The following is a 108,113-nucleotide window of genomic DNA, read 5'->3' on the forward strand; positions in this document are numbered from 1 at the left end:
CTCCCTGACGCAGCAGCACCTCTCCCTACACTGTCTGATTCCGGAGTGACTGTGACGAGCACAGCGGCGCTAGGTCTGATATAGACCCGATGACGCTATGCGGCCAGCCAATCACTGTAATGCCACAACCAACATGGCATTACAGTGAGTGGCAGGTAGTGATGAGTGAGTATGTTTTGTTAACCCTTTCGCCGAGTATACTCTGGCGAGCACCGAGTATTTACTGCGTGCTCGGGCTTTAAGTTTTCGTCGCTCCGTGAACATGATTTGTGACTCTTTGACAGCTTTGATACATGTGAGGAATGTCTGCTTCTTACACATTCCTCACATGTATTAAAGCTGTTAAAAAGTCGCAAATCATGCACATGGGAGTGATTCAAACATTTCACCGAGCAGCTATAAATACGAGTATACTCGGCGAAAGGGTTAACAAAACATACTCGCTCATCGCTAATTGCTATATGTTCCCACTTAATTGCTTCTACAGCAGAATGTATAGAAGGTGTTAAAGTGTCAAAAATACTGGCCTAGTCAGCTCCTACGTGAATAGGGGTCATAGGACAATTAACACTAAGTTTGTCCATTCATCTGGAAATAATTACTTATAACAAGGGTTGTAGATAAGGAATTACATTTATTATAAACACAACATCATTTATTATTAACCAGTAGTAACAGCTCAATAAACTCCTCTGCCAACTACAAGCTTCCTTTAGTAACTGAATGTGACTCAGTGGTGTCAAGGGTCGCTTGTAGACCTGCCATTCAGGGCCGGCCTTAGGCAATGGTGCCCGCTGCAAAGTTGCCTTTTGGTGCATGTACCCCATTGCTTTTTTATACAGTTTCCTTCCCCAGAACACAGAAGCCTATCTTTTACATCCTAGGAAAATTGATTTAGACTTTCTTCACACTCAGAGACTGATACATCAAGTGTTTACATCTGAAAACTGGCGTAAAACACTTTGAATAGTTGCCAAATCATTTCAAAACACAGAATTGCACAAAAAATGTTCGACTTTTGACGTGATCACGTCAGTTTCAAGCAGCTCCACCAAAATGAGTGTATATGGTAAGGAGTGGGACGGGCATGGTCTCATCCACACGCCAAACTCATGAAAAATGGTGGTGTTTCTTACGCCAGAAATGATAGTTCCTTCTCTCACTAGAGTAATACTTCTGGCAAGGTGCACAGAGGCAAAAGCAACAAATAAGGTGTGTTCAATCAAAATCAGCAATGCAAGTCTATGGATCAGTGAAAAATATCGGACAGCACTCGGTTCTATCTGTGTGCTGTCTGTTTTTCTCAGACTGATAGGAGAAACCTTTTTTTTCCATCGCAGATATGCAAATTGTCTCTTCAGAGAGGAAGAGAACTAGAACTCTAGTGCCACCTACAGGAAGTAGCATTTCTAAAAGTCAATATCGACCCTTTAACAAGCCTTGTCACATGACTTAGGATAAAAGCCAGAACCAGAAACTCAATTTGCCGACATTGTGTTTTGGTGTACTGCCCCTCATCAGTGCAAAGTGTGAGTTCTGGTTTGGTTGGGGGAAAGGCGTCAGACCGGTATTCAAGGTTGTAACGTTTCTCCTTGCGAAGAGTGACATGTTAAGCACGTCAAGGTGAGGAGACTTTTAAGCCGCAATGCTCCTCTGGGAAATATGCAAATTGTCTCTTCAGAGAGGAAGAGAACTAGAACTCTAGTGCCACCTAGAGGAAGTAGCAATCCTAAAAGTCAATATCGACCCTTTAACGAGCCTTGTCACATGACTTAGGATAAAAGCCAGAACTAGAAAGTAAATTTGCAGACACTGTGTTTCGAGGTACTGCCCCCCATCAGTGCAAAGTGTGAGTTCTGGTTTGGCTCAGTGTGAGGCGTTATGTCAGGTGAGTACTGCATCCAATCAGCGAATGCTACTGGGCTGCAGCAATCACACCTCCCTCATCTAAATGAAGTCTGAGCGAAACAACCCATCAGTGGCCACTGATTGGCTGCAGTGTTTATGTGACATAACAATGGCATACAAGCATCAGTGGACCTAAAATATTCCTAAGGGCTCATGCAGACGACCATATTTTTGGTCCGAGTGCGATTACACTCGGACCAATGTTCATTCTATCAGGCTGTGCACATGTCCAATTTGCATCCGATATTTGGATCGCATTTGGCCATGAAAGACAAAAAGAGTCCGTGGAAAAAATTGGACTACACTCAGATGTCATGGTTGAGTGCAACTGATAGAATGAAGGAGATGGAGACATTTTTTTGCTATTTTCTCCTCATCTGAGAAAATTGGATCACACTGTGATCACACTGTGATCAGAGCTTTTATTGCTGTATAATCAGCCCGATTCTCTTGGATCAGAGAAAATACGGTGGTGTGACCATTGGTGGATTATAATGAGGGCAATCTGGGCTACCGCCCGGGGCCCAGATGTTTTGGGGGGCCCATAGTACAAAAAGTAATTGCCCCCATTACAATCCGCACAAGGGCCGCTGCATGTCACCATGCGACCCTAGCCTCAGAGATAATATGGCTGAACCCAATGTAATTGCAGCAACCTTGGCATATATCAGCAAAAGTGCTATAACTCGGATAATAAACTAATAAAGAAAGGTTATAATTAAGAGGTATTAAATAGAAGGCAAAATTGGGAATGTCAGAGCTATATTTTATTTACTACAGAACACAGATCAAAAGGTGAAAGCTAGACATTTTTCCATTTCAGACAGGGCCATGTCTATCAAAAATGCAGCAGTGCTCAAAACACACACGGAAAAAAAAAATGCAGCGTGTGCATGAGATTTGAGAAATGTACCGTAACTGATTATGCTGGTATTGCAAAATGCTGCAAAAATGCCACATTGCAAAATAGATTACATGCAAAAAAACCCTTCTACTTTATGTCAAACATATCTATCAACAGACATTTTAATTAAAGAAGCACTCTCATCAAAATTTTTATCCTCTTAACGCCTTCACGACATATGACGTATATTTACATCATACTGTATGTCATGTCCCTGCCTTTGATGCAGGCTCACAAGCTGAGCCCATATCTTTCCATGCACATGACAGCTGACAGCTGATTTAATCACCTGTCATGTGCCTTTAACAGCTGCGGGTGGAGCAGCTGTTAACCAGTTAAACCCTGCTGTGAATCTGTGACAGTGGGATTTGACACGCACCGGCCGGAAGTGCGTCATAAATCCCCATGATCATGTGACAGGGGGGCGGATGGGTTGTCATGACAGTTTGGGGTCTGCAGAACACCCCCATGCCTGTCATTACGATACTCTTGTGAATGCCGGCCCGTGGCTGGCGTTCATAGGAGAGGGTGAGTTCTGCTATACATATAGCACAAGCGATCAGACGATCACAGCTTCAAGTCTCCTACGGGGACTATTAAAGTAAAGATAAATAAAAAAAACCACAAAAGTTCAACTCAACCCCTTTTCCCCCATTGAAAATAAAACAGTTAAAAAAAATACACATTTGGTATCACTGCATTCAGAAATCTACAATTTGTCAAAATCTAAAATAAATTAAGTAGATCGGTAAACAGCATAACGCGAAATAATCAAAGCACCAGAACTACATTTTTTTAGCCGCTGCAACATTGCAATAAAATGCAATAAGAGGCGATCAAAAGATCATATCTACCCCAAAATGGTATCAATAAAAACGTCAACTGAGGGCGCAAAAAATAAGCCCCTCACCGGCCCCAGATCCCGAAAAATGGAAATGATGACAAACACAGAAGCTTTTTTCATACAAATTTCATAACTTTCTTTAATTACTTAAATAAAAAATAAACTATACATGTTTGGTATCTACGTACTCGTACTGACCTGGAGAATCATATTACCAGGTCAGTTTTACCTTATAGTGAACATGGTAAATAAAAAAAACAATTGTGAAATTGCACTTTTCGCACTTTTTTGCTGGGTCAGGAGTAGAGGGGAATGATAAATTGAGGGACAAGAGAGTTCCTGTTTCTACATAGAGCAAAGAAAAGAGAAGAATTAGCGGGGTAGAAACATAGCTCCCAAACATCCCAGATTCAGCAGGACTGTCCCGATTTGAGGGCTCAGTCCCGACTTCCTCTCACTCTCTTTACTGGCTCTGTAGCCCCTCCTCTTTGGGGGTCCGGCCGGCAACTCTCTGCTCCTAGGTGCATAAATTAAACAATTAATTCTCTTCTCTCCACCAAGAATCAAACTCACTACCACCAAATTCAGAGGGAGCAGCTCCCACTATGAGCCACAGCCTTCACTAATATAGACAGGAGAATTTGGTATACTTGAGCTGTATTATAGGCATATATTTGGGGTACTGGCAGGCGATTACCCTCCTTTTCTTCCTTCCTTTTACAATGGGTAAGGCAATGATCATTACATTAACTTTTTGAACCTTGGACAGCCATTCATGTATTTATATGTTTAATATCTATTTATCTTAATATTATCGTGCATTTTTCACTTTATTTTTTTTGAATTATGAATAATTATACATGCACTTGTATGCAAGATATCTCAATTTATTGATTGGATTATTTAATAGATAGTATTTAACTGCACTTACACTTTACTGTTACTTTATATGTACAACTGTTTCGATACATTTTCTCTCAGCTTTACATTTATACCTCTCATATGAGTATATGACTGTGGTTATGTGTATAGTACCCTTGGTGCTCTTATATATGGGTGTGGGTACCACAGTGCCTTTTTTTCTCTTGTACCTCATCTGATTGACCTCATGATGGTTTTTTAAATCATTTATTTTAATTTGGAACAATAAAATAGTTTAATTTTTATATATGGTTGGTGAATTCAGTTGAATCCATTTCTTTTGCACTCTCACTCTCTTTGTGGGTGGGGCTGGCATCACCTACCTAGGTGTATAAATTAAACAAACAACAATCTTCTTAGGTCTCCACGGAGAATCAAGCTCACTACCACCAACTTCATAGGCAGCAGCTCTAGCTATGAGCCACAGCCTACATTGATGAAGAAAGGAGAATTTGGTATACTTGAGCTGTATTAAAAGCAGTGACCCCAGAAACAGATTACACTGGTACATAAAGATACACTGCTATGTACAGATGTACCTCTATGTCCCTGTATTCTAGAGGTGAAAAAAGTAATAATTTTTTGTTCCTATAAAACTACTGAAAAATAAAAAAAAATTACAAAAATGTAATTTTTTCTTTTATTGTGAGTTTCCCAGGGATTGGCTCCACAACGTCTATAATTGCAGACAACAGCTGAAGCCATGAACCGCAGGCTCCAGTGCTGTCATCATGAGAATTTGGTGTACTTGAGCTGCATTGCAGATTCTGCCCACAAAGGCAAATTATACTGGTACATAGAGATACATCTGTACAGAGCAGTGTATTTCTATGTCCATGTATTCTAGAGGGAGAATAAAAGAGAGATTATTTTTTCCTCCTATAAAATTACTAAAGAATAATAAAAAAAAACAATTACAATAATGTCATTTTAATACGCTTTTTCAAAAACAATAAACATCACAAATCAGCAAATAATATGGACATATTTGTGTCCCTGTAATCGTAGTGACCCGCACAACACAGTGATCAGATTATTTATGGTGATTGGTAAACGGTGTAAAAAATGGCGTGATGGATTTTTTTTTCTCTATTAAACCCATAAAAAATGTAATAAAATGTAAAGCTGAGGCCGTGATAACATGTAGCACAAATGCTGTGTTTTTTCTATTTTTTTTCTGCAAGTTCTTTTCAACTGTCTGCACCACATGATGCAATAACAATCTTCTCTGATTATTATGTTTGCAGGTTTTCTTATGCATTTTCCCCCTTATTTGATGCGTTTTTGGCGCAGATGTGAATCCGAGTTGATAATACTACAGAAAGCTTTGATACTGTGCTTAAAAATGCAACGGTGTTTTTTTTTGTTACATGCAGGTTTTCAAGCTCCACATAGAAGTTTATAGAGAAAAAAAGCACCAAAACCGTAGGTTCAGCAGTGTCTTTAGACGTACCAAGGGCGGAGATTTCATGAAATGACATCCATTTAGGTTGTGTTCACATGTAGCATAAATGCTGCTTATTTTCTGCTGCTTTTTTTGTACAGAAATTCTGCTGTTTTTAACTGTCCATGGAAAGTGGATGTGATCTTATGAAAACTGTGCCCGCAGTGCGCCCAAGGACACTGCTAAACTGTACGGTTTTAGTGCTTTTTTTTTTTAAAAGGCTATAAAAGCACTTAAAAATCGCTGCTTCACATCTGCACCAAAAACGCATCAAATAAGGGGGAAAAGGCATAAAAATGAAGCAAAAATGCAATAATCAGAGAAGATTGTTATTGTGTAGTTTGGTGCGGATCCTGCAGAAAACAAAAAACACAGTATTTCTACAAAGTGTGAACTCGGCCTTACAGAAACAAAAAGCCAGCAAAGCTTACATCAACATGAGAAAAATTTTGCTGCTATGACTGTGAATGAATGAAGAAAAAATAAATCCGCAGGTCTCAACTAGAGATGAGCAGGACACAAAGATGGCGTCTAGCCAGCGTTGACTAATCAAAAGCTGCGTCAGGGAGGCTGGAAGATAAGAGATTTGTGGGTGTCCTATCCAGCAGCCTGGTACCGCTGACCTGGACGCCTGACCGGAGTCCTGTGAATCGATTCGCTCATCTCTAGTCCCAAACATCCTGGATACAGCGGGACAGTGCTGGATTTAGGTCTACGCCCTGCAGCCTCGGGCATCTACTGAATGTCCTTCACTGCCACCATCTCTAGCATCTCCTCCTGGGGTAGAAACAAATAGTAAATTGGCGTGGGGTGAGGCCATGGGCGTGGTAAAAACTTGTAGTGCCGTCCAAAAGATGGCAGCACATTCTAAGTTTCGGTTTGGGGGAACCTCCACCTTCTTCAGGCTTGAGGTCCACCGAAATATAGCTTGAATTATGCAGATGATAAAATTACCTCCTATGGATTTCCATATAACATGCAGCCTGGACATTAGTTTGGATCAAAAAATGGCCTAACAACACTTGGGTAAATACCGTCGTGTGAAAAAGTGTTTGCCCCCTTCCAGATTTCTTATTCTTTTGCATGTTTGTCACACTTAAATGTTTAAGATCCCAAAACAAATTTAAATATTAGACAGAGATAACACAAGTAAGCACAAAATGCAGTTTTTAAATGAAGGTCTTTATTATTAAGGGAAAAAGAAATCCAAACCTACTGGGCCCTGTGTGAAAAAGTAATTGTGTGATGGTCTGGGGCTATTTTGCTGCTTCAGGATCTGGAAGACTTGCTGTGGTAAATGGAACCATGAATTCTGCTGTCTACTAAAAAATCCTGAAGGAGAATGTCCGGCCATCTGTTCGTGACCTCAAGCTGAAGCGCACTTGGGTTATGCAGCAGGACAATGATCCAAAACACACCAGCAAGTCCACCTTTGAATGGCTTAAGAAAAACAAAATTAAGACTTTGGAGTGGCCTAGTCACAGTCCTGACCTTAATCCGATTGAGATGCTGTGGCATGACCTTAAAAAGGCGGTTCATGCTCAGAAACCCTCCAATGTGGCTGAATTACAACAATTTTGCAAAGATGAGTTGGCCAAAATTCCTCCAGAGCGTTGTAAAAGACACATTGCCAGTTATCGCAAACGCTTCATTGCAGTTGTTGCTGCTGAGGATCGCCCAACCAGTTGTTAGGTTAAGGGGCAATCACTTTTCCACACGGGCCCTGTAGGTTTGGATTTCTTTTTCCCGGTGACTGGAAGTGAGTGGCAGCAGGGAGGAATAAAACTACATTTTCTTCCAATAGCCACTGCTCCAGAAAGCAGCCAGGTATGAATTAAACAGCAAAGGAAGCTGCCCACTCCATAGCTATCAGCAGAAATTCAGCATAAAAGCCAACCTCCTACATAACTGTGAGCAGCTCCTATACTGCATTTCCTTTTCTGTACTGACTGTGAACACCCCAGAGAAGAAGTTAAACAGTACAAGTTCTACGTCTGATCCCTGTAAAAGGGATAGTCCCAAATGGACCACCTATTTCAGAATGCCTGACCTGTTAATCAATTAATTTGCACTAAAATGGCTGCTGAAACCCAAAAACATATGTGAACACTTTGAAGGGAATCTGTCATCAGGTTCTTGCCACCTAATCAGAGAGCAGCATAATGTAGGGACGGAGACCCTGATTCCAGTGATGTGTCACTTACTGGTCTGCTTTGTGTCGTTTTGATAAAATCATTGTTGTATCAACAAGAGATTATCACTAGAGGACTAGTAAACCTGGTGCCATGTAGTCCTTCATATTCATGAGCTCTGTATAACCCTGCCCCTGACTGGCAGCTTTCAGCCTATGCACAGTGTACACAGAAAGTTGCCAATCAGTGGTGTGGGCGGGGTTATACAGAGCTCAGCATTCAGAGAACTGGAAGATCTGCAGCAGATAAAATAGTATTTTTATCAAAATGACAGCAAGCAACCCAGTAAGTGACAAATCTGGGAATCAAGGTCTCTGCCCCGACATTATGCAGCTCTGAGATGAGGTAGGAAAAACCTGGTGATAGATTCCCTTTAATCTTGTAGCTGACCATGAAGAAAAAAGGGGGATTAAATGTCCCCAAACCATTTGATAATATAATACTTGGCTGTATCAAGTCTTTCAAAGTGGCAGCCATTGCTTACAGCAGCCCTTCAGCTCTGGTTAATAGACGATGGTCGTCGGCACTGACAAGTCCTAAGGTGCATATTCCAATCAGCTAGAGCATTATTGCTTTCACCTACGTTATTCCAGAGCGTGTTATACGCCGCTCTCAGCTGTAGCTAATGGAGTGGGCTGGTTAGATAGATTCCCTATTAGAGCAGATAGAGAACGTGGCTGGATTATAGGGTGAAGCATGGGGGAAAGTAAATGACAACCTGATCATACTAGTGGAGGACAGGCTGCACACAACACAGGACGTTCAGTCCGAGCCAGCAATGTAAAGCTCCTCTCCGTCTTCCTGTGGTTGCTAGGACAGCCCTGTTTACTCAGCACATCATTATTAATTCATTGACCATCCCACAAACAATGCCTTTCTACCCGGCAGAACTCCCATTTTTTTTCGTTACATCCTCCCTATGTAGAGAAACTTCTTGTTTTTCATTCTATATGAAGAACAGGACTTCCCACTTCTGACTTAATATGACAGCTCGGAGACCGAGAGGAATGTAGAAGCTGTAAACAGGTAGGGTAAGTCATCCCTCGTGTCCCGGGCAATGTAAGGCCAGACCTACAGAGAAGGAGCAGTGCACTTTATTCCTGGGCTCCGCTTCTCCTCAGACTGTCTAGGGCTGCATGACGCATTGCAAACAATGTCAGTGGCGTCGCACTGCGGTCTGCGTCGCAGGCGACTTTGCCATCATAGACTTCAATGTAAGTCACGTGCTGTGATTCGCCTGTTCCTTTACACACAAATCGGAGCTCTATCAATGTCGCACAACTGTTTGCACCACTTCACACTTGTTGTCGTGTGACACATATCAGTGTGTATCTCATGTAGTCTTTGGACTATGAACTGTCTTTGTTTTCGTCTTATGCATTAAAGGGGCACTAAAGTCACCCGTACATGTCAGACTGAAATAATGGTGCATATAAATGTGCCGATTTCAGCCAATCAGTGCACCTTAACGAGGTCTGATCGATTATACACAACCGCTAGTTTACTGATCTGCTTATATAGGACGATGAACAATAATGGAGACTGAATGATCATCAATACGACTGTTCTGTCCCCATAAAACATCCTGTTATCAGCAGTACATCTCCTGTTTACATGGGACAATGCACTGCCGATTACCATGTTTTTTTTGCAGGCATAAAAAGATCTGATCACCAGACAAATTGATGATTGCCGGCCTTGGTTACAAGGACCGATTAATTATCTATGCACCATAAATAGATCCTGTATCTCCTGGTTAGTACCAATGATCTATGCGTATGAACCACTTGGGCATCTGATTACGAAAGGGTTATTTTTTCCCTTTTAATATGTAACCTAAGTTATGTGCAGGGTCACAGATGTCTGCCCACCTCCCCATAGGAATGTACAGTTAAAACCAGAAGTTTACATACACTATATAAAAAGACACATATACATGTTTTTCTCAATATATTACATGATATCAGAATAAACCTTTCCCGTTTTAGGTCAATTCTAATAATAATAATCTTTTAGGATCAATTAGGATTACCATCATTTTTAATATTTGCCAAATGCCAGAATAATGAGAGAGAATGTTTTAAGGCTTTTTTATTACTTACTGCAAAGTCAAAAGTTTACATACACTAAGATTACAATGCTTTTAACCCCTTTACTACCCAAGGTGGTTTGCACGTTAATGACCAGGCCAAATTTTACTATTCTGACCACTTTCACTTTATGAGGTAATTACTCTGGAACGCTTCAACGGATCCCCCTGATTCTGAGACTGTTTTTTCGTGACATATTGTACTTCATGATTGTGGTAAAATTTCTTCGATATCACTTGCGTTTATTTGTGAAAAAAACAGAAATTTGGTGAAAATTTTGAAGATTTTGCAACTTTCAAAATTTAAATTTTTATGCCCTTAAATCAGAGAGATATGTCACACAAAAGAGTTAATAAATAACATTTCCCACATGTCTACTTTACATTAGCACAATTTTGGAACCAACATTTTTTTTTTATTAGGGAGCTATAAGGGTTAAAAGTTGACCAGCGATTTCTCATTTTTACAACAAAATTTACAAAACCATTTTTTTTAGGGACCACATCACATTTGAAGTCACTCTGAGGGGTCTTTATGACAGAAAATACCCAAAAGTGACACCATTCTAAAAACTGCACTCCTCAAGGTGCTCAAAACCACATTCAAGAAGTTTATTAACCCTTCAGGTGCATCACAGGAATTTTTGGAATGTGGAAGAAAAAAATTAACATTTAACTTTTTTCACAAAAATGTTACTTTAGACCCAATTTTTTTTATTTTTGCAGGGGTAACAGGAAAAAATGGACCCCAAAATTTGTTGTGCAATTTCCCCTGAGCACGCAGATACCCCATATGTGAGGGAAAACCACTGTTTGGGCGCACGGCAGGGTTCAGAAGGGAAGGAGCGTCATTTGACTTTTTTAATGTAAAATTTGCTTGAATAATTAGCGGACGCAATGTTGTGTTTGGGGAGCCCCTGATGTGCCTAAACAGTGAAAACCCCCCACAACTGACACCATTTTGGAAACTAGACCCCTCAGGGAACTTATCTAGATTTGTGGTGAGCACCTTAAACCTCCAGGTGCTTCATAGAAGTTTATAACATTGAGCAGTAAAAATAAAATTTTCACATTTTTCCCACAAAAATGTTTTTCAGCCCCCAATTTTGCATTTTCATAAGGGTAACAGGAGAAATTGCACTATGCAGTATGTTGTGCAAGTTCTCCTGAGTAAGCAGAGACCCCATATGTGGGGGAAAACCACTGTTTGGGTGCACGGCAGGGTTCGGAAGGGAGGGAGCGCCATTTGACTTTTTGATTGTAAAATTTGCTTGAATAATTAGCGGACACCATGTTGCGCTTGGGAAGCCCCTGATGTGCCTAAACAGTGGAAACCCCCCACAGGTGACACCATTTTGGAAACTAGACCCCTCAGGGAACTTATCTAGATGTGTGGTGAGCACCCTGAACCCCCAAGTGCTTTACAGAAGTTTATAACATGGAGCAGTGAAAATAAAAAAATCTAACTTTTTCCACAAAAATTATGTTTTAGCCCCAATTTTTTTATTTTCACAAGGGTAAGAGGACAAAAATGGAACCCAAAAATTTTTGTGCAATTTCTCCTGAGTATGCCAACACCCCATATGTGGGGAAAATACAGTGTTTGGGCGCACGGCAGAGTTCAGAAGGGAAGGAGCACTGGGTGACTTTTTCAACGCAAAATTGGCTGGAATTGAAAGCGGACGCCATGTCGCGTTTGGAGAGCCACTGATGTGCCTAAATAGTGGAAACCCCCCACAAGTGACCCCATTGTGGAAACTACACCCCTCCAGGATTTTATCAAGGCGTATAGTGAACATTTTTAACCCAGAGGTACAACACAGAATTTGATAATATTAGGTCATCATATTGAATAAGTTGTCATTAGTCTTGAGCTCAAGTGCTAGCTACTTGAGTTTGCATCGGGTACTCAGGTATGCACCAAGTATCTTTGGTGCTCAAGTGACATGCTCGAGTCCCCGCCCGCATGTTTCACGGTTGTTAGACACCCAAAAAAAACATGTGGGGATCGCTCGTGCATGGCAGGCAATCCCCGAAAGGTTTTTTGGCTGCAAAGCCTATGGGGCGGAGACTCGAGCATGTCACTCAAGCACCCGCAATACTCAGTGCATACCCGAGCACCCGATGCAAACTCAAGTAGCGAGCACTTGCGCTCAACACCAGTCGTCATATCGTCATCTTTTTTTTTTTTAGTTTTGAAAAAAATCCCAACCCTAGCACAACCCTAACCCTAGCACAACCCTAACCCTAGAGTTTATTTTTTACGCCGTTCCTCGTGCGGTATAAGTGATTAGACGACTTTATCCTTCGGGTCGGTGCAATTACAGCGATACCAGATTCAAATCGGGTTTTTATGATTGACTGCTGCCACATACTTTTTTGCAAAATCTGTTTTTTGCATCGCCATATTTTGAGAGCTATAATTTTTCAATATTTTGGCCGACAGAGTCATGTGATGGCTTGTTTTTTGCGGGACAAGTTGACATTTTTATTGGTGCCATTTTCAGGCATGTGACATTTTTTGATCGCTTTCTATTCCGATTTTTGGGAGGCAGAATAAACAAAAACCAACAATTCGGGAATTGTTTTTTTTTACATTTATTTATGCTGTTCCGCGTGTGGTAAAATTGATAAGGTAGCTTTATTCTTCGGGTCAGTACGTTTACAGCGGTACCACATTTATATCATTTTTCTATGTTTTGGCGCTTTTACACAATAAAAGCTATTTTAAAGAAAAAATTATTTTTTGCATCGCTTTATTCTGAGAGCTATAACTTTTTTATTTTTCGGCTGATGGAGCGGTATTGTGGCTTGTTTTCTGCGGGACAAGATGATGTTTTCAGCGGTACCATTTTTATTTATATTTGTCCTTTTGATCGTGTTTTATTCCATTTTTTGTTTGGCGGTATGGTGATAAAGCATCGTTTTTTGCTTCGTTTTTTATTTTTATTTTTTATCTTGTTCACTAAAGGGGTTAACTAGTGGGACAGTTTTATAGGTCAGGTCGTTCTGGACGCGGCGATACCAAATATGTGTACTTCTATTGTTTTGTTTTGTTCATAATAATATTTATTGATGGGTACATTTTATTTTTACTTTTGGTGGATTCTTTTTTTCTTTTTTTTTTATATTTTTACAATTTTTTTCTTCATTTTTTAACACTTTTTTTACTTTTAAACTTTGTCCCACTATGGGACTTTCACTTTTTTTTCACTCTGATCGCCTGTATAGCATAGGGATGGAGCACCATCCCTGTGCTATACAAGGCTGTCAGTGCTGCAGATGCAGAAGATACTTTGGTCATGCACTGCGCATGATCAAAGTATCTTCCTGCTGTCTGGTGACCCAGATGTTGTCATGACAACATCCGTGTCACCATGACAACCACAGAACCCGGCCTCAGACAGTGCGGGACGGTGGGGAAGAGGTGAATATCAGAGCTTACCTCCGCAATGTTGCAATCGACTTCGATCGCAGCATTGCGGCAGTTAATGTGTCGGGAGCGGTGCGAGACCGCTCACAGCACATAGCACCGGCGGCGATCGCGCCCGTACAGCCTGTGTGTGGGCAAATTCAACAGGGCGTACTAATACGTATCAGGCTCTTAAGTCCCAGGGCGCAGATACGTATTAGTACACCCTTGGCTTTAAAGGGGTTAAACAATTCTGGACTGCCCATATGATGATGTCATGTGTTTGGAAGCTTCTGATAGGTTTTTTGGCAACATCTGAGTTAATTGGAGACACACCTGTGGATGTATTTTAATGCACACCTGAAACACACTGCTTCTTTGTGTAGCATCATGGGAAAGTCTAAAGAAATCAGCCAAGATGTCAGGAAGAGAATGGTGGACTTGCACAAGTCTGGCTCATCCTTGGGTACAATTTCAAGATAGCTGAAGTGCCTCGTTCATCTGTACAAGCAATTATACGCAAGTACAAACAAGATGGGAATGTCCAGCCATCATACCGCTCAGGAAGGAGATGGGTTCTGTGTCCCAGAGATGAACGTGCTTTGGTCCAACATGTGCATATCAACCCAAGGAAAAAAACAAAAGACCTTGTGAAGATGATGGCAAAAGCTGGTAAGATTGTGTCAATATTCACAGTGAAACGAGTACTGTATCAACATGGGCTGAAAGGCCACTCTGCCAGGAAGAAGCCATTACTCCAAAAGAAACATAAAAAAGCCAGATTAATGTTTGCAAATGCACACAGGAACAAAGACCTTAATTTTTGGGGACATGTCCTGTGGTCTGATGAAACTGAAATTGAACTTTTTGGGCATAATGACCATCATTACGTTTGGAGGAAAAAGGGAGAGGCTTGAAAACCTAAAAACACCATCCCAACTGTGAAACACGGGGGTGGCAGCATCATGTTGTGGGTTGTTTTGCTGCAGGACAGACTGGTGCACTTCACAAAATAGTTAGCATCATGAGAAAAGAAGATTATGTGGCAATACTGAAGCAACATCTCAAGACATCAGCCAGAAAGTTAAAGCTTGGGTGGAAATGGGTCTTCCAAATGGACAATGACCCAAAGCATACTGCCAAAATGGTAACAAAGTGGCTTAAGGATAACAAAGTCAACGTTTTGGAGTGGCCATCACAAATCCTTGATCTCAATCCTATTGAAAATTTATGGGCAAAGCTGAAAAAGCAGGTGCGAGCAAGGCGACCTACAAACCTGGATCAGCTACACCAGTTTTGTCTGGAATTGTAGACCATTCTTCTTTGGCAAACTGCTCCAGGTCCCTGATATTTGAAGGGTGCCTTCTCCAAACTGCCATTTTGAGATCTCTCCACAGGTGTTCTATGGGATTCAGGTCTGGACTCATTGCTGGCCACCGTAGAAGTCTCCAGTGCTTTCTCTCAAACCATTTTATAGTGCTTTTGGAAGCGTGTTTTTGGTCATTGTCCTGCTGGAAGACCCATGACCTCTGAGGGAGACCCAGCTTTCTCACACTGGGCCCTACATTATGCTGCAAAATTTGTTGTTAGTCTTCAGACTTCATAATGCCATGCACACGGTCAAGCAGTCCAGTGCCAGAGGCAGCAAAGCAACCCCAAAACATCAGGGAACCTCCGTCATGTTTGACTGTAGGGACCATGTTCTTTTCTTTGAATGCCTCTTTTTTTTTCCTGTACACTCTATGTTGATGCTTTTTCCCAAAAAGCTCTACTTTTGTCTCATCTGACCAGAGAACATTCTTCCAAAACGTTTTAGGCTTTCTCAGGTAAGTTTTGGCAAACTCCAGCCTGGCTTCTTTATGTCTCGGGAAGTGGGGTCTTCCTGGGTATCCTACCATACAGTCCCTTTTCATTCAGACGCCGACGGATAGTAAGGGTTGACACTGTTGTACCCTCGGACTGCAGGGCAGCTTGAACTTGTTTGGATGTTAGTCGAGGTTCTTTATCCACCATCCGCACAATCTTGCGTTGAAATCTCTCGTCAATTTTTCTTTTCCGTCCACATCTAGGGAGGTTAGCCACAGTGCCATGGGCTTTAAACTTCTTGATGACACTGCGACAACGCAGCGCTTCCGCAAAATAATTGGTAGTGCTGCATTTTTTTCCGCAATGTTAATCCGCAGCGGAAATTTCCGCAGCATGTGCACAGCACATGCGGATTATCATTGGGTAACATTGCTGCCCTTCTGCCATGCGTTTTTAATGCGTTTCCGCAGCTGCAAAAACGCTGCGGAAATGCATTAAAAACACATCGTGGGCACACAGCCTTATTCTGATTTCAAGTCAGATATTGAGAAAAAACATTCATATGTGTCTTTTTATATAGTGTATGTAAACGTCTGGTTTCAACAGTATATGCATGTATGACTGAGCCTAAAATACATTTAATGACCAGATCAAGGGGTAAGAAAAATGTGTAAAGCCTATACATTTTTGTTGTGCACTTTAATGCGATCTATTGTTCCCAGTTATCAGTCATCTGTGCCCAGGAGAGGCTGCCTGTAGTGTTTTTCAATGTAGCAACTTACAAACTTACAGAGGTCCAGAAATATTTCCATACATACCTGGATGACATTAGTGGCTCTTCTGATGCTAATTATAGGATTAGCATAACTTTCATCACATTTCTAGTCATAAAGTCCCATTTACATAGAGCGATGGTCAGTGAGCATCCCCAGGTTGTGATATGGGTAAGGGTGCTATCATACTGTGTTCTTGCCCACGTTCAGTGGCCTTGTATCTGAACCTCCAGCAAATCGGGATTCGGGCATATGCGCCAATGGGGCCATTGACTATGACAGTGCCGACAGAGTCACCGTGTGCTCAGTAATGCATTATTTTCGGGCATATATGCCTACTGGAGGCTTATACGCCCGAATTCCATTTTTGCTGCGGGGGGTTCGAACTCAAACCTTGATGGGGCCACTGACTGTGGACAAGAACGCAGCATGAAACTGGCCTAAGACCCGTAGACAGAGATGCTACAGATGTTAGACGCAATAGACAATACCTATCTAGTCTCTGCATACTTTATTTTAGGGTTTCCATAGAACTGCACATTGTATGTTCTCCTAGTGTTTGTGGGTTTCCTCCAAAGACATACTGATAGGGAATCTAGATTGTGAGTCCCAATGGGGACAGTGCTGATAATGTCTGTAAAGCGCTATGGAATATGATGGCGCTATATATATATATACACTTCTGCTATCTTCCTGAGCCCCCGTGTGTAGTGTAGGGCTAATGTCCCCCGTGTGTATGGCAGCATTACTGTCCATAAAGGAGGCTATGGGGTCGCATTCTCTAGGAGATTTACCAGTAATATAAGAGGCTTTCCCAGGCTGGAGAGGGCAGGGCACTGGCTGGAAACCCCCCACCCTGGTCACTATGCAGGGTGCGGGGCTCCTGGGGGTCGCAGCATCACGGACACTTTCCTCCTCACCTTCCTCTCCCGAGTGCTCCCTGCCCCCCGCTGTCTCCATCCACCTCCCCCCACTGATAAGAAATGCTTTCTCCACAACTCTCAGAATTCGCTGAGTGATCTTGTCTTCTTTCGAAATCCTGTTGTTTCTGTACCTTGCCCCCTCCTCCCGGCTCTCAGCTACACGGGCAGATCTCTGTGCGCCGTCTCTCCAGTCCCAGGAGCAGCCGAGGGCAGCAGAAGGCTTCGAGGAGCAGTGAGTGTGACCCGACCCCTGTCAGGACTACCCCTAGCCCTCAGGTTACACCCACCCACCAGTGTGCCCACCATATCCCCCACACCTCACATCACTACACCTACCCCTCAGGTTACACCCACCCACCAGTGTGCCCACCATATCCCCCACACCTCACATCACTACACCTACCCCTCAGGTTACACCCACCCACCAGTGTGCCCACCATATCCCCAACACCTCACATCACTACACCTACCCCTCAGGTTATACCCACCCACCAGTGTGCCCACCATATCCCCCACACCTCACATCACTACACCTACCCCTCAGGTTATACCCACCCACCAGTGTGCCCACCATATCCCCCACACCTCACATCACTACACCTACCCCTCAGGTTACACCCACCCACCAGTGTGCCCACCATATCCCCCACACCTCACATCACTACACCTACCCCTCAGGTTATACCCACCCACCAGTGTGCCCACCATATCCCCCACACCTCACATCACTACACCTACCCCTCAGGTTACACCCACCCACCAGTGTGCCCACCATATCCCCCACACCTCACATCACTACACCTACCCCTCAGGTTATACCCACCCACCAGTGTGCCCACCATATCCCCCACACCTCACATCACTACACCTACCCCTCAGGTTACACCCACCCACCAGTGTGCCCACCATATCCCCCACACCTCACATCACTACACCTACCCCTCAGGTTATACCCACCCACCAGTGTGCCCACCATATCCCCCACACCTCACATCACTACACCTACCCCTCAGGTTATACCCACCCACCAGTGTGCCCACCATATCCCCCACACCTCACATCACTACACCTACCCCTCAGGTTACACCCACCCACCAGTGTGCCCACCATATCCCCCACACCTCACATCACTACACCTTCCCCTCAGGTTATACCCACCCACCAGTGTGCCCACCATATCCCCCACACCTCACATCACTACACCTACCCCTCAGGTTACACCCACCCACCAGTGTGCCCACCATATCCCCAACACCTCACATCACTACACCTACCCCTCAGGTTATACCCACCCACCAGTGTGCCCACCATATCCCCCACACCTCACATCACTACACCTACCCCTCAGGTTATACCCACCCACCAGTGTGCCCACCATATCCCCCACACCTCACATCACTACACCTACCCCTCAGGTTACACCCACCCACCAGTGTGCCCACCATATCCCCCACACCTCACATCACTACACCTACCCCTCAGGTTATACCCACCCACCAGTGTGCCCACCATATCCCCCACACCTCACATCACTACACCTACCCCTCAGGTTACACCCACCCACCAGTGTGCCCACCATATCCCCCACACCTCACATCACTACACCTACCCCTCAGGTTATACCCACCCACCAGTGTGCCCACCATATCCCCCACACCTCACATCACTACACCTACCCCTCAGGTTACACCCACCCACCAGTGTGCCCACCATATCCCCCACACCTCACATCACTACACCTACCCCTCAGGTTATACCCACCCACCAGTGTGCCCACCATATCCCCCACACCTCACATCACTACACCTACCCCTCAGGTTATACCCACCCACCAGTGTGCCCACCATATCCCCCACACCTCACATCACTACACCTACCCCTCAGGTTACACCCACCCACCAGTGTGCCCACCATATCCCCCACACCTCACATCACTACACCTTCCCCTCAGGTTATACCCACCCACCAGTGTGCCCACCATATCCCCCACACCTCACATCACTACACCTACCCCTCAGGTTACACCCACCCACCAGTGTGCCCACCATATCCCCCACACCTCACATCACTACACCTACCCCTCAGGTTATACCCACCCACCAGTGTGCCCACCATATCCCCAACACCTCACATCACTACACCTAGCCCTCAGGTTACACCCTCCCACCAGTGTGCCCACCATATCCCCCACACCTCACATCACTACACCTACCCCTCAGGTTATACCCACCCACCAGTGTGCCCACCATATCCCCCACACCTCACATCACTACACCTACCCCTCAGGTTATACCCACCCACCAGTGTGCCCACCATATCCCCCACACCTCACATCACTACACCTACCCCTCAGGTTACACCCACCCACCAGTGTGCCCACCATATCCCCCACACCTCACATCACTACACCTACCCCTCAGGTTATACCCACCCACCAGTGTGCCCACCATATCCCCCACACCTCACATCACTACACCTACCCCTCAGGTTACACCCACCCACCAGTGTGCCCACCATATCCCCCACACCTCACATCACTACACCTAGCCCTCAGGTTACACCCTCCCACCAGTGTGCCCACCATATCCCCCACACCTCACATCACTACACCTACCCCTCAGGTTATACCCACCCACCAGTGTGCCCACCATATCCCCCACACCTCACATCACTACACCTACCCCTCAGGTTATACCCACCCACCAGTGTGCCCACCATATCCCCCCACACCTCACATCACTACACCTAGCCCTCAGGTTACACCCACCCACCAGTGTGCCCACCATATCCCCCACACCTCACATCACTACACCTACCCCTCAGGTTATACCCACCCACCAGTGTGCCCACCATATCCCCCCACACCTCACATCACTACACCTACCCCTCAGGTTATACCCACCCACCAGTGTGCCCACCATATCCCCCCACACCTCACATCACTACACCTAGCCCTCAGGTTACACCCACCCACCAGTGTGCCCACCATATCCCCCACACCTCACATCACTACACCTACCCCTCAGGTTATACCCACCCACCAGTGTGCCCACCATATCCCCCCACACCTCACATCACTACACCTACCCCTCAGGTTATACCCACCCACCAGTGTACCCACCATATCCCCCCACACCTCACATCACTACACCTATCCACAGGTTACACACACACGCACTAGTGTGCCCACCATATCCCCCCACACCTCACATCACTACACCTACCCCTCATGTTACACCCACCCACCAGTGTGCCCACCATATCCCCCACACCTCACATCACTACACCTACCCCTCAGGTTATACCCACCCACCAGTGTGCCCACCATATCCCCCCACACCTCACATCACTACACCTACCCCTCAGGTTATACCCACCCACCAGTGTGCCCACCATATCCCCCACACCTCACATCACTACACCTACCCCTCAGGTTATACCCACCCACCAGTGTGCCCACCATATCCCCCACACCTCACATCACTACACCTATCCACAGGTTACACACACACCCACTAGTGTACCCACCATATCCCCCACACCTCACATCACTACACCTATCCACAGGTTACACACACACCCACTAGTGTACCCACCATATCCCCCCACACCTTACATCACTATACCTAGCCCTCAGGTTACACCCACCCACCAGTGTACCCACCATATCCCCCCACATCTTACATCACCTATCCCTCTACCTCCTGCACCCACATAATATACTCAGTGCATGTACCCCTAATGTTACTGCACCCACCGTGCCCTCCATACACCGTACATCACTACACCTATCCCTCTGCCTCCTACACCCCACATCACATATCAGTGCATGTACCCTTCACATTACACACACACCCACTACTGTCCCCACCATACCCCTCCACCATCACTACATAGTCATTGTGCTCCTCCTATTACACATATATTTGTCAGTGTACCCACCTTCCCCACTTGCCCTGGTACCTGAACATCACTGCTTACAGTCTGGTCCCCACAGACCCCTAACCTTCTGGTGATGACTGGATCTATCCCACAGGCCGTGTCACCTCAGTATTACCAGGACCACTCTGTTAATGCCTCTACTCTGAAGACATTCCCACCATGCTGATGCTTTTACTATGGATATTCTTGTACAAGGAGCGTATTGTATATTTCGCTGCTGATTAATAATATACCAGAGATCACAGGTTTGCTCCAGGATAGCCACATGTGTAAAAGATGATTATTAGGGGATCTATGGGAACCCATCATTAGGATCGTAGCTGTGAATGCTGATCAGACAATGCCCTACATAATAGAGATACTAGAATTGTAGCTATAATCTGAAGTGACTCAATGCGAATTAAATGTAATCTCTATAATGATTAATAAGACTTTTATTGTGCCCAGATAGCGGATCTGGTGATTGGTGGAGGATCCCGAGCTCACCCAGAATGCAGTGTATGTGGTTATTAGCCTTGATTGGTGCCAGGGGCAGTGCCAGGGTCACAGCTGGTTGCTGTTGTTTATACCTCTGGGAATACTTATCAGGACATTGATCTCATAGGCTGCGCATTAATGACTAACTTCCTAGAATGTCATAAGTAAACTTATCATTTACTTAAAGGTGAAGCTGCTGCCTCAGGCATATTTTATCAAGCATGCACAAAACACATTAGATCAGACAATGTGATATTTGTGTCACTTTAATGTGTATATTTTACAAGGGTTGATGGCTGCCATGGCAACGATGACCATTAGAGTCAACTATAAGGTGACCGACAGTGACGGGACTGGCTTCTTGTCACTCCTCTCTTTTAGTGGTGTTTTTGTATAACTGTAATTGTCATGCTTGTTTTAGCTGTTGTTAGGCTCATATACAAGGCTCAATCAAATACTGCTTGTTTCAAATGACGACCTGTACAAATATGGAAAATAATCAGGGTTTAAAAAAGTGAGAGAAGGGGATCTGAAGGGGCATAGCTAAGAGGAGGCAGGCTGGCCATGTGCCCTGGGTGCTGGATGCTAGATGGAGAAGCTAAGAAGTCACTCTGCCTTGACCAAAGATTTCATTTGCGGCTTTGACTTTCAGCAGTGACATTAATATTTGCCCCAGATAAAGGAAAGCCTAGCTTTACTTCAAGATCCAGAAGCGTAAAGGGGTATTCCCATCTCCAAGATCATATCCCAATATATAGTAGGTGTAGTAATAATAATATTAGCAAATACCTCCAATTACAAATGTTGTATAGTTCTTCTGATAAGCAATGTCATTTACCCCATGTGCAGGGCATTGCTGTAGCTTAGTTACCAATGGTTACGAACACTAACAACCGGTCACTATATGAGTGGTTGTAACCATGGATACCTAAGCTACTGCAACATAGTAAGCGACATAGCTTATCAGAAGAACTATACTACATTTCTAATTGGAGATATTTGGTAATATTATTATACCTCCTACATATTGGTATGGGATCTTGGAGATAATTCTTATTTATTTATGCTTACATACAGTTGAAACCAGGAGTTTACATACACTATATAAAAAGACACATATGCATGTTTTTCTCAATATCTGACATTAAATCAGAATAAACCTTTCCCGTTTTAGGTCAATTAGGATTACCATACGTTTTAATATTTGTCAAATGCCAGAATAATGAGAGAGAGAATGTTTTAAGGCATTTTTATTACTTACTGCAAAGTCAAAAGTTTACATACACTAAGATTACTATGCCTTTAAACAATTCTGGACTGCCCATATGATGATGTCATGTGTTTGGAAGCTTCTTTTTTTTGGCAACATCTGAGTTAATTAGAGACACACCTGTAGATGTATCTTAATGCACACCTGAGACACACTCCTTCTTTGTGTAGCATCATGGGAAAGTCTAAAGAAATCAGCCAAGATATTAGGAAGAGAATTGAGGACTTGGGTACAAATTCAAGATACCTGAAGGTGCCTCGTTCATCTGTACAAACAATTATACGCAAGTACAAACAAGATGGGAATGTCCAGCCATCATACCGCTCAGGAAGGAGATGGGTTCTGTGTCCCAGAGATGAATGTGCTTTGGTCCGACATGTGCATATCAACCCAAGGACAAAAGCAAAAGACCTTGTAAAGATGATGGCGGAAGCTGGTAAGATTGTGTCAATATCCACAGTGAAACGAGTACTGTATCAACATGGGCCAAAAGGCCACTCTGCCAGGAAGAAGCCATTACTCCAAAAGATAAGATTAATGTTTGCAAATGCACACAGGAACAAAGACCTTAAGTTTTGGAGACATGTCCTGTGGCCTGATGAAACTAAAATTGGAACTTTTTGGGCATAGTGACCATTGTTACTTTTGGAGGAAAAAGGGATAAACTTGTAAAAACTAAAAACACCATCCCAACTGTGAAACACGGGGGTGGCAGCATCATGTTGTGGGGTTGTTTTGCTGCAGGAGGGACTGGTGCATTTCACAAAATAGTTAGCATCATGAGAAAAGAAGATTATGTGGCAATACTGAAGCAACATCTCAAGACATCAGCCAGGAAGTTAAAGCTTGGGCGGAAATGGGTCTTCTAAATGGACAATGACCCGAAGCATACTGCCAAAATGGTAACAAAGTGGCTTAAGAATAACATTATTCTCATTATTCTGGCAGTTGGCAAATATTTCAAATTATGGGAATCCTAATTGACCTAAAACGGGAAAGGTTTATTCTGATTTCATGTCAAATATTGAGAAAAGCATGCGTATGTGTCTTTTTATATAGTGTATGCAAACTTCTGGCTTCAACTGTAGCACCATCATATCATATCAGAGCTTTACAGGCATTGTCATCACTGTCCCCATTGGGGCTCACAATCTACATTCCTTATTAGTATGTCTTTGGAGTGTGGGGGGAAACTGGAGAACCTGGCGGAAACCCACACAAACACAGGGAGAACATACAAACTCCTTGCAGATGTTGTCCTTGGTGGGATTTGCACCCAGGACCCCAACGTTGCGAGGCTGCAGTGCTAACCACTGAGCCACCGTGCAGTTGAGAATACCCCTTACAGCCCCCACCAATGGCAACAACTAGGGTCTGTACCCAGCCATTCTTGAGAGTAGCGGTCCCCATACACATACAACTTATTTTTATCCCAAGATCTATTGATTAAAATGTACTTTAAACGTTTTTAACTTGTAAGATGATCTCATACCCTAGGGTGGATGCAACTTATAGGTCTTGTTTGGCTAATAACTGTAATAATTATTGAAATGGCCAGAAAAATAGCTGGAAAACAGTAAACATACAGGTAAAATAACTGACTGTATAAATGAGGCTGGGATCAGGATTGGCTCTGAGTGTTATAGATAAAAACATGATGGATTATTGGCTATCTCTTATTTTTTGGAATTATACAGGGTTTCCTAGGTCATTAGATAAGGGCCTATGGCTTTCTGGACACTGCAGATAACAGTCTGCTATCGGTTTGCTCATTTGGAGAGACAGGAACAATAGCAATGCGTGTAGCAAGTCCTGTCATTGGGATCTCTGGGCAATTATAAAATGTGCAGTGGCAAAGTGGTAAAGTGGCATACATCACCCAGTACTCCAATTGTAAAAAAAAGATATATACACCATGGTATATGACTTTTTTAATGATCCACTGTACAAGAATGCCAATCTTTTCTATATAATAAAAAATGATATATAGAAGTATACCACTCCGGCGGATGCCAAAAGTTTCTCTCTTGCCCCTTGTGGGGTTAAAGGAGCCCTATGTATATGTTTGACTTTATTCTGGGGACTTTTCTCACTTCATATACCATATTTAGGGCTGAGACATGGTCTTCATTAGATTCAGGAGAATGCCAAGAGTACCTTTAGTTGCATTTTAACACCAAGGTAATAATTAAACAGAAATGGCATTACTATAGGCATCAAGCTCAAGATTCAACTAATCTAGTCTTAAAACGGAGAGATGAGCTTCTCATGAGAATTATAAGTAACAAGGGCCAGTAGGCGCAACGGTACACTGGCTCCTACTAGATCAAATATAGCATGGAAATAGGTATTCTATACTACATAGTGTATAACAATGGTAGACATAGATATACTGTATGAATGGAGAGATGTTTGTAGGCTAGAAAAGCAGTATTTAAGAATTGGATCCCATCAGCCTGACTCCGAAGGTCTAAGAAAAGTAAACTTTCCTTTTGTTTTTATGTCATTCGATAGTGTTGGGTTGGTTACATTTTACGACTTTTTAAGTTGGAACTTCATTTAGTTCGAAAATATATTCCATTATGTTTTTGTTGACCTTTTTATAATTTTTTGTTATTTTGTATTACGTCAGCAGAATACCTGTAATGGCAAATACAACATTGTTATAAAAATACATTATGGCGGAGTGCTCAGTAATGTTGTATTAGAGGAACAAGACTATTGTGTACATTGCTACGATGATGATTTTAACTAGAATAGGTTAGATTTGGTATTTTCGGGTACTATCCCGATGTACCTAATTCTTTGGCTTTGGTCTTCTTTGGTGCTGCTCAGGTTCTGCGTCTTGAAAACTAACAGATTTGGAAGACTTACTAACCCTATCTAATATATAAATAGTTTAAGCTTAAACTAGAGAATTGTCTGAAAAGGACTCAATCCCTGAGTGTACATGCCTGTTTATATACACCTGACTGCTCGTTTTTAGAGTTTACAACGTGTAGCCAGCACTGAAGAGGTCAACCCTCTGCTGTAACGTTTTGATGTGTATGGCTTTTCAGCTCACCCTCTGACCTCTCCTATTCTCCTAGCTGGACATGCTGTTGTGCTGCTGACTCTTTCATTCCACCATGGGTATCTCCACTAAATACACATCAGCTGAAACAGAGGAGACAACTCCGAATGGAAAAAACGGATCTCCAACCATCTCCAGCTCCCAGGAATCCATGAAACTCAAGAAGGAAATCTCATTGATAAATGGGGTTTGTCTAATTGTGGGCAATATGATTGGCTCTGGGATTTTTGTATCACCAAAGGGGGTCTTGATATATAGCGCTTCATATGGTCTTTCACTTGTGATCTGGGCGGTTGGAGGAGTGTTTTCGATATTTGGTGCCTTGTGTTATGCAGAATTAGGCACAACCATTACCAAGTCAGGAGCAAGCTATGCCTACATCCTGGAGGCTTTTGGTGGCTTTATAGCCTTTATTAGGCTATGGACTTCTCTGCTAATTATTGAGCCTACGAGCCAAGCTGTTATTGCCATTACCTTCTCCAACTACATGGTGCAACCCATCTTCCCATCATGTGAGTCTCCCTACTCTGCAAACAGACTCTTAGCAGCAGCGTGCATAGGTAAGAATAAAATGATGTCAGGTTATGTACATTATATGATATTAACATGTATTTGGCTCTATTTACTGTGTATATATGACTAAGCTATATATAGCTGGAGATATAAATGAAATCTACATAAAATGTGTAATTTGTATAAATATATTGGATTACTTACAGTACAGACCAAAAGTTTGGACACACCTTCTCATTTAAAGATTTTTCTGTATTTTTATGACTATGAAAATTGTACATTCACACCGAAGGCATCAAAACTATGAATTAACACATGTGGAATTATATACTTAACAAAAAAGTGTGAAACAACTGAAAATATGTCTTATATTCTAGGTTCTTCAAAGTAGCCACTGTGAGGCAGTGACCGGGATCGTATACGAGGGACGTTATATATCCCCCAGAATGTGTACAGAGACCTATTAAAATCCATTGGAGTGCATTGCAGTCACACGCACAGCTGCGGCTGCAATGCAGGAATGAAGGTGAGCAATGACCTGGTCAGGCTACCTGGCTAAGGCTGATTAAGTAAAACCCGGCAGGGCCTTCATTTCTTGGAGGAGGTCACAGGAGGCAGTGGGGCGGCCTCCTCCCTCCAACCCGGGTTTTCCAGTGGCTCTTGCCACAGGTCCTTTAAAACTCCTGCACTAACTATTAGTGGGGTTCTTTGTTGCAACCTGCTAGGAGCATAGCAGGAAACCTCAGCAGTATTGAGGGAGGCTGAACCACTGCCTGGGAAGGCTCTGCACCTGTCAGGCTCTGAGCGGCCCGGTGTGGCTGTTGTCCCCGGCAACCATTGTGTATGGACTTTCTGGTAACCCGGCTGCGAACCGGAGGACATTCTGTTAACCCGTGAGTTGCTGAAATAAAAGCTGTTTATGTTGGACTTGCTTGGGTCACTGCCTCAGTTACTGCACGGTGTGAACACCGCCGCCTTAAAGTTTGGTGGAGAATGCGGGCATAGTGACTGAGGCATACCCCACCGGCCGCTGCATGACCACAATCCGGCCTGCCACCTTTCAGTTCCACGCCATGGACAAAATGGAGGAGCTATTAAAGCAGCTCGCACTCGCCCAGCAGCAGTTGCTGCAGTCTCAGCGGCAACAGCAGGAGCAGCACCTGAGTCTCCAACGGCAACAGCAGGAGCGGGAACAGCAGCACAATCAGCAGCAGCAGCTACTGTACCCGCAGCAGCAAAAAACAAATGAACTGATGATGCAACAGATTGCTGCCCTGCGGGAAACGGCCACAGCACCGATTCTGGAACGTCGAGAGGCCCGGGACAAGGTTCGCTCAGCGTTGAGGAAGATGGGTCCGGAGGACGACGTGGAAGCCTTCCTGACCATCTACGAACGCACAGCAGAGCAGGAAAACCTACCAGCCAACCAGTGGGCGGAAGTGGTAGCTCCGTTTTTGGTTGGCGATGCCCAGAAGGCCTGTTTCGACCTCAGTCGGGAGGACGCCCAGGACTACCAGAGGCTCAAAGGTGAGATCCTTGCCCGGCTGGGGGTCAATACATACGTGAGGGCTCAGCGTGTGTTTTCGTGGGCCTATGTGGAGACCCAACCCGCCCGGTCTCAGGCTTATGACCTCCTGCAGCTGGTAAAGAGGTGGCTCCAGCCTGAGACTTTGTCTCCAGCCCAGATGGTGGAGAGGGTGGTGGTTGACCGGCTGGTGAGGACTCTGCCAGCCGCTATCCAACGTTGGGTGGGGCAAGGGGACCCCGGCACACTTGACCAGGTGGTCAGCCTGATCGAGCGCTACTCGGCCATTCAGGACTTTATCCGGGACTCTGGCCCCTCGCGGCTGTTACGCCGATCCCTGCCAACCCAGGAGTCGGGAAAGGGGTCGCGTCCCTCTGCTGGGGACAGTCAGCACCGTACCCGTGCTGAAGGGGATCCTCGGAGTGAGAGTGACAGGAGACGGACCCCCTCCCAAACTGTCATAAGACCAAATAGTACCTCCACCCTTAGATGTTGGCGGTGTCAGCAGCCGGGACATGTGATTGCTAATTGCCCCCTGACTACGGAACCCATGGACTGTGGATATAGCCGCCGGGTCTCAATGTATGCCCAGACCGTCTGCACAGCGAGCGCCGACTCCCGGGACAGTGAACTCCAATTATGCCAGGTACTGGTTAATGGGTACCCCACGGAGGCCCTCCTGGACTCAGGGAGCCTTGTGACTTTGGTACATGGGTCGTTGGTGGCAGGAGACAACCCCGGTGAACGGCCCGTTGGGGTTGTGTGTATCCATGGGGACCTCCGAGAGTACCCAACTGAGGAGGTAGTCCTGTCCACGCCATGTGGAGAAATAAAACATGTGGTAGGGGTGGTAAAAACTCTTCCCTATGGGACTGTGTTGGGAAGAGACTTGCCCCTGTTCTGGACTCTGTGGAAAAACAAAATCCACTCTCCCCCGGTAAAATGTATTACAGGCATTGTACCCGACGAACCGGAGTCAGGGGAACCTGCCGTAGGGGTGCCCAACCTAGGGACAGAGTGTGACCCCGATAGGTTTCCCTTAGAGGTGCTGGCAGGAGAGGTCGAGGAGATCCCATCGATCCCCGAGCTGGAAGTGTCCCGGGCCACATTTGGGATGGCTCAGCTACAGGATCCCACCCTGGCTCAGGCGCGGGAAAGGGTGTTAGAGGTAAATGGCGTAGCTCAACAGCCCGGTGCCGATACTGTATTTCCACGCATAGTAATCAACAGTGAGTTGCTCTATAGGATAGATAAGATCAGGGACGAGGTTGTGGATCAGTTAGTAGCACCTCAGTCGTACCGTCGGGCGATTCTCGAGATGGCACACTCACACCTGCTGGGTGGACACTTAGGGGTAAAAAAGATGCTAGAACGTATCTTGCAGCGGTTCTTTTGGCCTGGGGTTTATGCGGAGGTCAAAAGGTACTGCGAATCCTGCCCCGAATGTCAGTTGACCACACCCACTGCAAGTTTCCGCAGCCCATTGGTACCCCTGCCGGTGATAGAGGTACCTTTTGAACGGATTGCAATGGACTTGGTTGGACCCATTGTAAAATCCGCCCGTGAACACCAACATATACTGGTAGTCGTCGACTATGCCACTCGGTACCCGGAAGCTATACCACTACGCCACACCTCGGCAAAACTGATTGCATGGGAGCTGTTTGCCATGTTCTGTCGCCTTGGACTACCCAAGGAGATTCTGACGGATCAGAGGACCCCCTTTATGACCAAAGTGACTAAGGAACTATGCAAATTGCTAAAAATTAAACAATTGCGCACCTCGGTGTACCACCCTCAAATCGACGGGCTAGTAGAACGGTTCAATAAAACCCTCAAGTCCATGTTAAAAAGAGTGGTTTCTAAGGATGGAAGGGATTGGGACATGTTGTTGCCCTATTTGATGTTCGCCGTCCGTGAGGTACCCCAGGCTTCCACAGGGTTCTCTCCCTTTGAGTTATTGTACGGCAGACACCATAGGGGTCTGTTGGACGTAGCCAAAGAGACATGGGAATAAGAGCCAACTCCGCATAGGAGTATAATTGAACACGTGGCTAGTATGCAGGACTGGATCGCGGCGGTCATGCCCATCGTGAAAGAGCATCTGTTAGATGCCCAGGCAGCTCAGAGGCGCACATATAATAAAAGAGCCAGAGTCAGAACTTTTAACAAGGGTGATCGGGTGTTAGTACTGGTACCCACAGCCGAGAGTAAGTTCATGGCCAAGTGGCAAGGACCATATGAGATTCGAGAAAAAGTGGGGGAGGTAAATTACCGGGTGTATCAGCCCGGAAGGAGGAAACCTGAGCAGCTTTACCATGTAAACCTGCTAAAGCCTTGGAAAGATCGAGAGTGCAGCACAATATCGACGTGTTCTCAGAGCTACCAGGTAGGACTACGGTTATCCAACATGACATTGTCACCGAACCTGGGGTACGGGTATGAATAAGACCGTACCGGGTACCTGAGGCCCGGAGGCAAGCCATCACGGCTGAGGTAAAACAAATGCTTCAGTTAGGCGTCATAGAGGAATCATGGAGTGAGTGGGCTAGTCCCATCGTACTGATTCCAAAACCAGACGGATCATTATGCTTCTGTAACGATTTCCGGAAATTGAATGAAGTGTCAAAGTTCGACCTTTATCCAATGCCCCGGGTGGACGAGCTGATTGAGAGACTGGGGCAGGCCCAGTACTTTACCACGCTCGATCTCACCAGGGGTTACTGGCAGGTACCTCTCGCAGATTCGGCGAAGGAAAAGACCGCCTTCATAACTCCAGAGGGTCTATACCACTATGTCGTCTTACCTTTTGGGTTACATGGGGCCCTGGCTACATTTCAGAGGTTGATGGACATAGTGCTCAAGCCTCATCAGGAGTACGCGTCCGCGTATCTAGATGATACTATCATCTTTAGCACCAACTGGCATACGCACCTATCACAGGTAAAAGCGGTGCTGGATTCTCTCAGAGCCGCAGGGTTAACGACAAACCCCCAAAAATGTGCGATAGGGCTAGAGGAAGCCCGATATTTGGGGTATGTGATAGGCCGAGGAGCTATCAAGCCCCAAATCAATAAAGTTGAGGCTATAAAAAACTGGCCTAAACCGTCAAGTACAAAACAGGTGAGGGCGTTCCTTGGCATCCTTGGGTATTACCGCCGGTTTATACCTAATTTTGCTGGGCGAAAGCGGCTCTGACCAATCTCTTGAAGGGAAAAAAATCGGTAATGGTTCGGTGGAACCCTCAGGCAGAAGAAGCTTTTCAGTCCATGAAGTTGGCCCTGTGTGGACAGCCGGTCCTCATCAGCCCCAACTTCAATGAAACCTTCATTATACAGACAGATGCCTCGGAGGTAGGCCTAGGGGCGGTATTGTCACAAAAAGTGAATGGTGAAGAGCACCCGGTCACCTACTTGAGTAGAAAACTTGTCCCGGCAGAGAAAAACTATAGCGTTGTAGACAAGGAGTGTTTGGCTATTAAGTGGGCCTTGGAATCACTACGTTATTATTTACTCGGGCGTCAGTTCCGCTTGGTGACGGACCACTCACCCTTGGTATGGATGAGGAATGCCAAGGAGAGGAATGCGCGAGTCACCAGGTGGTTCCTGTCACTGCAAAATTTCAGTTTCTCTGTTGAACATCGCCCTGGGAAGTTGCAAGCAAACGCGGATGCCCTGTCCTGGGCACCCTGTATGGTGGCAAATGTTCAACCCCACAAGTTTGAACAGAGGGGGGGGATATGTGAGGCAGTGACCGGGATCGTATACGAGGGACGTTATATATCCCCCAGAATGTGTACAGAGACCTATTAAAATCCATTGGAGTGCATTGCAGTCACACACACAGCTGCGGCTGCAATGCAGGAATGAAGGTGAGCAATGACCTGGTCAGACTACCTGGCTAAGGCAGATTAAGTAAAACCTGGCAGGGCCTTCATTTCTTGGAGGAGGTCACAGGAGGCAGTGGGGCGGCCTCCTCCCTCCAACCTGGGTTTTCCAGTGGCTCTTGCACAGGTCCTTTAAAACTCCTGCACTAACTATTAGTGGGGTTCTTTGTTGCAACCTGCTGGGAGCATAGCAGGAAACCTCAGCAGTATTGAGGGAGGCTGAACCACTGCCTGGGAAGGCTCTGCACCTGTCAGGCTCTGAGCGGCCCGGTGTGGCCGTTGTCCCCGGCAACCATTGTGTATGGACTTTCTGGTAACCCGGCTGCGAACCGGAGGACTTTCTGTTAACCCATGAGTTGCTGAAATAAAAGCTGTTTATGTTGGACTTGCTTGGGTCACTGCCTCAGTTACTGCACGGTGTGAACGCCGCCGCCTTACACCACCTTTTGCTTTGATGACTGCTTTGCACACTCTTGCCATTCTCTTGATGAGCTTCAAGAGGTAGTCACCGGAAATGGTCTTCCAACAATCTTGAAGGAGTTCCCAGAGATGCTTAGCACTTGTTGGCCCTTTTGCCTTCACTCTGCAGTCCAGCTCACCCCAAACCATCTCGATTGGGTTCAGGTCTGGTGACTGTTGAGGCCAGGTCATCTGGCGTAGCACCCCATCACTCTTCTTCTTGGTCACATAGCCCTTACACAGCCTGGAGGTGTGTTTGGGGTCATTGTCCTGTTGAAAAATAAATGATGGTCCAACTAAACGCAAACCGGATGGAATAGCATGCCGCTGCAAGATGCTGTGGTAGCCATGCTGGTTCAATATGCCTTCAATTTTGAATAAATCCCCAACGGTGTCACCAGCATAGCACCCCCACACCATCACACCTCCTCCTCCATGCTTCACGGTGGGAACCAGGCATGTAGAGTCCATCCGTTCACCTTTTCTGTGTTGCACAGAGACACGGTGGTTGGAACCAAGGATCTCAAATTTGGACTCATCAGACCAAAGCACAGATTTCCACTGGTCTAATGTCCATTCCTTGTGTTCTTTAGACCAAACAAGTCTCTTCTGGTTGTTGCCTGTCCTTGGCAGTGGTTTCCTAGCAGCTATTTTACCATGAATGCCTGCTGCACAAAGTCTCCTCTTAACAGTTGTTGTAGAGATGTGTCTGCTGCTAGAACTCTGTGTGGCATTGACCTGGTCTCTAATCTGAGCTGCTGTTAACCTGCGATTTCTGAGGCTGGTGACTCGGATAAACTTATCCTCAGAAGCAGAGGTGACTCTTGGTCTTCCTTTCCTGGGGCGGTCCTCATGTGAGCCAGTTTCTTTGTAGCACTTGATGGGTTTTGCAACTGCACTTTGGGACACTTTCAAAGTTTGCCCAATTTTTCGGACTGACTGACCTTCATTTCTTAAAGTAAGCCACTCGTTTTTCTTTACTTAGCTGCTTTTTTCTTGCCATAATACAAATTCTAGCAGTCTATTCAGTAGGACTATCAGCTGTGTATCCACCTGACTTCTGCACGACACAACTGATGGTCCCAACCCCATTTATAAGGCAAGAAATCCCACTTATTAAACCTGACAGGGCACACCTGTGAAGTGAAAACCATTTCCGGTGACTACCTCTTGAAGCTCATCAAGAGAATGCCAAGAGTGTGCAAAGCAGTCATCAAAGCAAAAGGTGGCTACTTTGAAGAACCTAGAGTATAAGACAGAATTTCAGTTGTTTCACACTTTTTTGTTAAGTATATAATTCCACATGTGTTAATTCATAGTTTTGATGCCTTTAGTGTGAATGTACAATTTTCATAGTTATGAAAATACAGAAAAATCTGGTCTGTACTGTATGTGGAGAATCTAAAATGAGTAACTGTAAAGGCTGGGGAAGACCGGGGAAAGTATTTGATCAGTATTTTCCATCAGTATTTGTAAGCCAAAACCAGGAGAGGAACAATCAGAGGAAAAGTATAATAGAAACATGTCACCACTAGTGATGAGCGAGTATGTTCTGTTAACCCTTTCGGCGAGCATGTTCGGGTACTCGCCGAGTATCTTCAGCATGCTCGGCTGTTACGTCTCAATCACTCCATACTCATGATTTGCGACTGTTTGACAGCTGTTTGACAGCTTTAATACATAAGAAACAGGCATTCCTCACATGTATCAAAGCTGTCAAACAGTCGCAAATCATGAGCACGGAGTGACTGAAACATAGCACTCGAAAACGCTGAAGATACTCGGCGAGCACCCGAGCATGCTCGGAAATCTCGAGTAACGAGCATGCTCGCTCATCACTAGTCACCACTTCTGTATTCATTACCCACTCCTGGTTTGGGCTTACAAATACTGATGTAAAATACTTACCAAATACTGATTGTGTGAACGTGGCCTAATCCTGAGTTTAAGCATATTGAATCCCAGAGCTGTATTCACAATTCTGCACGTCGCTATTGGAAACAAGCCCTTAAACAATCTACACTTACATTCTACAGGATAATGTCCCGCTTTGTAATGGGAAAGTTGGACATTCCCTTACTCTTGGTTGGATGTTCCCATATTCTTGCTGCTTCAACAACGCAGCGTCTTACAGTTCCAGCAAAGTGGATGGGATTCAGAGAAATCTCCTGCCCACTGTGCTTCTTTTTTACTCAACGTAGACTGATCTACGGTGCGTGTTTCAAATCCGCAACATAGTCAACTTCTCTTGCAGGTACACTGAGTTTTATGTACAGATTTTTCTTATTGATTTCCATTAGTTGCAGAAAATCCGTAGGTAAAAAACGTATATGCGCTTTTAGTGGAAACATATCAAAAATGCATGTAATCCGACATGACTATATCAAAGTTTTGTCAAAGCCAAATACCAGGAAGTATAAAAAACAAAGCAGCGTTATTTAAAACATGTTATACCAAAAAGAGACAAAAAACGCAATGACAAAAACGCGATAAAAACGCTCTCATAAACGTAATGGAAAAACGTAAGTAACCTTAATAGGCGCAGAAAATCTGCAACATCAAAAAGTCACCAAATATTCCCACGATTAGTGCTTGGTGAGTTTTTGATGTAAATTTTCTGCAGCATTTCTGTGGTTGCTTGTGTTTTTGAGTGCGTTTTTTTTACATGCATTTTTATTGTTTTTTTATGCTGAGGTTTTTCCTTTCTTCTTGGTATGTCATGTTTTAAAAAAAGTAGCATTGTTTTTGATATGTCTTGCTATTTGTCTTAGACAAAACATTATTGATACAGTTATGTGGGGATGACATGCGTCCTTCGTGCGATTACGCAGTGGAAACACACTCAAAACGTATATGCATTTTTTACTGGCAGATTTTCTGCATCTAGTGTAATTCTATGGGGACAATCTTGCACATAAGTCTCAGTGTACTCGCAAGGGAAATTGACATGTACATTTGAAACACACACGGCAGGTCAGTTTACGCTGAGTAAATAAAAGCACAGTGGGTATGAGATTTCTATAAATCCCTTCCACTTTACTGGAACTATAAGACGCTGTGTTTTTGGTGCAGCGAAAATGCTCAGCATCAAAAACTCAGGGAAAACTCATTGTGGGAACTTAATGAAGTATTCCCATCTCCAAGATCCTATCCCAATATGTAGTAGGTGTAATAATAATAATATTAGCAAATACCTCTAATTAGAAATGTAGTATAGTTCTTCTGATTCCCTATGTTGCTTATCCCATGTGCAGGGCATTGCAGTAGCTTAGGTATCCATGGTTACGACCACTAACAACTAACTAAGTATCACTGTATGAGTGGTTGTAACTATGGATACCTAAGCTACTGCAGTGCCCTGCACATGGAGTAAGCAACGTAGCTTATCAGAAGAACTATACTGCATTTCTAATTGTAGGTGTTTTCTAGTATTATTATTATTATTCCTACTACATACTGGGATAGGATCTTGGAGATGGTAATACCCCTTAAACCTAATAGAAGCACCATGTCGTGTGTTATAAAGTCATGTGCCGGATCCATATGGAAGTGAAACTATGATTGCTGAGTGATGATATTCAGAAATGGGAAGGCTCATTCTGCGTGTCTGTCTGATTTGCAGTCCTGTGCATTTGCTTAGCAGTCCTTCTCTCATTTCAGCGTTCCCATCTGCTGGTCTTCCCTTATTTTTGTCTTTTGAAATATGATGTCTCCGGTCTGTGTGTAACAGGATGTGGTGGAAAGTGGTACACAAGGAAGTGCGGCAGTAGGTCTTCTGCTGACAGCAGCAGGAAGGTCTCATGACTGCCGTGGATAATACATCCTCACTGATGTCACAAAACCTGCCAAATCTCTGTCTACAAAGAGAGAAGTTCAGGCGGCCCATGACTAATGTGCACAATAGCTGCCTGGCGGTGTAGAAAAAGATTAGATTGCTGGACTAGACTCTGGAGTTGTTATCCAGGACCTGTACTCACATGAAGTGTACAATACCAATATGGTTTACTTGAGGAGCGGCTTGTGCTTTCTTAGACACATACTTGCCCATTCACCTGCCTCTATGCAGGAGGTGTGTGCAGGGTTGTTAGTTTGAGATTTTTTTTTTTTCTCTGGACAAATTATCCAAAAACCACAGACAGCTAACATTTTACAGACACATTGGAAAACTACAATGAATTATAATGATTATAAGTGATATATGTCTACAACCGAGATCCTGAAATGAACAAATAGCTAGAAATGACTGACAGTTTCACACTTTCCGGACTGTGCACAGACGGGAATACTCGGCCCGGTAAGTGAGCCCACAGACTGGGACATCAGCCTGAGAAATGAGGGTAATTACTCGACTCTTCTCTGACAAATTATGGTGGAGGAGATAAGGATCTGGCATGTCTCATTTGGACTGTCAATCTTTTTGTTTTCCGAGAGATAAGCCATCTCTGGCAGGGGTTCTCTGATTAAGAACAAAGGAGCGCACTGTAGAGGAAGTGCTCCTGTGTATGGGAGAGTCGGGTGAGAGCTGCCGGATGAACGATTGGCTGTCTAAAGTGTATAGTGGGCTTTAGTGCCTAGTTTTCAGGCGAACCGCTTTGCCTAATCTTGAGAGGCATCATACTACAGAAGCGCTGTCCAGTATACATCCATGGCTCTTACAATTCATGTGAATTACCATACCGCAGGGCACAAAATGGTCTCCGCAGGAATATCAAACATCCATGAGTGTAACCATTGGACATCAGTGTAAACCAGTTCCATCAAATGAAAGTAACAACACAACCATGTCTGTTTGTAGAGCTGGAGGACAGTCCCTTTAACTGTCAATGTAGTCTCTACACTCAGCATATGATCATTTTAGTTTCCAGGATCTTAGAGAATCAATCCTAAATTGTTGATTGTCATTTGTCAACTGTATGCCCTACCATGAATGAGTTATAAGTATTACAGTATTCATTTTAGTTCATTGCTCCATATGAAAACATAACTCACTTTTTTTTTACCTCCTCCAAGCGCTCCTCACATTTGTGAACTGTGCATATGTAAAATGGGGTACACGTGTCCAGGATATCTTCACTTATGCCAAAGTAGTGGCACTGATCGCTGTCATCATTGCTGGAATTGTGAAGATCTGCCAAGGTAAGTTACAGAGAAAATGATTATGTAACTTAGTGACACATCTCTATAGTTAGCTTTATGATTTAAAGGGAATCTGTCGCCAGTAGAGATGAGTGGATCGATTCGCAGGATTCTGGTCCAGGATCCAGGTCAGTAGTACCTGGCGGCTAGACAGGAGGCCCGCGAATCTCTTACCTTCCTGCGCCCCCGGCGCGGCATTTGATTTGTCAGGGCTTGGGAGATATCATCTGTGCGATGTGACAATGTACACAGGAATCTGCCAGTTAGTGGTGTGGGCAGGGTTATACAGGGCTCAGCATTCATAGCACTGATACACCTACAGCAGAGAAAGCAGGGAGTCTATCAAAACTGCACCAAGCTGTCCAGTAAGTGATTTGTTGCTGGAATCAGGCTCTCTGCCTCTACATCATGCTGCTCTCAGATTACATAGTAAAAAACTGCTGGCAGATTCCCTTTAAGCTGGCTTTACATTTTAGAGGTATACTTCTTCTGTACACTTTAGAGGTACATTTCCTCTGACCACTACATACATATGCACGCCCGATTCAGCCGAACGTGCCTGTGTTGTGAGTAGGTAAAAGGAATTTGATGCCGCCAGGCACCTCTGAAGGATTATCTTCCTTGAGAACAAAAGAATTGGGTGTATTAAATCTTGTGTATCTAACCCTGCTTTTCCCCTACATCTGCCATGGGGCATCACCATACACGTTAGATGGTCAAATAAGGGGGGCTCGGCCATCATTCATCTAATGTGTAGGGCTACCTGTATTGAAATGGATTGTTATCAACATACACACAGGAAGGAAGGCCATTACCTCACCGTGTGTGCTATCATGGTCCATTAAGATACTTTTGTGCAAATTGCCTATCTTGTCACAGTCGAACATGACTCACACAGATTGAAGGTCGTAAGATTATATAGCAACAATAGCTGTATGAGATACGGTCAGAATGTCCCTGAATATGGATACACACTGAATACTGTTTGGCACTGTGAACTACGACCCAATACGATATAACTGCTGTCAGCAATTATATAAACGGCATAGTGCTGCGTTACAGATCAGCATTGCTTCTGCCCCATATATACATCATCACTATTCTATCACCATACCATCTTGTAGATTATTAAGGACAATTATAAATTAATCATAGTTCAGACATGATTAGTAATGATTTTAGCCCAGTAGACTACTAATAAAATCTGCAACCAGAAAATTAACGGGGTTATCCAAGACTTTTATTATTTTTATGTAATGGGCTAAGAACTAAAAGGCAGGTAGTTGCTAATTTTCTGCCTGTTCTGCACAGAGACGATCTCAGACAGTGATTCCTCTGCTTCATTTCTCCTCTTGTCAACAGAGCAGCTCTTCCTCTTCCGGTTTGCTCTATCGATGGAGCATCACTGCAGACGTCATCCTAACTGACAGCTTACTCCCCACAGTTAGGCAGCGGGGAGCCAAAAAGTCAATCAGCATGACATCGGCAGAGATGCCCTATCAACAGAGCAGAGTATAAGAGAAGACTGCTCTGTCAATGTGACATCAGCGGAAGCAAGGGAATTGCCGGTAGCACCATTCTTTGACCACTCTGAGCCAGCAGTGATTGGCACTGGGCAGAAAAAGTCAATAGCTAGCAATTACCTCCCTAATGGTTCTTAGCCCCTGTGATAAAGTCACTGGTAGTGTGTCAGAAGGGAGGTATGTGTCGCTGAGACTCTTAGCCACAGTGATGTGAAAACGTGCAAGTTCTCCTGCACAAGTAGGTGCAGAGAAAGTTAATACAACCACATTTACAAGGGTATGTTTTCAGTGGATAACGAAGTGCAGGGCGGGACATTATCCACCATCCCTCCAATCAGGGGAGTGTCTGCGCTTTAAATAGCCAGCCCTGACACTCAGCTGTGTTCAGTACCTGGGGAAACCTGCTCCAGAGTGGAGCTAGCACATGTTGTGCTGAACCTGCGTGTGGCTAATTGTGAGTGGCCGGACCTTAGCCGAGATACGGACTGTGCTACAAGTTTTGTATTTTGTTTTGTCTCTTTAGCCGAATGGGCTGTGTTGTCTTTATGGACTCCAGGGTGGTTTATGACTGCTAAATATACTAACCCGAAAATTTAAAGAGACAGTATCCCGTGTTTTACCTCTGCATACAGCTGAGCTTGTCGCTATATCACACCCCATATCCAAAAATAATAAGAGTCCCGGATAATCCCCTTAATATATGTGGATAAGGGCTGTGATAAAATATTGTATACTGTGTATATGTAGTGAATCAGACCAGCAGAGTCCATGGCTTATGAAATTACATATCCAGATATCTAGGAAGCTTTACTAATTCCACATGCCACCAAATTTCCTTTATCCTGAATGTGATCTGATCGCGGCAGGAGCAGTTAAAGTAAAATACCTGTTTGTCGGGTGAAATGATGTTTTGTTTTGCTTAAAAGTTCATCATTCTCGACAACGCATAGTCCAGTGTAAACAGGACATGTGCTGCCCAGAATAATGACAGCCCATGGGCTGAACCATCTATTACTGATCATTCTGTGTGTATATTAAATATGGTCTGTCTGTGTAATCATGCTATTAAACAACCAGTGATCAGCAAACAAATAGTTGATTGACGGTCATTTAGTGCCATAAAAGTCTGGTTTGTGTTGCTTCGTCTATTGTCATTCATGACCATCTGCTAAAGTAAGTGATAATAGATGACAGAGGAGAGGAGGCAGGTGGAATGGGGTCAGATGAACACTTATACCTTCATTTACATGATAAAACAATAGCACAGCTGTGGTATTGTCCTAGGTTGGTATTGTTTTAGGGTGAAAACACTTTCCTTGCCCTTTTTCTGCTGCCTAACCATCTGTGCTAAGGATGACAGAAAAGGTGAGTGCCAGCTAAAAGTGGGATCAAACTGACCCAAAATTGGGTATAGAACTGCCCTATCTCTACCCATTTATATCATCCCGCAAATACCATTGTTGTGATGGTCAGGCCAGTAGAAAATATTAACCTTGTTGGGAATAAGATAAATGTGAAACATTGGTGACAGAATTGAAACATTTATTACCGAACATATATGGCCAAGTTTGCCTGAGTTTAATGAAGGAGGGGGCACTATGCTATGGGCTCACTTTACACTCAGAATAGTTTATTATTGTAGCATCAAAAGCCCCCAAATCTTTACATGCATTGACTTTTATTGCCATAGGAATGTGGCTTTATCTTATCAGCATGCCGCTCCTAGTCACATCACAACACATACTGCATGCTGTAGGATTGCTATAGCTTCAGTGCTGCTCTCTGGTCACCAGAGTTAAAGTCTCAGAGACGCAGATGTTTCCCTGAACTGACGAATGGACTTTATTTCCTCAAGCTGAATGTTTACTGTAGCGAAAAATCAGCACAATGCATTGCTATAGGAAATCTCTGCTATTGTTTTCTTTATACATACTGTGGTTGGCAGTGGTTGAGGAAATCCTTGTTTTATTCTTTATAAACTATTGTGATCAGCAGCGATATGGGAAATATTTGCCTTTTTACCTTTATACTTTACTATGGCTCCATTAACCTGTAATTTATGTCTCTGTTAGGTCACACAGAGAATTTTGACGATGCTTTTGCTGGATCGTCCTATGACGTAGGGAACATTGCTCTCGCTTTGTATTCTGCACTTTTTTCTTACTCTGGATGGGATACTCTCAACTTTGTGACAGAGGAAATTAAGAACCCAGAAAGGTAAGGTTTTTAACAATCCAAGGATATGTAGAAACTAAATGGCTTTATGTAGAAGTAAAGATGAAAAATAGAAGGAAGAAATCAAAGCTATGGATTGTGGAGGAAAAGGTAAAGATGCTATGAAGTGCACAATGTAGAAGCAGTGTCTTGACTCTCCACCTAATCGCATATACAGACTCTACATACATAATAACTAGTGATGAGTGAGCACTAAAATGCTCGGGTACTCGTTGCTCGGGTCGAGCAAATTGGAATACTCGGGTGCTTGACCCGAGCAACGAGCCCAATGTAAGTCTATGGGAAACTCAAGCATTTTTCAGGCGGCTCCCTTCGGCGGTCTGCAGAGGGCCTAAAAATTGCCAAAATCGATGGGAACAGTGCTCAAATGACATGGGAACAACATGGGGAAGGTCCCTAGAAGCATCTCTAACTCCCAGATCGCTGCTGTCAACAACGTGGTCAGAGTATTACGCCACTTTTATGGACTCACAATAAAACATACAAAAACAAAACCAAAATGGATTTTCCTGGGAAATATGTTAAGGAACATCCTTTCCAGGATAATGACTTGTATATAAGGCAAAATAAATAACCCAAGACAAAACTACTCCTCTACACTTTGGGATATGTTCACACGTAGCGTTTTTGATGCGTTTTTGCACTTTTGCATTGCTTTCAACCAAGACAAATGCATTCACTAGGAAATGTCATTTTAACATTTTGCAACCTTATCTGGCCATGTGTGTGACACATCATCAGACTCATGCATGCAGTGCTGAAAAGACATGGGAACAGCATGGGGAAGACCTCTGGAAGCATCTTTAACTCCCAGGTCACTGCCTAAAAGTGTGCCCATCACAAGTGATCCTTGGCGCATGCGAAGATGCCTCCCGCCATGCACCTGTCGTTGCAGACTTGCAACAATCACCACGTCCTTGTCCCAGTGCAGCGTTCAGTTGTCCCTACCCCATTCCTTGGAATGCAAGCGCAAGTATGCAGCCAGCCACCCACCAACCCACAGGCTGCAATACTATAATGCCAAATTTTTGACAGCTGCTTGCTCTTGAAATGTGGCCTTTTAGGCTCGTGGAGGTGGAAGCTGTCCACAATCTTATGGTGGCGACCGGGTATCCATACTCGGTCCCCAGCCGCCACTGTTTCTCCCGATGTCATCTCCGCCTTCCACAAACACGGGTCCCACAACATTACCCGTGCCCTCCCCAATGCACTTACTGGGAAGGACCGCCTAACCACAAACACGTGGACAGGTGAATGTGGCCAGGGACGGTACGGAGCCAGTCCACAGCTTTTTTTTGCTGAGTTGTATTTCACCACAGCCATATTCTTTAGCTTCGTGAAAGGACTTGGGAAACCATATCTACCCAGCTGTAATTTCTCCCAGGACATCCTCTAAAGCTCCTTTCACTTGAAATGTGGCCTTTTAGGCTCGTGGAGCCGGAAGCTTTTCACAACCTCATGCCGGCGGCGGCCGGGGGTCTATACTCGGTCCCCATCTGCCACTGTTTCTCCCGGTATCGTTTCCGCCTTCCACAAGCACGGGTCCCACAACATTACCCGTTGTTATGTTCTGCTACCAGAGCTAAGGAAAGAGAGGAGATCTGTCCCTACGATAGAACTCAGCTTTATCCCTACGATGTAACAGGGGACCTGATCCTGCGATCAGACCTGCTAAAGTCCTAAGCTAGTCTGTACGGAGACCTATAGATGTGGGGAAGGAATCCCTACAAGTACTAAGGACTGGGAGGAAAATGGGACACCTCCTAACAGAAATAGTAGCAGACAGACAAACAAACAAAATATATAGAACACTGAGGTCCGTAGACCAAGCAAACTAACAGAGTTAGATACAGAGCACAGGCTAGCTAGAAAGTAGTTATACAATGAAGTCCAGCAAAGCCAGAAGGGCGGAGCAGGCTTAAATAGGCCAACAAGGTCATGTGACCAGCAAAGGAAAAAAAAACCTAAGAGCAAGGTTCTAACACCCGTGCCCTCTTCAGTGCTCTTACTGGGAAGGACCGCCTATCCACAAACACGTGGACAGGTGAATGCGGCCAAGGATGGTCCGGAGCCAGTCCAAAGCTTTTTTTTGCTGAGAGTTGTATTTCACCACAGCCATATTCTTTAGGTCGGTGAAAGGACTGGCATAGAGGGAAACCGTATCTACTCTGGGTATCATTTCTCCCAGGAAGTCCTCTAAAGCAGCTTTTGCAGAAGCAATGGCAGCCCGTCCAACATCAACTCGCACTTCTCTGTGGTGCTTTGACACACAAACATCTTTCTTTGCGCATTTAATTTCATGACTACAGAATCGGGCAATGGCCTGATCTGCAATCCGGTTTGAGAAATAACATGCATAAGCGCGTCCGATTCACATTATAAAACAGCCATAGAGTGTCCGGGAACCTTCCCCCACACTTTTCTTAGCCAGGGCTGCTTCTCGGCAGGGTTGGACGGACCCACCAGAAAACCGGAGACTCCTCCGGTGGGCCCTGGCTTCTCCTTCAGGAGAGTTCATAGTGCCGAGGTGAGGCCATGATGATGATAGAGGCCTCCATCTGCTTAGTTTTCTGTTACTTGGAATGCAAGCTCAAGTATGCAGCCAGCCAGCCAGCCACCCACCCACAGGCTGCAATACTAAACTGCCAGATTTCTGGGCAGCTGCTTGCACTTGAAATGTGGCCTTTTAGGCTCGTGGAGGCGGGAGCTTTTCACAACCTCATGGCTCATGCCTCGTATCCATACTCGGTCCCCAGCCATCACTATTTCTCCTGGTGTTGTCTCCACCTTCTACAAGCGTGGGTCCCTGTACATTACTGCTGGTACTTTTGGGAATTTGCTTGCCTCCTACCAGCCTGGAATATTTCCAGTAAACTATGGTACAACGCCATGGTATTAACACTGCCCACAGTAACAGTAGCGAAGTCTTCCCCAATTTCCTTCTCAGGAATTTTATTTGGTAGACTGAGTGGCTGCCCAAATATATTAGTTTCTCACAAAGGAGCTGAAGATAGAGTGGCAGTAGGTGCAAGTTTCTCTAGCCTGTTAGATATTAGAGGGTGAACAACAGCACATTGGATCAGTGGTTAGCACTGAAGCATTGCAGCGCTGGGATCCTGGGTTCAAATCCCAGCAAGGACAACATCTGCAAGGACTTTATATGTTCTCCACTTGTTTGCGTGGGTTTCCACCTCAGTAAAAAAGCAGCCATAGAGTGTCCAGGAACCTTCCCACACACTTTTCTTAGCCAGGACTGCTTCTCGGCAGGGTGGGACGGTCCCACCAGAGAATCCTCTGGTGTGCCCTGGCTTCTACATCAGGAGAGTTCATGATAGCGCTAACTTTGCAGCTGCTATGGGGCTCTTGAGCGGGGGAGAAAGGTGAGCCCTCAGAATCAAATCCTCTGGTGGGCACAATGTTTTTCAATCTGAAATAGCTTCTCAGTGGGAGTTGTATATCACCACAGCCACATTCTTTAGCTCTGTGAAAGGGCTGTCATAGAGGGAAACCGTATCTACTCTGGCTGTCATTTCTCCGTCACTAGCTTCCGCCCATTGTCACACACAACCATGCCTGGCTGTATGTTCAGCGGTGAGAGCCATAGATCAAGCTGCTGTGTTACAGCTTTCAACAACTCTGCAGCGCTGGGCGGTTTGTCACCTAAGCATTAAGCATGTTATCTTCAGCACAGCCTGTTGCTGCTTGGCCAAGGCAGTGCTGCAGTGCTGCAGTGCTTTCAGCTTGTGACTGATGTGGTCATTTCGGAGATGGAGGAGGAGAAGCAGGAGCTGAACAATATGATTACATTGAGGCTACATTGGCGACTCTGTTTTTATACTAAAGTAAGATCTTACTGTTTTTTTTTTTTTTACGTTACTTTTTAAGGCAAATGCATTCACCGGGAAATGTCATTTTAACATTTTACAACCTTATCTGGCAATGTGGTGTGTGACACATCATCAGACACATCCTGTTTCATTGATGATGGAGGGACTCTGAAAGACACATAGAGCAGGGCCACAGTAACGAGTACGACATGTTCCCATTAGAAAGGAGAGTCTGCTATACAGTTATAGGGTATGCAGTGAGTCCAACGGCTGACCAAATTTAGGAAAAACCCCACTAAGAATTTAAAGACATATAGAGCAGGGCCACAGTAATGACAAATTCCCATTAGAAAGGAGAGAGTCTCCTATAGTGTTGGCCTATGCAGTGAATGCAAGGGTTGCCAAAAATTTGGAGGCACTCCAATGCCCCTTGGAAGAGACGTGGAGGAGGGCCTCATAAAAAAAATGTTCCCATTAGAAAGGAGCAGGCCTCCTATACTTGTAATGCCCATGCACTAAGTGTATGGGCTGACAAACATTTACCCCTGGGGGGTATACATGAACATACTGTATAATTTTTTTTTTTTTACGGGCATCATAAACACCCTTTAAAAAAATTATGTGGGTGTTGCATCACGGACCACGGTCACCCTGGTGATATGGTGGTGGAGGATGAGGAGGAGGACAAGTACAAATAGCCAAAATCAGGAAGCGTATACCCTTGTCTGGGTGTGAAAAGGTGCATGGGAATACACCTCCCAAGAAAAGACACTGGATTTGAGTTTGTTACACTGCTATCATTCGGTGGTGTTGAGAAGTCTGGCCCAATCCAGCCCTTGTTCATTTTTATAAGAGTCAGCCTGTCAGCATTTTCAGTTGACAGGCGGATGCGCTAATCAGTTATAATTCCACCAGCGGCACTAAAAACCCGCTCTGATAAAACGCTGGCGGCAGGGCGGGCCAGGACCTCCAAGGCATAGAGAGCCAGTTCATTCCACGTATCCAGCTTGGATACCCAATAATTATAAGGCACAGAGGAATCACGGAGGACGTTGGTACGGTCGGCATGATACTCCCTCAGGATCTTCCCAAACTTTGCACTCCTTGTGAGAGTGCCTCAGGGCCTGTGCGATGGGAGGGGTTGAGAAAACTCTCCCAGAACTTTGACAGTGTTCACCTCCCTCTGCTGGATTGAAGTTGTGTACTCCTTGGTTGTCCAACGAAGTGTGCCCTCTGCCGCCAGCGTTTTCAGATGGAAATTTTTTTAATAGTTCCGCAACAAGGGCCTTCTGGTACAGCCCCATTTTTGTAGACCTGTCCGCCTCAAGAATAAGAGATATAAAGTTCTCCTTGTAGCGTGGGTCTAGAAGTGTCACCAACCAGTAATGACTGTCACATAAAATTTTGAGAACGCGAGGGTCATGGGAAAGGCAGCGTAGCATAAACTCAGCCATGCGTGCCAGACTACTAACAGGCAAGACTTCAGTGTCCTCACCAAGAGGATGACTGACCATGCTCTCCTCCTCCTCCTCTCTGTCCTCTGGCCATCCACGCTGAACAGACGGTATGACAGCTGTGCAGATAGTACTGTCTATAGAGCATGAAACTAGCTCCTGTCGTTCCTCCTCCTCCTCCTCTTCCTCATTGTCACTCAATCCACGTTGGGATGAGATGAGGCTTGGCTGTGTGTAATCACCCTGTATGGTTCCTTGCTCCATCTCATCGTGCTCCACCTGCAATGCATCCTCTTTGATTGTGAGCAGAGAGCGTTTCAGAAGACAAAGAAGCGGGATGGTGACGCTAATTATGGTGTCATCGCGGCTCACCGTCTTGGTGGAGTCTTCAAAGTTTTGGAGGATGGTACATATGTTTGACATCCCTGTCCACTCCTGAGGTCTTAAGTGTGGAGTCTGAACTGAATACAGATGGCCTTGTTGATGCTGATACTCAACAACTGCCCCCTTCTTCTCACAAATCCTTCCCAACATCTGCAGTGTAGAGTTCCAACGCATGGGGACATTACACACCAGTCTGTGAGCCGGAAGCTGCAAACGCTGCTGAAACACGGCAAGGGTGGCGGAAGCTGTAGCTGACTTTCTAAAATGGCCACACAGGCGGCGTACTTTGACAAGCAGATCCGGCAGCTCCGGGTAGGATTTGAGAAACCGCTGAACCACGAGGTTAAGCACATGGGCCAGGCATGGTAAGTGTGTGAGCTCGCCTCGCCTCAGAGCCGCCACCAGGTTCCAGCCATAGTCACACACGACCATGCCTGGCTGTAGGTTCAGCGGTGTGAGCCACAGATCTGCCTGCTCTTTCAGAGCTGTCTACAACTCTTCAGCATTGTGCGGTTTGTCACCTAAGCATGGCCGAGGCAGTGCTGCAGTGCTTCCAGCTTGTGACTGATGTGGTCATTTCGGAGATGGAGGCTGAAGAGGAGGAGGAGGATGAGGTGCAGGAGCTGTAGACCGTGGGGGCAACCCTGATTGACCTAGGGCTTGCAATCCTTGGCGTCGGGAGGATGTGTTCCGTCCAAAGGTCCGACTGGGTCCCGGCTTCCACTATGTTAACCCAGTGTGCCGTCAGCGAGATGTACCGTCCCTGCCCACAAGCACTTGTCCACGTGTCCGTGGTTAGGTGGACTTTCCTGGTAACTGCGTTGTTGAGGGCACGGCTAATGTTTTGGGACACGTGCTTGTGCAATGCGGGGACGTCACACCAGGAGAAATAGTTGCGGCTGGGGACCGAGTACCGAGGGACAGCCGCCGCCATCAGGTTGCGGAATGCTTCCGTCTCCACGAACCTAAAAGGCAACATTTCGAGCTCAAGCAGTCGTGAAATTTGAGAATTTAGTAGTGTGGCCTGTGGGGCGTTGGCTGCCTATTTGCGCTTGCGTTCCAAGGACTGGGGTATGGACAACTGAACGCTGCGCTGGGACAAGGACATGGACGTGCTTCCTAATGCTGCTACTTGAGAGTGGACAACGACAGGTGCAGGGCAGGAGGCATCTTCGCATGCACCATGGACAGGGGATTTTCTTGCATGCACAACAGCGGAAGAAGCAATGGTGCCACCTGCAGACACTTCCTGAACTCTGGGGTTCAGCCCACAAAGTCGGGTGCTTTGCTGCCATGTGCCTGATCATGCTGGTGGTGGTCAGGCTGGTCGTTTTGCCACTTCTGCTGATGCTGGCCTGGCAGGTGGTGCAAATGGCCTTTTTGGGGTTATCGGCAGAGTCTTTAAAAAACAACCAGAGTCGGGAAAACCTAACAGTTGTACTGGCAACTTCCTTTGTGTTGGTGTTACGGGGAACGGTTGCCTGCCTTCTGTCTGCGGCCACCACACTGCTTCTTCCTGCCTGTTGGGGTGCTCTGCCTCCCTCCACCTGTGTGCTGCTGTCCTCTCTCTGCATGTCCTCCTGCCAGGTTCGGTCAGTTACTATATCATCCACCACCTCGTCTTCCACTTCTGCACCCTGGTCCTCCTCCTGACTTTCTGGCAATTGTGTCTCATCATCGTCCACCTCTTGTGACACTTTCCCACCGTCGCCTTCGTGTGACCGTGGCTGCTCAAATATTTGGGCATCGCTACACGCGATCTCCTCTTGCCCCGCTTCAAGTGGACCGGGCGAGAGGCCCGAATCTATAAATGGAAAAGTGAAAAGCTCTTCAGAGTGTCCAAGTGTGGGATCAGTTGTCTCCGGGCACTCGGCATGGTGGGAGGAAGGAGTATCAGGGTGAGGAATATGTGGTACAGACTCATGGTTACTGAGACTTGACCATGTGGAAGACAGGGTGGTGGTGGTGGCTAAGTGACTGGAAGCATTATCCGCTATCCAACCAACAACCTTTTGACACTGCTCTGGGTTCAATAGTGGTGTGCTGCGGTCTCGTAGGATTTGGGACAGGAAGGTCGGGCGAGAAGATGTGGGTGTTTGTTGTGCCACAATTTCAGCTTGCCCACGGCCTTATCCTCGGCCTCTGCATGCACCATCACCATCACGTCCAGTTCCTCATCCCTTGCCACATGCCTTGCCCATTTTAAATGGAGGACAGTATCTTCCACGCTCACTACAAATGATTGAGTTTGGAGCGAACTTATATGTGATCCGTGTGATGGAGAAAACACAGTTTTAAATACCTGGCCTGTAGGTAAGTAGTTTGAACAGCAAACTGGTGTAAATTGCTTCACTGACACAGTGAAAGAAATTTTTAATGGAGGCCAGAAATGGCAGTATTTTCTGACAACGTATATGTGATCCATGTGACGGAGAAAACAGAGTTTTAAATATCTGGCCTGTAGGTAACTAGTTTGAACAGCAAACCGGTGTCAAAAACTTCGCTGACACAGTGAAAAAAAATTGGAATGGAGGCCAAAAATGGCAGTATTTTCTGAAAATCTATATGTGATCCGTGTGACGGAGAAAACACAGTTTTAAGTAGCTGGATTTCTAGCGCTGTAATATGGAAAGGACCTGGCTGTATTCTGCAGTGCCAACAAGCAAATGGCGCAGAAAAACTGTGTTCTCTGGATTGCTTTTTAAGCAAATAATGAGGATTAAGATAAAAAAAAAGTATTCCTGGCCCCTGACACCTGGGTCTTTGTATAGAAATATCTAACAGCAGCAGAAGGCAGAATTGGAATGGAGCCTCTTGTGCTATATGCACTGCAGTCTGCTATGTACACCGCCTGCCTGCCTATATACACTGCCTGCCTGATATCTCTGCAGATGGATTAGTCCTCAGAAGGACTGTTTGTTAAGATGGATATGTGTAATGTACGGTTTTTCTCCCTACACTACCTAATACACAAGCAAATCTCTCCCTGATGCAGCAGCACCTCTCCCTATACTGTCTGATTCCGGAGTGACTGTGACGAGCACAGCGGCGCCAGGTCTGATATAGACCTGATGACGCTGTGCGGCCATCCAATCACTGTAATGCCACAACCACCATGGCTGTGGCATTACAGTGAGTGGCAGGCAATCCCTGCATGTTGAGCGCCAAACATGCAGGGAGGGGACCCGAGTTCCCGCCGAGCAACCCCGGAAATACAGTGAGATGCTCGGACGAGCACCGAGCAGTAGCGAGCATGGTCGCTCATCACTAATAATAACACATTTATCTATTTAGCAAAAGGTTTATAGATGGGAATATTATAGAGCATTTAGGGCAAATCATTGCACCACCCCATAATTTGGATTTCATATGTGGTTGGGTAAAGTGTGAAACCCTACAGAGCTGGAGGTCAATTACATTGACTTCATCTTCCAATGACTATAGCTGTAGCAAAGATAGTTGGTAGTAAAAGTCCTGATCACGTTTCATCAGACACAACGCAACTGCTGAAGGTAATGCAAAATAATATTTTCTGTTGTATTGTGACAGGTGACTCCTTTTCTCATCATTTTATGTATGTTGTCCACAGAAACCTGCCCCTTGCCATTGGGATCTCCATGCCAATTGTAACTGTCATTTACATACTGACTAACGTGGCATATTACACAGTTCTGGACATGCGATCCATACTGGGAAGTGATGCCGTAGCAGTGGTAAATACACACTATATACCATGTATGATGTTATGTAAGTGTTCAGACCAAGTTAGTCTCAAGCTACCTTAGGAAAATGATTATTTGAGTTCTCCGTCTTTTGAGATATTAAATGTTATAATTTATATAATAGAATGATAACCAATAAGAATAGAAAGAGAAGTAAATGAGAAATCTCATCTTGCTTTAGAGCTTTAGATCCCTAAGTTCACTGTCTTTTTACATACATTTAATGCGACCCTCGATTCCTCTTTTCTCAGACCTTTGCTGATCAGATATTTGGAATATTTAACTGGACGATCCCTCTGGCTGTAGCACTTTCATGCTTTGGAGGTCTGAATGCTTCCATTCTCGCTGCATCAAGGTATTTATTCAGAAGACATCTTTCAGGCTATCTGTAAATACAAAAGTAAATGTCAGCATTATTCATTGTGAAACATATGGGATGGCGAATGAAGTTAAATGACATATTAGGTATCTAATATTATGCTTCTGCACGGTCTCTGGTGCTGGTTTAAGATGGTTTTCCCCTTTGTCTCATGGTGAAGGTATAGTGTCATCTGTTCACACTACCACTGTAGATGGTGGTATTGGTATAAAGCAAAATGTTAGGGTCATAGTCAGATATTCCGTTGTTATGAAACGTGACCTCCGGACTGGAGTATACCTTTAAGGATCTCCACTCTTAAGCTGGCTGTCATGCCTCAGGATTTGATCTGGTGGTCCTGTGCTCTACTGTTGGCGTCTCTGTCTGCTGAGCCAAAGCAGGTTCTGTCACTGTTTGTTTGCTGATTACCTTTTGCCTTTGTTCATTCTTTTCGGACAGCAGGTGTGTTTTTTACTTGTTATGTAGCCTGTCTTATCACACTGCAGGTGCTAGTATTTAAACCTACCCCCTGCTGGCCTTCTCTGCTGGTGATAGTCTTTAGTGGATTCTGCTGGGAGTTCTAGTCCTACTTCTGAGGATCTAGGCCAGTCAGATAAGTTACGGTTGGGGTTTCTTTCTTATGCTGCACTCTCCCTCGATACCTAGGAGGTCCGTGATACACTCAATGGCTTTTTAAGGAGCCAGGTCCAAGTTGTATTCTCTAGTTTTTAATTTCAGGGATTATCCAGATGACACTGAAGCCACTAGGGACTGCGTTACTGGATACTAAAGTCTGTACAGGAACCGGGTTGGGTTTGTGCTGCTTTTTCATAGGTGCTGCTTTTTCATCCTTTATCCCTGTGTGTGCAAAACATTGGCCATACACATTAAATGGCTGATGGCCAAACGATGCTTTGGCCGGCAGCCATCATAGCTGACTCTCCTATACACAGGAGCGCTCCTTTGGCTGAGTGCACCTGTGTTGTCTGTGAGAAAGCTGACACGTTGGCTGGTGGCTTATCTCCAGGAGAATAATGCGATTGGCAGTCTGAAATCGGACACGTGCCATCAACATCTCTCCCAACAATCAAGTCGGCCGACGCCCCCATACACATTAGATTGTTGGCCAAACCCGTCGATATCAACGAGTTCAGCCAAAATTAGTCTAATGTGTATGGGGACCTTTAGCTAAAATATTGAATTAGCTGTTTATCTTTGGATATACATTTAGAAGCTACAAATCCAGCAATTTTTTTTGCAATAATAATAATAATAAATTACAAAATTAGTAAATTGAACAGAAAAATGTATTGTTTGTACTGTATGTTTCTCTTGTCCTGGCACTGCCATTCCTCGATATTCATTCACTTAGTTAATCAAGTTGCTGTCATTCTCCATTTCAGGCTCTTCTTTGTTGGGTCTCGAGAAGGACACCTTCCTGATGCTCTCAGTATGATCCATATGGAGAGATTCACCCCAATACCAGCCCTGCTGTTTAATGTAAGTGTGCCAGGCACAATCTCATCTTCATTTACTAAAGCTACTTGTGAAATGCCCTGAAGGACTTTCAGGAACTTTCTAAAACATGAATTTTGAGAGTCCTCGGTGGTTGATAACTTAGCTAACTGGAAGGATGATGACAAAATCAAGTTTTTGAGACTAGTTAGGTCTCTTTATCGAGCATGGTTTAACACAAAATCTAAAATGCCTGTTCAGGAGACTTTTCTTCTTGGCTAAAACATCATATTTCTCTGAGGGAAACAGAACGTAGTCCATCAGCTATAGTACCTAAATGATTTCTCAAACAGACCAGTATATCCATTACAGTCTTTGTACATCAATACCAATCTAATCACCTACCAATGTTATAGTCAAATATATACTTGGAAAACATTACGCCATGGCTCCTTTATTGAATAGAAAGCACCGTTTCTCTAAAATAAGAAGGGCTCAACAACATGAAATATCAGTCAATATAAAAATACAATCTGCAATATACAAAGGTTTAAAATATATTACACAATTCAAAAGGTGGCATTACAGGAGAGGAGGGCATCAAATTCTTAATATGTATGTACCATGCCAATAATACCAAGAAATATGCGTACGTACGTACGTACGGAGTAACTACCGTGCACAATGACAGTAGCTAAGAATATAGTGCTTGTAAGCTCAAATAGGTGTTCTGTCAAAACAATAACTATCTAGTGTAAATCACTCTAGGGGCCATGGCAGCTGCCAAGAATACAATGTATAGAAAATGTGTATTTATTGCAACATACAGTACAGACCAAAAGTTTGGACACACCTTCTCATTTAAAGATTTTTCAGTATTTTCATGACTATAAAAATTGTACATTCACACTGAAGGCATCAAAACTATGAATTAACACATGTGGAATTATATACTTAACAAAAAAGTGTGAAACAACTGAAAATATGTCTTATATTGTAGGTTCTTCAAAGTAGCCACCTTTTGCTTTGATGACTGCTTTGCACACTCTTGGCATTCTCTTGATGAGCTTCAAGAGGTAGTCACCGGAAATGGTCTTCCAACAATCTTGAAGGAGTTCCCAGAGATGCTTAGCACTTGTTGGCCATTTTGCCTTCACTCTGCGGTCCCCAACAGTGTCACCAGCAAAGCACACCCACACCATCACACCTCCTCCTCCATGCTTCACGGTGGGAACCAGGCATGTAGAGTCCATCCGTTCACCTTTTCTGCGTCGCACAAAGACACAGTGGTTGGAACCAAAGATCTCAAATTTGGACTCATTAGACCAAAGCACAGATTTCCACTGGCCTAATGTCCATTCCTTGTGTTCTTTAGCCCAAACAAGTCTCTTCTGCTTGTTGCCTGTCCTTAGCAGTGGTTTCCTAGCAGCTATTTTACCATGAATGCCTGCTGCACAAAGTCTCCTCTTAACAGTTGTTGTAGAGATGTATCTGCTGCTAGAACTCTTTGTGGCATTGACCTGGTCTCTAATCTGAGCTGCTGTTAACCTGCGATTTCTGAGGCTGGTGACTCGGATAAACTTATCCTCAGAAGCAGAGGTGACTCTTGGTCTTCCTTTCCTGGGGCGGTCCTCATGTGAGCCAGTTTCTTTGTAGTGCTTGATGGTTTTAGCAATTGCACTTGGGGACACTTTCAAAGTTTTCCCAATTTTTCGCACTGACTGACCTTCATTTCTTAAAGTAATGATGGCCACTTGTTTTTCTTTACTTAGCTGCTTTTTTCTTGCCATAATACAAATTCTAACAGTCTATTCAGTAGGACTATCAGCTGTGTATCCACCAGACTTCTGCACAACACAACTGATGGTCCCAACCCCATTTATAAGGCAAGAAATCCCCCTTATTAAACCAGACAGGGCACACCTGTGAAGTGACACTGTTGGGGACCGCAGAGTGAAGGCAAAATGGCCAACAAGTGCTAAGCATCTCTGGGAACTCCTTCAAGATTGTTGGAAGACCATTTCCGGTGACTACCTCTTGAAGCTCATCAAGAGAATGCCAAGAGTGTGCCAAGCAGTCATCAAAGCAAAAGGTGGCTACTTTGAAGAACCTAGAATATAAGACACATTTTCAGTTGTTTCACACTTTTTTGTTAAGTATATAATTCCACATGTGTTAATTCATAGTTTTGATGCCTTCAGTGTGAATGTACAATTTTCATAGTCATGAAAATACTGAAAAATCTTTAAATGAGAAGGTGTGTCCAAACTTTTGGTCTGTACTGTATATGTAACCAAAGGCACTGAGCCAATATTAAATATATACAAGAGTGTCCTCTTCTGCTGTGATGGTGACCAGCCCAGACATATGCTTTGGTAAGCCCAATGGGTGTCATATCATTGATCTGTGAGCGTTACAGATGTGCTTGTTACACATGTAAAAGAATCCTAAACCCTTAAACACTTCAAGACCAGGCCATTTTCCCTCCTTTCATGAACAAGGTGTCTTTATTTTTGGAAGGTAAAAAGGAAATAAATGTCCATTTTTTTATTTTCTTTCCTTTTTTTTTACCATAAATGACAACAGAAAGGTACTTTTTTTGTTTTTTTATTTTTTTTACCTTTGCAATTATATTTAAGAATCAGACATAACTTTTTTTCATGTGGAACCGGGGATACAGCGATTGGATTGGTTTTTTAAATGTTTTATCTTTTTTTTGCCTGCTTTTTTCATTAATTTTTTGGTTTATATTTATTTTTTTATTAGTTTATTTCATTTATTTTACATATTGCATACCCCATATGGGGGGCATTTCAACATTTAAATACATTTTTAATATTTCCCCTTTAACTGGAGCTGGACATTATTAGCTCCAGATACTGGCCAAATTTAGCCTCTTGCTTGAACTGCTGAACCGATTTGGGACTGCTAAACCTCGGCAGCTCCTTCTTCTTCCCAACATCACATGATTGCTGGGTCCAGAGGTCTTCATATACTGTATATACAATGCTCATTCAGTGCTGCAAATACAGCAGTCAGGAAGACAGAGATAGTAAAAAGCCACTCCTGCCTTCTCTGCAGTGAGTTCAATTGTCTCCTGGCTCCTGCAGTTGCACCATATTGATGAAGCTGCTGACTCTGCATGATGATCTAAAATGTTTTGCAGAGTAATATGCGGACTATTCTGCCATTTTCAGTTGGTTAGTGGTCCGGAAGTAGTTAATTTGTTCACAGATAAGCAGTGTGAAAGTTTTATTGCCTTTAAATTGAGAGCCCTCACTATTTCTGGATCAGATTTCTTAGATCTTGTGATATACTATAAATCCTTTGGACAATTTACCGTAAGGCTATGTGCCCACGATGCAGAAATGAAGCAGAAAATTTCTGCTTCGTTTCTGCATGTCCTTGCCTGGAAAAACGCATGCGGAATTTCACACGCGTTTTTCGTGCGTTTTTGATGCGTTTTGCACATGTGGAATAGCCTTGCGTTTTTCTAATGCATTGAAGATGGTAATTCCGCATGCGTAAACGCACAAATAATGGACATGCTGCGGAATTTTCTGCACATCAAAAACGCTGCGGAAAAATCCACATCATGGGCATTGAAATTGCGGATTTAGATTGGGGACCATGGGAGAAGGCTTACCAAGCGTTTTTCAAGCGTTTACATTGCAAAAATTCTGTATCAAAAACGCTTGAAAAACGCATCGTGGGCACGGACCCTAAGTCCTTGGTTAAATGTGTCGAAAACTCATAATGTGATAAATTTGTATAGAATTTTTTTTTCAATTCCATACTTTTTTTTTGTTTTGGTTGAAAGATTCATGAACAATCATATACAGTAAGTAACTTTGTGTGCATCAAAGCTTATGACCTGGATTCACTATGGCGGAAACCAAAAAATCCCATCATTGCAGATATCCTGCAGGGTGTAATTTGCAACCAAATGTGCAGTTTATTCCCAGATTATCAAATATCATGAATTTCATTCATTAAATCTATTGTGAAATAGGCTTACATAATAAAGGTCAGTCTCAAAGCAGAAGTGGTGATGCACATGAAAGTAACAAACGCAGAAGTGGCACAAAGTGTCTAGTGGATGGAGTTTTTACTTAGTGTTGTTTTGACATGGATGATTTTTTCTTACAAGATTTAAAATGCAATACCTGACAGTTATAGAGTAATGACAATAAATGTCTTAATACAAATGGATGGTACTGTGCTGTCACTAAAGTCTGGACACATATGCAAAAATACAGTGGTGTGAGAAAGTGTTTGCCCCCTTCCTGATTTCTTATTCTTTTGCATGTTAGTCACACTTAAATGTTACAGATCACAAAACAAATTTAAATATTAAGCAAAGATAACACAAGTAAACACAAAATGCAGTTTTTAAATTAAGATCTTTATTACTAAGGGAAAAAGAAATCCAAACCTACAAGGCCCTGTGTGAAAAAGTGATTGCCCACTAAACCTAATAACTGGTTGGGCCACCATTAGCAGCAACAACTGCAATCAAGCGTTTGCGATAACTGGCAATGAGTCTTTTACAACTCTCTGGAAGACTTTTGGCCCACTTATCTTTGCAAAATTGTTGTAATTCTGCCACATTAGAGGGTTTCCAAGCATGAGCCGCCTTTTTAAGGTCATGCCACAGCATCTCAGTTGGATTAAGGTCAGGACTTTGAGTAGGCCACTCAAGTCTTAATTTTGTTTTTCTTAAGCCATTCATACGTGGACTTGCTGTTATGTTTTGGATCATTGTCCTGCTGCATAATCCAAATCCGCTTCAACTTGAGGTCACGAACAGATGGCCAGACATTCTCCTTCTGTATTTTTTAGTAGACAGCATAATTCATGGTTCCATTTACCACAGCAAGTCTTCCAGGTCCTGAAGCAGCAAAACATCCCCAGCCAATAACACTGCCACCACTATATTTTACTGTTGGTATGATGTTCCTTTTCTGAAATGCTGTGTTACTTCTATGCCAGATGTAATGGGACATACACGTGGGCAGCACGGTTGCTCAGTGGTTAGCACTGCAGCCTTGCAGTGCTGGGGTCCTGGGTTCAAATCCCACCAAAGACAACATCTGCAAAGAGTTTGTATGTTCTTCCTGTATTTGTGTGGGTTTCCTCCTGCACTCCAAAGACATACTGAATTTGGATTGTGAGCCCCATTGGGGACAGCAATAATAATAATGTACCGTATTTTTCGGACTATAAGACTCACTTTTTTCCTCCAAAATTTTGGAGGAAAATGGGGGGTGCATCTTATAGTCCGAATGTTGGGGGGGGTGTATATATATGTGGGGTGTGGGGGGAGCGGTAGCGGTGGAGGAGCGGGGCACAGGAGGCAGCAGCCGCCCGCTGCAGCCTACACTGTCCCCGCTGCTAAAGAAAATGAATATTCACTGCTCCCCACGCCCATGGGCATGGGGAGCACTGAATATTCATGCTCCTTAATAGCGGCGCACAGTGTAGCCCCGTTGCGGCTCCTGCTGCTGCCGGAATCGCCTGTTCCCGCTGTTAAAGGGCATGAATATTCAACCTCTCTCCACGCCCATGGGCGTGTGGAGGGGGTGAATATTCATGCCCTTTAATAAGCGGGCACACTAGATAGCCGGCAGCTGCAGGAGCCGCAGCGCGGCTACGCTGTGTGCCGGCTATGAAGGAGAGTGAAGTCACTGCTCCCTGCGCACACAGTCCCGGCGTGGGGAGCAGTGACTTCCGGCAGCTGATCTGTCCTTGTGCGCCGCGCATGGCAGTGATGTCATGCGCGGCTCACATGGAGAGATCAGTGCAGGCAGACAGGACGCAGCGCTGGAGGAGAGAAGAAAGGTGAGTAGGAGTGTTTATTTTTTTTTTTATGTGGAGCATGATGGGGTTTAGGGGTGCCATGCATACCAGGATGGGGTTTAGGGGTGCCATGCATACCAGGACAGGGATGAGGGGTGCCATGCATACCAGGACAGGGATGAGGGGTGCCATGCATACCAGGACGGAAGGGTTCCATGCATACCAGGATGGGGATAGGGATGATGTATAAAAGGAAGGGGGGGGGGCATATATACCAGGATGGGGGATATAGTCAGAATTTGGGGACATTACCCCTATACCAGTGTCAGCAGAAGACCCCCTCCCCCTTAAAAGTGCATCCTGACCACATTTTTTGCTTAATTTTTTTTTTTTTCCTCCTCTAAAACCTAGGTGCGTCTTATGGTCTGGTGCGTCTTATAGTCTGAAAAATACGGTATGTAAAGCACTGTGGAATATGATAACACTAAATAAGCAATGCATAATAAATAAATAATAAAATACACCTTCCAAAAAGTTTAACTTTTGTCTCGTCAGTCCACAGACGAGACTGATGGGAGTATCCTCCCAAAAGTCTTGGCAATCATCAAGACGTTTTCTGGCAAAACTGAGATGAGCCTTTATGTTCTTTTTGCTCAGCAGTGGTTTTCGTCTTGGAACTCTGCCATGCATGCCATTTTTGCCCAGTCTCTTTCTTATGGTGGAGTCATGAACACTGACCCTAACTGAGGCAAGTGAGGCCTGCCGTTGTTTGGATGTTGTTGTGGGGCTTTTGTGACCTCTTGGATGAGTCGTTGCTGTGCTCTTGGGGTAAATTTGGTCGGCCGGCCACTCCTGTGAAGGTTCACCACCGTCTCATGTTTTTGCCATTTGTGGATAATGGCTCTCACTGTGGTTCACTGGAGTCCCAAAGCTTTAGAAATGGCTTTATAACCTTTTCCAGACTGATAGAGCTCAATTACTTTGTTTCTCATTTATTCCTGAATTTCTTTGGATCGCAGTATGATGTACAGGTTTTGAAGGATCTTTTTTTGTCTACTTCACTTTGTCAGGCAGGTCCTATTTAAGTGATTTCTTGATTGAGAACAGGTGTGGCAGTAATCAGGCCTGTGTGTGGCTAGGGAAATTGAACTCAGCTTTCCAAAGATGTGATAAACCACAGTTAATTTATGTTTAGAAAGGGAGGATCCCTTTTTAACACAGGGCCCTGTAGGTTTGGATTTCTTTTTCCTGTAATAATAAGGACCTTCATTTAAAAACTACATTTTGTGTTTACTTGTGTTATCTTTGTCTAATATTTACATTTGTTTTATGATCTGAAATATTTAAGTGTCACAAACATACAAAAGAATAAAAAATCAGGAAGGGTACAAACACGTTTTCACACCACTGTACATATTTTCAAAAAATGAAATTTATTAACAACATTTTATTCAATTGGAATATTAAATAACTTCTTTAACATGATTTCCATCATTTGCCATGGAAAGGTTGATGCGCTTTGCAAAATTCACGTGAACTCGATGTAATAAATTCACAGTGCCATCAATTTTAGCGCACATTCATTCTTTATGCGTTCAATCAAGTGTGTTACACCTTGTCCTTTAGCAGACACCTGAAAAAAGTCAAAGAGGCTAAGGTCAGGTGAACGAGTCGACCACTCCACATGACCACATCTTTTAATCCCATTAGGTAAATTGTCATTCAGCCAATCTCTTACCACCATGGCAAAATGGGTAGGGGCACCATCCTGTTGGAACCATCTCTCTCAACATGGCGAAATAAGTCTCACCAGTTACATGTTCATCGAAGAAGAATGGTCCCAACACATGAGCTTTCCACAAACCACACTACACCATAATTTTCTGTGCTCCTTGCTGTTTTGCATAATCAACAACATGTGGATTGCTTTGCGACAACGAACATCCTGTCTGTTAACCTCACCATTCACATAAAACAAAGCGTAATCGCTGAACAGCACAGAGTCTTCTTTGAAACTAATGTTTTCATCCAGTTTATTGGAAAACCATTCACACATCTCAAGTCATCTATCAGGGTCATCCTCTATTAAAAGATACAAGATTTGTAACTTGTACAGATGACATTTTTGCTCTTTTAAGATAGGACTGATGGTTGTTTTGGGAACACTTAGCTCCATGGATGTCCTACAAAGTGATTTTTTTTGGGGGGGCTAGTATATATTTTAACCATGACAAATTCTTTTGTATTGGATGATACATTTGGTCATTGAGAACGGGGTTTGTCCATGATAGTTCCCGTTTCTTTGAACTTTTTAACCACCTTTGCCAAGTGGAATCCTCCTTGGATGATGTGCATTAAATTCATCTGCTATCTTTTGATATGACCATCCTTCACGTCCACTGAGAAGAACCAGTACAATTCTTTCTTCTTTCGGCACAACCATATTTAATCTGTGGAGGGAAAAAAAAAACGATAATTAATGTGAATTCCTGTGTCCAGACTTTAAGGACGTCCTGTATAGAAGGATGTGATAGGATTGAGGACACACAGATCTTTCGTAAAGGAAATTTGTTTATTCACACATAAATATAAATGGAAAAATTTAATACAGAATCTGTATTACATATAGTGGCACCATATTAGCCTTAGGCTTGTTTCACGTCTGAGTGTCACAGTCTGAGCGCGGACCACAACATACGGACTGGCCACAGGTCTCTTCACCTGAATTCAGCAGTCTCATATGTAACTTTAAGGCTTGCGAGTTTGTGTCAGAAGACACGCGGCAAGTCTGTACATGGTGGTCTTTGCTCGGTCCATGACACACAAATTTGTGAATGTTGCCTAAGAATCGTGCCATGACTTTTTTCTCTCCTCAAAGACTCAGTTTGAATCCAGTATAGGCCTACAGCAAACATTTGGTGCTGAATTATGGTTCAATACGGCATGGATCTGTAATATTCTCATGGTTATGGTCAATAACTATCTTGTTTTAAGATAATTCAGATACAAAAATCAGAATGTTAAATGGGTTGTTCAGGCATACAATATTTCTGACGTATCACTTGGATAGGTCATCAATATCAGATTGGTGGGGGTCCAACACCCAGCAATCCCACCATTAAGCTGCTAGTTAAAGAGGACTTGTGACCAGGTCAAACGTGGACACATCTTGCTGTTTTATGCCTACTACTCTCCTGAGTATTCTTCTTTTTTAAATCCACAATACAGTTCTAGTGATATGGGCCTTTTCACTTTGAGAAATCAATATTTAAACTACTGGGGGTAAAAAATAAATGGGAGGAAATAAACTACATATACATATAATACATAGTGTATATGTAGGACTCTCCATTTTCAGCTATGAAACTATAATATTAGCAGAGAAATTGTATAGTAGTCAGTGTGGTCACTTCATTCTGAGTCTTCTATCCTTTGGATTACGATATCGGAGAGAGAGTGAGACACAGGACAGGATGTGTGTCAAACAAGCTCTAAACTTTATTACAAAGCATGGGTTTTATATCCACCCTGAAGGCAGGAAACGGATTTACCATATATGGTTTGATTATATAATTTTAGCACACAAAGACTAACTTCTATTCTTGTGCTTGTGTTGAAACATTCAGTCGGACACATTGAATTAGACACATTAAATCAGATACATTCTGATGACTGGCAAGGACGCATTATTGATTCAAGAAGGAACATTTATAGCTGGTGTTTTTCTTTTGACCTAAAGTAACTTTCAGACTTATATAGCATAGATGGGGCCTTTGAACTTAAGGGGCCTCATCTTCTGCTATAACATTCCATCCTTTTGTTCCTTCATTTATCAATACGAATCTCTATGTTTTCTTTTAGTACAACGCTGAATACACATTAGAAAAGCTTAAAAACCAAATAAACCGCAAGACACATTAGCAAAACCTGTAAAATAGCTTGTACTATACCAGCCAACCACCCACCGATACCTTTAAACCAATTTGCGGGATTTAGAAAGGAAAATCTCTGTGTGGAATTATTGGCCAAAGTATCTGAACAGTTCACCCAAAAGTTTATCTCTTCCCATGAGACTGGAACAGCGAGAAAGGGTATGCTAGTGGACGTCACAGGGGCATGTGTACATATCCAACAGTTAGCAATGGTCTGGTTTTGCTCCTTTAGTCCATCGATTAGAGCAAGATGGTGTTTAATGAATCTATTGTCGTCTCCATCTGTGGTGCTCAACCTAGTCCATGCACCTGTGGTTGTAAGTATGCAGGTAAGTATAAACAATGTCATCATTCTTTGTCCGCTGGTTCTCCTAGTATCTTTTTGCAATGGGATGCGTGGATCCAGGCCTCTTTTCCCTCTAGCTTAACGGCTGTACTTGTGGTCAGCAGAACTTGAAAGGGTCTGTCAAACCGTGGATCTAGGCTTTTCCTCACGTGTCTTTTTATAACCACCCAGTCTCCAGGTTGCAGCGTATGGCTGCTAGAGTCTTGATCTGGATCTGGAAGAGAACTGAAGACATTATCATGTACTTGCTTAATCTTTTTGTGTAAAGCCCTTACGTAGGAACTTAGCACATGGTTGTTCATTTCTAATGCTTGCGGATAGAAACACCCTAGGCTGGGTACGTTGCCAAACAATATCTCATATGGGGAGAGTCCAGTCTTTCTATTGGGCGTGTATCTTACTGAAAGCAGAGCAAGCGGTAAACAGTCCGGCCATGGTTTTCCTGTCTCAGCCATGGCTTTCTGAATTTTTAATTTCAATGTCCCATTCAGTCTTTCCACTTTACCACTACTTTGTGGGTGATATGGGGTGTGGAATGCTTGTTGAATTCCTAGAGCTGACATGACTTCATTCATTATTTCACCTGTGAAGTGTGTACCTCTGTCACTCTCAATTACCTCTGGTACCCCATACCTGCAAACCACCTCCGCAAGCAGTTTCTTTGCGGTTGCCGCAGCCGTGGCTTTGGCAATCGGGAAAGCCTCTGGCCATCCTGAGAACAAATCAATACAGACCAACACATATTCCCATGATCCTGACTTTGGCAGCTGAATATAATCAATTTGCAGTCTCGAATGGATAGAGGGGCCGGGGGGTGTGTTTGGGTGGTGTTTTAACTACTCTACCCTGATTATGTGTAGCACATATCATGCACCCTTGTACCAGGTTTTCAATACAGGTGGAGAATCCTGGTGCCACCCAATGTTTCTGCATCACACTCATCACATCCGTTTTAGATTGGTGTGTCGGCCCATGTAGTATCTGGGCAGCTGCTGGGTACAGTGCCCTTGGAAGGCATCGTCGTGTCCCTTTCCCCCATACCCCATTTGCTTCATTCAGGCATGCACCTTCCTTTAACCACTTATCAACCTCCTCCTTTTGAGCCTGAGCCTGCATTTGGGATAAGATGTCCTCCGACACAAAGGGGTTTTTAGGGGCACTTAGCTGACGTACTGTTGACCCTTGTTGCGGCTTACAGGCTGCTGTTTTTGCCGCTGCATCTGCCATCGCGTTACCTCTGCTTACCTTGTCGGTGCATCTGGTATGTGCTCTTACCTTTATGACAGCTACCTTTTTGGGTAGTTGTAGTGCATCAATTAACTTCTGGACCGCATCAGCATTCTTAATGGGGTGTCCTGCTGCCGTCAGGAAACCTCTTGACTTCCATATGGGACCAAAATCATGCGATATACTGAATGCGTACCTAGAATCTGTGTAAATATTAACAATACTACCTTCCGCTAGTTTACAGGCCTCGGTTAGGGCCCTAAGTTCAGCTTCTTGAGCCGATTGGTGTGGGAGCATTGGTTCTGCCTTGATTACTGCATTGAGGGAGACAACTGCATATCCAGTATGGAAGGTACCTGAATCGTCATGATGACGGGATCCATCTACAAAAAATTCAAAATCTGCATTTTGCAATTCATGTTCAAATACAGTAGGTAAACCTGCCGTTTCTTGTGCCATCATTTGTACACAGTCATGAGGAACTTCCTCTCTTGGATCTTCCTTAAAAAGCGCAGTACCTGACTCCTCCTTTAGATCCGAGAGAGGTAACAAAGTTGCTGGGTTCAGAGTAGTACACCTCTGTAAAGAAACATTGGGAGGCATTAACAGTGCACATTGTAACCTAAGATGACGTGCTGCTGAGAGGTGAGCGGGTTGCACTTGGTTCAATATAGTGTAGACATCATGAGGTGTTAGAACGGTGAGCGGGTGGTCAAGAACAATGTCTGCGGATTTATGGAGTAATAGTCCAACAGCATGCAGAGCACGTACGCAGGATGGTGCACCTCTGGCTACCGCATCTAATCTGCCACTAAAATAGGCAACAGGTCTCTGATTATCACCGTGTGTTTGAGTTAAAACTTCTGCTGCATGTCCAGCTTGCTCATGAAGGTACAGAGTAAATGGGAGCTCATAATTAGGGGTACCCAAAGCTGGAGCGGCCAAAATACGGTTCTTGAGAGAATAAAAACAGTCTATTGCCTCTGATGTTAGTACAAAAGGTGTTGGAGTAAGACAGTCATAGAGGGGCTGCATTAAAACAGAGACGACATGAATCCACTGTCTGCAATAGGAGACCAGTCCAAGAAAAGTTCTGAGGGCTGCAACATTAATGGGGACGGTGAATGCCTGTACTGCTAGTTTACGTGCATTTGTCAAATGACGAGCTCCTGGTGTAATGCAATGTCCCAAAAAGGTGACTGAAGATTTACAAAACTGAAGCTTATCTTTCGATGCCTTGCAGCCAGCGCGATAGAGAAACAACATAAGCGATATAGTTGCACTATGACATTGTTTCCTGGAGGGGGCACAAATGAGCAGGTCATCGACATATTGCAAAACAACGATATGTGGTTCAGACCATCCCTCCAGTATTTCCTGCAGACTTGCAGTGTACATTGTGGGTGAATTCTGGGCACCCTGTGGCAACACTGTCCATGTATATTGACTGCCCTGGAATGTGAAAGCAAACAGGTACTGGCAGTCAGGATGTAATGGTACACTGAAAAATGCATTTGCCAAATCGACCACTGAAAAACAAAGAGAGTTAGAAGGTATCTGTGACAGAAGAGTATGCGGGTTGGGCACAACTGGTGTTAGAAGTTCTGTGGCTTTGTTAACCAACCGGAGGTCATGGACCATTCTATATGCGGCTGGTTGTCCTGGCACGCTCTTTTTCTTTACTGGGAACAGGGGAGTGTTGCAAGGGGACTGGGTTTTGACTAGGACTCCTCTCTGTAGTAATTTTTGGACTTGCTGGGCTATGGCATTCTCCTGAGCCGAGCTAAGGGGATACTGCTTCTGTTGAGGCAAGATTGCTCCTGGTTTTAATTTTACCATTACTGGTTGAACTCTTAACCTACCAACATCTGTTTTGTCTGAGGCCCAAAAATCATGTGGCACAGCCTGCTCTAATATCGGGGGAAACTCATTTGTCTCTTCTATGCTGGCAATATCTAGTGACATAATTTTGCAAAGGGTACTTGGTTTTAAACCTGGGGTCATGGTCACAGTGCCATCGGGATGATACTCTATATGTGCTTGTAATTGGGACAACACATAATTTCCCAAAAGATTACATTGGCCTCGGGGCGATACCATGAGCTGGCTATGTACAGTAGCTCCTTGAATTTGCAGGGGAATTCTTTTAGTGACAGGGAGCAGGACAGACGGGGAATTGAAGGGGGTGGCAATGACATGATGTGAAAAATCAGTGTCAGTGTATGGCCAATCACCTTGCGTAATTACTGAATTGTCGGCCCCCGTATCTACTTGGAAATCGATTTCATGTCCCCCTGGTAGGTTCACCTGCACTATACAACTGGGAGTTGGGGGTAAGGAGATGAGGGGGTTCATGTGCAAGCTACCCTCATCCTATGGGGGCGTTGTTTGGTCAGCTGGAGGACCCGTACTCTGAGCATTTGGATACGGGTTGGTCCTACAGTTCTTTCTAAAATGTCCTGGCTTTTTACATCCGTAACACAGTTTCTGTCCTCCTCCTTCAGTCCGTCCTCTGCCTCTGTTGTTTCTGGGGGTCGTCTCTACTATACGTATTCTGGCAGCTCTTTTTGCCTGCGCTATGTCATGTTGTGCCCCCTGAGCTATTCTAGCTAAATCTTCTGCCTTCACTGATCTCCAGTCCGGTCTACTTGCTTTTACCTTCTCTGCAATCTCTTTCTTTAGTCCATTCATGAAAGCACTTGCTAATACCCTCTCACTAGTCTTATTCCCGGGGTTGAACCCCATTTCTGACCAGGTTTTCTTTAGTGCATAGAAATAATCCTTAGGATCTTCCTCCTTCCCCTGCACTCTATCTTCTAGTGTAACTTGCTTTTCTGCTTGCCTGTCTTGACATGCTTTTACCAACGCTGCTGCGAATAGGACTCCAGCTGCTGCATCATTAGATTCTGCATCTACGGGTCCGGTCCTATTGGCATACTGTTTTTTTGGCTCATCTATCAACCTATCATAGCGGGCTTCATCTGCCAATTTTCCCTTAATTACCCCCTGCAGATCTATTCTAGTGGCATGGTACGTATCCTGTATGGTGGTGATCATTCTAGCGAAACCCATAGGGGACTGGGATGGGTCTGGCAGCTGGGAGATCAGTGCCAACTGCTCTGAGGGACTCCATGGTCTATACATTAACATTGTACGAGCTTCCTGACCTGGAACCACTGCATCCCCCCCTGTTGCTGCTGCTGCTGCTGCTCCTGGTGCTCCTGGCACAACTACCGTCCTCATTGGGAATAGACTAGCTGGGGGGGGTCTCGGTCCTCCACATGTCTACTGTCAAGGGGTTCTGCTGTCCACATCTGGGGCAAACCCAACAATTGGGTTCCTGAGAATTCTGATACTGGGTGGGGGTGACGTCGGGGGCGGACAGAGAGGAAAATCTGTCATTCCGGTTTTTGTCAGTCTGTAACGTCCGTCTCCTAATTCTTCAATTTTTCCTTCAAAATAAGCACATGCATTCATCCATACATCCACTGTCCCTAACAGTCCCTTTTCTTTCAGCCATCCATGATAGGAGTTAAAGAAGGATTTCCATTTCTCTCCGTTCATCTCTCCATTCTCATTCATTCCCGCTTTACACAATATTTTGTCAATTCCAATCAGTGCCTGTTTCCCTTCTCTGCGCACCACTAAGTCTTTGGCTATAATGCCTTCCTTGGCATTTTGGTTCCCCATACCTAGAAGAGACTCCTCAGTCACTTAGACAATGGTCACTTAGACAATGGGCCACAAAGGTTTCTGAACCATTCCACTACTAGCCTCTCTAGGACTTATACGCCAGCCAGAAAAACAGACCAAAAACATCAATCCCGGGACACATCCACAACACAATCATCGGATCCATACTTTCATTCTTAAATTCTCCAAAGGATAGAAGGCAGGACTGATCTGAGGGGATTCTACTGGTTCAAAGGGACCTGAGCCAGACAACAATCTGTGAATTACCTGGGGAGCCGACCGCTCGGGGGTGAGGGAGTCTCTTCTATGCAGTGATATAATTAGGTAGAATATAACAGTTATTCTTACCTCAGCGCTGTATATATCACCAACAGAGAGCTTCGCTCGTCCCACGTCTCGGACCGGTCGAGCACCCCTGGGTAGATTAACTCAAGGTCCCTGTTCGAGGCGCCAGCTGTCGTCACTTCATTCTGAGTCTTCTATCCTTTGGATTACGATATCGGAGAGAGAGTGAGACACAGGACAGGATGTGTGTCAAACAAGCTCTAAACTTTATTACAAAGCATGGGTTTTATATCCACCCTGAAGGCAGGAAACGGATTTACCATATATGGTTTGATTATATAATTTTAGCACACAAAGACTAACTTCTATTCTCGTGCTTGTGTTGAAACATTCAATCGGACACATTGAATTAGACACATTAAATCAGATACATTCTGATGACTGGCAAGGACGCATTATTGATTCAAGAAGGAACATTTATAGCTGGTGTTTTTCTTTTGACCTAAAGTAACTTTCAGACTTATATAGCATAGATGGGGCCTTTGAACTTAAGGGGCCTCATCTTCTGCTATAACATCAGTAAAAATAGTTTGGCTTAGACCACTTTCACATGTTCAGTATTTGGTCAGTATTTTACAACCACCTTTAGTATTTCATATAGCTCTGCATCTCTGTACAGCATGGGGCATATGTTTGATAATTAAGTCAATTATTTGGAAATAACTAATACTAAATGTTACTCCACACGGCCATGTGCACACATTGAGTATTTGAGTTTTTACTTCAGTATTTGGTGAGTTTTTACCTCAGTATTTGGTGAGTTTTTACCTCAGTATTTGTAAGCCAAAACCAGGAGGAGGGGAAAGGTATAATAGAAACACGTCACCACTGCTGTATTTATCACCCACTCCTGGTTTTGGCTTACAAAACACTGACCAAATACTGAGCGTGTGAACGTGGCCTAAATTGGAGAAAGGTTTAGACTTTAGTGTTTCAGAGAGTAGGTAGTACGTCTGGGTACCATGTGCTACAGGTAACATTGCAGTGATGCTATGCTGTCCCATTACAGGGTGCTATGGCTCTGGTGTACCTCTGTGTAGAAGACATCTTCCAGCTCATTAATTACTACAGCTTCAGCTATTGGTTGTTTGTGGGCCTGTCTATTGCTGGTCAACTTTATTTGCGCTGGAAGGAGCCAGACAGACCACGACCCCTCAAGGTTAGTCTTGTCTAGATTTAGTATCTGCTTTTAGTGTTTTTCTGTCTTGCCCTTTCACCTCTATTCTGTCACATGAGCTTTTTTGTTTTTGTTGTTGTATTCTCTCATACCAACCTTTGTTCACCTCATCACAGATTTAATTTAGCCTAGAAGGCACTTAAGGGGCAGCTTAAAGGGGTTGTTCCCTGTTAGATAATGTTCAGACACAGCAGCAGTGAATTACAAAATAACAGACAAAGGAGTCTCCACCCCTTCTCCCGATGTCTGTCATTGGTTGCTGCACTGACGTCATGTCATCAGTGCTGCAGCCAATCAGTGAGCTCAGCGGCTCTGAAGGTATCATTCCGCCTACACTGACAGCGCCACTGAGATCACTGATTGGCTGCCGTACTGACGACGTGATGCCAATGCCAGACATCAAGAGAAGTGGTGGAGACTCAGCAGTAGACCTGGGGAAGGTGAGTACAGCGTAGTTTGTTATTTTATAACATACTGCAGCCAGGGCCGAACATTATCTGAAAATTAACAACCCCTTTAAGGTTTTTTTTTTTTGACAGCCTAAGCCTCCAAGATACTTAGACACAGTTGAACATTGGTCATATCTGCCAATCTATTCCCTGTTTTTTGATTGATGTTGGTGATTTTTTAATATATTTGAATAAAAAGAATGTTTTTATCATAATAAATTCTCTTCTTGTTTGTTGTGCCGATTTGTCCGGGCCCAACATAGTGTTGAAATACTTACCCCTTTGTGAAGAGTATTGATTTATTTTGGACATTGGTGATTACGATTTCAGAAGAAGTAGGAAACTACCCAATATGTAATGTGTCCTGACGCCTCTCCAATGTCAGATGTTAAGGGAAAGAAAAGTCAGGCATGTTGAATTTCAACATTACTGATCCTCTTTTATGATGGGTAATACCTTTAGCTGCCGCTTAGTCCATTCTCTCTATTGAGGACACGTGCATACTCAGTAGAGCCGAGCATGCATGTTTTTGGGGAGGTCAGGTGGAATAGCTGATAGCTATTTAAAGGGGTTTTCTAGTTTCCGAAAAATAGATCCAAATGCTTTAAAATAGCTGAAATAACAAATAGAGCAGGTACTCACCCTCCCAAGTCCAATGACTGCTCACTGCCGCGACTCGGGTCTCGGTATTTTGGCTGCAGTGGTGATGTCCCACTGACAGTGCCCATCATCACAGTAGCCAATCAGTGCACTCAGCACCTTGTGCTGTCTAACTTGGCTCATCTGCTGAGTTCAGTGGTTGGCTACAGCTGTTATGCGCGTTGTTGACATGACGTCACCGCTGCAGCCAATATACCGAGACACGAGCACCCGTAGGGAGCTGCCACTGGACTTGGGGAGGGTGAGTACCTGCTCTGTTTATTATTTTAGATATTTTAGAGCATTAAGGGGCCACTTTCCTGAAAGTGGAAAACCCTTTAAGGTGTATGGCATATTTAAGGTTATAATGAGATGAAGACCAGGTGCACTATCTCTCATGTAAATATCGCTCTATATTCTTGCAGTGCTGTCGCTGTCAGTGACCTTACTTTTCTCATCACTTACAGCTCAGCCTGATTTTTCCAGTAATATTTTGCCTATGCACTGTGTTCCTGGTGGCCGTTCCACTGTACAGCGACTTGATCAACTCTCTGATTGGAATAGCCATAGCACTGTCCGGTGTTCCTGTCTATTTCATTTTTGTACATATCTCAGAGGATAAGAAACCAGAATGGCTACGACGCTTTGCAGGTATGACTTCTCACATTTTCAGATTCCAGATCTTTTAATCAGCAGTGCAGACATTTGAAACACAAGATGTGGTAGCCACGTAGGTGCTTGGCTTGTTAGTCACAGCATGTTGCAATGTGACTGTACAGGTTTATAGATTGGCTCAAAGAATGTTCATGGGAGTCTGCAGTGTATAAACTAGCCCGGTGACCAGCCAACAACCAGGCAAACATGTATGTATCATAGATTGCATCTTTACATGGGCAGAACAACATTTTACATTTTTTGTTAATAGCACATTCCCTCATGTATGCAGGGGGTGTCCTGCCGACAATAATGCAAACTCTATGGGGATGTACAATTAAATTGTCACTTTGTACATTCACCATAATTGCCACATTTACTATACTGCATATAGAAATTCAGTGAGCGCCAATTAATTTGCTATATTGTCAATGGACGCGCATTACCTACAGATTCTCTCCCCATGTAAATGGGACCAAATGCATTGTGCATCCTAAGCCAGGACAGATAATTATTCACATATAGAATTAGATCCGTAAATATTTGGACAGGGACAGAATCTTTGTGATTTGGGCTCTGCATGCAACTATTTTTTTTATTTAATATGAAACAACTGAGATGCAAATGAAGTTTAGACTTTCAGGTATAATTAAAGGGGATTTTTCAACAAAGCCTCCTCATTTCAGGGTCTCAAGAGTAATTGGACAAATTATCTTTCAATTAATAAAATGTTAATTTTTAATACTCTGTAGAGAATCCTTTGCAGGCAATGACTACCTGAAGTCTGGAAGCCATGGATGTCACCAAACGCTCGATTTCCTCCTTTGTGATGCTTTGCCGGCGTTTACTGCAGTTGACTTCAGTTGTTGCTTGTTCGTGGGCCTTTATGCCTTTAGTTTTCTCTTAGCATGTGAAATGCTGCTCTATGGGGTTAAGATCTGGTGACTGACTCGACCATTGCAGAATATTTCACTTCTTTGCCTTAAACTCCTGGGTTGCTTTCACAGTACAGTACAGACCAAAAGTTTGGACACACCTTCTCATTTAAAGATTTTTCTGTATTTTCATGACTATGAAAATTGTACATTCACACTGAAGGCATCAAAACTATGAATTAACACATGTGGAATTATATACTTAACAAAAAAGTGTGAAACAACTGAAAATATGTCTTATATTCTAGGTTCTTCAAAGTAGCCACCTTTTGCTTTGATGACTGCTTTGCACACTCTTGGCATTCTCTTGATGAGCTTCAAGAGGTAGTCACCGGAAATGGTTTTCACTTCACAGGTTTGCCCTGTCAGGTTTAATAAGTGGGATTTCTTGCCTTATAAATGGGGTTGGGACCATCAGTTGTGTTGTGCAGAAGTCTGGTGGACACACAGCTGATAGTCCTACTGAATAGATTGTTAGAATTTGTATTAGGGCAAGAAAAAAGCAGCTAAGTAAAGAAAAACGAGTGGCCATCATTACTTTAAGAAATGAAGGGCAGTCAGTGCGAAAAATTGGGAAAACTTTGAAAGTGTCCCCAAGTGCAGTTGCAAAAACCATCAAGCGCTACAAAGAAACAGGCTCACATGAGGACCACCCCAGGAGAGGAAGACCAAGAGTCACCTCTGCTTCTGAGGATAAGTTTATCCGAGTCACCAGCATCAGAAATCGCAGGTTAACAGCAGCTCAGATTAGAGACCAGGTCAATGCCACACAGAGTTCAAGCAGCAGACATATCTCTACAACAACTGTTAAGAGGAGACTTTGTGCAGCAGGCCTTCATGGTAAATAGCTGCTAGGAAACCACTGCTAAGGACAGGCAACACGCAGAAGAGACTTCTTTGGGCTAAAAAACACCAGGAATGGACATTAGACCAGTGGAAATTTGTGCTTTGGTCTGATGAGTCCAAATTTGAGATCTTTGGTTCCAACCACCGTGTCTTTGTGCGACGCAGAAAAAGTGAACGGATGGACTCTACATGCCTGGTTCCCACCGTGAAGCATGGAGGAAGAGGTGTGATGGTGTGGGGGTGCTTTGCTGGTGACACTGTTGGGGATTTATTCAAAATTGAAGGCATACTGAACCAGCATGGCTACCACAGCATCTTGCAGCGGCATGTTATTCCATCCGGTTTGCGTTTAGTTGGACCATCATTTATTTTTCAACAGGACAATGACCCTAAACACACCTCCAGGTTGTGTAAGGGCTATTTGACCAAGAAGGAGAGTGATGGGGTGCTACGCCAGATGACCTGGCCTCCACAGTCACCAGACCTGAACCCAATCGAGATGGTTTGGGGTGAGCTGGACCGCAGAGTGAAGGCAAAAGGGCCAACAAGTGCTAAGCATCTCTGGGAAATCCTTCAAGATTGTTGGAAGACCATTTCCGGTGACTACCTCTTGAAGCTCATCAAGAGAATGGCAAGAGTGTGCAAAGCAGTCATCAAAGCAAAAGGTGGCTACTTTGAAGAACCTAGAATATAAGACATATTTTCAGTTGTTTCACACTTTTTTGTTAAGTATATAATTCCACATGTGTTAATTCATAGTTTTGATGCCTTCAGTGTGAATGTACAATTTTCATAGTCATGAAAATACCGAAAAATCTATAAATGAGAAGGTGTGTCCAAACTTTTGGTCTGTACTGTATGTTTTGGGTCATTGTCAATCTTTACTATGAAGCGCCATCCAATCATCTTGCTGCATTTGGTTGAATCTGAGAAGTATAGCCCTGTACACTTCAGAAATCATCCAGCTGCTTGTGTCTTCAATCACATCATTAATAAATACTAGTGACCAAGTGTCATTAAAAGTGTCATTAAAAGCCATGCATGCCCATGCCACTGAAGAGGGGAGCACAAGGGGTCGTTACCATCACGCTGTGTGCCGAAACTCTATTCTCTTCGCCCAATGCCCTCTCTAATATTAAGGACCGAGACAGGAGTGTGTGCTGCACTGGAGGATTTTCTGTACTCACTGTTATACCATCCATGGGACCGGAACCGACTTCAAACAAGACATGAGATCGTAGATCCGGGTTAACAGACTCACTTTTACTGTGCAATTCTACACACCGCTGCAGTATACAGATCAAGACAAGTTCTTTAGTTAGTGAAGTACCCTTGGTTATGTGCCTTTCCAGTGTTCGTTCTCGTCCTGTCCTGGGACCTCCAAAATGGAGGTGCCCGAGCAATGTTGTTGCAAAGCCTTCACTCTGCTTCAGCCCTCAGGTCCCGTTACCAGTTACCTGCCAGGCACCTGCCAGATTCCTGCTTGATACCTGCCTGATATCCGCTTACCTGCTTGCAAGCCTGCGGTCCGACGGTCTGCCTTCCGACACCTGTCAGTCTGTCTATGGACCAGCCTGCCCGCTCACCTGGGAGCGCTCACCTGCTACCTGCCTGCTAGCCTACCTGGAGGCTCTGCCGTCACTTGCCGTGACCACCTGCCTGTCCAGAGACTCTTGCCCGCTCACCTGGGAGCGCTCACCAGCCACCTGCCTGCTGTCCTTCTACCCAGAGACTGTCCCTGTCACTTGCCGTGACTACCTGTCCTTCTACCCAGAGACTGTCCCTGTCACTTGCCGTGACTACCTGCCCGTCTTCCCTGGGAGCCACCCGCTTCCTTACAAGGACCGCCCCCTTGTATAGTTGCTCAGAGGTTCCGCCTCCCAGACCCGTTACAGTTTGCTCGGGCCATGGAACCCGGTGGCACCCAAGCTCCCTCGCTCTCGGACCTACAGTGCAGACCAAAAGTTTGGACACGCCTTCTCATTTAAAGATTTTTCTGTATTTTCATGACTATGAAAATTGTACATTCACACTGAAGGCATCAAAACTATGAATTAACACATGTGGAATTATATACTTAACAAAAAAGTGTGAAACAACTGAAAATATGTCTTATATTCTAGGTTCTTCAAAGTAGCCACCTTTTGCTTTGATGACTGCTTTGCACACTCTTGGCATTCTCTTGATGAGCTTCAAGAGGTAGTCACCGGAAATGCTTTTCACTTCACAGGTGTGCCCTGTCAGGTTTAATAAGTGGGATTTCTTGCCTTATAAATGGGGTTAGGACCATCAGTTGTGTTGTGCAGAAGTCAGGTGGATACACAACTGATAGTCCTACTGAATAGACTGTTAGCTGCTTTTTTCTTGCCATAATACAAATTCTAAGTAAAGAAAAACGAGTGGCCATCATTACTTTAAGAAATGAAGGTCAGTCAGTCCAAAAAATTGGGAAAACTTTGAAAGTGTCCCCAAGTGCAGTTGCAAAAACCATCAAGCGCTACAAAGAAACTGTCTCACATGAGGACCGCCCCAGGAAAGGAAGACCAAGAGTCACCTCTGCTTCTGAGGATAAGTTTATCCGAGTCACCAGCCTCAGAAATCTTAGGTTAACAGCAGCTCAGATTAGAGACCAGGTCAATGCCACACAGAGTTCTAGCAGCAGACACATCTCTTCAACAACTGTTAAGAGGAGACTTTGTGCAGCAGGCCTTCATGGTAAAATAGCTGCTAGGAAACCACTGCTAAGGACAGGCAACAAGCAAAAGAGACTTGTTTGGGCTAAAGAACATTAGGAATGGACATTAGACCAGTGGAAATCTGTGCTTTGGTCTAGTGAGTCTAAATATGAGATCTTTGGTTCCTACCACTGTGTCTTTGTGCGACGCAGAAAAGGTGAACGGATGGACTCTACATGCCTGGTTTCCACTGTGAAGCATGGAGGAGGAGGTGTGATGTTGTGGGGGTGCTTTGCTGATGACACTGTTGGGGATTTATTCAAAATTGAAGGCATACTGAACCGGCATGGCTACCACAGCATCTTGCAGTGGCATGCTATTCCATCTGGTTTGCGTTTAGTTGGACCATCATTTATTTTTCAACAGGACAAGGACCCCAAACACACCTCCAGGCTGTGTAAGGGCTATTTGACCAAGAAGGAGAGTGATGGGGTGCTACGCCAGATGACCTGGCCTCCACAGTCAACAGACCTGAACCCAATCGAGATGATTTGGGGTGAGCTGGACCGCAGAGTGAAGGCAAAAGGGCCAACAAGTGCTAAGCATCTCTGGGAACTTCTTCAAGATTGTTGGAAGACCATTTCCGGTGACTACCTCTAGAAGCAAAAGGTGGCTACTTTTGGCTACTTTGAAGAATCTAGAATATAAGACATATTTTCAGTTGTTTAACACTTTTTTGTTAAGTATATAATTCCACATGTGTTAATTCATAGTTCTGATGCCTTCAGTGTGAATGTACAATTTTCATAGTCATGAAAATACAGAAAAATCTTTAAATGAGAAGGTGTGTCCAAACTTTTGGTCTGTACTGTATGTCATGAACTGTCCCGGCAGAGGTCCCAACAGGAGTCCTTCCTGAGTCACCTGCGGAATGTCAACTCTCGCCTGGACACTCTGACTGCTCCACCAGCAACCACTGCTAGTGTCATGACTCGCAACCCGTCAGCGCCGCTGCCCACCAATACCATGGTATCCTGCCCCGGACCCCGGCTTTCTGCACCTCCTCGCTTCGGAGGCGATCCCGCTCAAGCCCGGGGCTTCATAAACCAGTGCACCCTGCACTTTGAACTCCTGTCCCACCAGTTTATCTCCGACCGGGCCAAAGTAGCCTTCATTATGTCCCATCTCACGGGGGAGGCACTGGCTTGGCTAAATCCTCTATGGGAGAGAGGAGACATCCTGGTGTCCGACCTGCCAACCTTTCTCACGGCTTTCCGGAAAGTCTTCGACGAACCCGGACGGAAGACCTCATCCGCATCATCTCTGCTACGCCTCCATCAAGGAAATCTCACCGTGGGCCAATATGCCATACGGTTCCGTACCCTTGCTTCGGAGCTGCCCTGGGATAACGACGCCCTGGTGTCTGTCTTTTGGGAGGGTCTGTCCGGCCGTATTAAAGATGAACTCGCCGGTCGGGACATTCCTACCACTCTCGACGACTTAATAACACTTGCCACCCGGATTGACATCCGGTTCCAGGAGCGCGCCAAAGAGGTCACCCGTGAGAGGAGGTTTACACGTCTAGCCCCTACCTGTCACTTCTCCCGTTACTACCCAGGCGCACTCACCTGAGCCTATGCAGGTCGACCAGACCAAGATGGTCAAAACCCGTCAAGAGTTACGCCGAGCCGAGGGGAGCTGCTTCTACTGTGGCAGTAAGCAGCACCGGATCCGTTCCTGCCCGGAGAGGTTGGGAAATGCCTGTGTCTAGGATCGCTCAGAGAGGTCGTCCTAGACAAGAGTAAACCCTCTCCATCTCTGTTGCTGTCGGTCTCTATCATCTGCGGGGAGAACCGTTATTTTGAACTAGCCCAACTTGACTCTGGAGCTGCCGGAAATCTCATTTCTCAGTCTCTGGTAGAGAAATACCGCATTCCCACCAAACCTCTAGCTGTACCCTTATCTGTCACTGCCGTGGATGGGGGCCTCTTACCACATCCCATCCAACTCATCACCGAATCCATAACCCTGCAGGTGGGAATGCTGCACTCTGAGAGCATCTTCTTTCATGTTCTGCCTGGACTCTCTCACGCCCTCTTACTAGGCCTACCTTGGCTTCAGAGACATGCACCCATGCTTGATTGGCTGACCGGAGAGGTCCTTCGCTGGGGACAGGACTGCCATAAGACTTGTTTAGTTCCCGTCCATCCTGTCCGTCCTTCTCCTACTCCAGCCAATCTACCTGGTCTTCCGGCTCCTTATTGGTCGTATGCGGACGTCTTTAATAAAAAGGAGGCAGAGACATTACCCCCTCATAGACCATACGACTGCCCAATCGACCTGATGCCCGGCGCTACTCCTCCCCGTGGGCGCATTTACCCTTTGTCCGCTGCTGAGACCCGATCCATGTCAGAATATATTGAGGAGAATTTGGCCCGGGGATTCATCCGGAAATCTACTTCCCCGGCGGGAGCAGGCTTCTTCTTCGTCAAAAAGAAGGACGGCTCACTCCGTCCCTGTATAGACTATAGAGGCCTTAACCAGATCACGGTGAAGAATAAATACCCCCTTCCGCTCATTCCGGAATTATTTGACCGTCTGAGGGGGGCTAGAATCTTCACCAAGCTGGACCTCCGTGGGACGTATAACCTGGTCCGTATCCGTCAGGGGGATGAATGGAAGACGGCATTCAACACCCGGGACGGCCACTATGAATACATGGTAATGCCCTTCGGTCTCTGTAACGCTCCCGCCGTCTTTCAAGAGTTGGTCAATGACATCTTCCGGGATCTTCTCTACTCCTGCGTAGTGGTGTACCTGGACGACATCTTGGTCTTCTCTCCGGATCTCCCCACACACCGGAGGGATGTTCGTCAGGTTCTGCTCAGGCTCAGGCAGAACCACCTCTACGCTAAATATGAGAAGTGCCTCTTTGAGCAGACCTCGCTTCCGTTTCTGGGCTACATAATCTCTCAGACCGGCCTACGAATGGATCCTGAGAAACTGTCTGCCATCCAGAAGTGGCCCCGACCAGAGGGGTTGAAAGCTATTCAGCGGTTCCTGGGTTTCGCCAACTACTACCGCCTCTTCATACTGCACTTCTCTTCCCGGACTGCCCCAATCTCTGCGCTCACCCGTAAGGGCACTAATCCCAGGGAATGGCCGCCCGAAGCAGAGAAAGCCTTTCTTTCCTTAAAACAGGCTTTCTCTTCCGCCCCGGTGCTGCATCGTCCGGATGGCAACAAACAATTTTTCCTGGAAGTTGATGCCTCCTCCTCTGGAGCCGGAGCGGTACTTACCCAAAAGTCGCCTTCCGGAAGAATGGTAACTTGCGGCTTCTTCTCCAAACTCTTCTCCTCTTCTGAGCGCAATTATTCTATAGGAGATCGAGAGTTATTGGCCATTAAGCTGGCACTGGAGGAGTGGCGTTACCTGCTCGAGGGGGCTCTTCACCCGGTAATTATTTACACGGACCACAAGAACTTGGCTTACCTCCAGAGCGCCCAGAGACTTAACCCGCGCCAAGCCCGGTGGTCCTTGTTTTTTGCCCGCTTTGATTTCGTTCTTCATTTTCGCCCGGCAGACAAAAACATCAAAGCTGACGCCTTGTCCCGATCCTTCCTGGTGTCTGATCTAGAGGAGGAACCGAAGCACATCATTGATCCCACCAGAGTAATGCAGGTGGCTCCCGTGAATCTAAATCGTCTCCCTCCCGGTAAGACGTTCGTAACAGTATCTGATCGGAAGAAGGTCCTACTCAGGGGTCACTCGTCTAAGCTAGCTGGCCATGCCGGTCAGAAAAAGACCCTCCAGCTTATTACCCGGCATTACTGGTGGCCTACCCTGCACAAGGATGTAATAGACTTTGTTTCAGCCTGTGTGTCCTGCGCCCGCAACAAAGTTCCGAGACACCTGCTAGCCGGTCGCCTCCTTCCTCTTCCAGTACCTGCTGCCCCGTGGCAGCATATAGCTATGGACTTTATAACGGATCTCCCTGTCTCTGCCGGTTGTACGGTCATTTGGGTGGTCACTGACCGCTTTTCCAAGATGGCGCACTTCATTCCCCTGCCGGGTCTCCCGTCTGCACCCGAGCTGGCTAAAGACTTTATCTGCCACATCTTCCGTCTCCATGGCCTGCCCCTCCACATCGTGTCGGATCGTGGGGTTCAGTTAACCTCACGCTTCTGGAGAGCCACATGTAAGTTGCTTGACGTCACTCTGGACTTCTCCTCCGCTTACCACCCACAGTCCAATGGTCGAGTGGAGCGGATCAATCAGAACCTGACCAGTTACCTCCGGCACTTCGTTAATGCCCACCATTCGGACTGGGTGGATCTCCTACCATGGGCCGAGTTCTCTTACAATAATCACGAGAGCGAATCTTCCTCCAAATCCCCGTTTTTTGTAGTCTTCGGTCAGCATCCTCGGATCCCATTTCCCGTCTCCACCTCGGTGGACAATCCGGCTGCGGAATCTCTCGTTAGCGAATTCTCCTCCATTTGGGAGAGTACCCGATCCGCACTCCTTCAGTCGTCCGAGCGGATGAAAAAACACGCTGACAAAAAACGCCTGGATCCTCCACAATTCCGTCCTGGAGATAAAGTCTGGCTCTCGTCCAAGTATGTCCGGCTCAAGATTCCCTCCTACAAGTTAGGGCCTCGGTTCATCGGCCCACTGGAAGTTATCAAACAAATCAATCCGGTGGCCTATAAATTGAAACTCCCGGCCAACTTAAGGATCCCTAACTCCTTCCATGTATCTCTCCTCAAACCCGTGGTACTTAACTCTTTTTCCAAGTCTACAGGTACGCTCCCTGCTCCGGTTTCCGCTGAGAACGAGTTTGAGGTAGAGAACATTCTGGCCACCAAAAGGGTAAGAGGAAAAACCCTTTTTCTGGTAGATTGGAAGGGGTTTGGTCCTGAGGAGAGAACGTGGGAGTCCCAGGAGAACATCCATGCCCCTCTCATCCTTGATAAATTTCTCTCTGGCCTAAAAAAGGGGGGGCCTAAAGGGGGGGGTACTGTAGCGTCGGCGTCCCTGCCTCCTGCTAGGCAGGGACGCTGTTCCCCTCACCTCTCCGCTCCGTGCCCGGCGTCTTCCTCCCGCTCTGCTGGCAGCGCGCGCTGCTTCCCGGCCACGGTGCTTAGGGCGCGCGCGCGCACGCTCCCCCTCTCTTAAAGGGGCCTCGCGCGCCGTCCTAAGGAGTCCGCGGCCAATGGCCGGAGGACTTCACCATATATAAGGCACCTCCTCCAAAATGGAGGTGCCCGAGCAATGTTGTTGCAAAACCTTCACTCTGCTTCAGCCCTCAGGTCCCGTTACCAGTTACCTGCCAGGCACCTGCCAGATTCCTGCTTGTTACCTGCCAGTCACCTGCCAGATTCCTGCTTGATACCTGCCAGTCACCTGCCAGATTCCTGCTTGATACCTGCCTGATATCCGCTTACCTGCTTGCAAGCCTGCGGTCCGACGGTCTGCCTTCCGACACCTGTCAGTCTGTCTATGGACCAGCCTGCCCGCTCACCTGGGAGCGCTCACCTGCTACCTGCCTGCTAGCCTACCTGGAGGCTCTGCCGTCACTTGCCGTGACCACCTGCCTGTCCAGAGACTCTTGCCCGCTCACCTGGGAGCGCTCACCAGCCACCTGCCTGCTGTCCTTCTACCCAGAGACTGTCCCTGTCACTTGCCGTGACTACCTGTCCTTCTACCCAGAGACTGTCCCTGTCACTTGCCGTGACTACCTGCCCTTCTACCCAGAGACTGTCCCTGTCACTTGCCGTGACTACCTACCCGTCTTCCCTGGGAGCCACCCGCTTCCTTACAAGGACCGCCCCCTTGTATAGTTGCTCAGAGGTTCCGCCTCCCAGACCCGTTACAAAACTATTCTAAACCCCTCCCAGTTGATGATGTAACCCCTGAATTAACTCTCTAGTGTCTAAGCATTGTAGTGTAACTAAATCCCTATCTATTGCATGGTTCCCCCTCTGGGCAGACCTCCCACATCCCAGGGATGGCCTTAGGCAAAGCCTGTGGGAAAAATGGCCTGCAATAATCGTCCATAGGGATTTCACCGCAAACATTTCTTTATCATAAATGTTACGCACACACCCGGGCAGACTTGCGTGAGCGTGATTAGTGATCCCACTGTACCATGAACCAAGGAGTGCCTGGAGGGGCATAACTAAGTATCAACCCGATCCGACCAAGGTCACACGGCGGCTCAGTCGACTCCGTGAACCAGGGAGGAACCGAGCAGAGGGACCAGGTGCTACTCCAGGTCAGACCCCGGTCACAGCTGTTGACCCACACTGGGGAATGCAGGAACAGGCAGGTTAAACTGGCATATTGACTGGTGACTGGTGGGTACTGGCAGGCACGGCTGGTATGCAGACAGGTGGATATTGACAGGCACAGCTGGTATACAGACAGGTGGGCACTGGCAGGCACGGCTGGCATGCAGACAGGTGGGCACAGGGAGGCACGGCTGACATGCAGACAGGCGGGTACTGGCAAGTAGGAACGTAGGCAGGATAGGGACCAGTACAGACTGGGATACAGAAACAGAGCCGCAGGTGCAGTAGACAAGCAAAGCAGAGCAAAACCCGCAGATGCGGTGAACAAGCAGAGCAACACCGCAGGTGCGGTAGACAAGCAAAGCAGAGCAAAACCCGCAGATGCAGTGAACAAGCAAAGCAGAGCAAAACCCGCAGATGCGGTGAACAAGCAAAGCAGAGCAAAACCGCAGATGCGGTGAACAAGCAAAGCAGAGCAAAACCCGCAGATGCGGTGAACAAGCAAAGCAGAGCAAAACCCACAGATGCAGTAAACAAGCAAAGCAGAGCAAAACCCACAGATGCAGTAAACAAGCAAAGCAGAGCAAAACCCGCAGATGCGGTAAACAAGCAAAGCAGAGCAAAACCGCAGATGCGGTGAACAGGCAAAGCAGAGCAAAACCCGCAGATGCGGTGAACAGGCAAAGCAGAGCAAAACCGGAGATGCGGTGAACTAGCAAAGCAGAGCAAAACCACAGATGCGGTGAACAAGCAAAGCAAAGCAAAACCGCAGATGCGGTGAACAAGCAAAGCAGAGCAAAACCTGCAGATGCGGTGAACAAGCAAAGCAGAGCAAAACTGCAGGTGCAGTGAGCAAGCAGAGCAAAGCAAAACCCGCAGATGCGGTAGACAGGACAGGGCTCTGTTCACATGGAAGAGACTGGAAAACACAAGAAGATAGCTGGAAGACAGGAGTTAGATACAGAGGCAGGGAAACAGAACGAGCAGAACCAGATACACACAAGGTACTTACAATGAAGTAGCGAGTGGACACAAGACTCACAAACAGAAGTACAGAGACAACCAGTTGGCGTTAGGTGCAGGTTCAGATACTGCAGGAAAGAGGGAAGATACAGACATAGAGACAAACAAGTAACGGACTCGGACACAGTTCAGACAGGATCTGAACCAGGAACAAGATACAGGAACGAGCCTGGGAACTCGGCCCCCAGGGTGGCAGAAACTGACTAGAAGTCACAGGTACAGGTAGAGGCCCTGTGGCGGACAGACTAGTCAGGACAGGACCTGGAAACTCACAGTTGCACAGAACAGACTGTAAGAAAGTGTTGCTCAGGCCCCTCCTACTTGATGGAGGGGGTTTAAGTATCCAGTGACTCACAGCAATAGGCTGGGGAAGCATTAGGACTGTGCACACTGTAGCTTTAAGAATCAGAAAGCAACAGCGCCAAAGCCCTAAGCTAGCAGAGACATACAAACAGCAGGTACTGGAGCAAAAGTGTGCAGCCTGGCCTGAAAGGTAAGATTGCAGTCTTGCATGGTGGGAGACGGTAAGCCATGCAAGCACGCCGCCAGGGATGTTACAATAAATAACATAAATACATAACAAATATAAAACAGTTTACAACCATGTTTTACAAAGGGTGTAGTGTGCTTTGGATCATGAGCTGTTCAAAATTTTCTATGTACTTTCTTCTTTCCATCATTCTGGTACAGGTTGATCTTAGTTTCATCTGTCCAAAAAATGCTTTTCCAGAACTGGGCTTGCTTCTTTAGATATTTTTTGGCAAAGTCTAATCTAGCCTGTCTATATTTAAGGCTGATTAATAGTTTGCACCTTGTGGTGAACCCTCTGTATTTGCTCTACTCTTTATGGTAGACTTACTTACAGAAACACCTACTTCCTGGAGAGTGTTCTTCACTTAGGTGGATATTGTGAAGTGTTGTTTCTTCACCATGGAAAGGATTCTGCGATCATCCACCACTGTTGTCTTACTTGGACATCCACCTTTTTGGAGTTCCTAAGCTCACCAGTGCGCTCTTTGTTTTGCAGAATGTACCAAACTGTTGATTTGGTCACTACTAACATTTCTGCTATCTCTCCAATCGATTTCTTCTTATTTTCAGCCTAGTGATGGTCTCTTTCTCTTCCATTGAGAGCTCCTTTCACCATATGTTGTGGGCTCACACCAACAGCTTCCAAAGGCAAATGCCACACCTAGAATCTGCTCCAGACCGTTTACTACCTTAATTGATGGATTAATGGAATAGCCCATGAAGCCCATTAAAGAGCTTTGGAGATAATTGTCCAATTACTTTTGGTCCCTTTAAAAAGAGGCAGCTACATATTAAGAGCTGCAATTCCTAACCTTTACTCCAATTAGGATGTGGATACCCTCAAATTAAGGGTATTCAGATGTTCGTAGATTCTCCCATCTAAGAGAATTGGGCCGATTATACAAATGACACGATGATCAAACTCTGATCAGAGTTTGATCTGAGTGTCAGCATAGTGTTCTCAGATGAGAGAATCGGAGCACACCGTGAGAAGATAAAGAACAAAGTTTCTAATTCTTCTCCGTTCTGTGAGTCCGTGGAAATTGAACTGCACTCGGATGTCATCCGAGTCCAATGTCCGATGTTTTTCACACACGCATAGACTTGAATGGGTGAGTGGCATCCAATTTTCTGTCAGTGAAAAAAAATCGTGCATCAGCACTGCACCATTGAATAACATTGGTCCGCTTGCTATCTGATAAAAAAAAACAGATAGCACACGCCTGATGTATACGATGGTATGAGTGAGCCCCAAAGCTGAGAGTCTGCACTTTAAGCCCATATTGATTATATAAATTTATTTTGAGTACGTTTTGGTAAACATTAAAAAAGCCCAAACTTGTGTAACTGTCCAAATATTTCTGTACCTAACTGTATGTATAAGGGACTGTGCCTATTCCGTGCATGGGTTTTGCATAATAGGAATAAACATAACTGCTTTCTACCTGCAGGAGCTGGTGGAGGTTAGATAAAATCTCTGCCCAGGACGTCATTGTCATAGAGCAGATGCTAACATATGTTTGTCTTTTCCCGTAGCGATGATTACTCGATATACCCAGATCATTTGCTATTCTGTAATCACGGAGATGGATTTAGAAGAGGAAGAAAAACTAACAGCAAAGTCTGATTGAGAGACATGATCACATCTGGAAGATGCTGGGTCTTCGGAAACCTCATTCATCACATAATTTATTCCTTACACTGGATGGACATCTTCAGCTTCAATGCCGGGTGCCTGCAGGGCAGTGCTCTGACATGAAGTTAGCTGAACAAGTTCTCTCTGGCAGGGGCAGCGGTAACTTTTGTCTCTTCCTCCCATCATAAAATATATTTTGCCCTGAAATGGGATGGTAATTGCTAAGTCCCTGGATGGGGGCAGCATTCTGGATAGGGACTATGAAATTAGAGGTATAATATGTATTTTTGTGTTAGCAGCAGCACTCCATGGACCAACCATCAGACTCCAAGCAATGGGCCATGTGCCTTAAATGACAGAGGAATTCTCTGCACCTTTTGCACTGACTGGAAAAATATAAAAAAATTTTCTCTTTGCACAAAATAGATGGGAAAATACTGTAATAAAAACATGAGAACAAATCTTAATTTTTGGTGTTGTTGATTTAAAATAGAATTATGCAGCAAAACTTTGTATCATTGAATGAAAATTGTTCTGCCTACTTCCAGAGTATAGAAATTTGTAATCTCGTAATGGACACATACCTGTACTGTAGCTATAATAATATATTAGTAATATAATAACAAGATGGGAACTTTTGTGTCTCGCACTTTCCCAGGACCAGTTTTTATCCTCTAGAGCAGTGTTTCCCAAACTCCAGTCCTCACGGACCCCATCAGCTCATGTTTTCAGGATTTTCTTAGCATTGGCTAGGTGGTGGAAGTATCATTAAGGTATCAGTAATTCTCTTAGCTGTGCAGCACTATGGAAATCCTGAAAACATGACCTGTGGGGGGCCGTGAGGACTGGAGTTTGGGAAACACTGCTCTAGGGCATACATGTCAAACTCTGGCCCGTGGGCCAAATCTGGCCCGCAGGGTGGTTTTATTTGGCCCGCGACATCAGAACCACAACCACTATGTGGGACCATTATTCTGTAAGGAGGTCTATGTGGGGCCCATTATTCTGTATGGAGGATTATGTGGGCCCATTATTCTGTATGGAGGACTATAGGGGGCCCATTATTCTGTATGGAGGATTATGTGGGCCCATTATTCTGTATGGAACTATACATGGGGCCTATTATTCTGTTTGGAGGACTATGTGGGCCCATTATACTGTATGGAGGACTATGTGGGGCCATTATACTGTATGGAGGACTATGTGGGGCCCATTATTCTGTATGGAGCTATACAGGGGGCCTATTATTCTGTATGGAGGACTATGTGGGGCCATTATACTGTATGGAAAGCTATGTGGGGCCATTATACTGTTTGGAAGACTATGTGGGGCCCATTATTCTGTATGGAAGACTTTGTGCTGTCCATTACACCGTATACTGGCTGGCCTGCGACTTTGTCCAAGTTTTTAATTTTGGCCCTCTGTGTGTTGTGAGTTTGACATCCCTGCTCTAGAAGTAACTAATTTTATCTTGTTTTTTTTCTCTCCAGTGTTAATAAATTTAAAAGAAACATGTTAAAAAAGGGTGTAGAGCTTAAAGGCGTTGTCTGGTGGAAACGAGTTATCACCTGTCCCAAGGATAGGCGATACCTTGTTGATGGGTAGAGGTCCGACCACTGGAACCGATTTGCAGAACGGGGAACTTTTATCCCCATTAGAATGGAGCACTGCGCATGCTCAATCAGCACTCCATTTATTCTCTATGTGGCTGCTGAGTGCTGTTATCAGGTTTTTCCGGCAGCTCAATAAAGAATGAATGGAGGATTGGTCAAGCAACTGATCTGCTGTACCATTTTGTAACAGGGATAAAATGTCCCCTTCGGGGATAAAAATTCCTGGTCTGGCCAATTGATGTAGATCCCAGTGGTCGGACCCCCACTGATCAACAAATTATAATCCTTCCTGTGGACAGGTGATATCTTGTATTCACTGGACAACCTCTTTAAGGTGGCCATTTACTTTAAATAAAATGGTTGGCTGAACTAGCTATCTTTCCTGACTTTCACATACAAATGAATGCTTAGTGTTCATGTATACTTTATGGCAGAGAAGAGTTAGACACTATCAAACACCTCTGCCGGTGTAACAGGCCAAATTAACCCCTGTCCAGATTAAACCCAGGTATAGTTTGGCCTAGGCCAGAGTATACCCAGAGGGATGAATTGTCTTAGGCCAAACTATACCCAGGGGTGTAAAATAGCCTAGACTAAACTATACCCCTCCAGGCTACAATATGTCCCTCTATTTTATGAGCCCGTGTAAATGAGATAGATTTTAGATGCCATTTTTAATAACTTAAAACAGACTTACACATAGTGGGAAGGTATTTGTGTTAATCACATGATGAAGATTGATCCTACAATACAATGTGACTGGTAATGGACAACAGTTACTACATCTGAGATTACACTGTCGTCCATTAAGATAATTTTTTTTTTACCTTAGAATGCAATTGTAACTTGATATTATCACTTCACTGGTTTTCTCACCCTGTCTCTGGTTGAAAAGTGTGCCGATCTCTTTCTATCATACTCAGACACACAGTTGCTTTTAATGTGTAACTACTGAGAAGTGCGGTAGGATTCTTTACCTCATTATATCTTTGTGGAAGTCTGATATTTTTACTGATTGAATTGTTTCTGGTTCAAGTAATAAAAGTCTGTGTTTAGAAATTTAAGATTTAAAGGAGCATTCCCATCTCCAAGATCCTATCCCAATATGTAGTAGGAGTAATAATAATAATATCAGCAAATACCTCCCATTACAAATGTAGTATACTTTTTCTGATAGGCTATGTCGCTTACCCCATGTACAGGCATTGTAGGACCTTAGGTATCCATGGTTACGACCACTGTTATAGTGACAGCTAGTTGCTAATGGTCCTGCAATGCCTGCACATGGGGTAAGCGACATAGCTAATCAGAAAAACTATACTACATTTGTAATTGAAGGTATTTACAAATATATTATTTCACTTACTGCATATTGGGATAGGATCCTGGAGATGGGAATACCCCTTTAAGTCAGTTACCCGCAATAAGATGTTGAAAAATTAAGTAATTTTTGTGTATATCACTCAACGCTGCGGATCTCAAGGGGGGTATAATCTGGCATGAGGTAGTATGAAATGGCATTGGCCAATTTATACCCCGAAGTATAAAGTATAAATTGGCATAGGCCATATTATACCCTGGGTATAATCAAGCCTATGCCGCTTTAACCCCAGGTATAGTCTGGACTGTGGGTATACTATGTCCTGCTACACCGGGAATATATTTAGCAACAGGAAAAAATGATCTGGAGCTTAAATTCAATTTCCTGAACCTTCTCTTCCCCTACATCATCTGTCAGGGGTCCTCGTACTCATGATTAGATGATAGGCTTGTCTGGCCAACTTTATTCTAATGTGTATGGGGGCCTTCAGGCAAACATAGCTTTCCCTTTCTGCCCTCTATCTGCATTGTAAATGAGGCAGGCTTAACACAGCCCCTATTCAAGAAAAAAAGTCTTGCAGACTGACGATTAAAGGGGTTGTCTACTACTAGGACAAACCCTTCTCGATCTGAATGTTTGCTGCCAATAAAATAAAAACACTTACACTTACTTCTGGTGCCGGTGCCGTTCCAACGGTGTCAGCACTCGCATTCCTGGGGCTCACGTGAGGTTGTTATGACGTATGAGCCCGGCGCCCAATCCGCGCTGGCGTCACTGTCCCCACCTTCGGACAAATCGAACATCAAGCAGAAGTCAGAGAGCGGCCGCAGCCCTGGCTTCCAGTTGATATTCAATTTGTCTGAAGACGGGGACAGTGACGCCAGCGCTGATTGGGTGCAGGGCTCTTGTGTCATAACAACCTCACGTGAGCCCCGGAAACTGAGTCCCGACACCCCTGGAACAGCGCTGGCAAGGGAGGTGAGTATAAGTGTTTTCATTTATCGGTCCCAAACATTGAGACCAAGAAGGGGTTGTACTAGTAGTGGACAACGCCTTTAACAGAGTTTTGCCGATTTTTTTATTAGAAAACATAAAAAAAAAAAAAAAAATTCAAGTGGGATAAAATTGTGAAAAAATGCAATTCCACCATTGTGTTTTAGGTTTTGTTTTTACAGAGTTTATTATATGGTAAACTTGACCTGGCATTATGAATATTCAGGTCAGTATGAATATGGCGATACCAAAATTGTGTAGTTTATTTTTAATATTATAGTAGTTAAAATTATTTATATTTTTCTATTTTTTTTCAGCAATGGAGGTGTGTGAGGGATTGTTTTTTACGCAGAAGGTGACTTTTATTGAGAGCAATTTGGGGGACATATAGTGTTTTGATTGATTTTTATCACATTTTTTGAAGAAAAGTGTAGCGACCAAAAAATGGCAATTCTGTCTCTTTGATTTTCTATTGCTCTTTTCAGAGTTTACTGTATGGATTAATTACTTTTATATTTTCATAGATTGGACTTTTAGTGTTACTGTTATAATGGGGATATATATATTTTTATTTATTTTTAGGGCCACAATGAGTATTTGGTGAGTTTTTAACGCTGTGCATTTTCATTGCAAAAAAATGCAGCAGCAAAGTAGATGGGATTTAATTAATTTAGCTAATTTCTTTTGACAAAGGGGTAAATGCGAGTCATGTGAGCTTCAGTTAAAGCCCCCTTTTCAAACACCCCAGTATTTCCCTCCCACCTTCATGTAAAAAACACAATGTACACCCATATTGGATATAAATTGGCTACAGCAGCCTTTTATTAACAATTAATAACAAAGCGTAATAAAATAACAACCGTCAATAGGGGTGGTCTTCAAAGCCCCAAAACCATAAAGAACAGGTCACATAAGCCCACCTTGTTCCCAGGTCCGAGGCACCTATTAATTAACCTGGCCAAGTTAACATAACATAACTGTTAACCACGGGCCCTCAAATCCCTTCCCCGGGATTCTTTAAACACCCGTCACCACTCAATTTCACCTAGGGGGGTCCAGAACCTCGTGAGAGCCCCCCCCCCCACGATCCGCCATTATCCAGCTCCATCAACTTCGAGGACCTCCCCCCGATGCCACAAGCATAAATGTTTTGTAACCCTCAAACATTTATGTCCCTCCGCACTCTAAGCCCTTTTTCGATACCTTCTTGTATCGCTAAACACCACATATCTATATCTATATCAGATTTTTAACCCCATTCCTAAATTCAACCACTACCCACATGTTCAGCAACAAACCTAGCAATACCAGTCGTTGTAAAACCTTAACCACTGGAGATAATGAATTTATCGCTGTCACCATTCCCTCATGATCACCCTGAAAACGTATTTTTCTGTTCTTAAAGTTATCACCCCATACCGACAATGCAACAACAATGGGGAATACATGCAGTAGAACAATGTTTGAAGTCAAGCCCTGATCGAACCAGTTTCAAGGCCAACTGTCAGCAAACCAACTTCCTTGAAAATAAATCCTGAAACAATGACGCACCGCTACCTCGATGATCAAACCCAAGTCCTCAGCATTCACCACTGGCTGAATACACATTGACCTGCCATTGTAAGACTCCAGAAAAAATGCAAAAACCTCTAAATCCTCCCTCAATTCCTTTCTAAGCCTTATAAAATGATGAGGAGACCTTATGCCAGCCGTCACAAGAGACAAACGTCGACAAAAATCTCCGACCATCGACATGATTTTACACTCTTAAGTTCAACTTTCCAAGAGATTGCAATTCTCTCAGAGTAACCTTCCACAGCTTACACACTCTGGACACCTCAGCCACAAGGTCAATCACTTTTTCCGCACGCAATCTGCACTCCGTTTCCATCGAATCAATTTCAATCCCTAAAAAACTCAGTGCTGTAACCGGCCCTACCATTTTTTTCCACCGCCAAAGGAACGCCAAACCTCTTAGCCATCCCTTCCATCGTGTGTAACAAGATGGAACAATCGGACCATCTAGTGAAACCCTTTTCACTACCCATTGTAAAAAGGTGCTAAAAGTTTCAAAATAAGCACAATAAAGTGAACAGCCCATGGGGAGACAACGATCCACGAAAAAATCCCATTCGAAAAACAACCCAATAAGTGCTTGCTGTCCGGATGCACAGGCAATAGCCGGAACGCCGCCTCTGTCAGTTTTTGCTAACAAGGCTCCTTTTCCGAAAAACAGCACCCACTCAACCGCCGCGTCAAAAGAAGTGTAAATTACTGAGCATAACTCAGGATCAATTCCGTCTTTTACTGAAGTGCCTTTCGGAAAAGACAAATGGTGTATTAACCTAAATTTATTCGTCTCTTTTTTGGGGACCACACAGAGTAGTGAAACCCTCAAGTTACTCATAGGAGCTGCAGCAAAAGGCCCTGCCACCCTACCCAAAACCACCTCTTTTTCCAGCTTTTCAGAGACAACTTCGGGAAATTGAATCGCTGATGTCAAATTCTTTGTGGATAACTTAAACTTAACATCAACAAATGGGATTTTAAAACCAACCCTAAACCTTTCAGGGGTGCAACAAGATGGCCGCTGCCTTATCTGGGTACCTATTTAGAAAGTACTCCATCTCTGCCAGCCACACCGGAGTCTCCCCTTTTGGCAGAATTGTCCCCGTCATGTCGGCCTTCCTTTAAGCCAGGCGTCCCCGTACGGCCTCTCTTGTGGTAAGTACGCTTTTTATTTGCTGATTTTTCCCATAGACTTGATTGAGATGAGGAAAACTCACAGCTAAAGTCATATGCAGAATACATGCATTTTCAGTGTATTTCTGCTAGCGTGTACTGTAATCTGCACATGATTTTATCAATAACAGGAAGTTTCCAAAACAAAGAAGTTTTATTTAAAACATGACATACCAAAAGGAGACAAACAGAAAAAAAAAAGTGATAAAAACGCATGTGAAAAAAACATGGTAGTGCACGCGGGCTTCAACAATCGCTCCATTTACAATGATTGACATTGGTATCAAAACGGTTGAACAGTAAAATTTGGAGCTATCTCCAAAACTGAAAAACAAAAAAACAGACTTCTATAGTATTAAATTACCGGAGTTGTCCATTACTTGGACAACCCCTGCCTAAATACTATATTCCTCAGTGTAAAATAAAAATAAAAGATGCTCACGTCCGGCACCGGCGCTGTTCCAGGTCTCCCGAGGCTTGCATTACATTACTATGTCACGTGAGCACTGCAGACAATCAACTGCTGCTAATTGGCTGTTCGCTAACACTTCACTTGGACAAATCTTGGATGTCTGAAGGAAGTGTGAGAACTATAACCAGTTAGCATTTGCGGATTGTCTGCAGTGCTCAAGTGGCATAACAATGGTATGTAAGCCTCGGGAGACTGACGCCGTTCCAGCGATGTCCGGTGCATAAGGTGGGTATTTGTTATTTTTATTTTACACTGCGTATTATAGCATTTAAGAAGGTACATGTGTGTTGTGGCCAACATATATACAGACATATATACATAAACTATGCATCAGCACACTGCTATTAATGAATACATGGATTCAACTATTGGTACACATGAAAAAACATGAGGTATTTAGTTACAAAGAACGTATTTACCATCCATCAGCAACCTCATAGGATGGACTTTAACCCCTTCATGACATGACGATTTTCCATTTATTCGTTTTTGTTTTTTCCTCCCCTTCTTCCAAGAGCCAAAACTTTTTAATTTTTCCTTCCACATTAGCCGTATAAGGGCTTGTTTTTTGCGGGACGAGTTGTACTTTTGAAGGACACCATTCATTTTACCACATAGTGTACTGGAAAACTGGAAAAAAATCCAAGTGCATTGAAATTGCAAAAAAAAGTGCAATTCTACCATTTTTTTTTTTATTTACCATGTTCACTATATGGTAAAATTGACTTGGCAATATGATTTCCCAAGTCAGTACAAGTACACAGATACCAAACATGCATACGTTACTTATGTGGTAAAAAAAATTCAGAAATGTGAAAATTTTTTTTTTTCTTTTGTCACCATCTTCCGAGACCCGTAATGTTCTCATTTTTCATGATCTGGGGCTGTATTAATTGACTTTATATTTCGATAGATTGGATTTATACAAATGCAGCAATACCAAATATATGTATTTTTTCTTTTTTCTTAATTTAAAGGGAATGTGTCACCCCCTGGGACTTATCAGACCTCTAATATGGGTATACAGGTGATAGAAATGTAAATCTATACATACCTACAGTGGGTACGGAAGCTATTCAGACCCCTTTAAATTTTTCACTCTGTTTCATTGCAGCCATTTGGTAAATTCTAAAAAGTTCATTTTTTCTTCTCATTAAAGTACACTCTGAACTTCACAAGATCACTGCTGGAAAACATATAAGCGGGAGAAAATAAACTGCGCCTTGCGTTATAGGTGATTTGCGCATGCGGGGATCGTAAGACGAGACTGCATTTCACAGGGCCCTGTGACGTGCAGGGGAGGGGGTAACATTGAAATTCACTAAGTAGGCAGGGATTTCTTCCCGTCCCCCGGAACGCAAGTGTCAGGGAGATATTGATGTCAGGAAAATGTTCTTCCATATTTCCCTGACATGGATATTGATAATTTCTCCCTTTTGTCAGTACCAAGCTGTCTCCATAAAAATCTCAGCACAAAGCCCCAATTAACACAGCCATGAGTAAGAACTTACACAAACAAATGGCAGCCAAGAGGTGCCACCAAGATACCTAGAATGCGAGCATCTTGTCGCAGGGGGTAATTAGTGGCAGGATTGCAATAATTTCTCTGTAATTGAGAAGGTTTGCTTTCCCGAGTTTAAAAAAGAGATCTCCAGCCACATCGACTCCGATATGAAACGGGACCCATATTTTTGGTGGCAGGGACAGCTAAGAAACAACATGCTCAGTTTTTCATAGTCGTAGGCCCCTCTGGGGAGCTGTAGCGCAAAAACACCAGGATAGCAGACTGCAACTATGCGATGTGTGGTCTCTACATGAAGGTAAAATCATAACAGAAAATATGATATCACTTTTGGGCTTCTGGGATCAACGCGCGATGAGTTATCCAAACAAACAGGTTTTTAATACAAATATGAAGGGTGCAACCCAGCCCCTGTGATGTCATCACAAGGGGGTCTCTCCCTTCAGCATAAAATAGTTTGTTGAGGATGAAGCCGTGTTCTTTGCCTGGGAGTATATGTCTATCATAGCGGAGGACCCTGTTCGATAACAGTTTAAACGGAGCGTCTCCCCTCAACCTATATTGAATCGTCGCAGCGGTCTTTATAGTGTAAGTTTCTCTTCTTTAATCCTGTTTATTTTATGTAACTGCTTATGTATTTTAATGTCTCCTTTGTACCATCCTTGTATATATTTTTCCTAAACACTGCCTCCCTTTTGGATTAATTATAAAATGTAATAGTTCTGTTTCTTTTGTCCTGTAATCGTTCCCTTCTCTGAAGCCATATACGCTACCAAATCGCAGGCGTCTGCCAAGGCCTGTATTATATTTCAAATCTGGACGGTGGTGGCAGAGAATATTAATAATCGGGCTATCGTGCAGCCGGCAGGAGCCGTACGGGGTGTACACACATATTCCTGGAGCTGGAAGTGAGTAGTCTGGATTGTGTGCTCGCAATTCTGGACGAAATACTGACAGCGTGACGGCAACAGCGAGATATTGCATGATCTCCCCAGTGTCGTCGCTGTGGGTGATCCCTGACAGCAAGCATAAGAAAACAGATTTAATAAAGACATTACAAAGCAACCAAACCTATAATATGGGGCATATAGGTATGTATAGATTTACATTTCTATCCCCTGTATGTCCATATTAGAGGTCTGATAAATCTCAGGAGGTGACAGATTCCCTTTAAAGTTTTTATTTTTAATGGGGCAAAAATGGGAGTGATTTGAACTTATGTTCTTTTTAAAAACGTTTTACTGTATTTAATAGTCCCCTAAGGGGACTTGAAACTGCAATACTTGTGCTATACATTATTTAACAGGTCAAAAGCCGCAGGCTGCCGGGAAAGATGCAGGCTCGGCATGCAAACCCACATCAAAGCAGGCACACGACATATGATGCAGATGAGATGTATGTCATATGTTTTTAAGGGGTTAATCTATTGATTTACCGATCTAGGTGCCTAAACTAGACTCAAGTAAACTGGGGAAGGGATAAAATCTGGCTTAGATTCAAACCTGTCTGGGAAAGATGGGTGGATAAGGGTGCTCAGCCAGGGGGACGGCCACACCACTCAATGCAAAAAATGTATTTGAACTAGGCCAATACACCTCCTACTAAATGGCTTATACATTTTTTGATCAAAAACTGTTAACTACTTACCCCTGATTTTTATTTTGTATATTGCAATAGTGGAATTCATGTATTCATTAATTGCAGTGTGCTGACATAGTGTATATACAGTATATACTAAGCTATCTGCAGTCACTTCTTTTACAGTTAGATGCTGACTGTACAACACAGCCAGCATCTGCCGCATGTTTAGCATGGTCAGCTCTTGAGCCCCTTCCACAAATACGAACTCAGCGTGGATGTACAAATACATCTATTAGTGCTATGTGGCCCGTACAGTGCACTGAGCCTTGTGGTCACGCAAAGCGCGCACCGAGCAGCCTAATTAGCGTATTTAATTAAACTTCAGTTTCTGCAGAACGGAGACAACTATTATAACACTGAAGTGCAATTTTTCCAGGCGCTTTATCCCCTACAAGACTGTGTGCTTAGTTTATACTGTGTGTTTGGACTGGCAGACTCCCTTTAAACTATCTAGAGTCTTCAAAGGACATATGTAATGAACTGTCTGCGCTATTGGATTGGTGGCACAGGTTTTTCAGGTTACTTTAAAGTAAAGATCTCTATTTTACAGGTTGGACTTGTTGGATAATTGTAGGTTGCAGACTCACTAACAGGACAAAAGTGATGACTCACTCATTGTCTGGAAAACATTTGCATCTTATTTTCAGCTTTGTCTCACATTGGGGAACTCAGTAAAACAAGTCACCAATGTTTCAGCTTTATGTTAATATTTATGTTTAGGGTTGTTTTATTAATTGATTTTAACTCCTTAAGGACTCCATGATTTTTCATTTTTGCGCTTTCCTTTTTCACTCACCACTTTCTAGAAGCCGTAAGTTTTTTATTTTCCCACCGACATACCCACAATTGGGGTTGTTTTTTCGTGGGACTAGCTGTACTTTTGAATGACACCATCCATTTTATCATATGATGTAATAGAAAATGATAAAAAAAAAATCTAATTGAAGTAAAATTGCAAAAAAATTTTGCAATTCCATAATTGATTTTTGGATTTTGTTTTTAGGGCATTCAATCTGAAGTAAAAAAAATCACCTGTAGACATGATTCCCCAGGTCACTACGATTATGACTGTACCAAATTTGTATATTTTTTTTATTTAAGTGGTGAAAAAAAAAAGGAAATTAGTTAACGCAAAAGTTTCTTCAGTAACGATTTTCCAAGACCTATAACATTTTCATTTTTTTTTACAAAGCTGTATATAGACTTGATTTTTTTGCATGGTGACCTGATGTTTTTAGTGATATTTTGGGATAGATACAATGCTTTAATAGCTTATTATTGCATTTGTTGCGGCATTCCTGCAACTAAAAACCTGCAATTTTGGCATTTCAATTCTTTCTGTTTACAATCTTTACAGATCGGGTTAATAACTTTTTAACTTTATATTTGATAGACTTGACTTTTCTGGACACCAAATATATATATTTTACATATCCTTATTTTTAATTGGAGGAAAGGGGGGTGATTCAAATTTCTCCGGACTTGTATCGCATCGAGCACATCTGGGATATCATTAGTTGGTAATTCTAAAGGGAGCTGCCAGCAGCGGATGTTGATGAATGTTGATGATTTGCTTATGTACATTCAGCATGGCAGAATATTCCTCAGACGACCATAAATAACCTCATTAATAACATGCCAAGCGTATAAGTGTGTGTGGTGCTCATACCCAATACTGAATAAATCTAGATGTTTTGAAAATTTGTTTCCAGTTTTTCACCATTTGCATATTGTTATAAACAACTATCAATCCTGAGATTTCTAGAACTCCACAACTTTTCCTTCTTGGTGATACAATTTCAACGTGGAGGAGTGTAGTTTGCTCTGTGGTCAATGCAAAGGCTAAAGGAAAAAACCTTTGCGTCCCAGCCTAGCAACTGCTGGAGCTGGTTTATAAACCACATAAAAGACTCCTGTGATATTGTTGGGCAAGTCTGGGCTTATAATATGACAGCGAATGCCATAAATACATCAAAGGCATGTACAAACATTGCTGTGACTTCTATGGCTCATTGTTTTAGTGGGAATGATGTAAGTGTTGTTTTAACTGACGATTCTGAAACGTGTTGGTGTACTGTGTTGCACTATATTACAGCATTAAGTGGTTCGTAATCTTATTATAATGTTGTATAGATTTAGAATTCGATGAAATCTGTCATGTCAAAATACGCTACTAACCTGCAGATATAGGGCTAATCTGCAGGTTATTAGCATTCTGAAGCCATGCAGTCGCCACACTGAGAGCCCCACTGCCAGGAGGAAATTAACTTTATTCCTCCCGGCAGCCTCCGGCTTTCAGTAATAGAGACGCGGCTTCAGTTACCGCTCAGTACATAGTGAGCAGCGTATATAACCATGCCCCAGTGATGACTAATAACCACCTCTGTACTGATGTACTGCTGAGCCGGCTGCCATTCAGCACACTCACTGGGTACTGAGTGGTGACTAAAGCTGCGTCTCTATAACCGAAACTATCTGGAGGAATACAGTTAATTTCCTCCTGGCAGCGGGGCTCTCAGTGCAGCGACTGCACGGCTTCAGAATGCTATTAACCTGCAGATTAACCCCATAGCTACAGGTTAATAGCGATGAACCCTTCTATAGTTTTGAAGGTAATATATAAGTGCAGATGCAGAACAATAGAAAAAATATATATAAAAAGCCTGTAAGTGAATTGCTCACTTATGGACCATTTGAAAATAGTATTTACATATGTTGCCAGTGAATGGAACCATTCCCTGTTCATATTTAGATGGTGAAAACGGGTCCTGCTCACACAGCTCCATGACCAATTACAGTCCTGTTCAGGTTCAGTAGTGTGAGCAGTAAACAGATACTGGCATATCTGTGCCATGGGGGATGGGACAAATTGCTGAGTGAAGATTGGGATTAGTGATGAGCGAGCACTAAAATGCTCGGGTACTTGTTGCTCGGGTCGAGCAAATTGGAATACTCGGGTGCTCGACCCGAGCAACGAGCCCAATGTAAGTCTATGGGAAACTCGAGCATTTTTCAGGCGGCTCCCCCCGGCGGTCTGCAGAGGGCCTAAAAATTGCCCAAATCGATGGGAACAGTTCTCAAATGACATCGGAACAGCATGGGGAAGACCCCTGGAAGCATCTCTGACTCCCAGATCACTGCTATCAACAACGTGGTCAGAGTATGATGCCACTTTTACGGACTCACAATAAAACATACAAAAACGAAACCAAAATGGATTTTCCTGGGAAATATATTAAGGAACATCCTTTCCAGGATAATGACTTGTATATAAAGCAAAATAAATAACCAAAAAGAAAAATACTCCTCCACACCCTGGGCTATGTTCACACGTAGCGTTTTTGATGCGTTTTTGCACTTTTGCATTGCTTTCAACCAAGATAAATGCATTCACCAGGAAATGTAATTTTAACATTTTACAACCTTATCTGGCCATGTGGTGGGTGACACATCATCAGACACATGCATACAGTGCTGAAAAGACATGGGAACAGCATGGGGAAGACCTCTGGAAGCATCTCTGACTCCCAGGTCACTGCCTAAAAGTGTGCCCATCATAAGTAATCCTTGGTGCATGCAAAGATGCCTCCCGCCATGCACCTGTCGTTGCAGACTTGCAACAATCACCGTCCACGTCCTTGTCCCACTGCAGTGTTCAGTTGTCCCTACCCCATTCCTTGGAATGCAAGCGCAAGTATGCAGGCAGCCACCCACCCACCCACAGGCTGCAATACTATACTGCCAAATTTTTGACAGCTGCTTGCACTGGAAATGTGGCCTTTTAGGCTCGTGGAGGCGGAAGCTTTTCACAACCTCATGCCGGCGGCGGCCGGGTGTCCATACTCGGTCCCCAGCTGCCGCTATATGTCCCAGTATCGCCTCCGCCTTCCACAAGCACGGGTCCCAAAACATTACCCCTGTCCTCCCCAGTGCACTTACTGAGAAGGACCGCCTAACCGCAAACACGTGGACAGGTGAATGTGGCCAGGGATGGTACGGAGCCAGTCCACAACTTTTTTTTGCTAAGAACTGTATTTAGCTCGGTGAAAGGACTGGCATAGAGGGAAACCGTATCTACCCTGCGTGTCATTTCTCCCAGGAAGTCCTGTAATTGAGCTTGTTGCAGAAGCAATGGCAGCCCGTCCAACATCAACTCGCACTTGTCGGTGGTGCTTTGACACACACACATCTTTCTTTGCGCATTTAATTTCTTGAATACAGAGTTGGACAATGGCCTGATCTGTAATGCGTTTTGAGAAATAACATGCATAAGCATGGCCGATCCACATTAAAAAAGCAGCCATACAGCGTCCGTGAACCTTGCCCCACACTTTTCTTAGCCAGGGCTGCTTTTCGGCAGGGTTGGACGGGCCCACCAGAGAACCGGAACTCCTCCGGCGGGCCCTGGCTTCTCCTTCAGGAGAGTTCATAGTGCTGAGTTGAGGCCATGATGATGATTGAGGCCACCATTTGCTTAGTTTTCTGTTACTTGGAATGCAACGGCAAGTGTGCAGCCAGCCAACAGGCCGCAACACTAAACTGCCAGATTTCTGAGCAGCTCTTTGCACTAGAAATATGGCCTTTTGGCCTTTTAAGCTCGTGGAGGCGGAAGTTTTTCACAACCTCATGCCGGCGGTGGCCGGGTGTCCATACTCGGTCCCCAGCCGCCACTATATTTCCCGGTATCGCCTCCGCCTTCCACAAGCACGGGTCCCACAACATTACCCGTGCCCTCCCCAGTGCACTTACTGGGAAGGACCGCCTAACCACAAACACGTGGACAGGTGAATGTGGCCAGGGATGGTACGGAGCCAGTCCACAACTTTTTTTGCTGAGAGTTGTATTTAGCTCGGTGAAAGGACTCTCATAGAGGGAAACCGTATCTACCCTGCGTGTCATTTCTCCCAGGAAGTCCTCTAAAGCTGCTTGCACTTGAAATGTGGCCTGAACATTACTGCTGGTACTTTTCTGTGGGAATTTGCTTGCCTCCTACCAGCCTGGAATATTTCCAGCAAACTATGGTACGACGCCATGGTATTAGCACTGCCTCCAGTACCAGTAGCGAAGCCATCCCCAATTTAATATATGCATCAGGGAGCGGATTGCTGCATAGGGCACATTCCTTATGTTTTGATTTAAATGAACATTTCTTGCTCTGAACAAAATTATAGACAGAGAAGTAGAAGAAGAATTAGTAGAACTTTCACAAGATTCCACTTACCCCCCTAGAATATGTGGTACCGTAGAAGCAGAGGAATCCTTCTTAACCGGCGGAGAATCACGCCGAACAATAGGACCTTCCTTCCTGCTTTTTGCGGTGAACTTCCTAGTCGAACGATTGGACCCAGACCGGGAACGATGTTGCACCGCCTGTTGTGAGGGCTCCCCAGAGGGCTGCTCCTGCAGCAGTTGTTCTTGCTGAGGTGATGGCTGCTCTTGTGAATCTCTCATGTTGAAAAAAAACCAATGGGCTGGGAAGCACCTCTGTATGCTGCCAGGTCCTCTTTATACTGGCCATACCTGGTACCTGTGTGGTGGGTCCCCGGAAGAAACCTCCCCCCCCCAGGTGGGCTAATCACCGCCTCCCAGCAGCACTGGCGGGACGCCCTTCGTCAGCGGTGAACAAGCTCCCGCTCCAGCGTCCTCACTCGCTCGCATGCGGTCCCATACTTTCTGGTCTCACACGCAAACCACGCCTCCGGCGCACCGGAAATACGTCACAGGGCCGCGCCTGTCACGTTCCCCGCTGGCGCAGCCCAGATCTCCTGCACAGCATAGCAGGGGAGGGCTGCCCGCATGCGGACCCACACATAGTGGACCATCCACCTCAGCAAGAGAGGATGTCACGCTCACCGCATCGCACACGGAGGTGCCCCAATGAGCCCTGCCGTGGCATCTCCAGACATTCAGAACCGACTAGGGCAGGAACTTCACCGCCCCCAGCCCTGTCTATTCCATCTGGGGCAAGAGACCTTTCCACCTTCTGCAGGTAAGCCTGATAGGTCTCCCATCAAGGACAGGAAACCTAAACTGAGGCTGGAGAGAGGTGCCGTTTTTTTAACTGGTAGGTTTCCTGTCCTTGATGGGCAGATCCTCTCTCTCGTGGTGCTGTCATGGGAGTTCCAAAAAAAAAACCAGACTCGGGAAGACCCAACAGTTGTACTGGCAACTTCCTTCGTGTTGGTGTTACGGGGAACGGTTGCCTGCTTTCTGTCTGCGGCCACCACACTGCTTCTTCCTGCCTGTTGGGGTGCTCTGCCTCCCTCCCCCTGTGTGCTGCTGTCCTCGCTCTGCATGTCCTTGCTCTGCATGTCCTTGCTCTGCATGTCCTCCTGCCAGGTTGGGTCAGTTACTATATCATCCACCACCTCGTCTTCCACTTCCGCACCCTGGTCCTCCTCCTGACTTTCTGGCTATTGTGTCTCATCATCGTCCACCTCTTGTGACACTTTCCCACCGTTGCCTTCGTGTGACCGTGGCTGCTCAAATATTTGGGCATCGCTACACGCGATCTCCTTTTGCCCTGCTTCAAGTGGACCGGGCGAGAGGCCTGAATCTATAAATGGAAAAGTGAACAGCTCTTCAGAGTGTCCAAGTGTGGGATCAGTTGTCTCTGGGTACTCGGCATGGTGGGAGGAAGGAGGATCAGGGTGAGGAATATGCGGTCCAGACTCACGGCTACTGAGACTTGACCGTGTGGAAGACAGGGTGGTGGTGGTGGCTAAGTGACTGGAAGCATTATCCGCTATCCAACCAACGACCTTTTGACACTGCTCTGGGTTCAATAGTGGTGTGCTGCGGTCCCCTAGAAATTGGGACAGGAAGGTCAGGCGAGAAGATGTGGGTGTTTGTTGTGACACAATTTCGGCTTGTTCACGGCCTTGTCCTCGGCCTCTGCATGCACCATCACCATCACGTCCAGTTCCCCGTCCCTTGCCCATTTTAAATGAAGGACAGTATCTTCCACACTCACTACAAATGACTGAGTTTGGAGCAAAATGTGATTCGTGTGATAGAGAAAACAGAGTTTTAAATACCTGGCCTGTAGGTAAGTAGTTTGAAGAGCAAACTGCTGTGAATTGATTCACTGACACACTGAAAGAAATTTTTAATGGAGGCCAGAAATGGCAGTATTTTCTGACAACGTATATGTGATCCATTTGACGGAGAAAACACAGTTTTAAATAGCTGGATTTCTAGCGCTCTAATATGGAAAGGACCTGGCTGTATTCTGCAGTACCAACAAGCAAATGGCGCAGAAAAAAACGGTGTTCTCTGGATTGCTTTTTAAGCAAATAATGAGGATTAAGATCCAAAGAAAAGTATTCCTGGCCCCTGAGACCTGGGCCTTTGTATAGAAATATCTAACAGCAGCAGAAGGCAGAATTGGAATGGAGCCTCTTGTGCTATATGCACTGCAGTCTGCTATATACCCTACCTGCCTGCCTATATACACTGCCTGCCTGATATCTCTGCAGATGGATTAGTCCTCAGAAGGACTGTTTGTTAAGATGGATATGTGTAATGTACGGTTTTTCTCCCTACACTACCTAATACACAATCAAATCTCTCCCTAACGCAGCAGCTCTCCCTACACTGTCTGATCCGGAGTGACTGCAACGAGCATGGCGGCGCCAGGTCTGATATAGACCTGATGACGCTGTGCAGCCATCCAATCACTGTAATGCCCACAACCAACATGGCTATGGCATTACAGTGCATGGCAGGCAATCCCTGCATGTTCATTGGCTCTCTAAAGAGCGCCAAACATGCAGGGAGGGGACCAGAGTGAGATGCTCGGGCGAGCACCGAGCAGTAGCGAGCATGCTCGCTCATCACTAATTGGAATATGAAATGGAATGCTTCCTTTTGGAATTATACCCTTTCACATTGCATGAGCAAAAGTAACAGTCGTCACTATGGTTCTTTTGCTTTTGCCATACCATAGGAATCACACTGTTTGCACACTTTATGGAGGCTCCCAAACTTTATCTTGATCTCCAAATTTTAGTCCGAAGTATGCGAAGTATACTTTTTTCACAAAGTCTATAATATTCAGCTGTCGATTCAACACTGTATATTCACCACAAATGAAACAGAAACGGTGAGGTGAATTAATACACTTCCACAAAACCATAACGCTAATTTGGGGAAACACGGTTGATGAATGAAATTCCAATGCAAGTTTCTTGAAAGCATAAGGACCTTTCATTATGTTACTAACCACCTGACTGCCACCAACCACACAGTTCCTATTGATGTTAATGGGGAAAGAAAATAAGCTGGCTGATGCTGATTCACACCAGAGTTTGCAGGAGAACCTATAGGTTTGTGGCTAGTCCGGACGTTTAAGATTTTTTTCAATTTTTTTTTTCGTTTTCACAACACCAAAATACATGGAAATTATATGAAAATAATCAAACAGCTTTTTAGTCGCACACCTATAATCCAAATGGCCGATCATATCCAATAACTAATTGCAACACACCACCACACACTTGTTGAACAAATGTAATTTCAAGCCTCGCTAACAAGAAAATAATTATACCAGTCTTGACAATTGGTGTGGCCAAAGCAATATTAGTGCACATTTACATTTTTGTTCCTCTGACATGAGCTTGGAAGGCTAATCTACGCACTGACTTCCTCAGGCTTCTCATAATCCTCTCCTGGATGTCTGCAACAACAACAGGTGTCTGAACACACGCTTGTCAATTTTTTTCTTGGCATCGGAATCAGGTCCTGTGTTACGTTGCACTAAACCATTTTGATCACACGACTTTACTGCCATTTATAAAGACTACAACAAAACTGTCAGGGAAGGATGCGATGGGTGCCATTTAGGTCTTAAACTGTTCTGGTAAAATGAGAGCTGAGCTCTGATTGGCTTCTATGGTCAACAAAGATAGGTTTACTTTAAACAGTTTAGATGAATGAGGCCCAATAAGAAAACACATAAGGAGTGGAATTACATGGCCAACCATGGAGAACTTATTTGTAGACATTTTATTTCCAGAATGCTAGATGATCCCTATAACCGGACCACCTTCATCAATGTAGTAAGCAGATCTATAGTGTAGGATGTGCTCACCTGTTCTCACCTTGCTTATATGACCTCACCCTGAGCTTAGGGGCATAAATGCAGGTGTGTCCACTGATATGTACTGAGTACAAAGTACACACCTTCAGAGTCTACGTAGAATAACGCCTGTAATATCCAGAACAGTCTTCACGTGTGACCTGAAAGGACATCGCAAAGTAACAAAACTCCAGTGATGAAACTTAACAGAGAGCGCAGTAGCACCACAAACTGAAATGAGCTGTAGCTGCACAAACATTGTGGAAGCAGCTGTTCCGGCTGGTCAAACATTGCATGTAGTTAATGATCTAAAGCCAGCCATAGATATTAGCAATCACCATGACCATTATCATATGTAAATATCCTCTTCACAGAGGAAGACAGCAGGGTCTCTACTACCACAAATTGGTTAGCAATCCTATAAATCAACATCGACCCACATGACTCGGCAAGGTACTAGGCAGTCTAATGTGTATGGGGCCTCCCGACTCTCCCCTGCCATAATCTTTAAGGATCTAGCCTATCACCCTAATAGTGGATACAGGGGAACCTGAACAGATGACAGCGCTGTTACTGAAAATAAATCTCCATAAAATGGAAAACACTGATATGACTGCCATATTGTGACCATATAGTGGTAGATACCAGTTCTGCAGAACATATAAGAGATTACTGTACAATTTAAGATACAGGTGACATTTCTTCTGATGGAGTCGTTTACTTTTCTTGCCTTTTCCATCTGGCCCAGACCGACATGACAACTTCTTCCAGCCAGGACTCGTCTGCAGATTTTACAACAAAGACACATGTGACTTCTTACATTTCCAGCACAGTCCCAATCTATCCCCAACCTGCACAAACTCCTCATCCCAATGCGGATCTGCTTATTAGTGCACCTGTTGTGTGGCACAAAAACAGTGTTCCTCTTAGTACCCAACATAATAATGTCCACCAATGTTTCCATTACAAAGTAAAATGCTTCATCTGTGCCCTGTAGATGGTAAAATTGACCCTTAAAAAACATAAATGCCCTGTGCAAGTGCCCTAGAAAAGTGTCCACATTTTGCCCCCTAGAAAGGAATACTGCCCTGTGTGCACCTTTGCTTTGACAGTCACAATACTGGGGTTCTATAACAATAAAGCTTCTTAAGCGCCCACTTAACATTTAATAATGTCCCCCGAGTCCTGTCACTTATAGTGATAATGCCCGAGTCCCTCTTTTACAGCTCCCCTGTACAAAGTATTATGGGCTCACAGGTCTCCTATGCACAGTATGATGGAACTCGTCAAGTGTATCGCCCTGTCATTTTGCATGCCAAAGTTGCAGATTGTTTTTAAAAATTTAACATTCAGAAGTTTATAAGAAATTTTTTTTGGTTTGTGGTGCCATTTTCCTACTCCCATGACGTTTTTATTTTTTCATTGATAAAGATGTGTGAGATCTTGTTTTTTGTATGGTGAGAAGACTGATTTACCGATAGCGTTCCCATATATGACATTTTGATCGCGTTTTATTGTATTTTTTCAGTGCACGTTCAGTTTAAACACCGCTGTCAGAGATGGACAGTGGCATTTAAATGGTTAGCAACAGTGATCAGAGCTCAGCCCAAGACACTGATGTTTGCAACATAGCCAATATTAGACACGTGGAGAAAGCTCAGCTTCCAAGTCATCTCCACACGGGATCACCACGTAATCGAGTATATGTGCGTTATTTTGCATTGAGCAGTTAAAGGGTCAATATTGACTTATAGGATTGCTATCTCTTATACTTAGCACCAGGGCCAGGCTGGGGTTGCCTAGGGCATTTGAAAGCACAAAGGCCCATGCTGCACACTCTCTCCCCATCCACAGGTGAGGGTCTCCTTACAGTTATACAGCACCATATAGAAATAATGTCCCCCTGTACACCTTATAATAGAAACACCCCTTATACTTTCTTAAAATTATAATGCCTCCTGTGCTTCCCTATAATGATCACCCAGTACTCCGCCTTATTCTAATGGTCCTTGGCTCCTCTTTAATGTAATAACACTCCTAAGCAGGGTGTACATATAAATTATTGGGTCTCATAGCATAAATCCTATTATGACATATAGGCATAGTTACAGAAGGTCATTCCTCTCAACTTTTAATGATGGGGAGAAGGACATGTAATGCGGACTTTACTGAAGCCCCTTAGTGTCCTCACCCAAGGCAGTCCAAAAAAGAAAACAGTAGATACAGCACTTGAGATAAGATGCAATTTTTTTTTAATCCAATAATGTTCCACAAGTAAAAACATACAGTAGCAAATCCACATCATCAATTGGAGAAACATCATCCGAGGAAAAAAGTCCCAAGAGAGTAAGTATTCAAAGTCCTGGATGATGCGTTTCGAAGTGATAACCTCTTATAACTTATGAATAAGAAGTATGAATAAGAAGTATCACTTCGAAATGCGTCAACCAGGACTTTGAATACTTATTCTCTTGGGACTTTTTTCCTCGAATGATATTTTTCTCCAATTGATGATGTGGATTTGCTATGTTTTTACTTGTGGAACATTATTGGATTAAAAAAATTTTTTGCATCTTATCTGAAGTGCTGAATATACTATTTTCTTTTGTGGACTGCCTTTCCTTGGATTTTGGATCCTGTGCACTCGTGGATAGGTGAGCTGATCATATCTTCCATATCCACACCCCCCAACTACCAGGCCTAATAATATAAGAAAATAACTTGTGCTCAACTAACCATGATGCCCTGTCTACCACAGGCTCGGTCTCGTTTTCAAGCTCTTCACAGCCAATGACAGCTTTGCACTTGCCAAGGAGAAACATTACCATTTAGACCCCTGGACCATTGTCAGGCATGTTGAAAACGGAGTGTTTTTATAGCCATTTGCCAGACTGCTTTGGCACCAACCAGGGCAGACAGCCAGGATTTTAGGTCTTTTGTTACCTTATCTAAAATCTAATATCTATAGCCAAACACTTTTTACAATAACAAGAAAAAATTATGTGAAGGCTGTATTCATATGGCACTCAGTCAGCACATGTAAAATAATTAGCTTTCCTAACATAAGTTTACAATTCTTTGCCAACTAATTTCTTAATAAATCTTATACAGCTGTCAGACCTTTGTTTTACCTGCTGTAGAATTTTATCATCCAGCCATATCTCTATGAAGAGGTTTCACACCTAGATATTATAGAATAGTTAATAAGATTTCTGCATCATAAAAAAAGCACATTACGCTTTACTTACAGAAGACCCTGTCTCTTCATACTTTTCTTGTGTAGATTTAAAATCAAATGTTACAACCCCCCCAAAACTTAAAGAAGTTGTCCACTACTTTTACATTGATGCCCTATCCATAGGATAGGGCATCAATGTATGATTGGCTGGGGTCCCGCACGTGGCACCCCCGCCGATCAGCTGTTATCGGTGCCGGAAGTCCTTACCTGTGGGGCTCAGCCGTCAAATCGTTGTGGCCTCTGCACATCTGCCTGTACTGCACATCTGCCTCCCATTCAATTGAATAGGAAGCGGATGTGCAGTACACCACGGCAGCCACTACAACGTGACGGCCGAGCCCCACAGGTAAGGACTACCGGCCGGCAGCCGACACCACCGATAACAGCTGATCGGCGAGAGTGCTGCGTGCGGGACCCCGCCTGATCATACATTGATGTCCTATCCTACAGATAGGGCATCAATGTAAAAGTAGTGGACAGCCCCCTTTAGTGTTTTTATATATTTTGAGAGCTAATTTATTTTGAGTAAAATTTCTTACTTACAAAAATGTTTTTGGGAATTTTGTAAGTATGTCAAGCTTGATTTTTTGCTATGAACCCTTAAACAAGTATCTGCTGCATTTTATATATATGATGCTGCTGAACAATGTACATGAATTTCTAGCATGGAGAGCTGCAGCCCTGACTTAGCAAAAGTAAATGCAAGGGAACAGTTGTCACTAAAATTGAGGCTCATTTGGTCAAAACTAACCCTTATTGCTCATAGCAACCACTGAAAGAATAGAGCAGCGATGGGTTAAAATTCATTAATATCTCCTTAGTCCCCCTCTCCTATAC

The 108,113-nt window shown here is 44.4% G+C and overlaps 1 protein-coding gene across 2 annotated transcripts; it reads left to right on the forward strand.

Annotated features, from left to right (window-relative positions):
* Positions 1 to 9,104: 9,104 nt before the first annotated feature.
* Positions 9,105 to 85,122, forward strand: LOC141255692 (Y+L amino acid transporter 2-like). 2 transcript variants are annotated; one of them, XM_073671117.1, is made up of 10 exons: positions 9,105 to 9,239; positions 25,995 to 26,538; positions 37,372 to 37,497; positions 41,093 to 41,237; positions 50,510 to 50,633; positions 50,894 to 50,997; positions 52,404 to 52,500; positions 68,807 to 68,956; positions 70,530 to 70,713; positions 84,556 to 85,122. In XM_073671117.1, exons 2-10 carry the CDS (start codon positions 26,034 to 26,036, stop codon positions 84,648 to 84,650), a joined length of 1,530 nt encoding a protein of 509 aa, XP_073527218.1. In that variant the 5' UTR covers positions 9,105 to 9,239; positions 25,995 to 26,033; the 3' UTR covers positions 84,651 to 85,122. The 2 variants fall into 2 exon arrangements, with proteins under 2 accessions (XP_073527218.1, XP_073527217.1); XM_073671116.1 differs by lacking the exon at positions 9,105 to 9,239 and adding an exon at positions 17,304 to 17,448.
* The last annotated feature ends 22,991 nt before the right edge of the window (positions 85,123 to 108,113 follow it).

This window comes from Phyllobates terribilis, unplaced genomic scaffold (assembly GCF_046119375.1).
Source record: "Phyllobates terribilis strain yellow unplaced genomic scaffold, ASM4611937v1 Scaffold_1__5_contigs__length_1240528914, whole genome shotgun sequence".
In the NCBI taxonomy this organism is placed as follows: Eukaryota; Metazoa; Chordata; class Amphibia; order Anura; family Dendrobatidae; genus Phyllobates; species Phyllobates terribilis.

Bases quoted from the DNA above. Each gene is read 5' to 3' on its own strand.
- LOC141255692 (XM_073671117.1), top strand. From the start codon at position 26,034: ATGGGTATCTCCACTAAATACACATCAGCTGAAACAGAGGAGACAACT. The intron at 50,634-50,893 runs GTAAATACACAC...CTCTTTTCTCAG, and splicing joins GAAGTGATGCCGTAGCAGTG to ACCTTTGCTGATCAGATATT. The intron at 50,998-52,403 runs GTATTTATTCAG...TCTCCATTTCAG, and splicing joins TCCATTCTCGCTGCATCAAG to GCTCTTCTTTGTTGGGTCTC.